Raw genomic sequence first — 115,383 nt, 5'->3', positions numbered from 1 at the left:
GATGATCTCTTTGGTGGTGAGCAGAAAACTCTGGATTAGTTGATTAAGATTACATTCCGGGGGAAGGTCAAGACTGCCAGTAGGTCAGGTATTAGATTTAGATTTGGTGTCAGGGGCTTTAGCACAAGTGACACCATTTTGGGCCTGTGGTTATTCTCTTTAACAGTCTGGTTGACTAGTGAGTGGGTAATGGATGTGCAGATCTGAACCTCAGCTACTTTCTATGGCTTCACAGGTGCAGAGGTGCCAGAATAAAGTGCTGGGGAAGATGGCCTACGAATCCCCACACACAGGAGGAATTGTACAGGAAAGCTCCTTGGGGTGGGATCATTGGTTTAACTATTGTGTTGAGCCATCTGGGACTCTCCAGAAAGGAGATGATGGTAGAAGTGTTCCAGGGAACACAAAAATGTCTTCCTGGAGTTTAAATCTAAGGGAAGATGTGATTTAGGTATTTGGGAATAGGACTAAAAAGATTCTATTTTCTTCTCTTTAAAAAGAAAATTTGTGCACTTGACTGCATATTTCCATGGATACCAAAGGTTCTGTTTAAATCTGATGATTATTCTTTAACAAAAACTCACATTATAGTTTCTTCTTTAAAACTTTTGACCCAGACTTCGCCAAGAATCGAGTTAAGTATTCAGAGAGCAATCCAAAGAGAATCGTAATTAAGGGATTGCATTCAGCCAGTTGTCACTGCAGGGCAAACAGTGATCAATAACAAGAAAAGTGGCTGCCAGAGTTCCCCTACTTAGTGGCTTTGCTTTTGTTCAGCCTTTTCCCATTTGGGTTACCTGTCACAGGGTAATCTTCCTTGGGGAAATGTTTTTGTTTTGGAAACAAGTTTGGAGGCAATGGGAATAGCAGAGGAAGATAGAAGACATTTAAACAGAGAAGATTCTCAAGGTAATTACACCCTTTTACCCTGGATGTCCACACTCTGATCTTGCTCCTCTAGGTCAGAAACTCTGACCAAAGAATCAGGGAAAAGTCCATGATGTAGAGATATTTCCCTAAACCCAAAGCCATGCTTGCATAAGCTGTTTGTCCCTTTTCTCCACCACCCTAGACTTTGCCCTGCTCCTCCTAGGAGTTCCCAAAGTGAGAGAAGATGGAGAACGTATCCCAGAAGGCCATCTCTAATCCTGCCTTACCCTTTGGTATCGTGGGAAGAGAACAGAGAACCCTAAAGAGGGCAGTCATGGGACTTCCCTGGTGGTCCAGTGGGTAACACTCTGCGCTCCCAGTGTAGGAGGCCCAGGTTCAATTGCTGGTCAGGGAACTAGATCCCACATGTAACAACTAAAGATTAAAGATCCTAAGTGCTGCAACAAAGACTGGCACAGCCATATAAATATAAATAAATAAATATTAAAAAAAATAAAAAGGAAATAGTGAATTCTCCTACTCAGTGAAAGTTCTAGCCCCCTACTTTTACATCTGTAGTTCCTGCCAAAACTTCTCCTTTTTTGCAATGGACAGATGCAGTGGTCTTCAAGATTTAGAAAGTTATATCTGGGCGAAAAAACCCAAATCAAATGATTATAAGAACAATTCTTGTATCTTTTGGATGGAAAGAATTATCTCATGATTTAAGACCACCAACTATATTGAATGAAGAGAGGTTCATGAGAATATTCACATCATTCAACTTATTGAAATATAAACATTTGTGCATATTTGAGAAGCAAGGTGATTTTAAGGATTAAATAGCTTTTAGCATTAAAGTGATAGAGAACTTTCCTGGTGGTCCACTGGGTAAGATTCCAACGCGGGGAGCCTGGGTTCGATCCCTGGTCAGGGAACTAAATCCCACAACTAACAGTTTATATACCGCAGCTAAAGATCCTGCATGCCACAATGCAGACCCAGAGCAGCCAAATAAATAACATTTTTTTTAAAAGTGACAGTGTTCCAGCCTATATGGTTAAATATTCAATACATGCATTTATTAATATCCCAGGTACTTTGCCTGTCCTGGGAATACAAAGATAAATGAGGAGCTCACAAACTAGTGGAGCGAGAAAACAAACACATTAACAGTTGTGATGCAGTGTGACAAAAAATAACGATAGAACAAGTATACAAAGCTATGAGAGTAGACAGGTATCTTCCCAGGCCAAGGTGATGGGGTGTCTGGAAAGACTTCAGATTGGTGCCTGAGCTGGATGAGCAACAAAGCAGAAAACGAGGGAGCAAGTTTGGGCAAAGTGAGTAAAGTGAAGTGAAGTGTTTGTCAGTCATGTGCGACGCTTTGCGACCCCATGGACTGCAGCCCGTCAAGCTCCTCCGTCCATGGGATTCTCCAGGCAAGGATACTGGCATGGGTTGCCATTTTCTTCTTCTGGGGATCTTCCTGACTCAGGGATCGAACTCGAGTCTTCTGCACTGTAGGCAGTTTCTTGACCATCTGAGCCACCAGGGAAGCTTGGGCTACATATGAAAGACAAACGAGGAGAAGAAAGCATGGTATTTCACCAGAGTAGTTCAGTGTCTTCCTGGGTGGTATATTTGTGTGTGTGTGTGTAAGTAGTAAGAGGTTAGGTCAAAAATTGCTTTTTAGAATGATCTTTCTAGCAACAGAGTAAAGAATGGAGTAGAGAATGGTAAAGCTGGGACTTCCCTGGTGGTCCAGGGGTTAAGACCCTGCACTTCCAATGTAGGGGGGCAAAAGTTCAGTTCCTGGTGGGGGAACTAAGATCTCACATGCCTCAAGGCTCAGCCAAAAAAATAAAACAAAAAGAGTAAAACTGAAGTCCTCAAAATCATTTAGGAGGCAATACAGCAGTCCAGGTAAGAACTGGTGAACTGGCAGTGGGGGTGAAGAGGAGGGGACCTATTCAAAAGTTACTCACTGAGGAGACTCACTGAGGATATCAAAGACAAAATACCCCAGACAATTAAGCAAATGGCTTTATTCAGGCTGTTGCAATGGAGAACATGTTCACTAATGAAGACAGTCTCACGGAAAAGAAAAGGGATCTGAGATTTTACAGAAGGAAAACTTCAGGCATCGTGTATGGAACTTACTGCAGTCATGAGAAGGGCTGACATGAGACTTTCAGAGAATATACAAGAGGAGCAGGATTCTTTGCTTTGAGCTGTTTTCCTTGGCACCAAAGGTTTTGGGGTTTGGAAAACAAAAGGATGGTGGGATTTCTTAACTGGCCTATTTTCCAGGAACACAGGCTCAGATAAAACTCGATCCTGTCAGTGACTGCTTGGATGTAAGACAAGAGAGTCATGGAAGTGTCTGGGAAGCTAACAGGATGCTAAACTGTAAGAGAGGAAAATCTTTTCCTCTACCCTCTTAGATTCAGTGCCTGGAGGCTGTGAATCAATTGGCAAAAGATAGATTAACAGAAGATAAGGCTTCTTTCGTGTTCACGTCATTGTTTGAATGGAAAATAAAAAAGGAAAACCCAAAGAAGCTGTCAAGCCTAATTTAAGAGAAATGACAAAACAGAGGAGAAGGGATTTAGGCTTCTAGGGGTTGTCAATGGTGGGATGGTAAATATACAGGCAAAAGGAATAGGAGATGAGGGTTATTTTAGTAAGGCTTTTTTATGAAGATGAAAGTGCCACTTCAAAAAAATATTTATTTATTTGGTTGTGCCAGGTCTTACTTGTGGCATGCAGAATTTTCACTGTGGCGTCCGAGATCTTTAGTTGCGGTATACAAACTGTTAATTTCAACATGTAAGATCTAGTTCCCTGACCAGGGATCGAACCCAGGCCTCCTGCATTGGGAGCCCGGAGTTTTAGCCACTGGACAACCAGGGAAGACCCAACCTTTCCAAATTTTTGAATAGGAATTACTCATAGAATTTCTCAGTTCATGGTCATCATCTTGAATATGCAAGAATGTATCCTGTGACAAAGCCCTTCATCATATTAGTGGTCTTAGGGAGGGACAGCTCTGTACTATTTTTTGGTTTTTAGGACATGTGATTTAGACTGTTTTCTGAATCCTGGATAAACTTCATGAACTGCTCACCATTGGCAGAAGATAGAATTATAGTTTATTTAGAATTAAAAATGTCTTTAGAATCACCTAGTAACTAAAAAAATGAGGAAACAGATACAAAGAACAGAATTCTTTATTATATCCAAGACGAGCTGCATAGGAGACCTGAGGGCTGTGGAAACTGAACAGGCTGTAGTATCACAGAAAATCTGATGTGCTAATGTGTCTCCCTAATAATGGGCCTTCTGCAGTGTGTGGAAGGTGTAGATGATTTGAAACAAAGGACAAGATACCTTGGCTCCTTTAAAAAAACAGAAAAACTTTCTCTGGAGAAATTCTAGACAAATGTTCAGAGAGGGTCTCTTACCCTAGGGATGAGGAATTTCTTTAATTAGGTCTCAGTTTTGTTCCCCAGGAAGGACGCACCAGTTTATGTTCTCTGTGACTGTGGCTCCACCCTCTGGGAGATCCTTCTATGCTAATTTCCTCCTTGGCCTCATCTGAAGAGAGCATTGGACCACTGAGCAGGTTTATATCACCTGCAGAAGCTGAAGTCCAGGAGTCATTATCCAATCCCAAATACTCACAGATTTCTTTTTTTTTTAATTGAATTTTTATTTTCTGTTGGGATATAGTTGACTTACTCCCAGGTTTCTTAATCCATGGTCATGGTTTCAAAATTTAGGTGGCTTCCTAATCTTCTTAAAAATTAAAAAAAGTTTTTTTCTTCTTTTTGTGGTATAATTGCTTTATAAGTTATGTTAGTTTTTGCTGTACAACCACATGAATCAGCTATAAGTATATATATATATATATATATATGTATATGTATACACGTACATATATACACACATATATCCCTTCCCTCTGGAATGCCCCTCCCACCCCCCTTCTTATTCTTGTAAGCTCTATATGTCAATAGTCATATCTGTATTTCTTTTTTCCAAGACTTACCACTTGGGACTTCCCTGGTGGTCCAGTGATTGAGACTCCATGCTCCCTATGCAGGGGGCACAGGTTCAATCCCTGGTCAGGAAACTATGATCCCACATGCTGCACAGTGTGGCCAAAAAAAATGAACAAGACTTACCTCTTAATTGTGGGTGCTTCAGGACTCTAAACTTTGGTAGGAAGTTATACCCTAAGCCATTTCCCCCCCTAATGCTTTCATAAATTTTGTCTCATGGCTTAATCCTTTAGTGTTTCTAATGTAAGAATTTGCTGTGCAATACATTAATCCGTCCTGAAGTTTTGACAACTAATGGGACTACCATAACTTGATTTGACCTTTGCCATAAGGCTAAGATTGAATCAGCTTTTATTATTCAAAAGCTTTTCCACACAATTGCCTTTCCAATCCCATAACCCACATTTCTGCATTTTTCCCTTTTCACTTCTGATTGACAAAAATGGCCAGTTCTTTGCTATGGTCATCTCTCGTAGATCCTATTCAAATTCCATCAAATGCAATAGCCGATACACACTACTGACATTCTATTTTCCAACTTCTTCTAGAACTATAATATCATCAAACCCATTATCTGGCTTTAAGTTATTACAGATAAAATAATATATTTTCCCAGACTTTCAGTCTCCAATAAATTTCATCATCACCTGCTGACTGGTCCTGAAGCTAAAGTGACATATTTTAGGAATTTAATGAGAACAGCACCTTTTTCCTAGTGCTATTGAGTCAGGATTGATTAGGTAAAGTTGTCAAAATAACTTCAAAGGTGAATGATTCAAGTAAAAGCAGGGCTTCCCTGGCTACCCAGTGGTAAAGAATGAGTCTGCCGTAGCAGGAGACACAGGTTTGATCCCTGGTCTGGGAGGATCCCACATGCCACACAGAGCAAATAAGCCTGAGTGCCACAACTATTGAGCCCGGGAGCTACAACTACTGAGTCCACGTACTGCAACTACTGAAGCCTGAAGGCTCTAGAGCCTGTGCTCCACAACAGGAGAAGCCACCACAATGAGAAGCCTGTGCACAACTAGACAGTAGCCCCCATTCTCTGCAATTAGATAAAAGCTCGAGCAGCAACAAAGACCCAGCATAAACAAACACATTTTTAAAAGATACAAAACTGTTTAAAAAAAAAGGTAAAAGCACTGACTCCTGATTTTAGACGTCCATGGAAGGGTGGATAGGGCCTCGGCTCCAGGCGATCTTTATTCCAGGACCCAAGGTGACTGAACAGCTGTTCTATTTACTGATTTATTGGTATACATTGTAGCAGAGGAGAGGAGAGCATGAGATTAGCACTGGCTCTTGAGGCTCCTGCCCAGAAAGGATGCACATTGCATCCACTCACATTGCATTGGCCAGAGCAAGTCACAAGTATCCAGCTTCCAATGGATGGGGAAGTACAAGCCTATCAATTGCCCCAAAGGAGAACTGATCTGGAACCTTTGAGACACGTCTTCAAGGCTGCCTCGTATGTTAAAAACATACGAGATTTAGAATTTGATATGAGAGTCTTCATCTGTGTTCAAACTAATATTTATGTTACCATGAACAAATCATTCAGCATATCAGCACTGGTAACCTCATCTATAAAAATGGAGAAAACAGTCCTTAATTCAGTGAATGCCTGGAAGGAACAACTAAGACATCACATGTAAAATCACTTAGCCCAGTATTAGTTCCCCTGTTTTCTTCCATTCACTGCCTAGATATAATGTATCATTTGGTTTTAATACATTCCATAAAGAAGAATTTGTACCTGTTGGTTGGCTGCTGCAATTCACACGAGTAATTTCCTTCGACCATACCATATTACAAGCTTTTTGAGAACAGGGGCAACTTTTTCTGGTAAAATTTTGATTCAGTTCAGTTCAGTTCAGTTCATTTCAGTCGCTCAGTCATGTCCGACTCTTTGCGACCCCATGAATCGCAGCACGCCAGGCCTCCCTGTCCATCACCATCTCCCAGAGTTCACTCAGACTCACGTCCATTGAGTCTGTGATGCCATCCAGCCATCTCATCCTCAGTCGTCCCCTTCTCCTTCTGCCCTGAATCCCTCCCAGCATCAGAGTCTTTTCCAATGAGTCAACTCTTCGCATGAGGTGTCCAAAGTACTGGAGCTTCAGCTTTAGCATCATTCCTTCCAAAGAAATCCCAGGGCTGATCTCCTTTAGAATGGACTGGTTGGATCTCCTTGCAGTCCAAGGGACTCTCAAGAGTCTTCTCCAACACCACAGTTTAAACACATCAATTCTTCGGCGCTCAGCCTTCTTTACAGTCCAACTCTCACATCCATACATGACCACAGGAAAACCCATAGCCTTGACTAGGCGGACCTTAGTCGGCAAAGTAATGTCTCTGCTTTTGAATGTGCTATCTAGGTTGGTCATAACTTTTCTTCCAAGGAGTAAGCGTCTTTTAATTTCATGGCTGCAGTCACCATCTGCAGTGATTCTGGAGCCTCCCAAAATAAAGTCTGACACTGTTTCTACTGTTTCCCCATCTATTTCCCATGAAGTGATGGGACCAGATGCCATGATCTTCGTTTTCTGAATGTTGAGCTTTAAGCCAACTTTTTCACTCTCCTCTTTCACTTTCATCAAGAGGCTTTTTAGCTCCTCTTCACTTTCTGCCATAAGGGTGGTGTCATCTGCATATCTGAGGTTATTGATATTTCTCCCGGCCATCTTGATTCCAGCTTGTGTTTCTTCCAATCCAGCGTTTCTTATGATGTACTCTGCATAGAAGTTAAATAAGCAGGGTGACAATATACAGCCTTGACGTACTCCTTTTCCTATTTGGAACCAGTCTGTTGTTCCATGTCCAGTTCTAACTGTTGCTTCCTGACCTGCATACAAATTTTGATTAATGAACTAATTTTTATCTCTAATAGGTCTTTGTTGCGGTGAACTGGGGCTACTTTTCATTATGGTGCCTGGGCTTCTCATTGCCGTGGCTTCTCTTGTTACAGAGCACTAGCTCTAAAGTGTGTGCTCCGTAGTTGTGGCACATGGCCTTAGTTGCTCTTTGGCATGTGGGATCTTCCCAGACCAGGGATCGAACATGTGTCCCCTGCATTGGCAGGTGGATGCTTAATCCCTGGACCATCAGGGAAGTCCCAGGGCAATGTTCTTCTGTATCTCTTACATTGCCTAATACAGTGTTGAAAACATTATTTGGGCCACACATATATTGATTATTTTCTCCTGCAAAGTGTCTGACTTCTAGGGAACTGGGTTAACTCACAAATGAAGCTTTCAATAAATTTCAGTTTACTCTCCTAGAACTTGTTGCTTTTGTTTTACAGCCCTTTCCAATTGATTATTTTGTTTTATACTTAAAATATCATGGGAACACAAAGGAGATATTATACTCATTTACAGTTAAAGAATAAACATTGGGGGTATTTCCTGAGTTCACCCTACAGTTCACAGTTTGGCACAAGGAACCTTAGAGGTTTACAACCCAAGAAACCAATGACATGATTTGGGCTGTGGTTGCTGAGGCAGAGGACAGCCAGTAAATCAATTATGCACTGCTTTTTTTGCAGTGGTTCTATCTGGCTCTCTCTAAGGACTTCCAAGAAGCCAGACCAGAGACAGATCTGGAGTGCAGGCTCAGTAACAACCTCCAAATCTAGATGAGACACTTCTGACCAGAAACCAATAGACTGTCAGATATTTTTCCAGCAAAGATGGATTTATTCTGGATTAGCCCAGAATTGCAGTTCGGGGTCTGCTATCATGATGAGCCAAGGGCAGGTCCTTGCACATCAAGGAAAGGAGAACACTTTTACAGAGAGAAGAAAGTTGGGAGGGCTACAATAAACAGAGCCCATGGGTTTTCATTGGCCAAGTCCTTGCCAGGAAAGAAGAGAAATCTTTCTTCTTCCTGTTGGGCTCTGCTGTGACCGCAGGGCATGAGGTCTCCCCCTTCTTGTCTCCCAGCTGTATTTATTTGTGGTTTCTGATTATTAATTTTTTATCATCCTGTAATCATGATCTCTCAGGATCAATGTGAAAATTAAATGGGTAATAAGTAAAAATCATCTGGCATAGTTAGTTAATATAAACACCTGTCAAGTTTGTGCCAGTTTGATTGAGATAAAATTCTATGAGATATTCCCTCTGATTCCTTCATATTCTGACCAAACTTTATCTCAAATATTATTTTTCTCTTTTTTTTGGTAGGAAGGGCAGCTCTTCTGGAGGCCAGATGGGAATTTCATATCTTTGAGTATGCACAGTCTTTTTATAGAGACTGTCTTACACTCTGTGTGTGTGTGCTCAGTTGTGTTCGACTCTTAGTGACTCCATGGATTATAGCCTGTTAGTCTCCTCTACGTGTGGAATTTTCCACGCAAGAGTACTGGCATGGGTTGCCATTTCCTACTTCAGAGGATCTTCCCAATCCAGGGATTGAACCCATATCTCTTGTGTCTCCTGAACTGGTAGGCAGATTCTTTACAACTAGTACCACTTGGGAGTCCTGCCTTACACTCTGGTTGATTGTTCAGTTGTTCAGTCATGTCTGACTCTTGGTGACGCCATGGACTGCAGCAGGCCAGGCTTCCCTGTCCTTTACCATCTCTTGGAGTTTGCTCAAACTCATGTCCATTGAATCAGTGACCCATCCAACCATCTCATCTTCTGTCAACCCATTCTCCTCCTCCCCTCAATCTTTCCCAGCATCAGGGTCTTTTCTAATGAGTGAGCTCTTTGCATCAGGTAGCCAAAGTATTGGAGCTTCAGCTCCAGTTTTTCCAATGAATGTTCAGGATTGATTTCCTTAAGGACTGACTGACTTGGCCTCCTTGCAGTCCAAGGGACTCTCAAGAGTCTTCTTCAGCAGCACAATTCAAAAGCAGCAGTTCTTTGGTGATCAGCCTTCTTTATGGTCCAACTCGCATATAGCTACATGACTACAAGAAAAACCTTAGCTTGGACTGTATGGACCTTTGTCAGCAATGTAATCAACTCTAATTGATAATTAATAATAAAATAACAATCAATATTTTTGGATACTTACCAAGGACAATCAATGGGCTAAATGAATACTATGCATTACCCAATTTTCACAACAATCCTGCAAGGTTGGTAGACCCCCCTCATTCTACAGATAAGGAGAATGAGACTTACAGTGGTTGTATTACATGCCCAGGACCATGTAAGTGACAGAACCAGCAGAACCAGGATCCAAACCCAGATCTCAGGGTTCATGCCCTCAACCACAGACTTAATAAGTATACCTGACTTTATTTCCTAATTATATTGTTATTTGAAAATGAATGAATATTCTTATCCATTTTAATACATCAATAACATCTAGCACAATGCCTTATACGAAGTCAATAATTAAATCACAGGAAATATTTACTAATTCTTTAAAGGGTGTTATGTTTATGTAAAGAATTTTAGATTCACGTATGTGAATTCAGGGTTTATAAGTGAGACATCTGAGGATTATTAGAATATGCCGCTACAGGAAATTCCCTGGCAGTCCAGCTGGTTATGACTTGGTAACTGTGGCCCAGGTTCCATCCCTGGTCAGGGAACTAAGAGCCCATGAGGTGTGTGGTGCAGCCAATAAAGAGAAAAAAGCAACACTATCAAAAGTGTGTATTCTGTTGATAGTAATTATCTTTCTATGGGAGTATAGCTTAATTTTAGTTAACTAGTGTCCACAGGAGATATGTTTTCTGTGTATGTGGAAGTGAGTGGGATTGGTGGGTGTGTGTATGGAGGGTTAGAAAGGCAGAGAGAAAGAGAAAAAAATTTAAAAGATAGGAAAAGAACTATAAAACTGCAAGGCTTAGATAAGAAGTCATCTAAAACTGAGGGCTTTTTTTAAAAAAAAAATCATTTTTCTACTTTACCATGAATAAGAGATGACATTTTACATGCCATCCTTCAACTTACTCATCTCTGTTAGGAGACCTAAGGTTATCTCTACTTCTGGCTTTCAGAATTAATCAATCCACTTAGCAAAATACGAGTCCAACCTCCATGGATAGCAATTTTGCAATAGTTACTAAAATATAAAATATGCATACAGTTTGACCTAACAACTGCACTTTAAGAAATTAATCTTAAAAAAGAAAGAAAGAAATTCATCTTAGGGACTTCCCTGGTGGTCCAGTGGCTGACTCCACACTCCCAATGCCAGGGGCTCGGGTTCAATCCCTGGTCAGGGAACTAGATCCCACATGCCACAACTAAGAGTTTGCCACAGCTAAAGATTCCACATGCTGCAACTGAAACAAAAAAAAACAAAAAACAAAAAACAAACCACTCACATGCAGCAACCAAGATGGAAGATTCTACATGCTGCAAGATCAGCCAAATAAACAAATATATATTAAAAGAAGAAAAAAATTCATTTTACAGTTATGCTTGTATCTATGCGTACTGATACATGTTTAAGGAAATTATTACAAACAGCAAAAATGTCTATGAAAATATTACAAGTAGCAAAAATGTCTATCAATGTGTCTATATTATAGAATGACAAAGATGTCTATTCAATGTAGCGACACAAGGGAATACAATGCAATCATTAAGGAAGAATATGGCAGCTCCATGCAGGCTGTTATAGAATAACCTCCAAGGTCTATTCCTAGGCCCCAAACCTTGGAGGTGCCTTTGTTTCTTTTTTTTTCTCACATCCAACATCCATTACATCAGTAAATCCTACTGGCTCTAGCTTCAAAATATATCTGATACAGGAGCACTTTTCATCATTTTTACTCTTGTTATTCTAGTCTACTGCAAATTCCTCCTCACTGATCCTCATCCTTGTATCTCAAGCCTGCTCTTATCCTGGCAGCCAGAGCCATCCTGTTAAAAACATAAACCAGGGAATTCCCTGATGGTCCAGTGGTTAGGAACCCCCTCTGTCACTGCCAGAGGCCCAGGTTCAATCTCTGGTTGGGGAACTAAGAACCCGCAAGCCTCGAAGCACGGCCAAAAAAAAAAAAAAAGTAAGTCAGATCATATTACTCCTCTACTAAATCCTTCCAACATTTCTCAGCCAGAGTAAAAGCAGATCAGGTTTTACAATCATTACTTGTTTCCTCTCTCCCTCCCTCCCTCCTCCCCTGGCATGCTCACGCTTCTTTACACCTCTAACCCCATCTCCCATTCCTTTCCTCCTGCCTCACTCTGGTCCAGACACACTGTGCTTGCTATTCCTGTATCAGAGGAAAAAGCTTCCTGGCTGGATCTGAAAATTAAACTGACAAAGATAGGTTAACAGAAGAAAGTGTCAGTCACTCAGTCCTATACGACTCTTTGGGACCCCATAGACTGTAGCCTACCAGGCTCCTCTTTCCATGAGGGTTCTCCAGGCAAGAATACTGGAGTGGGTTGCCATTTCCTAATCTAAAGCATACACATTTATTGAATATAATTTTGATGTGACCAGGGAGCCTTCATAAGGAAATGGAGACCTGTAGAAATGGTTAAACTCAAGTACTTTTGTGCTAGGTGTGATGAAGAATGACTAGTCAAGGAGATCTGAAAGAAATCTGACAGGTCAAAGAGTATGAGAAGAATGTTGTCAACAGGGGGAGACTCAACAAGACCTGTATGTTAGGCTGTTTCTGGCCTCCCTGATTTCAGAGGTAAGGATGCCCTTTTCCTCCAGGTATAGGGAGAGGACCTCTCAGGTAAGAGTTTATAACTTGTTTCAAGGGAGAAGTGTGGGGAGAAGGTCACTCTGACCTTCTTGCTTCTGCTGTTTTCTCAGAAGCCTTCAGCTTAAAAGATTCAATATGCCAAGGTGTCTGGAGCCAATGGTAAAGAATCTGCCTGCCAATGCAGGAGATTTAAGAGACAAGGGTTTGATCCCTAAGTTGGGGAGATCCCCTGGAGTAGGAAATGGCAACCCACTCCAGTATTCTTACCTGGAAAATTCCATGGACAGAGGAGCCTGGCAGTTACAGTCCATGGGGTGGCAAAGAGTTGGACACGACTGAGCACGCATGCACACAAGGTGTCATATTTTGGAGTATCGTGTCTGCCTCATTCTTTAACACACTGGCACATGGCTGCCTCTCTTCCTTCCTTCATCTCGCTCTCTCTTTTTTTTTTTTTTCAGTTCAGTTCAGTTGCTTAGTCATGTCTGACTCTTTGCAACCCCACGGACTGCAGCACGCCAGGCCTCCCTGTCCACTCCCAAATCCCAGAGTTTATTTATTTAGCTGCACCAGGTCTTAGTTGTGGGATTCGGGCATGCATTTTAGTTGTGGGCATGTGAACTCTCAGTTGCTGCATGTGGGATCTAGTTCCCTGACTAGGAATCAAACTCAGACCCCCTGTACTGAGCCTGCTGCCACTGGAACACCAAGGAAGTCCCATCTCTACTCTTAAGTACCGCCTTCCCTGCGAGGTCTTCCCAGTCAACTGTATTTAGATTCTATCCCCATCTCCAAGTTCTCCCAACTTCTTTCCATTTAAGATTTTTTCTCTATTGTGTTTGTCATCCTTAACATTCCATATATTTTAGATTTGGTTTCTTGTTTTCCTCCCCCACCAGAAAGCAAACTCCATGAAAGTAAGGATTCTTGTCTGTTTTGTCTACTAATAGACAAGCATGAGAGAAAAAAGTGACTGTCTAACGGTAGGTCCTCAAACTATTTTTGAAGAATAACAAATATATTAGAGGTATTAGATGTAGGCTATGAACTAAAGAGAAGACCTGAGGTCGATTCCAAGGTGTCTTTGCTAGACATCAGGGATTGCTGTTTCCTGAGCTGAGGAAGTCTGAGAGAGGAACAGGCTTGCTGCACTTGTTGGGTGGTCTTCCATCCCCATCTCTAAAATGCAGGGAGGAAAACTCAGGCAGGGAGCTTAGGTGAGGAGAGCTATTCTCCCTGACTTTGCCAACTCTAACAGTTTCTTTTTCTTTCATTATTAAAAAAATTTTTTTCTTAAATTGTGGAAAAGTCGCATGATATGAAGCATACTGTGCACAACTGTACCTTGAGTGGCACTAAGTACATTCACACAGTTGTGCAACTCTTACCATCACCCATCTCCCCTGGCATCTACCACTTTTTTAAAAAATTATTTTTAATTGAAGGATAATTACTTTACAATATTGTGTTGGTTTCTGCCATATATACATCAAAATGAATTAGCCATAGGTATACATATGTGAACCATGAACTTCCTGATGTTCAAGCTGGTTTTAGAAAAGGCAGAGGAACCAGAGATCAAATTGCCAACATCCGCTGGATCATGGAAAAAGCAAGAGAGTTCCAGAAAAACATCTATTTCTGCTTTATTGACTATGCCAAAGCCTTTGACTGTGTGGATCACAATAAACTGTGGAAAATTCTGAAAGAGATGGAAATACAGACCACCTGACCTGCCTCTTGAGAAATCTGTATGCAGGTCAGGAAGCAACAGTTAGAACTGGACATGGAACAACAGACTGGTTTCAAATAGGAAAAGGAGTGTGTCAAGGCTGTATATTGTCACCCTGCTTATTTAACTTCTGTGCAGAGTACATCATGAGAAATGCTGGAGTGGAAGAAACACAAGCTGGAATCAAGATTGCCGGGAGAAATACTAATAACCTCAGATATGCAGATGACATCACCCTTATGGTAGAAAGTGAAGAGAAACTAAAAAGCCTCTTGATGAAAGTGAAAGAGGAGAGTGAAAAAGTTGGCTTAAAGCTCAACATTCAGAAAACGAAGATCATGGCATCCGGTCCCATTACTTCATGGAGAATAGATGGGGAAACAGTGGAAACAGTGTCAGACTTTATTTTTTTGGGCTCCAGAATCACTGCAGATGGTGACTGCAGCCATGAAATTAAAAGACGCTTACTCTTTGGAAGAAAAGTTATGACCAACCTAGATAGCATATTCAAAAGCAGAGACATTACTTTGCCGACTAAGGTCCGTCTAGTCAAGGCTACGGTTTTCCAGTGGTCATGTATGGATGTGAGAGTTGGACTGTGAAGAAGGCTGAGCGCCGAAGAATTGATGCTTTTGAACTGTGGTGTTGGAGAAGACTCTTGAGAGTCCCTTGGACTGCAAGGAGATCCAACCAGTCCATTCTAAAGGAGATCAGCCCTGGGATTTCTTTGGAAGGAATGATGCTAAAGCTGAAGCTCCAGAACTTTGGCCACCTCATTCAAAGAGTTGACTCATTGGAAAAGACTCTGATGCTGGGAGTGATTGGGGGCAGGAAGAGAAGGGGACGACCGAGGATGAGATGGCTGGATGGCATCACTGACTCAGTGGACGTGAGTCTGAGTGAACTCTGGGAGTTGGTGATGGACAGGGAGGCCTGGCGTGCTGCGATTCATGGGGTCGCAAAGAGTTGGACACGACTGAGTGACTGAACTGAACTGAACTGATACATATGTCCCCGACTTTTTGAACCTCCCTCCCATCCCATCCCATCCCTCTAGGTTGTTACAGAGCCCTAGTTTGAGCTCCCCGAGTCATACAGCAAATTCCCATACCAATGCTCTTTCTGATTCTATGAATTTGACTATTCTAGGTGTCTTGTATAAATGGAATTAAACAGTATTTGTCTGCATCTAATGAATACTGAAATGCATTTTTAAGATTATATGTCTTACAAACAGATTGCACCTTTTTTTTTCTTTATTCAGATTTACAGACTTCCTTGGTAGCTCAGATGGTAAAGCATCTGTCTACAATGAGGGAGACCCAGGTTCAATCCCTGGGTCGGGAAGATCCCCTGGAAAAGGAAATGGCAACCCATTCCAGTACTTTTGCCGGGAAAATCCCATGGATGGAGAAGCCTGGTAGGCTACAGTCCGTGGGGTCGCAAAGAGATAGATAAGACTGAGCAACATCACTTTCACTTTCACAGTTGTCAAAAAAAAAAAAAAAAAATCCAAAAACTAGAAATAGCAGGAAGAGGTTCCTAGGTGTTCTTTCAGTTTGATACTGAACTTGTGCCTTGCAATGATTACCTGTTGATTGAGTTACTTTACAACCCTGAAGAGGCAGAGATGAACTCAAACCTCAAATAGTTCCTGTCCAGTAGTGAAAAAGATAATCTTTAAGGTATGGTTTATGGTCGGATATGACATTAACCAATTTTACATCCAACTCAGCAATCCTCTCTAACATTCCTTTATCAAATTACCTTTAAACATCCAATTTCTCAAATTTACTTTTCAAGAGAAAAAAGTTTTTGATGTGGACCATTTTTAAAGTCTTTATTGAATTTGTTACAATATTTCATCTGTTTTATGTTTTGTTTTTTTGATTGTGAGGCATGTGGGATCTTAGCCCCCTGACCAGGGAATGAACCCACATCTGCTGTGTTGGAAGGCAGTCTTAACCAATGGAGTGCCAGGGAAGTCCCTCAAATGTATTTTGAACTGATTTTAGCATCTCATCGATTCTTTCATCAATTAACAAGTTATATACAATCTTTGACACATGTTCATTTTGTTTTTGTATGAGAGTTATGATTCTACTTTTTTGAAAATATACTTGAATGGCATTTTCACAGAACTGAAAAGCTGCCACTCTAAATAATTCCTGAGCACTTTCTCATTGATTAGCTCAAGCATGTGATATGATAAAATTTTCAGTTGTTAGCAAACAAAGAGTAAAGAAGCTGGCAACTGGCTGGACTTTTAGGCAGCAGGAAAGGTAGATTAGCTTCTGCTTTTTGAAATAACAGTTAGCTTATGTGTTCACGTTCCATTGCTGCTGTAACAACTATTTGTCACAAGCTTAGTGGTTGCAAATAATACAAATTTATTGTATTATAGTTCTGTAGATCAGAAGTGGGGCATGCATTTCACTAGGTGAAAACCAAGGTGTTATCAGGAGGCTTTTCAGTAGGCTATAGGGAAGAACCCATCCCCTTGTTTGTTTGGGTTTTTTTTTTTTTTTTCAGCTTCTAGAGGCTTCCTGCATTGCTCAGCACATGGTCCCCTTCCATCTTCAAAGCCGCCAATGGCAGGATGCATCTTTCTCCCATCATATGTCTCAACCTGTCTCTTCTCCCTCCTACTTATCATTTTAAAGAACTCATAATTACAATGGGCTCTTCCAGATAACGTAGGAGAATCTTCCTATGTTAAGGTCAGGTGATTAGACACTGTCAATCAATAAAATAATGTAGGAGGCTACAAATAAAAGTTCATCTGGGGGCTTCCCTGGTGGTCTAGTGGTTAAGAATCCGCCTTGCAATGCAAGGGACACCGGTTCAATCTCTGGCTTGGGATGATCCCATTTGTTCTGGGGCAACTAAGTCTGTGTGCCACAACTACTGAGACTGTGTACCTCCAGCCTGTGCTCTGCAACGAGAAGCCACCACAAGGAAAGGCTTGTGCACCACGACTAGAGAGTGCCCCCAATTTACCACTTAAAAATCGAGGGGCTTGAGTAAGTCTCTCTGTGTGTGTGTGCGCACACTTGCTTTAGAAATACTTTGTTGTTCAGTTGCTAAGTTGTGTCAGACTCTTTGTGACCCATGGATTGCAGCACACCAGGCTTCTCTGTCCTTCACTCTCTCCCAGAGTTTGCTCAGATTCATGTCCATTGAGTCAGTGATGCCATCCAGCCATCTTATTTTCTGCTGCCCTCTTCTCCTTTTGCCTTTAATCTTTCCCAGCATCAGGGTCTTTTCCAGTGAGTCGGCTCTTCACATCAGGTGGCCAAAGTACTGGAGCTTCAGCTTCAGCATCAGTCCTTCCAATGAATATTCAGGGTTGATTTCCTTTAAGATTGACTGGTTTTGTTGTAGGAAAGGGGCCCCCCCTTCCTGGGCCCCAAGAGCAGGCTTTTGTCTAACACTGGGAAAAGAATTGTTCAAGGAGACACGTGCTGACAAAGCAAGAGACTTTATTGGAAGAAGGCACCTGGGCGGAGAGCAGCAGGGTAAGTGAACCTAGGAGAACTGCTCTACCACACGGCTCGAAGTCTTGGGTTTTATGATGATGGGATTAGTTTCTGGTTGTCTTTGGCCAATCATTCTAACTCAGAGTCCTTCCTGGTGGCACATGCATCGCTCAGCCAAGATGGATGCTAGCGAGAGGGATTCTCGGAAGTGAATCAAAAGGTTTCCTTTCCCGAACTCTTCAGGTTGATGGTCCTTATCAGGACCTCCTGTTGTAAAACAACTCATTCGAATGGTTACTAGAGAGCCTGGCCAAGTGGGCGGTTTCAGTCAGTATGTTTCCCCTAACAGTTTGATCTCCTTGCAATCCAGGGGGCTCTAAAGAGTCTTCTCCAGCGTCACAATTCGAAAGCAGCAATTCTTCGGCACTCAGCCTTCCTTATGGTCTAACCGTCACAACCGTACATGTCTACTGGAAAAAACATACTTCTGACTATACTTTCTCAGTAAAGTGATGTCCTTGCTTTTTAATATGCTATCTAGGTTTGTCGTAGCTTTCCTTCTAAGGAGCAAGTGTCTTTTAATTTCATAGCTGCAGTCACCATCTGCAGTGATTTTGGAGCCCAAGAAATCAAATCTGTCACTGCTTCCACTTTTACCTCCATCTATATGCCATGAAGTGATGGGACCAGATGTTATTTTAGTTATTTGAATGTTGAGTTTTAAGCAAATGTAGGAGTCTATAAATCTTCTTAATCTTCATTTTCTCCCAACTAGGAGAATCCCAGGGACGGGGAAGCCTGGTGGGCTGCCGTCTATGGGGTCGCACAGAGTCAGACACGACTGAAGCAGCAACAGACCTTAAAGTGGCATATAGAATCATGGTGGAATAAAACTGGTTAAAGCAAAGGTTATGGGAGGGAGGTGGGTTCAGGATGGGGAACACATGTACACCTGTGGTGGATTCATGTCAATGTATGGCAAAACCATTACAATACTGTAAAGTAATTAGCCTCCAATTAAATAAATTTATATTAAAAAAATAAATCAAAACACTCAAAAAGTAAAGGTTATGTTTTTTCCCCCTACTTCTCTCCCATCCACATTTGCATAAAAATGTGATCACACACGCTTACTTACTTGGTTGTTTGTAGATACTTGACACTAACACCTCTCTTGCTCCACAATTTATTGCACATTGCTGGGTTTAGAAGAGAAGCCTGATGAATTCAGTAGCTATGCAAAATCATATTCCTTTCTATTTGTTTTAGTTGCTGCCAAATGGTTGATTTCCTTCAAATCCTGATCTTTCTTTATTCAGACAAGTTTTGCAGGGGGAGGGCTTCAATTTCTACACACCAGGTAGAATGCATTTCCTTTTCACCCATTTAGGTTAATGGCCTTCAGTGTTATGCAGAATAAAGAAATTATTTGGCCTCTATTCAGAAGACTATTTGGTTTGAAAAAGAAAAGGCTAATTTCAGCATAATCATTAAATGAAAATGAGACAGTTTAGCACAAATTCAAAAAGACAAAAGGAAAGAAAGGAGTCAGTTGAGGATTTTCGAGGGATCACAGAGTGTTTTGCTCTGTTGAGGTTGAGGTAAGCATTTCAGTAGCAGTTCCCAAGCTGATTGAGCCTTTGATGAGGATTTTATGGGTGGAGGTTTCTCTAATACTTCACTTTGCTGTTAATACATCTCTTCTTTTAAGCGGAATTTGTCTTTGGAAAATTGGCTAGGCTTATGACCCTGGAAGTCTGGTCTGTCTTGGAGAGAGAAATGAACTTGAAAATAATTACTGTGACGTGCAGGATACAAGCCTTTAACATATGAAAATTAAACTAAAGGCCCATAATCAATATGGCATGCCCTGTGATGAGTATCTGTAGCCTAGATTTATACCAGAAATTCAACAAAATTATATAACATCACTACCTTATTCCCTAACATTATCTAAATGTATAACTTTTAAATATATAACTGATATAGAGGGGTCCATGAGCCAGGAAAAAGAAAAAAAATCTTTAGGGATGGAATAAAATTATATAAAAAGGTAGTGATTCTGTTCTACTTCTGTGTGTGCATGCTAAGTCACTTCAGTCATGTCCAACTCTGTGCGACCCCATGGACTGTAGCCTGCCAGGCTCCTCTGTCCATGGGAGTCTCCTGGCAAGAATACTGGAGTGGATTGTCATGCCCTCCTCCAGGGGATCTGATGGCTTTGGAATAGCCAGGTACCCTCTAAGTACGAAATCCCACAGGTTATTGGAAAAATGAGTGCATGCACTCTGGCATCTGCATTCCTCTCCTTGGGATATATTACAGGCCTTCTTTAAACACTGCACAGTGATAATTCTGCCATGGAAACATGAATAACGTTTCTTGACCTGAATGTCTTAGAATCTAAAAACTGTCTATAGATAGAACTTTTTCATTGGTGCCAGGAAATTCAGCTTAGGCTCAATCTATTCATTCTAAGCCTCCGCAAGAGACCTTTAAACTTCTTAGGCATGCCAAAAATCTAGATTTGAATTAAATGACTAACGCTTTACCTAGTTTCTACCACCAGTTCTTTGCCAGAATCTTTTCAATTCATCCTCAGCCAAAGCTGTTACCCATCCTGACAACATAGCCTTTCACCTCCTCACACCTCCTGTCTTTGCTTTTCCAGTCCTTTGGCTGCCCTCCTTTTTCTTCCCTCACATACTTGTCTGACTGGTTCCTAGAAGCTTGGCTGAGATTTTTCTCTGACATTAGTCTGCCTACCACAAATTAAGCACCCCCCCCAACACTTCTCAATGCAAATCTAAATAGATCTAATTTATAAACAAAGAGAACACTTCTATTTTCTTTACAAAAATAAATCACGTCTTGGCTTTTAAAGGAGAATGAAGAGCTAGTTGACAGAACGGTGATTAGGAAAAGATAGGAGGTTAAAAAAATAGCTACTCAACTATGATAACATCAGAAAAAGCATCAACTTCGTTATTTATCCACAGGGCAGCCTTGGCCCGATCCGTACAGGTTAATGAGTTATCTTTGTTCTGTGCTCTGATGTAATTTAAGCCTCCAAAACCGGACTGCACTTAGTAGGTGCTCTAGAAATGTGTTGAATGTTCAAAGGCTGAGAATTAAAAGCTGATTTTTAAAAAAGTGACAAAAGCCACAGCTTCATCAAATGTTTAGCCTTCGCAAACACAGCCCCATTGTTCTACTCTCTTTATACTCCTTGCCTTCTTCCTTGTTTTTGTCGTTCTTTCACACACACATTTAAATCTAAGAATAGAGACGAACACCAAACCCTGAAATAACAGACTTAAACATGTAATTCAAAGCAAGTTATATTAAGCGGAAGCTTTTGAGGGAATGTCAACTCCTAACGGGTTCACTGTTTGCCGTACAGCTTTTCCCGCCTTCTCCGAGTGGAGGTGAGGGGTGCGGAATTAAACCATCAACATTTTCTCTCCTTTGCCTCAATCGTTTTTTTTTCCCCTGTCCTTTTCTCTCCTTTCCTCTGCTTTATTTCCTTCCCTCGTCTACCGTTTCTCTAGGGTCCTTGCTTGGCTTTCTCCCGCTCAGCCTGTTGGTCCCTTTGATCCTTTCTTTCTATCCCTTATTCCCAGAAGCTCCAGAAAATACCTTTTCCCCCCTTCTTCACGTCACTTCCCTCCCTTCTCCCATCTCCCTCTCCTTTTCTGAGAGAGGTGAGTTTTCCCCGCTAGAGGCCACCACTTTCTCGGTTTCTTCCCTCCCACCGACGAGCAGCGCTCAGAGAGAAAGAAGGGGAAAAAAGAGGAGAAAGAGCGAGAGAGGGAAAAAAAAACCCCGAGGCCTAGAGCGCGGAGGCCCGGCAGCGGCGTCGTCATGGCAACGGGCGCCGGCAGGAAACGAGGGACGCGCGGGAGGGAGGGGGGAGGCCACGGAGGGGAGGGGGAGGGACGGGGGAGGGGTCCGGCTGCCCCGGAAGCACCTCCCCGCCAGCCCCCTCCTCCAGCCGGGCCCGCAGCCCCCGGCCTGCCGCCCCCACCCTCTCCGCCCGGCAGGAAGTGACAGGCCCCGGAGCGAGCCCCGGAGGCCTGGCGGAGCCGCGGCCGGCCCGCACCCGGAGCGGCGGGAGGGGCGGGGAGCCGCGGCCGCGCCGGGCGCCTCCCACCCCGCCCTCGGCGCCCCCGCCCCTCCAGGAAGGGGAGGAGGCGAGGGGAGCCCGCCGCGGAGGCCGAGCGCGCCCCCCACCCGGCCCGGCGCCCGGGGACCCCGGCACGTGAGGTGGACGCCCCCCACCCCCTATCCCGGGAGCGCCCGGGTGCGGAGCCAGGCGCGGAGGTAAGCAGGCGGCCGCGGCGGGGCAGGGGCAGGACCTCCGGGGGCTTGGCCGCGCGGGGATGTTTCTGCAGCCGCCGCGGGCTGTGGAACGCCCCAGGTACCTCCCCCGGCGTCTTTCCCTGCCTACCTCTGGCGCTCGCCCTGCGGTCCTTCGCTCCGCCGCCCGAGCCTCTCACTCTTCTATTCATTTTCGCTGTGCTCACTGCTGTCCGTCCGTCACCCTAGTTGCTCCTGACCGCTCCTTCTCTCATTCATTTTCCCTCCTCTGACTTTGACTCTCCCATCCAAGCGTGCGGTCTAGTTCTCTCCCTGCTTTTTTCTGGTCCCCTGGGTTCCTTAGCCTCCCAATTCCTCGATTTCTGTCTCCCTCCTGCCTGTCTCCCCGCTATCAGTAAGCACACTTCTCTGCTCACTTGGGGTCAGTTCACTCCTGGCACCACCGCTCCGTGAGCCCCCCTTCTCCCGGTGGGGTTGATTTCCTTTTGGGAACTCGTTCTCATCAAGGTTCTAGATACAGGGACCCCTGGGGGCGTCTACTCTCCTATTCTTCAGATGGCTTCGATTTCTGTGGCACAGTCTCCCCCGAACCCACCCCCTTCTCCTGCCCCCTTCCTATCTATGCCCCGTCTTTCCTGGGAGGCAAGAGTTTCATGCTTGGGGAAATTGATTTCCTCCAACTCTTGGCTCAGGAGGCCCGGTACCTGGTCCACTTCGTTATCTTCCTCTAGCTCCTTTCCAAAGATCTGCTCCAATCCAGCCACACACCCCCAAATACTATCTTTCAGGATGACCCCAGTTTAGTGATTCAGGGGACCTCTATGGTTCAGCTTTTCATGCTTTCTCTTCCAGTTAAATTCTGAAAATTTAAATTGACTGTGCCTCCCAGACTTTCTGTTGTCTTCATTTTCTGTATTTGATTTTACAGTCCCCACTCTGAGCACAAATGAACAGATTTATGTGCTTGGGATCCAGGAATCCTGGTTTTGATGACAGTTTCTCCTGGTTTTAAGACTTTAAACTGGTCTCTTTCCTCCTCTTTTCTATTTCACAACCTGAACAATTATTAAGACTTCCATTTTAGGGGGAGATGGGGATCATATAGTTTATTAGCCTTTTCATCTACGAAGGGAATTCATGTCCCCTCTAGCTAGTAAAGGGGGGGGGGGGTCGCCTCTCTCTCAGTCCAGTGAACTAGGTCCGGTTGTCTTTACAGCTATGCCCTGCTGCCTCTAATGCTTACTCACTTTTTTTCCTCCGCATGCTGATAATGAGGATTCATGGGTCTGTATCTGTTTAGTGCTTTGATATTTTGGCAAAAGGTGTGGGGTGAAGATAGACTACACTTGAAGCCAGTGTGATTTCTCCTGTATACTTCATGAGTTGTATCCATGTTTGCAATGACATTTGCTCTTCCTGGACAACTGAATTCTTGGAGGATAAGGATGCAATCAGATTATAACTGGGAATGGACCCATAAGAAATCTCCCCAACTCTAATTTCCAAGGCCAAGCAGTTTGATTTTATTTAGTTTCTTTGTTTTGGATGGTATCATTAAAATGGATTCACCTGAATGAAACTATTGACACACCTTAGCAGATATTCTGATTTGATGTTTACATTCCTAAACCAAATTTTGCTGTGCTGACCTGGTATTTACAATGGCTCCTCCATGCCTCAAAAGTAGAGAGAAAATAGCGAAAGAAGGGGACCAAAAAAAAAAAAAAAGTAACCAAAGAAACTTATTGTCATTTAATGCTGCTTGGATGGCATGTTTCTTCTTACTTCTCATCTGTCTCTTTGCTGTGTTATTAGCAATGTTTTCATGTGTTCTTTGCAAATTTTAGAGTAGACCCCAGAGGATAAATTCTGGTTACTAAGTGGATGAAAACGTTGAATCTTACTTTCTTGAAGCTTTGATTGCTGTCTTTACTATGTTTAATACCTGTAAGTCATTTGTTACAATGATGTGTTACATTTACTTGGGAATCCTCTGCATCCAGAGGAACTGAGGTATAAGAAGATAAAGTAACACGGCCAAGATGTTATTAGTAGCCCCAGCTCCAGCCAGGCAGCTCTTTGGGTGAGATGGGCTATAGGCTAGTTCTTCTACCTCCCAGTTTTGTGACTTTCTATGTTGCTTTGGTCCTTTCTGTAGCATAAGCCCCTCCTTCATAGAGTGAAGACAATGGGTACTCAAAGTGAGTGACATGGCCTTAACCACAGATTGTTTTTGGTTTGAAGACCTGTGTCCTAGTGTAAAGATTTGATACTTAACTAGGACTACTTCCTTAACCTCTGAAAACCTCATTTCCGCAATTGTAAAGTGAAGATAATTATATTTACCATAAATCACTGATAAATAATGGAGGTGAAGGGCCTAGCCCAGTGAGAGGAGGCCCCTAACTCAGTACATGGTGGCCATTGTTAAAGTGAGGCTGATAATGATGTTGCATGTGCAGATAAAAATGAAGAAACAGTAAGTTTTAAATGGGATGATTTTAAACTGTTTAAAAGTGTGATGGGGATATAAAGTAGCCTTACTCTTATAAGGAACCATCTTACATTCGGGCCATTTTCTGTTTAATGACAGCCAGGAGGGACTATGTAAAAGTTGTTTTTTAGAGACATCGCTTAGTTTCAGAAGATGGTGTGAGGAAGATATGGTTATAAGTGTATTGAAGATTTGGTGATTATTAAAACAGAGCAATCATGGCTTCTGGAAGAAAAGGAAGGTTCTTAGGTAACTTGAATAAATAGTAACATGAAATAGTCATTGGAGATCAGGTGCACATTTTAACCCGTTGCTACTTCCATCTAGGTCTGGAGTCAGAGCGCCAGCTGTGGGGACCCTGGACCTCTATCATGGAGACTGAGAGTGAACAGAACTCCAACTCCACTAATGGGAGTTCTGGCTCTGGGGGCAGCTCTCGGCCCCAGATCGCTCAAATGTCACTGTATGAACGGCAGGCCGTGCAGGTGAGGCTCAGCACTGAGGGGCTGTGAGCATTGGCTTGGGGTGTGCAAAGATGCAGGAAGATAATCACTCTTGGTTTCTTTCCAGCAAACTGGGCAAGTACGATCAGGTGATGACAAAGGTCCCTTGCAGGTCTGAGAACCTTTGGAGTTTACAACAGTTTGAGCAAGCAGGCAGAACAAGATATCAATCTTTAAGGTTTTTATATCATTCAGTTCATGTTGCTAGATTCTCACTAACCATTTCTCTTCAAGGATTGTCAGGTTTTTATTTTTGGGTCTTTCTTGAAAATCACCCTGGGTAGTGGAAGTTAAGAACCTCAACTATTTTGGCTCCTGGAAAGAAAAAAAAGAAATGTAGTTTTGGCTTTGAAGTTAATGCCAAAACTGAATTACTGATACTGTCTTTATAAACACCTGTTAGCATTATACTGTAGATGCTTAAAAATTCCAGTTACTTGAAAATTTTACCTGCTATAGCCTTTCATAGTCACTGTTTATTTTATTTTTCATTATTTTCAACCCTTTAAGGCCCTGTCGGGCTTCCTAGGTGGCTCAGTGATAAAGAATCAGCCTTCCAGTGTAAGAGATGTAAGAGACATGGGTTTGATCCCTGGGTTGATCCCCTGGAGAATGAAATAGCAGCCCACTCCAGTATTCTTGCCTGGAGAATTCCATGGACAGGGGAGCCTGGAAGGTTGTTGTCCATGGGGTCGAAAAGAGTTGAATACGACTGAGCACGCATACAGGCAGGGCTCTATCACCTTTACTGTATCCCTAGAATATGGTCTTTTATTTTCTTCTCTTTACATTGATCAACATTCCATTTATTTTCAGCCAGTTTAGTCCTACTTCTTCGTTATATCAGATATTTCCAGATTCCATTTTGGGAGATACAAGTTTATGTGAGATTATACTGATGTATTTTTCAATTAATTGTGTCCCTGCTTTTTAAGGACTACATGAACTCACTGGTTCTAATATAAAAATGGACATATCAGATGTTGACGGGCTAACCAGATACCCATCTTTTCCTTTGTTTCTCTCCTCCCCATGTGTCCCTTTCCCAGGATCCCAGTGATTTCCATAGCATAGGAGTTAGGAGTGGTTCATCCCAAGTGGATTGATTCCCTTCTGTTTCTCCCTAGGCTCTGCAGGCACTGCAGCGTCAGCCCAACGCGGCTCAGTATTTCCACCAGTTCATGCTCCAGCAGCAGCTCAGCAATGCCCAGCTGCATAGCCTGGCTGCCGTCCAGCAGGTGAGAGGTCAGCAGCCAGCTGGCCCAGGAGGGAGGGGACAGGCAGTACAGGTGGGTTGGGACACACCACACCCTCCACTGAGCCATGCTGGGAACAGTGTCCCATGCCTCCTGTCCTCCCGCAAGAGGATGAGTGGACCTTGGCGTGTGGGCTCACAGTAAGAACCGTGGGAGAACTGCCTTTTAGAGGTAGCAAGGCTGTGTGCTAGCCCTGCACTGTCCAGTGTAGTAGCTGTTAGCCACAGGCAGCTGTTGAGCACTTAAAGTACAGCTAGGACTTCCCTGGTGGTGTAGTGGTTGAGAATCTGCCTTGTAGTGCAAGAGACGAGGGTTCAGTCCCTCGTTGGGGAAGTAAGATATCATACCCCTTGCAGCAGCTAAGCCCATGCTGTAGTTTACTGATACCACATGCCACCACTAGAGAGTCTGGGCTGCAACGAAAGATCCCATGTGACACAATGAGGACTATGAGTACCGCACCCAAGATGGGACCCAGCCAAATATTTTAGAAAATCCATCTCCTTAAAAAACAACAACAACAACAACAAATGCAGCTAGTCCAGATGGAGGTATGGGAGAAGATTTTGGATTTCAGAGACTTTTTACTTTGAAAAAGCTCAGTAGTTCGTTTTTGTTGGCATGTATTAAAATGAGACAGATCAGCTTGAATAAAGTAAATTTTAAAAGTTTACTTCTCCTGTTTCTTTTTACTCTTTGAAAAATGTTCATATTAGAAAATAATATAGGTGGCTCACTTTACATTTGTATCGATAGGGCAGCTCTGGGCTGGACTTAGCAGTGACTTCTGATGTGACCTGACCAAAGGTTCTTCCAGCTAAAAGAAAGTGGGAGAAGGAGCACGGGCTGCCAGCTGCCCTGGGCGGGTTATGTGGGAGTCGTGGGGTTAGCATATGTAGCAATATGAGGGTGATTGACATGGTGAACACGCTTGTCTTTGCTCCATAGTAGAGGCTCACTGCTCTTACCTGAAATCTCAGTTATATTTTGTGCCTGTGATTTGTCCCTGGAAGATTCAGAGCCTTTGCCTTCGTTGTCTCTGCTCTCCCTTGTCTTCTTTGCCCCCTAACAGGCCACAATTGCTGCCAGTCGGCAGGCCAGCTCCCCAAACACCAGCACTGCACAGCAGCAGACCACCACCACCCAGGCCTCTGTGAGTACTGCCTGTCCCCACTGAGGGGCTTTCCTCCCTGGGTCTGGGTCTTTCAGTTAAATTCTTGGCTTTGCCAACATTTAGATTTTTCTGTAAGATATTTCAGGAAACCTGAGTGCACTTTTTAGCCAACCCAATATTTTGTGCCATTGATCTGAGAGTGTTTATTTCACCATTGATGATATTTACTGATTGTGTGTAGAGAATATCAGTAAAAGGGAGAATAACCAGTGTGGATCTGTAGAGGTGTCTTAAGGAGGAAGAAAATCCTGGGCAGGAGGAATCAAAGGGTCCCAAGGGCTAATCGCTGGATCCTTGACTAAGAAGTAGAATCTATTCCGTTTCGTCCTTTGCTCCTCAGCTCTTACACTGGTGATTAGGGCCTGGTTTCTGTACTTTGCTGATAGTCTTCAGAGGCCAGGATGACAGGTGTGGATGGTAAGGTGTTCATTTCCTCCTAACTCTGTGAAAGTGAGATACTCTGCTTTTGCTGGTGTCACTCTGAGTTTGTCAGTCATGTGTATTTCCTTGTGTCTCTTCCCCCATCCTTAGTCCTGGTTCCCTTCTGTACCACACAGATCAATCTGGCCACCACATCGGCCGCCCAGCTCATCAGCCGGTCCCAGAGTGTGAGCTCTCCCAGTGCTACCACTTTGACCCAGTCTGTGCTACTGGGGAACACCACCTCCCCACCCCTCAACCAGTCCCAGGCCCAGATGTATCTACGGGTAAGCCACAGCCACCATTGTCCCAGGGACATAATTGTTCTGTGACTTATTGAGTGAAAGCCTTTTTTTTTTTTCTGGCTGCACCGTGCACCTTTTGGGGTGTTAGTTCCCCAACTAGGGATTGAAACCAGGCTCAAGTCTTAACCACTGGACCACCAGGGAATTTCCCAAAGTGAAAGCTGTTTTATGTCATCATGGTTGAAAGTGAAAGTTGCTCAGTTGTGTCCGACTCTTTGTGATCCCATGGGCTCTACAGTCCATGGAATTCTCCAGGCCAGAATACTGGAGTGGGTAGCCTTTCCCTTCTCCAGGACATCTCCCCAGCCCAGGGATCAAACCCACGTCTCTGGCACTGCAGGCGGATTCTTTACTAGCTGAGCCGCAAGGGAAGCCTGTGTCATCATGCTTACCCAGATGTCTTAGGACAAGCTGATCTGCTTCCTGTGCCTGACTTACCTCTAGATGTGATGCTCAGTGTTCACAGGTAGCTTACAAACAATTGAGATCCTAAGTTAGAAGATTTCACCTCAGTTTTAAAGAAATTTGTACCAGATATAGTCTAATCTTTAAAGCCATGGCTCACGTGCACAAATCCTAAGTGTTACCTCTTGGCCTGTCTGCTTAATATATATAAACCCTTGTTCCCAACTCATTGTCTCAGCCTCATTGATGTTTGACTCTTTGTTGTCAGCGTATAGTTTATACACGTTCCAGGTTTTCTTCGGACGGTTCATCGCACGTGGAGGATGAGGGTCTCCTGGGTTGGTGTGGAAAGGGGCAGGGCCTAGTGGTTTCGTATCTTCTGTTTATTTTGTCTTGTGGTCCTTTCCTTCCGTTTCTTCTGTCTCTCTCCCCTTTCTCTTGTTCTGTTTCCTCTGCTCTTCCTCCTCTCCTTGCCAGCCACAGCTGGGAAACCTATTGCAGGTAAACCGGACCCTGGGCCGGAATGTGCCTCTAGCCTCCCAACTCATCCTGATGCCTAACGGGGCAGTGGCTGCAGTCCAGCAGGAGGCGCCATCTGCTCAGTCTCCTGGAGTCCACACAGATGCTGATCAGGTCAGTGGTGACCACTTGACCTGCGGACGGGCCCTGGGGAGGGCGAATGGAGTGGCCTCGGACCGGGGATCACCCTTCCACCCCATTACCATTTTTCAGAATCCTTCCCCCCGCCCCCTGCCCCCCTCAATTTCTGTGGAACTCGAATCCCTTATACCTTTTAGCTGTTTGAATTAGGAAGGGAAGTAGGCTTAACTGAAAACAGCCCTGGGGATATGGGAAGCCACCTCCTTTTTTTTAAAAAAAACTTTTTATTTTATATTGGAGTATAGCTGATAATGGTGTGGTAATTTCAGGTGGACAGCAGAGGGACTCAGCCATACATATATGTGTATCCATTTACCCTCCAAACTCCCCTTATCCAGGGAAGCCTTATTCTTAATACAGACCTGGTGTCGCTGCCCTCCTTTTAGCCCTCCGTAGCTCAGTTTTATTCAGGAAGTCCTAGTTCCCTGTCCTTGCAGTACTCTCTGGAAGATAAGGGATGGTAGAGGGAATCCTGGTTAGACAGACATCAAGCTGAGTTGCTGGCAGAACACTTGATTTCTTCTCTATGAGTTACTATAGCTTTCAACCTTCAGCAGCCTGTTTCGCTCAAAGGTGTTCCCAGTATAATCTTCCTCACCAGTGTGTTTTCTGTGCCTTATCGCAAACAAAAAATATATATATAGAGAGAGAGCAATGTTTTAGCTTCTTTTGCGTGGCATACAAACTGGAGTCTCATGGTACTTCTTTCATTCTTCTAGTTTTTATCAGTCAGCAAGTAAATATTGAGCTCTGCATTTCAGTGAACTTGAGCAGATTCTGAAAGGATGGGTGGCATTTGATTTGGAGTAGCATGAACACTAGAGAGAGAGAATAGCATGTGTCAAAGCCTGACTACTCAGCTATGTGACTGTGAGTTGGAGATGAGTGAATAAAGTGGAGACAAGCCTGTGGCAGGAAAGGGCATTGTTAAGGACAAATCTGAAAGCCACGTGACTTCGTAGGTAGCAGTGGCACTGCTGACTTGAACAGCAGATTAAGAGGGTCAGGAAACTACTTGAGAAAGACTGATTTTGGGGCCTGTGCCTGGAGAAGGAAGAGAAATGAAGGAACCTGCTGAGAAACTGTTGGGGTCAGTTACAGATACGGCCTTTGGTTTAGACTACAGTAGGAGTGGTGGGGTCAGGATGAGGCAGAACCTGCTTCCATAGCAGTTCTTTCACTTATAATCTATTCATCAGATGTTTGTGTGTTGGTCTGTGGACGGACAGAGTAGTGGTTGAAAGTGTGAATCTTCGTTAGGGTCAATTCCAATTCTGTGACTTACTGTGACCTCTGCAAGTGGCCCAGCATCTTCTTGCCACAATTTCTTTGTCTATTAAATAGCTGTTATAAAATACTTGTCCCAGGGCATGTTGTGAGGACTCAGTGAGTTGATGTGTGTAAGTGTTTGAACAGTGCCTGGACACAGTGAGTGTTTGAGTTTGGCTCTCTTTGTGATCAGACAGGCGACATTCCTCAGCCTTGAATGTAGGAACAGGAGAGGAGGGTGAAGCTGGGCCTGGGGAAGGGGTTCAGGCTTGGCGGTGGGAGGGAGCCAGCAGAGGAGAGGTGAATGAAGGGATAGGAAACAATTGAGGAGGAGGGAATGAGATCCTGAGCCTAGTGAGCCTTTGATAGGAGGAAGGAGAGAAGGCGGCTGGGGTGAGGGGAGAATGATGGGGGCTGACGGAGGTATAAGGCCAGGTTTGCGGTGGGACCAGAGGTGGTGTTATCATTTCTGGGAGTGAACAGTGAGAGGGGAAAGGAAGTGGTTCAGAGGTAACGGAGAGGAGGAAAGTTTTAAATAGCTATAACGGGAAGGAAGCTGTTAGGAAGAATCTTCATGATTGCCAGGTAATATGTAAGTGGCCCAGTACCCAGTCCTGATGATTTTTGTAAATCTCTCCCAAAAGCTATTATTCCTCTACTTTATTACTGTTATCTGAATTTGGGTTCTTTTTATTTTTCACCTGAATTACTCTATTAGTTTCCTAACTGGCCTCTTAATTTCAGCCTTATTTGCTTCTGCCTCTAATCCTCTCCCATATTGCTATCAGGATAAGTTTTTTTAATAAGAAAATATGCATTGTTACTTTAAAAAAATTTTTATATTTTGTATCGGAGTACAGCCTATTAACATTTGTTGTGATAATTCCAGGTGAGCAGCAGAGGGACTCAGGCATTCACATACATATATTCATTCTCTCACAAACTTCCCTAACATTTTTAATTATACCTCTGGCCTATAGAATTTGATGAATCATAATAATCCTTGGCTCATGGCATCCTCTCATCAATGGTTCATTCATGGTCCACTTTTTAAAACATTTACTCTGTAAGTTTTAATCATGTTATAAGCCACCCCCAGCTCCAGATGGAGCTCCCCTGCCTGCCCCTGCTCATCCATGGTGACTTTCATTCTGATTCATTCTTCCCTGTAACCCTTTTTGTATAGCTTTACTGCCTTTACTATATTTCTGAAATGTTCTTTTTAATATGGAACATTTCAAACAGATACAAAAACAGAAAGAAATACGGATCTGTAAGTGCTTAACCATCCAACTTTAGCATTTATTGACATGTGGTCAATTTCTCCAGGCCCTTTCCCTTCATCTGTGGATTATTTAGAAGCAAGTTCCAGATACCATGTGGAGATATATATATATATATATATATATATATATATATAACAAATATAAATCTGTATTTAAATCTGTAAGGTACTTACATTGTGTATAATCCTTTGGGGAATGCCTTCATTAAACGACTTACTGTCAGAATCCATCTGTATTGTTGCATGTGCCATTGTACTTGGTTTTGATTTCCGTGTAATAGTCCATTGTGTGAATATACTACAGTTCATTCATTCTCTATTCTGGCAGTGGCCATTTGGTTGGTTTTTAGGCTTTTGTTAGGATGACTAGTGCTGCTGTGACCGTTCTTACACATGCACTTCTCTTGTGGGGCTCCTGGGTTAGAGCATGTGTGACTATTTCAACTTTAGGACAAAATGCCAGCTGTTTTCCAGAGTGGCTGCACTCAAAGAATGGTTTCGACGATAGAGTTGATCGTGGTCTTTCTGATGAATAGTCTTCAGTGACTTCCTGTGATTTATTAAGAGCTTGTCATCCCTTCTCTCCATTGATACACTGGACTAGTTGCAGTCTGTCAGGCACTGTGCTCTGTGCTGGGAATTTATCATTTTAACATTCCAAGCCCTTCAAGATCTGGCCTCTTTCTAGCCTTCACCTACCTGCCCAGCTTCATTTCTTGCCACTCCCTCCAGCCTGCCCCAAGCTTAATGAAATACTTATCATTTCCAAAAACACGGTGCTCTTTCTTGGCTTGGTGGTCCTGCACTGTTGTTACCTGTGTCTTCACACCCTGTTGGTTCTCAGCTCAGACATCGCCTGTGTTAGAATGTCTTCCCTCATGCGCTTTGTCTGAGTTACTACTGTTCCTCCTCTGCACTCCCCTAGCACTGGGTGCATATCTGTGCATGGTGTAACTTGGTTTTCTTGTCTTCTCGAGTAGAAAGTACTCATTAAAAGCAGGGGCTTGTGTCTTTCATCTCTGCATTCCCAGTATCCAGTGCGGTACCTGCAGCATAGTTGGTAGTTGGTAGATGTTGAATGAATTAATGGGGAAGAAAGGGAAAGTCTGAGACATTTGGAAGGAATAAAATTACCAAACTTGATGACAGATTTTATACACAATGAAGGAGACTGAGAATCAGATATGACTTGAGAGCTCCTCTCTGGGAAGGCCTTCTCTGTGTTTGTACAGGTGAGGGTACAGCTGAGGGGGGCCGTGGAGTATCTGTAGCTGTCGTCACTGCTTCTGACTCAGTAGTCTTTTGCTTTAGTGGCCCTTGCTCCCCCAGTTTCTCAATCTGCCTTTTGCTTCATATCTTTCAGGTGCAGAACCTGGCCGTCAGGAACCAGCAGGCCTCCGCCCAAGGACCCCAAATGCAAGGCTCTGCTCAGAAGGCCATCCCTCCTGGGGCCTCCTCTGTCTCCAGCCTCTCCCAGGCCTCTAGCCAGGCCCTTGCGGTGGCTCAGGCTTCCTCTGGGGCCTCAGGCCAGTCCCTCAACCTTAGTCAAGCTGGTGGAGGCAGTGGGACTAACATCCCAGGGTCCATGGGTCCTGGAGGAGGTGGCCAGGCTCCTGGGGGATTGGGGCAGTTGCCTTCCTCAGGAATGGGTGGTGGTGGGAGCTGCCCCAGGAAGGGCACCGGAGTGGTGCAGCCCTTGCCTGCAGCCCAGGCCGTGACTGTGAGTCAGGGCAGCCAGACAGAAGCCGAAAGCGCAGCAGCCAAGAAAGCAGAAGCAGACGGGACCGGTCAGCAGAGCGTGGGCATGAACCTCACCCGGACCGCCACTCCTGCTCCCAGCCAGACCCTCATTAGCTCAGGTACTCTGTCTCCCATAATGTTTTTATTCCCTCAGGGCTGGCTTGAAGTCTGCAGGGTACGTGTCTTTGCCCTTGCTCGTTTTGGTCCTGAAACAGTGGAAGGGAAGAATCACATAAACCTTGTTTGTATTAGTCCAGGAGACAGGATGACAGGTAGCAGAGAGGGATCCTGTCTGTCTCTGCCAGGCAGCAGTCAGTTTACAAGTTGCCTTGTCTCCTTCTTAGGTCCTGACTTCTTCAATTTACTCCCTCTACGCGTTCATTCACTAGGGTCTTTTCTTTCTTTTTTTTAAATTTGGTTGTTCTGCGTCTTAGTTGTAGCATACAACTAAGCGCTACAGTCTTCGTTGTAGCATTTGGTTCTTCACTGCTGTGCACCGGCTTCTCTAGTTGTGGTGCAGTCTTAATTGTCCCAGGCATGTGGGATATTAGTTCCCCATCAAGGATCAGACCCCTGTCCCCTGCATTGGAAGGTGGAATCTTAACTACTAGACCACCGGGGAAGTTCCCACTCAGTTCTTTTTGAATAGCTTGCTGTATTCTAGGGATCGTACTGGAATACATCATTGAAAAACAGACTCTTCTGCTTATGGAGCTTGCAATGTATCATAAGGGATGACTTCTCTCCTCACACATTTACTGTTGGTCAGTTGGCAGTGTAGAGCAAAGACTGTGCCTTCGAGTGCTTAGGGTAAGCAGATAGAGCCCTGCTTAAATATGGTCCAACTTGTGATCATCTTTATGATGGTAAGGACTTCCCTGGTGGCTCAGACGGTAAAGCGTCTGTCTACAATGCGGGAGACCCGGGTTCAGTCCCTGGGTTGGGAAGATCCCCTGGAGAAGGAAATGGCAATCCACTCCAGTACTATTGCCTGGAAAATCCCATGGACAGAGGAGCCTGGTAGGCTGCAGTCCCTGGGGTCGCAAAGAGTCGGACACGACTGAGCGACTTCACTCACTCACTCAAGGATGGTAAGGATTAAAAAAAATAATAGTAATAACCCAGGGTAGTGCTTGCTTTTAGCCTGTGGATAGAGTTAGATGTGTGTACCCTATCTGGTAGTGTTTATTTTTGCTTCCTTGTTTCTAGTACTTTTAAGTGTTGTGTGTTTGAATAATGTACTCCCCAAATTTGTAAAGAATCTGCCTGCAGTGTGGGAGACCTGGGCTCAATCCCTGGGTTGGGAAGGTCCCCTGGAGAAGGGAAAGGCTACCCACTCTAGTATTCTGACTTGGAGAATTCCATGGACTTTATGTAGTCCGTGGGGTCGCAAAGAGTCATATATGACTGAATGACTTAAAAAAAAAAAAAAAGTTTGGACTTCCCTGTGGCTCAGACGGTAAAGCGTCTGTCTACAATGTGGGAGACCTGGGTTTGAGCCCTGGATTGGGAAGATCCCCTGGAGAAGGAAATGGCAATCCACTCCAGGACTATTGCCTGGAAAATCCCATGGACAGAGGAGCCTGGTAGGCTACAGTCCATGGGGTCGCAAAGAGTCGGACACGACTGAGCGACTTCACTACTATCAGTTGTTTTACTAACACCTAGTATGGCACTTTACAAACTATGGCACTTGTAATACCAAAGTGCTTTCATGTCACATATAGTCTCTGGGCACTCTGGTAGGGTGTGAAGCAGGGGAGATCACATCTCCAGTTTACAGTGGAGGGAACTGGGTCATGTCTGAGCCCACAGTGGCTGACTCTTAAAATTTCTCATGGGTGGTGACCTAAACTGATGAATCATGGAGACCCGAGGCAATCATGGGAAGATGTTGGTATCTTTACCTCTATGGATATTTAGTCTTTCAGTGACAACCTGTTAAGTGTTTCTCGTGTATCAGGCCCTGGGCTGAGTTCTTGGGATGCAAAAACGAATGAAATGTGGACTTTGTGCTTGAGGAGCAGAATCTAATCATGAATATGAGATTGGGCCCGCCATTGTCCTTGCTAAGTGCCAAGTAACAGGATTTAAGTAAAGAAAAAAAAAAAAGAGTTAGATAAATGCAAGAAATTACTGAGGACTGTTACATGCTTGAGCAAAGGTGGTCTTTCTCTGACAGCTTTACGGCTTGAGATGGTTGTTAACGTCCGACTCAGAGGAAAGAGTGTAAACCAGGCAGCCTGTCAGGCCCCTCCAGCTCGCTTTCCATTCGTAGTTTGTGTCTACAACTATGTACACCATGGAAGGCTGCTTTGACTGGCGCCTTTGATGATGATGCTTATGTCTGCTCTCCCTTCCCTTTGTGCCTCTGGGGGCTCGTTCCTGCAGCTACCTACACGCAGATCCAGCCCCACTCCCTGATTCAGCAGCAGCAGCAGATCCACCTCCAGCAGAAGCAGGTGGTGATCCAGCAGCAGATCGCTATCCACCACCAGCAGCAGTTCCCGCACCGCCAGTCCCAGCTTCTACACACGGCCACGCACCTCCAGCTGGCCCAGCAGCAGCAGCAGCAGCAGCAGCAACAGCAGGCCACCACCCTCACTGCCCCGCAGCCTCCGCCGGGTCCCCCGACCCAGCCGGTTCCGCCGTCCCCGTCCCAGCAGCCAGCCCAGACCCTGGTTGTCCAGCCCATGCTGCAGTCTTCACCCCTGTCCCTGCCGCCAGACCCCGCCCCCAAGCCCCCCATCCCCATCCAGTCCAAACCGCCGGCAGCCCCTCTCAAGCCCCCTCAGCTAGGGGCTGCCAAGATGTCTGCCGCCCAGCAGCCCCCACCCCACATCCCTGTGCAGGTGGTGGGCACCCGGCAGCCGGGTACAGCCCAGGCCCAGGCTTTGGGGCTGGCCCAGCTGGCAGCTGCCGTCCCCACTTCCCGGGGGATGCCAGGCACAGTGCCGCCAGGCCAGGCCCACTTGGCCTCCTCGCCGCCTTCATCCCAGGCCCCGGGTGCGCTGCAGGAGTGCCCGCCCACGTTGGCCTCAGGGATGACCCTGGCCCCCGTGCAGGGGACGGCGCATGTGGTGAAGGGAGGGGCAACCACCTCCTCACCGGTGGTCGCGCAGGTCCCTGCCGCCTTCTACATGCAGTCTGTGCACCTGCCGGTGAGTGTTGCCCCGTGATTGTGAGCGCATGTCATTCTCAAGAGGACCTGAGCTTAATTTCGGAAGGGAATAAAGGGTTGAGAACGTTAGGATATTAGTGCTTCTTTTGTAAGAGAGTTTAATGGAAGGTTAAGATCCTGGTGTGTATTCATTCAGTCTTTCATAAGAGAAGAGACATCAACGTATATAATACCTGAATCTCGTACTCCTACATGAAATTCTGTATTTTTGGATCTATACTAAGTTATATTAAGATACAGCTTTAACCACCAAAATCAATTTTTGAAAAAACAATTCTTGGTTGGGCTGTGATGAACCCAGGTCTCCAGGTCTAGGTCAGGACTAAATAATGTTGTATGTTCTTTTGTCTTGATGTAGAAATTACACTTGTTGGTAATAACCAGAAATTTTACTGTACCATGGGACATATACACACTGGGGAATCTAGAACTAAGAAAATTTTCTTGGACAGTGTGGGAGTAATTGCGTTTCCTCATTATCCTTTGCTCATAAATCTTGTTTTCCTTCCTATTCTTCACTTTATAGGGCAAACCCCAGACATTGGCTGTAAAGCGCAAGGCTGAGTCTGAGGAAGAGCGAGATGACGTCTCCACACTGAGTTCAATGATTCCTGCGAAGACATCTCCAGTGGTAGAGAGCCCGAAGGCCATGGAGGAGAAGGGCGGTCTTGGAGGTGAGGAATGGACTTCTGCAGGACTGCTGAGTGCACAGAAATGAGATGAAAGCTCTGAGTGAGCTAAGAGTTTAGTCTGATTCATTAGAATGTGGGCCTGAATTTGGTGGAGGAGAGCTGGACACAGGGAAGCCAGGATGACTGATCAGAGAGGAACATGTGTTACTGGGGAGGATCAGGCTGGCTTGGCTCATCGTTGGATCTCTTAGGTCATCCTCTCCCCATTCCTTAATCTCGTGTTTATTTTCTAGAGAAAGCTGAGCCAGTGACCAGCACGAATGCTAACACCCTGAGCAGTGACATTGTAGCTTTGGCTCCCGCCCCATCAGTGCCCCCTCCTTCGCTGGCCATGGTGTCCAGACAGATGGGTGACTCCAAGCCCCCCCAGGCCATTGTGAAGCCCCAGATCCTCACCCACATCATCGAAGGCTTCGTTATCCAGGAAGGAGCAGAGCCTTTCCCGGTGAGGGCAGGGCCAGAAGGTGGGGTTTTCACGTGGGGACTTGGTCTGGTGGGCTGTCTTTTCAAACTCCAGAGACTCAGAAGGCTCAGAACTATTTAATTATTACAGAACGGTTCAGTTCTGTTGTTTGTAGGATTAGCTTTGAAGAAGGAAGGGAAAAGAAGAACAAAGACTATGTAGACCAGGAACTGAAAATAGTGGGGAGAGGAGAAGCAAAGGAAAAAAGTGACCTTTAAGGCTGTCATGGTGGGTCTTTGTTTGTTTTTGGGCCCCTTTGTACAGCATTCGGGCATTGTACAGCACTTGGGATCCTAGTTCCCTGACCAGGGACTAAACCTGGGCCTCCTGCATTGGGAGCTTGGAGTCTCAACTACTAGACCACCAGGGAAGTCTCTAATTAGGTTGTTTTCATAGTGAACAAAATTGTGGAGAAGTTGAGAGACTTTTCTGGATACCATGAGTTGCAGAGCCAGGACTTAGAACACAGGTCTCTTGTTTCCAAGTGTGGTCCCTGCAGTTTAGGAAGGAAAAGGACAAAATAGGGAGCTGGGGTAGGAGCCCCTTCTCCAGCAGCTAATCTGAAAAGATCCAGTTAAGAGGCTCTAGATTGCCATATTGAAAATGGTTCTGTCTGCGTCGGACTTGGCCATTAACTCTGAGATCGAGGCAAAGACTTGGTGGAGAGAAGTGGTGGGGAAAGCTGTAGAAAGGAGTGAGACTAATGTAATTCACCTTTTTCTGGAACAGGTGGGTTGTTCTCAGTTATTGAAAGAGTCTGAGAAGCCCCTGCAGACTGGCCTCACCATAGGACTGAATGAGAATCAGTCAGGTGGTCCCTTGGGTGGGGACAGCCCATCTGCTGGTGAGTATTCATTTAGAGACCCATCTAGGGACGAGGCTGCTGGAGATGTGTTTGAGGACTTAGCGTAAAATAGGAATTAGCTCTTTCAAGTTGGAATTATATGAAGTCCATCTACATCAGAATACGTCGAATTACACTGAAGTTGTTCCATAGGGTTAAGGGGAATTTTATCAAGCTGATCTGTTGGATTATTTACTATAAGGATATATTTTTCAAAGGATAATCTGGAATAGGCTGTTTCTTAATTTCCAGTTCTCCTTATTTTAGATCCTGTAATACATGTTAAGGAGTCTTGTTTACATTTCCCCTCCCCTGCTTTTGAAAACTTCTGTGTCTGTGTGGGGGGGGGGGGGTGGGGGAGGGAGAAATCTCGTATCTTTCCAGGCATTAGTAATTAGTTCCTCTCTCCTGTGGAAAAGTGCAGTCAAATCTGAGACTACGAATTATGAAGAAATTAGTCACTTAAAGTGGAGATCATCTGGCTTAAGGTTAGGAAGACTGTGACGTCTCGAGGGACAGGTCTTTATGGTTTTGGATTTTGAACTTTGTTTTCGGGATTCTCAGTTAGGCTGAGTAGGTCTTTGGGGGGAACGCTGAGAGTAATTAGAGTCCAGCACTGGGCCCGAGGGTGGCCTGAGTGGCAGCAGGAACCCATGCAGCCCTGCCTTGTTTTCAGAGCTAGATAAGAAGGCAAACCTCCTGAAGTGCGAGTACTGTGGGAAGTACGCCCCCGCCGAGCAGTTCCGCGGCTCCAAGAGATTCTGCTCCATGACTTGCGCTAAGAGGTACAGTAGACCCCCGTCTCGCCCTTCTTCCTCGGACACCCCTTGCCCAGGATCTGCTCGAGATAACGTCTCCGCCTTCATTCTCTTCCCCAAATTGGTCCCTAAAATCCTAGTTCACATGTAGATCAGGGGAGAAAGGCGATTTTGCATAGCAGAACCCCTGACCTCCTGTACGTTCCCTGACCCACAGGTATAATGTGAGCTGTAGCCACCAATTCCGGCTGAAGAGGAAAAAAATGAAAGAATTTCAGGAAGCCAACTACGCCCGTGTTCGCCGGCGCGGACCCCGCCGTGGCTCCTCGGACATCGCCCGTGCCAAGATCCAGGGCAAGCGCCACCGAGTGAGCCACCAGTGTGGGGCGTGATGCTGCAAACTGGGCGTTTCCTTCTGCTCTCCTGCAGGGCAGCTCCTTTCCCCTGGGAAAAAAGTGTGAGACCAGAACTCTGGTTTCACGTGGATCACATCACTCCAGATTCCGAAATCCTGATCTTTTTGTCTCTTCTCATCTGATTTACCTGTTGTTTCTGTTAATCCTTATGCCTTGTTAGAGGAGGAAAAATCTAGGGGAGTTGTTGGCAGAAGAGGGAACCAAGAGAGGGACACAGTTCACACTTGAAGGGCACTTGAGAGCAGACTCGTGACTTCGGGCATTTGCACATGAAGTACAGAGTGCTTTACTTGTGCTGGGATTAGTTTTTTCTCTGTGCCTCAAACCCAGGGTCGGGGGAGAGAGGGAGACCTCATGACGCTTACTTATGACCTCACTGTTTTTCCTGTAGGGTCAAGAGGACTCTAGCCGGGGTTCAGATAATTCCAGTTACGATGAAGCACTCTCTCCAACATCTCCCGGGCCTTTATCCGTGAGAGCAGGGCATGGAGAACGTGACCTGGGGAATCCCAACACAGCTCCACCCACCCCAGAATTACATGGCATCAACCCTGTGTTCCTATCCAGTAATCCTAGCCGCTGGAGCGTAGAGGAGGTCTATGAGTTCATTGCTTCTCTACAAGGTATCAAGGGCCTGTCCACCAGAACCTGGGTCATCTGTATTGCTTTCCTATGGTTTTTGTGAGGCCATCCCACAGGGCTTTGTAAATGGAAACGTAGAGGCTTAAGTATGGTATGATGAAGGTCCCCCAGAGAACCAGAGGCAATGCACTCCACTATTCTTGCCTGGAGAATCCCATGGACAGAGGACCCTGGTGGGCTATGGTCCATGGGGACAGATGGGACTGAACATATATATATGCATGCACTTGACAAGGGGTAGTTTTCTCCAGAAAGGAAAACCATCCTACCCTCCTTGCTATTTTGTCTGAATTTTGGGCCCTTAAAGATGGCATGAATGCTGATTTTCTTGCCAGTGTCAAAGAAAACACTATATTTTGCTCTCTCTCTTCTCTTCCTCAAGTTATCTGAATTGAACAGTTTAGTTGGTGGAACACCTTAGTTCTTTTATCTTGGCTTAAAAAAAAAAAAAGTTGCTCTAGTTTCATTTTGCTTCCATGTCTTGCCATCTCGGGCCACTGTATCCCTGGATTTAGGACAAGTACTTTTGGTGCTACCATGTAGCTTCTCATACATACCCCACCGTTTCCTCCTAGGTTGCCAAGAGATTGCAGAGGAGTTTCGTTCCCAGGAGATTGATGGACAGGCCCTCTTATTACTTAAAGAGGAACATCTCATGAGTGCCATGAACATCAAGCTGGGTCCTGCCCTCAAGATCTGTGCTAAGATAAATGTCCTCAAGGAGACCTAAGGTGGCCCTCTTGCACAAACTAGCCTAAGGCAGACACTCCCCACCGTCCAGGTTATAACCTGGTGCCAGCAGAGACTCCACGAGGAAGACAGAGCTGTGCTGTCTTCTGTAGGAGGGGATCGAGACAGGGAAGAACCGTGCAAGAACTGGTTGCTGGTGCTACATGGTGGCAGCTTTGACGTTTCTCTGGGTTTTATTTTTAAAATCTTCACAATTCTCACCTACCCTAATCCAATCTTTGTGAAAAGAGGCAGTCTAGAGCACTAGGACTGCTCGGCCTTATCCCGGAGTGGAGTGTCTAGCAGGGTCTGAATTCTCCAGGAGGAGGAGGGATGTACAGTGTGGTGAGACAAGAAAATGGGTGGACTGTAGGTGTGCCTCGGCAGTGGTGGCGGGGGAATTTTCTAGCTGTGTGACACAAGCAAAACCTGGTCCTCCCTCTTCCCTCCGGCTCCTCCCGACTGTAGCTGTGGCCCAGACTTCTGTTGTCACTCCTTTAGTGTTGAACATTTTCTCCTGCATCCTCACTGGCCAGTGTAGGGACTGGGTTGCCATCATCCTGATTTGCTGCAGGAACTGAAAGTATTGGGTACACATGTGGCTGTCGTCATTCTTTCTGCACCCCCTGCTCCCTTCCAATTTGTTGTCTTCTACTCTACTTTTTTTTCCATTCCAACTCTGCTCTGTCCTATAGCTTTATAAAGCAGGAGCGCGTGGGGCTGAGGTCAGGAGTAGAAGGACCTGCCTTGGGCGCTATTCCTTATACAACAAAAATATTAAATATTTTTTTTCCTCCTCAGTAAAAGGATGAAAATTGGTCTCAGTTGTCTCTTAATCCATCATTCCAGTGTATGTTACAGGCTTCTTCCACACAAATGACTAGGCCATTTTTTTTTAATCTTTTAAGTTTTTGTACAAAAAAATGTATATATATTTTTCGCATTTTTAAAACACCAGAGTATGCGGAGGAATGCAAACACGTAACAGAAAAATGCTTTTATAACATCATTTTCCCTGCTTAGAAAAGAAAAAATACCATTCCAATAGTATCTAAAAGTCCAAAGATGAAATAATTTCATTTTCTTGCCTAAAGGCTAAAAAAGCCCCCTGCTTATTGATTCCGTCCTCATGTGGCCAGGGGAGCCACATTCCTCTTCAGTGCCCCAGGCTCCCTGTCTCTCAAAGATCAGGCCAGTTTTCTGGGCACGTGGCCTAAATGGAAGGGCGGAAGCATCAGAGGTTTAAGGCCCTCTCCCCACGGAGATAGGCTGGGCAAGAAGACACATCCCTGAGCCAGAAGCAAGGACAGGTGTGGCAGAAGCCTGCACCCAGGGCCGAAGATGGCAGAGCCCTGCGTGTCCCACTTCTGCTTCCATTCCCTTTTCAGGAGAAAGGAGGGGGCGCACACACACACACACAAATGCCTGTGAAGGAAAGTTCAACATGTTTAGAAATACTGGTAGAGGGAACATTTTAGGAGTTAGAAAAGCTCTGCCAGCTTTGACTGCAAGCAGGAGAAGCAAGCCGTCAAGGATATCCCACTACAAGGTAAACAGACTTCCCGCTTCTGCAACCCTGTGGCACAGGAGGTCCATTTCAGTGTCCCTTCCAATGGACTGCACTTCTGGATTAGGTATTTTAGCTGCAGATGGACCAGTAACCCAAGATGACGACCCAGGGCCCAGTTCCAGCTGTAAGGTCACTCCAGGGCCAATGATGTTTGGTACCTTGTAATCCTGGGAAATTTCAGTTTCCATCCTGATCTGAAGTGGGAGAAGTTAAGTCTACAACTTCTCCGGCTCAGATCAAATGGCAGTCCTTGGATTGTGACCAAGTAATTACTGCAAAACAGTTCCCAGCAGCAAGTTCCATCCAGACTCTCATGGAGACTACTGTAGGGCAGAGTAATAGCATGAAAGCAATCAAATCTATAAATAATGTTTCTTTTTTTTTAATTAAAGAAATCCAGTGTCTCAAAAACTTATGAAAACGTGTTTAAAAAAGAGTCAGGGAGCCTGCCGCACCCTTTTGCTCACAGTAACTCCTCTACTTGTACTTTCTGGTTATGAAGACACAGTGCAACAGCCTCTGTTGTGATTGGCCCTATTATATTATCTCTGTCCTGCAGCTGTACCTCTCAGGAGGGAAAACCAAACAGGGAACAAAGGGAAAGGCATTTCTTCTACTGACAGGTGGATGCAAACCAAAAGCAAACCGGAAAGCAAGACTGAGATTGAGGGTGAGATGAGAGACTGCTTCAGAAATCTGCCGGAGGACGCTTTGGTTTGGGGGCTGAAGAAGCTGGACATCTAAAGTGCAATCACATTGGTAACAAATGATCATCCCTTTCTTCTGACTCCTCCCCCAGCTGATCATCCCCCACACCACGATAGGCAGCAGGCACATTTCGGGGTTTAGAGCGGCATACAAAGTCACAGCCATCCTATAGAGGGAAGAGCAAAAGAAGTGATCATGTGAAATCAGCAACTTTCAGGTGGGCACAGCATGTTTATGGTCTAAGAAGGTGGCAAGAACTTTCTCCAGGGATAATGAAGAGAAAACCCCAAAGCTCCAGTGATTGGCCTAAACTGAATTTGGGGAAACACCTTCTCCTCATGTAAGCCCCCAAATAGCTGGATCAGATTCATAAATCTAAGCAACAGTTCCGTTCTTCCAGTCAGTCTGGAAGGTCAGACATTAAGGTGCTATGTTGCTTATTACCCTGTATTAGGGCAACCAATTGTCTCGGTTTGCTGGAACTTGGGGTGGTTTTAGCACCCAAAGGTCCTTTATCTCAGGAAACCCTCTAGTCTGGGCAAACCAGGACGGATGGTCAGTCATTTGTTTTGTCTCTCAGCTGCCCTGTTACTTACTGCTACCAGGTTTCCAAGATCCTGCCAGAAGGCCAAGTGAGGAAACTGCTCCATTCCTTTGGCTCCGACCACCAGTCGCTGGTACAGGAACCCCCCGATGATATAGACTGCGACCAGTGATGCAAACCTGTGAGGGAGAAAGACACCCATACTCAAAAACAGAATCAGTAGAGCTCATTCATTGTTGCCTGTTTCCTAAGCTCTGTTCCATAAAAACGGAAAAACAAAAAAGGGGTAGTCAGTTGAAAAAAAAGGGGCTGGTAGAGCCTGAGAAAACCAATTAGAGTGCTGTCTGCCTGAGAAAACCTTTAGATCAGAAAAAAGTAAGACAGTGTGTGACTCATTTAGGGTTGAGAACAGTCACCATTAGATAAACAGTCCAATTTCTTCAAAAGTTCTAATAATGGGAGAGTAAGTTGGCTTAAAGCTCAACATTCAGAAAATGAAGATCATGGCATCCAGTCCCATCACTTCATGGGAAATAGATGGGGAAACAGTGGAAACAGTGTCAGCCTTTATTTTTTTGGGCTCCAAAATCACTGCAGATGGTGACTGCAGCCATGAAATTAAAAGACACTTACTCCTTGGAAGAAAAGTTATGACTAACCTAGATAGCATATTCAAAAGCAGAGACATTACTTTGCCGACTAAGGTCCATCTAGTCAAGGCTATGGTTTTCCTGTGGTCATGTATGGATGTGAGAGTTGGACTGTGAAGAAGGCAGAGCGCCGAAGAATTGATGCTTTTGAACTGTGTGTTGGAGAAGATTCTTGAGTCTCTTGGACTGCAAGGAGACCCAACCAGTCCATTCTGATGGAGACCAGCCCTGGGATTTCTTTGGAAGGAATGATGCTGAAGCTGAAACTCCGGTACTTTGGCCACCTCATGCGAAGAGTTGACTCACTGGAAAGGACTCTGATGCTGGGAGGGATTGGGGGGCAGGAGAAGGGGACGACAGAGGATGAGATGGCTGGATGGCATCACGGACTCGATGGACATGAGTCTGAGTGAACTCCGGGAGTTGGTGATGGACAGAGAGGCCTGGTGTGCTGCGATTCATGGGGTTGCAAAGAGTCGGACACGACTGAGCGACTGAACTGAACTGAACTGAATAAAAACTGTCTAGTACTCCAGTGGGGAAAAAACTCCATCTCCAAATGCATATATTTATTGGGAATATAACATTAAGTCTCATTTTTTTAAACTTGCAGAGTTTAAAGAGGATATTCACAGACTTCTTTCCCCTCCAATTATAATATAGCATACAAATGCACACACACTATCTGGACCCATATACTTCCTACTGATTGCTGAGTTAAAGAAAAGGTTTGGAAAAAAAAAAAAAGGTTTGGACTGATAAAGGAAGGAGGACTCACGTGACAAGTAAGATAGAACCCACGCTAAGATGGGAGATCTCTGGGGAACACGCCAGGCTGCTGTCCATCTCAAAGAGGTAGAAACAATCTTGGACTTTGCCTCGCTCCTCAGACACAGGGTTAAAATTGTCCTGATGGCAAGAGGACAGACACAACATTTATGTGATAAGGTGTTTGCTTCTGACGCCCGTCTGAAAAGCAGCATAAACCCACAAACCTCCCCCTAAACATTTGCTTCCTCCTGGTTTAAGAACTTATTTTCCATGTATGATGGAAGACCGACGCCTATGACTCAGGAAAAAACTGAACTTCTGGTTTTTTAAATTTTTTGGCTGCTACCAAATGGCATGTGGGATCCTAGTTCCCCAACCAGGGGTCGAACTCACGTCCCCTGCACTGGAAGTGGGGAGTCAACCACCGGACTGCCAGGGACGTCCCTGAATGTCTAGTTTTCTCCCATCCACCCCAATTATCTTGTTCCCTCTGGACATTCTGTCCCACCTCAGGCCAGTCTTTTCATCTCCTCTCTAGGCTCCCAGGCCCTGGGGTGCCTCACCGCTAGAGTGTGTCGATTGCAGGAGATCATCACCACTGCCCGCCGCTGCTCCCTGCCACAGTGGTTGTCATATTCATCACCCCCTTTATAGATCAGCATGATCCAATTACCTGAGGACGGACAAGGAAAAAGGAGCTTTGGGGTGGGGGAAAAGCAGAGACAGACCTGGGCACTGTGGAAGCATGGAACCAAGTTCAGTGAAGTTGGTTTTAGTTAACCCCTCAGGATGAGCTCTGGTGTACCAGAAATACCAACTAAAACCCGCCACTTTACAACAGCTTGAGTTCTCGTGTTAAGACAACTAAGAACCAGATATGCATACAAGAATAATCTTGATTTCCCACACTAAAGGTAGGCAACCGATAGTGCAAATACAATTATGATCCACACTTAGTCATGAGTCACGTTCTCTGAACACCTGCTAATATGAAGAGGCTCCATTCTATTACTGGGTGGCAAGGGAAAGCCTAAGATCTTAAATTAACCACAGATAAATTCAAAGTGGATGACTCTGAAGACTGGGGACACTTCCTTCTTCAGTATTTACTTGTTCAAATTTCTTTGCAAAATATCATTTGATTAATAATCATGTGAGGTGACCAAGGTAAGCATTATGCTTCCAATTTTGTGTATGAGAAAACAAAGTGTCAAATGATTGTTCAAAGTCACAGGATAAGTAAATATGATCTGGATCAAAAATCTCATCTTCTGACCCCAGCCCCAAACTCTTGACATTGTTTTTTATTATGTTATTTACAGGAACAACAATCTGCACTTATTTATCTGCTTAAGGGTATAAAATAAACCATAGTTGCTCACAGCAACTTTCCAGCAATGATTTTATGATTTTTGAGAAATATTATCAACATAACTCAAGTTGGTGTGAATTATAGACTGATTGGCTTTCAAGAAAGCTTAATCTCACTTTAACACAAACATACAAATGTCCTGTGCCCTGGCTGTGGAGGAGTGGTGGAGCTGGGTGCAGGTATCTTAGATGAGCTGAACCACACACACCCATATGACACAGCCTGGTTAGGGCTGAGACATACAGGGTTATCAGAGGGATTCAGTGAGCTGATCAACAGGGAGACTCTTACTTCCATTGAAGATCTGAGTCTCGTTGAATCTCCCAACTACTGTCTCCTTCCCGTTACTTTTGTTGATCTGCACCAGGCCTGCCCCAGAGGAGTGGTTGCCAGCCTCTCGGCACACCCGGAACACATAGCTGTACATATCTGGGCTCTGGCCCACGGTGCTCTCAAAGCTGAAAGCAGAAATGCAGAGAGGAGGAAAAGGACAGTTAGAGCGGTCAGCCTTAGAAACAGCAGCCTCTGTTCAAACAACGGTGTGTTCAACTTATTTATCAAACTTCATGGCTAAATGTCCTAGTGAATAGTATCTTTTGCATCATGAGGTTAACTATGACCCAGACAGACTAACTGTTGATGATGACTGATGAAAATACAGCCTCCAAGACAGACAGTATTCTAGATATTTCTAGAATAATTGCTCTAGACTACGCTAAAGTATTAGCTAGTACCTCCCTGTGAATAAGGGTGTAACGTTCATGATATATATCCTAGTTCCTTAAAGATTATCTTCAGATTTATATATCTGAAGATTCTTGACACTTATGATGACGTGTTGTTGTTGTTTAGTCATGTTTAACCCAGGGATCAAACTCAGGTTTCCTGCATTGCAGGCAGATTCTTGACCGTCTGAGCCACCAAGAAAGCTCCCTTCACTTTCATTTTCAGTGTCCAGCTCTTTGTGACCCCATGGACTGTATTCTTCAGGCTCCTCTGTCCTGAGATTCTCCAGGCAAGAATACTGGAGTAGGTTGCCATTTCCTTCTCCAGGGGTTCTTTCCAACCCAGGGGCTGAACCTGCATCTTCTGCTTGGCAGGCAGATTCTTTACCACTGAACCGTCTTGGGAAGCCCTTATGATGATGTTGTAGTAGGCCTAAATATGTTCATCTGATATTTCTGAATATAAAGCTGGTCTCTTGGGTCCAATCTTACAAATAGCTACTCTTCTGCATAAAGTACCTGCACATCACTGCTGAACACTGGGCTAAGCACGCGCTCTCCATCATAGAGGAAAGAGAGACAGCATGGCCAAATAAGGCCAATATTGTTAAAGTACAGATTAGAACCACCTCTCAGAGGAGGTTACGATACATGTATCCCCTCTATATTCAGTAGTAATATATAAAAAAATTAATACAGTTAGTAAGAGAAGATTCTTTAATAAAGTTGTTTTCTCAAGGCCTTTAAGGTTCTTCTCATTTACCTTTTGTTAAATAGCGGTGTCAGCCTCTTCAGGAGAGCCAACTCTTTCTCTGATTCTTTACCCTTTTCTCCCACCAGGTCACATGTTTTCTCTTCAGTCTGCCAAGATTCTCTGACTGCCATGGAGAAGAGCAGCAGCAGGAGCAGGCCAGTCCTCCAGGAGCTGTGGAGGGGGGACATCCTTTTGGGACAGGGAGTGTGTGTTTCGGGGAAGAGGGAGAGGATCAGGGAAAGAAACAGAGCACATCAATGTGTAATAAATGAATAGCATTTTTTTTTAACCCGTTAAGTCTTCCACTCACCACCTATTACTTTACACTGGCCAGTTTTCTTCATTATGATGATGCTGGGCTTTATTTTCTTGTCTCTGTTTCAAGTTCTTTTTTCCCCATTATCTAATATACAGAATTGGATGTTTAAGTCTCCAGGTTTCTTTTTCTTTTCAAAACTTTTAGTTTTAAAAACAATTTCATTTATTTATTTTTGGCTGTGCTGGGTTTTCATTGCTGCATGGACTTCTCTCTAGTTGCAGCAAGCGGGGGTTACTCCCTATTCAACTCCCTCACCTGACACCACTCTAATTTCCTGTCCTTACTTTGCTCCTTTCCTGTGCAATCAACAAAGTGGACAGCAGAGTTAGTGGGGCAGAGTTAGTGTATACAGGCAGTTGTTGAGATTTCTGCAATGTGTGCGTAAAACAAGAATATATTTTTGGTCCTAGAAATTGTCAGAAGAATCAATCAATGGTTTAGAAAATACTTAAGTGTCACCAATGAAGAATATTTTGATCTTGCTGAACAGTAAGATTCTTTGGCACCTACGACAAATATAGCACCTTTCAGTATCTCTGTGCCAAAGCACCTGTGTCAGGAAACCCATACATCTATACACATACACACACATACATATATATAATTACCTATCACCTGTGTCAGGAAACCCATACGCCTATACATATATATACACACACACAAACATACATACATATACACATTAATATCTATTACTTGTATCAGGAAACCCCAAAACACACACACACACTAATATCTACCTATCACCTGTGTCAGGAAACCCATACAACTACACACACACACACACACGCACACACTCACGCACACACTCACACAGATATTAGTATCTACCTATCAACTGTGTCAGGAAACCCATACATCTATACATAAACACACACACACATATTAATATCTGTATCAGAAAACCCATACATCTGTATATATACACACAAACATATACTAATAGTTATCTATCACCTGTGTCAGGAAACTATATAAATCAATCACTTTCAGTCTAATTCATAGGTAAGTCCTTCAGAACATAACTATAGGGCTGAGAAAAGGGAAAGCAGAGAACATAAAAGAATTACTTACGACAGCCTGATGGAGATATCCTTGCCTCCACCATTTGGTTAGAAGTTAGGTTGAGATGTCTCATTATTTACAGTTTAATACTAGTTCATTAATACTACTTAAATCCTCCCCCTAAGATAATACTTGAATTACAATGAACACTTGATAAGGGCTGAAAGTCAAAGTGAAGTCGCTCAGTTGTGTCTGACTCTTTGCGACCCCATGGACTGTAGCCTACCACGCTCCTCTGTCCATGAGATTCTCCAGGCAAGAATACTGGAGTGGTTTGCCATTTCCTTCTCCAGGGGATCTTCCCAACCCAGGGATCGAACCCGGGTCTCCTGCATTGGAGTCAGACGCTTCTAGTTGAAAGTTATTAAGAAAGATGTAAAACAGAGAAAGAGACCTGAATACTTTGGGCCCTACGTCCTTGTTTTAATATTCAGAAGCATCTAACAGTCTTTGTTCATACTTACCACAAAAATGATGAACAGAGATTAACATAACCACAGCACCTAAGATTTGACATCTATCTGTTCTGTCTCATCTCTGAAAAAATCATTCAACCATTTAAATGATAGGATGAACAAACTTCATGAGGTCCAGATCAGTGGTCTGAGTGAGTATTCTAAAACCCACTTCAAGCCATGAAATTCAAGAGTTTCTTGATTTCTACTAAGTATAACTGTCTTCCTACATTCCAGTTGCTGATAACTCTTGAGAATCACCAAGTCACTTTACAATTAACGCACCCAATTCATTCGATGCTTGAACTGTTTTAGGCATGGAAACATGTGGCTCTGTTTTCCAAACTCATTTTCTTTTCTCTAATCTCATTTGCACACCTATGCATGGACTGTAGTGAAAGTCGCTCAGTCATGTCCGACTCTTTGTGACCCCACGGACTATAGCCTGCCACTCCTCTTTCTATGGAATTCTCCAGGCCAGAATACTGGAGTGGGTAGTCTTTCCCTTCTCCAGGGGATATTCTCAACCCAGGAATTAAACGGGGGTCTTCTTCATTGCAGGTGGATTCTTTACCAGCTGAGCTACCAGGGAAGCCAGTCAGGCTACTCTGTCCACAGGATTGGAGAATACTGGAATGGGTTGCCACGACCTCCTCTTGGGGAATCTTCCTGATCCAGGGATCGAACCCACGTCTCTCATGTCTCCTGCACAAGCAGGCAGGCTCTTTACCACAAGCGCCACCTGGGAAGCCCCTTTATACACCTAAGATACACTGATTTACTTTGGTAAGAATTCACTTTGGTATTCATTAATCATCCCTCAGGCCATTGCTACGTGTTAATTTTACAAAGTATCAACAATTTTCCTGATACAAAGATTCAATTCTTCCAACTTTTTCTCGCTTACCATAAAATATTTTCATACTACAAGTCTAGACTTTGGCTTAAATACTCTTTCAGTTCAGTTGCTCAGTCACGTCTGACTCTTTGCGACTCCATGAACTGCAGCATGCCAGGCCTCCCTGTCCATCACCAACTCCCGGAGTTCACTCAAACTCATGTCCATTGAGTCGGTGATGCCATCCAGCCATCTCATCCTCTGTCGTCCCCTTCTCCTCCTGCCTCCAATCCCTCCCAGCATCAGTCTTTTCCAATGAGTTAACTCTTCACATGAGGTAGCCAAAGTATTGGAGTTTCAGCTTTAGCATCATTCCTTCCAAAGAACACCCAGGACTGATCTCCTTTAGAATGGATTGGTTGGATCTCCTTGCAGTCCAAGGGACTCTCAAGAGTCTTCTCCAACACCACAGTTCAAAAGCATCAATTCTTTGGCAAGTCCTCTAATTCTTCTTCATGCTGGTCCACTGATTCCACTGATTCTATTTAAAACTTAAAATAAGCAGAATTTAATAGGTACTAATAGGTACCTGAATAAATTTTGCCCACTATCCTAAACATACTTTTCTTTTTGATGGCTGATCTTACTTATTTGTTACTCTGAGACCATTTCTTTTTTTTTTTTTAAGAACATCTGATTTTTGACTGGACTCAAGACTCAGAGATAGAAGCTCTGAGAGAGGACAGCTTTTATCTCTTAGCAATCTGTTCCTGGAGTCTTTCTTTGGCCCACTTCATTCTCTTGGCCAAAAGTTGAGCATCTTCTGGAGCCTGTCCTTCATTTTTCTTAGTATGCTGTTTCTTCTGACAATACATTGACATTTGTGTTGCACAATACTGGAATAACAAGATGCTGAATCTTGGAGCTTTGGTCCTAGGTTTCTCACCTTCTTTGTTTAGGGGCTATCTCACAGCATACTGGCGGCCACACAGAGAGACCACAGTGGATTCTGCTAGCTCTTCTGCTAACCCCAAGTGATGAGCCACAGTTGTATCAGTGAGGCCAGGCATATCCTTTTCTCTCTCTTTTACGATGACCAAATTGAGAACACTCAGACTGGCATCCATATATAGATTTGTACTTTCTCCAGTCCTCCTTGGTTTGTAACAGAAATGCCCCTTACTCAGTAGCAGGTGCAGGCTCTGCCATGGGTCCAGACATCTCCTTCATGGGGAAACCTTGTTTGCTGGTCCCACCACTGATTTGGACCACACAACTCTTCCAGTCTTCACCCAGAGCGTCAATAGCAACTTCTGTGTCCATACGCTTCTCAGAAAAGATACGAAGTTTTTGTTCATTGTCCATTTCAATGAGTTTCTGACAACCAGTGGCTGGGAAAGAGATGTTCAGCTTCATCCTGAAGTGGGTCACCATACCTCCAAGGCGCCACAAGAAAGAGTTATACAAAATTACACTTGATGTTCTGTTTCCCACATTCACTAGGGCAACCAATACTTGGGAAGTCATCTCCCTGACTTGGTGTTATCCAAACATCAATTCATTGTAGTAATATTAAAGTGTCTGCAGAGAGTAAGTATAGCTAACCCCAAAGTCTGAGCATGCATGTGTCCTAAGTCGTTTCAGTCTTGTCCAACTCTGTGACCCTATGGATGGTGGCCCGCCAGGCTCCTCTGTCCATGGAAGTCTCTGGGCAAGAGTACTGTAGTCGTTGCCATGCCATTCTCCAGGGGATCTTCTCAACCCAGCAATCGAACCCAAGTCTCTTATTAAGTCTCCTGCATTGGTAGGCAGGTTCTCTACCACTAGTACCACCTGAGAAGCCCCTCAAATTTAAGACTCTCATAAACACATATAAAGCATCAATAGAAAATACTTAACAGAGTGCTTGCTTTTTGCTAGGAATTTAACATACATTAAACCAGTTAAGCCTTACCAAAACCCTACGCAGCAAATACAATTATTCTTATTTTACAGATGAGAAAACTAGACATAGTAAGCGAGCAGTGTGAACCAGGTAGTCAGGCTCTGAGCTCATTGTCTACACTTAACCACTATATGTACATCTTCTTTCACATTAATTTTTTGGGATGATCAGAGCAGGCAGCCAGTCTTGCTTTCTTTTTGACAAAGCAAGAAGGGGAAGTGACCTCTCACAATTCACAGAATAGAAGGCAGAATGAAGAACCCAGACCTCCAATTCCTACCTTCCCTAAATTAACTCACTGCTCAACTCACAACACAATGTGACCAACTGACTAAAATGAAATGAGGCTCCTTTATTAGACTGATATTCTTTTTTTCTAGGACCAGTTTTCTGGAGGGATGCTCACACAGAAGGCTGTGTTCTTTGGCTTCAAAGTTAGTTCCTAATCTGTTAACAGTTGAGGATTTCTTTTCCCAAATTAGAACAAAGACTCTCACACAACTAGGAAAAGATGAACAGCTAAACACCCTGCAGTCAGCATTAGGTGAGTTGATCTTTTATTTGCTCATTGGTTCAAAAAGATAGGATAAGAACAAACTTACAGTCTTCTCTTTCTTGCTTAAGGTTTGGCTACATCTGAGCTGCTTCTCTTTGGTTCCGTGGTGTATGCACTAAGAGCTTTATCTAGATTATGTTTATTAATCTTCACAACCCAGAAAATCAGGTATAATTTCCCCCACTTTACAGATGAGGAAACTGATTCTTATAGAGCTGAAGTTACTTGCTTTAGGTTATACAAGTATTAAAAGGTGTGTAAAGTTATTAGTAAGGCAACTGGAATGAATCATGGCATAAAGATATTTTCTGAAAACTTCCTGATAAAAAAAGGAGTGCAACAATGTATCAGTAACGGGATGAATTAGAGAAGGAAATCGCAAGCCACTCCAGTATTCCTGCTAGGAAAACCCCATAGACAGAGGAGCCCCGCAGGCTACAGCCCAGAAGGGTCGCACACGACTGAGCATTTAAGCAAGCACACACAAGGAAATGAAATCCAAGGGCTGGGTAGTCTCTTTTTGCTGCTACTGCTAAGTCGCTTCAGTCGTGTCCGACTCTGTGCGACCCCAGAGACTGCAGCCCATCAGGCTCCCCGGTCCCTGGGATTCTGCAGGCAAGAACACTGGAGTGGGTTGTCATTTCCTTCTCCAATGCATGCAAGTGAAAAGTGAAAGTGAAGTCGCTCAGTCGTGTCCAACTCTTCCAGACCCCATGGACTGCAGCCTACCAGGCTCCTCCGTCCATGGGATTTTCAAGGCAAGAGTACTGGAGTGGGGTGCTATCGCTTTCTCCGAGTCTCTTTTTAATGTGCTACAATTAAGATTCTCAAGGTGCGAGTTTAAGCAGCAAGGCTTAAAGATTTTGAAGCATCCCTTTCAATTTTCTTGTTCTATAATGATAGATTCATTTGGGTTAATGCTAAAAAATTCTCCTTCAATGGGATGACCAATGATGGAGCCAGGAACTGGAAAGAACTTTACATCCCTGGGCCCCTGTACCACGCACTTTCCCCAGTCCTTAAGATTAGCCATGAACATTTTCCGTTTGTAAATGGAATTTCTACTTTCTTCTCTTTGGCTCATTTTTGATACGGCGGCCTTATCTCCAGTCTCTAGCAGCTCACACTTCTGGAAGAGTAGCCCTAACTAGCTGAACCGCTCAACGTTGAAAAGCCTTAGAAAATCAGCTTTATGGACCAAGGGCGGAAGCTCCCTACAAAGAGGAACACAATTCATCTCCCTCAAACTTCTTCGAGGGCTCCAGACAATCGCGTTGCGTCTAGTCTCCCGACTTTCCAACTGCGGAGGGCCATACCCTTTACAAATGATGCCCCTTGACCTCCCTCCACGATGCGGGCCAAAACCCAGTCTACGGGTATGCGGTAACACCTAGAGCGGACTCCAGACTCCAGCGATCTTCCTTTCCCTGCCTTCCAAACACTTAAATCCCCTCACCAGTCTTGGAGATCCTTTCTCCCTCACACCCTTGGGCACTCTGTGACTCCCCAACCTCACGCCTCCGTTTTTCTGCCCTCGGGCTCCTTATATGGAGTTTTGGGCTAAAACCCGGTCAAGCGAGACTTAAGAGATCCCGGACCCCGTCACAGCCACGAGGGGTGAGCACTCTCCAGCCCCTCCTCCTCCACGCCCCTCATACTCACATGTCACGTGCAAAGAGAGTAGGCAAAGCTCAGAATCCCCGGCCCAGTAGCTGCCCGTCGCTGGGAGACAGGGCCAGCGAGGGGCCGGCCACAGACCCCGGTCCCAGAGCTCGTGGCGGAGCCAGCGTCCCTCCTAGCGACTAGCTGAGCGCCACTCTGGGAACCGGAAACAGGAAGCTCTGGGCGGCCGCTGGGCAACTGCTCCTCCCACTAGACCCCCGCGGCATGTGACTGCAGAACCATTTGGCCCCTTTCCCCTTTCCGGCCTTGCAGATCATCCCGGACGCTGATTGGCCACGGTCGTGGGCGTTAGGCTCCCCCTCCACCGTAACAACTCCAATCCCTATCGAGAGTTGCAAGTTTAGTTCCACCTTTTAGGGTTGCCTTTCTACTAACGGGGGTCCCAGAGTCCCACCTCCAGGCTTCTTCGGCTCGGGCCCCCAGTCACGCGGGGTCACGCGCGGTCACGCTCCCTGGTAGGTTGGACGGAGGGGGCACGTGAGAGCGGTGGCGGCACTAGAGGGCGGTGGCGGAAGCGGAAGTGCGGGGCGGGGCCTGCCCCCCAGGCCGCGGCGGGAGCTGTAGTTTTCGCGCGCGACCGCTTCTCTCTGGTGCTGGCTCAGAACGTCTGCCGCCTGAAGGGGACGCTGGTTCGTCGTGTGCCAGCCGCTAGTCGCTTGGTGTCCCACGTCGGCACCTAGACGATAGTGGAGAGCAATGACTGGGTCGTCATCCTGACTTTCTTAACGTCACTTTACGTCGTGTCTACGGTTTAGTACTCTTAAGTGTGACGGTTGTTATTATTCGACTTAACCTTGTCACCCCTGTGGCATTTTGTGTGATGAACACTGTAACCAGTTCTGACCCGAGCAATTCCGTTTCGGTTTTTGCGCCTTGGCCGAGAGCCTTTGAGGTGTCCCTCACGTCTGACGTCTTAGCCGCGTGTTGAAGTCCTACCCGTTGTGAGAACTCGGTTCGGATCCCCAGTGACTCTGGGACTCACCTTCTTGAGAATGAATCCCGTCGTCCCTGGGTCAGGAAGATCCCCTGGAGAAGGAAATGGTAACCCACTCCAGTACTCTTGCCTGGAAAATCCCATGGACGGAGAAGTCTAGTAGACTGCAGTCCATGGGATCGCAAAGAGTCGGACACGACTGAGCGACTTCACTTTCGAGTGCCCGCTGGTTGCTCCGATCAGCTTCAGGCTGGCTTTCTTCTGCTCGGATTCCTCCGTTGCATTTGCCTCCCTCCGTCTTGGCGGATGGGGACTGGATTTTGAGTTGTTATACTCATCGGAGCTTGAGCAGCATTTGGAATGAAATAAAAGAAGCCAACACTTGCGTAGCCCCGCGGTGCCTGGCACTGTTGGAAGTGCTTTAGACGAGAATGAATTCACCTCCAAGCTCACCTTAATGAGGAAGTACCTTATCCCAAGCTTACAGATGAGTAAATTAAAGGCGATGGAGGTTAACTGACTTACCCTGGGCTCCCCAGCTCCTCTTAACTTGTGGAGTTAGCATTCAGTTTTCATCGTTTAGGGGTTAATTAGTTGTATAGGTGTATAGAATCCATCCTGAGTTTTTTTTTTTTTTTTTCAATTAACTGGGCATTCAGTTCAGGCTAGGTGGCATAATTGGGTTGGGTTTGGATGTGTCTTTAAAAAAAAACAGTTGAAAGATGAGTTATTTTCTGGCAATAAAAGTGACTTGTAATCAGAAAACACAGAGAACTATTAATAAAAAATCCATAAAGTTACCACGAGGTTGTATATTTCTTTCATGAGGGTTATTCCTTTCCTCTTAAAACACAAACCCTGAAGTCAACTATTTCTCCATATCATGAAATTTACAAATACATTTTAAAATGGTTGTATAATTAGCTGCATGGATTGCCAGTCATTTAAGTCATTTCTATTGATTTGACCTTATCAATTTATTCAACAAGATATTTATTGAGCAATGATACTGTTACAAGTTTGGGGGATACAGCAGGGAAAAAAAGGCAAAAATCCCTTTTACAATGAACTTTCATTCTAAAATTGATGTTCATTTGTTGATCATTTCAGAAGTCTTCTTCTTGGTCATTTCCCAGAGTAGTGTTGGGGTGGAGGGAGAGAAGTGTACATGTGGGAGGTGGAGAAAGGTACTGAAATGCAATTGAGTAGGGCTTCCCAGTAGAGTAAAGAATCCGCCTGCCAATGCGGAGGACATGGGTTCAATCCCTGGTCGGCAAGATCCCCTAAGAAGGAAATGGCAACCCACTCTGATATTCTTGCCTGGAAAATCCCATGGACAGAGGAGCCTGGCAGACTACAGTCTATGGGATTGCAAAAGAGCTGGACAGAACTTAGGAACTAAACAACAACAAAAGTGGAATAATTTCTTCTTCAGGAGTGGGGGCAAGGGAGAACTTCCTTTTCCATCTAGTTGCAAATGATCTGGGTCACTCCTTGCTTCTCAGGCTCAGGGCCCTTTCTGGGAGCCATCTGTCAGAACTGATCTCAAGGTTCTTGTCAGAGGTAAAAGTTGAAGTTAGAGGTTATTTTTTGCCTTCCTGTTCTGGGCCTCTAGCCTCTTCATTAGCAAGGATGCTCCCCACACTGCACCATCCATCCCCTCCTCCCACATGCAAAGTAATGGGGTCTAAACCAAAGTGGTTCTATTCACATGTACACATGACTATATATAGAATAGCTTACTAATAATAACCTACTGAATAGCACAGGAAGCTCTACTCAGCACTCTGTAATTCCCTATATATGCAGATGACAACACCCTTATGGCAGAAAGGGGAGAAGAACTCAAGAGCCTCTTGATGAAAGTTGAAAGAAGAGAGTGAAAAAGTTGTCTTAAAGCTCAAAATTCAGAAAACTAAGATCATGGCATCGAGTCCCATCACTTCATGGCAAATAGATGGGGAAACAGTGGCTGACTTTATTTTTTGGGCTCCAAAATCACTGCAGGTGGTGATTGCAGCCATGAAATTAAAAGACACTTGTTCTTTGGAAGGAAAGTTATGACCAACCTAGACAGCATAGGAAAAAGCAGAGACATTACTTTGCCAACAAAGGTCTGTCTAGTCAAGGCTATGGTTTTTCCAGTAGTCATGTATGAATGTGAGAGTTGGACTATAAGGAAAGCTGAGCACCAAAGAATTGATGCTTTTGAACTGTGGTGTTGGAGAAGACTCTTGAGAGTCCCTTGGACTGCAAGGAGATCCAACCAGTCCATCCTAAAGGAGATGAGTCCTGGGTGTTCATTGGAAGGACTGATGTTGAAGCTGAAACTCCAATACTTTGGCCACCTGATGCGAAGAGCTGACTCATTGGAAAAGACTCTGATGCTGGGAAAGATTGAGGGCAGGAGGAGAAGGGACAACAGAAAATGACATGGTTGGATGGCATCACCGACTCAATGGACATGAGTTTGGGTAAACTCCGGGAGTTGGTGATGGACAGGGAGGCCTGGCGTGCTGCGGTTCATGGGGCCGCAAAGAGTCGGATACGACTGAGTGACTGAACTGAAGTGAACTGAACTGAAGGACCTATATGGGAAAAGAATCTAAAAAAAGTGGATATATGTGTATGTATAACTGACACTTTGCTATATAGCAGAAACTAACACATTGTAAATCAACAATACTCTGGTAAAAAATATTAAGAAAATGATTCCAGTAGGGTCTTAAAATCAAATGCTAAGGATGCCTCTTCTTTCCTAAATGCAGAAAAGGGAAGGATGCTTGAAAGAGCTAGGTATTCTGAATCCTTCCTTCAATTCATTGCCTTGAGGTCGTGTGTATATGTCAATAGAACTGCATTCTAAACAAAGTAAATTGAGATGGGAGCTTCACTGGGAATCCCTTTTTTTAAGCTCTCAACAGCTTTGTTCTGTATGAATTCTGTGTAATGGATTTTGCTGTAGTTTCACTGTCAAATATACTCTGTTATATTTTCTGATCTGCTCAGCAATCTTTCAAAATTTGTTTGGTAGTTTCTCAGTCCCATTATACATCATGTATTTAATTTGCCATCTTGAACCAGATTTCAATCTTGAACTTTTATTGATGCTATCCTTTTAAAAGTGATCATATTTAACATATTTCAAGAACTAAATATATTTTTGTCTTTGGTAATTTTCAACTTTACTATAACTTAAAATTTTTAGAAAAGATGCAAAAATAGTACAAAGAACTCTTGCATAGACTACCAGATTCACCAAGTGTTTACATGTTGCCCCATTTGCTTTGTTAGTCTCTCTTGTGCTCTTCCATCCTCCCTCACACACAGGCATACACGTTTATTTTGAACAATATGAGGGTAAGTTCCCCATTACCACTAAGTATTACTGCTAAGTACATCAGTGTGTATTTCCTAAGAATAAAGACATTCTTATATTACTATAGTATAATTATCAAAATTAGGATCTATAGCACTTTTTTCCCTTTCCCAACCATGGAAACCAGGTCAGAGTCACACATTGCAATTAGTTGTCATTTTTCTTTATCGTATTTGACCTTGACTTTGGAAAAGTACAGGTCACTTATTTTGTAGAATGTCTCTCATTTTGGTTTGGTCTGATATTGCCTCATGATTTAGGTATGCATTACTTGATAGGACTCAGAGAGAAATATTGTGTCCCACTCAGGATCCAATCAGAAGACAGATACCACATAAGGGATTTTTAAGGAAGAATTTAGTATAAAGAATTGTTTCTTAGTAAAAAATAATTACTAAAAGGGGTAAGAGAGCACTCTAATAAGTTGTGCAGAAGTCGGAACTACAAAATATAGCTACAGCCTTGAGGGCTGAAATTGAGTTAACAAGAAGGCGACTTAGAAACCTAAAGGAAGTGCTACCTTGCCAACCACGTGGGAGAGATTCAGACCTTTGAAGAAAGAGTGTGGTTCCTGCCACAGGAACTTGCAGGTGACTGATGATATGACAGAAAAATTGCCAGAGGGCCTGGGTCACTAGGTGAACTATTAGTGGGAGCCTCTTTATGATGGCTTCTTTGTCCTTTCGACTGATCCCTGTAATTTTTTGAGCAGTTGTTTTTTTTTTTTTTTTTAACTTTTGGGTATATAGATGTTCCATGTGGGTCTTGAACTTTTCTTACCCTAGTATCAGTCGTATCTCAAAGGGGGCCTGGTTCCTTTAGTGGAGAAGGGTATTGAGAAACTGAGATCTGATTACAGTGTATGTTTATTGTTACTTGTGATCATTGGTTTTGCCTTTCTCAGCAGACAGGAAATCTATATATTTTGCCAAAGGTGAGAAATTATCCCCAATTATATTCAGTATATTTATATGTTTGTTCATACATGAGAAAAATACAGGAAGTAGTTTTATAGCTGGCAAAGAAAGCCTGCTAATTAGAGTTCATATTTGTTTAAAGTTTTATTTTTTGTTGTTGCAGTAAAATGTATAAATCATGAAATTCACAACTGTTAAGTATATAATTCAGTGAATCTTGATAAGTGCATCATAACTATCAGTTTAGTTCAGTCGGTCAGTCGTGTCCAACTCTTTGCAACCCCATGAATCGCAGCACGCCAGGCCTCCCTGTCCATCACCTGCTCCCGGAGTTCACTCAGAGTCAGTGATGCCATCCAACCATCTCATCCTCTGTTGTCCCCTTCTCCTCCTGCCCCCAATCCCTCCCAGCATCAGGGTTTTTTTCCAGTGAGTCAACTCTTCTCATGATGTGGCCAAAGTACTAGAGTTTCAGCTTTAGCATCAATCCTTCCAAAGAAATCCCAGGGCTGATCTCCTTTAGGATGGATTGGTTGGATTTTCTTGCAGTCCAAGGGACTCTCAAGAATCTTCTCCAACAACACAGTTCAAAAGCATCAATTCTTCAGCGCTCAGCTTTCTTCACAGTCCAACTCTCACATCCGTACATGACCACTGGAAAACTATAACACCCTCTAATCAAGATTTAGCAAAATTTCATCACTCAAGATAATTTCTTCATGCCCCTTTCCAGTCATTTCTCCTAGCGCTAGAGGCTCTGAACTTTTTACCATAGATTAATTTTGTCTATTCCAGAATTTCATATGAAATTGAATTATATACTGGATTGGCCAAAAGTTTCATTTGTTTTTTTTTTTCTGTAAGATGGCTCTAGTAGCACTTCAGTTCAGTTCAGTTCAGTTTAGTCTCTCAGTCATGTCCGACTCTGCGACCCTATGAATCGCAGCATATCAGGCCTCTCTGTCCATCACCAATTCCTGGAGTTCACTCAAACTCATGTGCATCGATTCAGTGATGCCATCCAGCCATCTCATCCTCTGTCGTCCCCTTGTCCTCCTGCCCCCAATCGCTCCCAGCATCAGGGTCTTTTCCAGTGAGTCAGCTCTTCGCATGAGGTGGCCAAAGTATTGGAGTTTCAGCCTCAGCATCAGTCCTTCCAATGAACACCCAGGACTGGTCTTTTTTAGGATGGACTGGCTGGATCTCCTTGAGGTCCAATGGACTTGCAAGAGTCTTCTCCAGCACCACAGTTGAAAAGCACCAATTCTTCGGCGCTAAGCTTTCTTCACAGTCCAACTCTCACATCCATACATGACCACTGGGAAAACCATAGCCTTGACTAGACAGACCTGTGTTTGCAAAGTAATATCTCTGCTTTTTAATATGATATCTAGGTTGGTCATAACTTTCCTTCCAAGGAGTAAGCATCTTTTGATTTCATGGCTGCAATCACCATCTGCAGTGATTTTGGAGCCCCCCAAGATAAAGTCTGACACTGTTTCTACTGTTTCCCATCTATTTCCCATGAAGTGATGGGACCAGATGCCATGATCTTAGTTTTCTGAATGTTGAGCTTTAAGACAACTTTTTCACTCTCCTCTTTCACTTTCATCAAGAGGCTTTTTAGTTCTTCCTCACTGTCTGCCATAAGGGTGGTGTCATCTGCATATCTGAGGTTATGGATATTTCTCCCGGCAGTCTTGATTGCAGCTTGTGCTTCTTGCAGCCCAGCGTTTCTCATGATGTACTCTGCATAGAAGTTAAATAAGCAGGGTGACAATATACAGCCTTGACATATTCCTTTTCCTATTTGGAACCAGTCTGTTGTTCCATGTCCAGTTCTAACTGATGCTTCCTGACCTGCATGCAGGTTTCTCAAGAGGAAGGTCAGGTGGTCTGGTATTCTCATCTCTTTCAGAATTTTCCACAGTTTATTGTGATCCACACAGTCAAAGGCTTTGGCATAGTCAATAAAGCAGAAATAGATGTTTTTCTGGAACTCTCTTGCTTTTTCGATGATCCAGCGGATGTTGGCAATTTGATCTCTGGTTCCTCTGCCTTTTCTAAAACCAGCCTGAACATCAGGAAGTTCACGGTTCACGTATTGCTGAAGCCTGGCTTGGAAAATTTTCAGCATCACTTTACTAGCATGTGAGATGAGTGCAATTGTGCGGTAGTTTGAGCATTCTTTGGCATTGCCTTTCTTTGGGATTGGAATGAAAACTGACGTTTTCCAGTCCTGTGGCCACTGCTGAGTTTTCCAAATTTGCTGGCATACTGAGTGCAGCACTTTCACAGCATCATCTTTCAGGATTTGAAATAGCTCACCTGGAATGCCATCACCTCCACTAGCTTTGTTCGTAGTGATGCTTCCCAAGGCCCACTTGACTTCACATTCCAGGATGCTGGCTCTAGGTGAGTGATCACACCATCATGGTTATCTGGGTCATAAAGATCTTTTTTGTACAGCTCTTCTGTGTATTCTTGCCACCTCTTCTTAATATCTTCTGCTTCTGTTAGGTCCCTATTATTTCTGTCCTTTATCGAGCCCATCTTTGCATGAATTGTTCCCTTGGTATCTCTAATTTTCTTGAAGAGATCTCTGGTCTTTCCCATTCTATTGTTTCCCTCTATTTCTTTGCATTGATTGCTGAGGGAGGCTTTCTTATCTCTTCCTGCTATTCTTTGGAACTCTGCATTCAAATAGGTGTATCTTTCCTTTTCTCCTTTGGCTTTAGCTTCTCTTCTTTTCTCAGCTATTTGTAAGGCCTTGTCAGAAAACCACTTTGCCTTTTTGCATTTCTTTTTCTTGGGGATGATCTTGATCACTGCCTCCTGTATAATATCACGAACCTCCGTGTCTATCAGATCTTATCCTTTGAATCTGTCCCTTCCACTGTATAATCATAAGAGATTTGATTTAGGTTATACCTGAATGGTCTAGTGGTTTTCCCTACTTTCTTCAATTTAAGCCAATTTTAAATTAATTTTTTTTTTTGGTATAGTTGGGTCAAGGTTAGGTTTTTTTTTCCCCCATGTTGATATATAGGTCTTCCAGTAACATTTGTTGACTTTTCTTTCTCCTTAAGTTGCTTTGGAACTTTGTTGAAAATCTGTTCACTATATAAATGTGTTTCTATTGCTGTACTTAATTCTGTTCCATTGATCTCCTTGTTTATTATTATGCCAACAATACACTGTCTTGATTCTTCTAGTTTTATAAGTCTTGAAGTAAGTTAGTGTAAATCTTCCTTTTATTTCAAGATACAGAAATATAATAGAATTCTATATCACCAAACTACCATTTAATAGAAAAATCTGTAATCCATATGTATATCAGAATTACCTTGGAATTTTTTTGAAAAATACAAATGCCCAGGTATTATAGCTTTTTTCCTCCCAAACTCCAGATATGTTTCTAATGAGCAGCCATGTTTAAAAACAATAGGACTATATGATGATCTTTATTTTTATCTAGCTTTTTTTGCTTTTTTATTTCATATTCAGTAATCCCATTTTTGTTTATGTTTTCCAGTTTCTCCATCTATTTTTTTTTGTTTTGATGTTCTTTCTCAAGACTTTATGAAGCATAGTAGAAAAGCTTTTGTATACATATATAAAAATAGTATGTATAAGATATATTTTAGAAAACTTATGAATTTTTGCCTAACTAAAAAATTTATGATATTTTGATTCCACTTATTTGACAGTATGAATAGAATGCTAGATTTCTAATTCAAAAAATATATGCAAGAAGCAACAAACATTTACTATATAGTACAGGGAACTATAGTCAATCTCTTGCAATAACCTATAGTGGAAAATGATCTTAAAAATAATATATGTGTATATGTTTAATTGAATCACCTTGCTGTGTACCCGAAGCATTATAAGTCAACTATACTTCAATAAAATATTGAATTTTTTCAATATTTTTTTCAATATATTAAGGAAAAAAAGTTTATCAGTCAATAATCTTATCAAAGAACCAAATTTTGGTTTTGTTAGTTTTTCTGTTGATTGGTTTTAAAAATTTCTATTGCTTGGTTTCTATTGCTGCTTGATTTCAGATTTAAAAATTTTGACCTTTCTTCTGCTTACTTTGGTTTTCATTTGCCCTTCTTTTTCTATTTTCTTATACTTGATTATTTATTTAAAATCTTTCTGCTGTGTATTCACTTATAGCTTTAGAATTCCCTCTAAGCCTCTGTTTTAGCTGTGAAAGTGCTACACTCAATATGCCAGCAAATTTGGAAAACTCAGCAGTGACCACAGGACTGGAAAAGGTCAGTTTTCATTCTAATCCCAAAGAAAGGCAATGCCAAAGAATGCTCAAACTACCACATAATTGCACTCATCTCACACGCTAGCAAAGTAATGCTCAAAATTCTCCAAGCCAGGCTTCAGCAATACATGAACTGTGAACTTCCAGATGTTCAAGCTGGTTTTAGAAAAGGCAGAGGAACCAGAGATCAAATTGCCATCATCCGCTGGATCATTGAGAAAGCAAGAGAGTTCCAGAAAAACATCTATTTCTGCTTTACTGACTATACCAAAGCCTTTGCCTGTGTGGATCCTGATAAACTATGGAAAATTCTGAAAGAGATGGGAATACCAGACCACCTGACCTGCCTCTTGATAAACCTGTATGCAGGTCAGGAAGCACCAGTTAGAACAGTTAGAACAGACTAGGTCCAAATAGGAAAAGGAGTATGTCAAGGCTGTATATTGTCACCCTGTTTATTTAACATATATGCAGAGTACATGAGAAACACTGGGCTGGAAGAAGCACAAGCTGGAATCAAGATTGCCGGGAGAAATACTAATAACCTCAGATATGCAGATGACACCACCGTTATGGCAGAAAGGGAAGAAGAACTCAAGAGCCTCTTGATGAAAGTGAAAGAAGAGAGTGAAAAAGTTATCTTAAAACTCAGCATTCAGAAAACTAAGATCATGGCATCCAGTCCCATCACTTCATGGCAAATAGATGGGGAAGCAGTGGAAACAGTGGCTGACTTTATTTTTCTAGGCTCCAAAATCACTGCAGTTGGTGATTGCAGCTATGAAATTAGAAGACACTTACCCCTTGGAAGGAAAGTTATGACCAACCTAGACAGCATATTAAAAAACAGAGACATTACTTTGCCAACAGAGATCCGTCTAGTCAAGGCTATGGTTTTTCCAGTAGTCATGTATGAATGTGAGAGTTGGACTATAAAGAAAGCTGAGTGCCAAAGAATTGATGCTTTTCAACTGTGGTATTGGAGAAGACTCTTGAGAGTCCGTTGGACTGCAAGGAGATCCAACCAGTCCATCCTAAAGGAGATGAATCCTGGGTGTTCATTGGAAGGACTGATGTTGAAGCTGAAACTCCAATACTTTGGCTACCTGATACGAAGAGCTGACTCAGTTGAAAAGACCCTGGTGCTGGGAAAGATTGAAGGCACAAGGAGAAGGGGACAACAGAGGATGAGATGGTTGGATGGCATCACCGACTCAATGGACATGAGTTTGGGTAAACTCTGGGAGTTGGTGATGGACAGGGAGGCCTGGCATGCTGCGGTTCATGGGGTCACAAAGAGTCAGACAGGACTGAGGGACTAAACTGAACTGAACTGAACATACATGCATGATTACATATGTGTATATATAAATGTGAGACAGATATATATGTCTTATATTTTCTTTAACCATTCATTAATTGATGGACACATGTTATTTCCATATCCTAACTTAAAAATAATGCTGCAGTGAACATGGAGGCACAGTATCTCTTTGAGAATGTGGCTTTATTTCCTTTGGATATGTCCCCAGAAATGGAATTTCTGGATCACATGGTAGTTTTATGTTTAATTTTTTGAGGATCCTCCATACTGTTTTTCGTAGTGACTGAACCAATACTGCTATTCTGTTACCTTTCTAAAAATGTCATTCTGTTGTCTTTCTCCTATTTGGTTTCTGATGAAAATTCAGCTACCATTCATGTCATTGTTCTCCTTTGTTAATGTGTTATTTTTGTCTGACTGCTTGCAAACTTTTCTCTTTATCCTTGGTTTTCAGCAGTTTTATCACATTATTCTTTATGTGTGATATTCCTTTTATCCTCATTGGGATTCATTTTCTCATAGATGTTAAGTTTTGTACTATATTTGGGGATTATTTGACCATTAATTCTTCATTCTTGTGCTCCTCCATTATATTTCTCCTGTATTTCTAGAACCTCATACATATAGCACTTACGTTACACTACTTGACATTATCCTACAGGTCACTAAAACTCTGTGAACTCAAGAGAAGTTCATTTCTTCCTCTTTTCTTCATATTAGATAATTCCTAGCAATAGATCTTCACATTCACTGACTTTTTCTTTTGTTCTCTTGAATTTGCTGTTAATCTCATTAAAAAAATGTTAAAGTAAAAATTTGTGGATTTTTTTTTCTGTTTTAGAATATTCACTTGGTTCTATTTTATAATTTCTACTTCTCTGCTGAAATTCTTCAAAGTTTCAAAAATAGTAGAAAGCATTCCTTTATACCCTTCACCCCACTCCCTCAATGTCAACATCTTAAATAATCATGGTACATTTGTCAAAGCCAAGAAATAAACATTGCTACATTATTATTAACTAACTCCAGGTTGTCTGAATCTCACCAGTTTTCCATTATTATTTTTTTTTTTCTGTTCTAGGATGTAACCCATTTACATTTAGTTTTTTACATTTGCATTTAGTTTTCCTTATTTTGTAGTTTTCTCTGGTGTTTTCTGTGTTATGAACTTGATGAATTTGAAGAGTAGTGATTAGATATTCAGAATACTTCTCTTCCTCGGAAATAGATGGGGAAACAGTGGAAACAGTGTCAGACTTTATTATTTTTGGCTCCAAAATCACTGCAGATGGTGATTGCAGCCATGAAATTGAAAGATGCTTACTCCTTGAAGGAAAGTTATGACCAACCTAGATAGCATATTGAAAAGCAGAGACATTACCTTGCCAGCAAAGGTCTGTCTAGTCAAGGCTATGGTTCTTCCATTGGTCATGTATGGATGTAAAAGTTGGGCTGTGAAGAAAGCTGAGCACTGAAGAATTGATGCTTTTAAACTGTGGTGTTGGGGAAGACTTTTGAGAGTCCCTTGGACTGCAAGGAGATCCAACCGGTCCATCCTAAAAGAGATCAGTCCTGGGTGTTCATTGGAAGGACTGATGCTAAAGCTGAAACTCCAATACTTTGGCCACCTCATGCAAAGAGTTGACTCATTGGAAAAGACTCTGATGCTGGGAGGGATTGGGGGGCAGGAGGAGAAGGGGATGACAGAGGATAAGATGGCTGGATGGCATCACCGACTTGATGGACATGAGTTTGAGTAAACTCTAGGAGTTGGTGATGGACAGGGAGGCCAGGTGTACTGCGATCATGGGGTCGCAAAGAGCTGGACATGACTGAGCGACTGAACTGAACTGAACTGAACTGAGAATACTTCTCAGACTGGAGTTATTTGATTATTTTTCACGTTTGTCTGATGTTAAGAGTTTTGGTGAAATATACTTTAGTGATTAGGTGTCTTTCTTATTGCATCTTGTTCAGGTGCATGATATCAACAAGACATCACTAGTAGTTCACACTTTTAACCCTGTTCATGGGTTTCAGTTGTATTTGCCAGGTTTCTCTGACATAAAATTACACATCCATACCTTATTGTTCAGAAGTGAGTCGCTAAGTCTTACCAACACTCAAGGGTAGAAGGAATAAATTGCACATCATGAGGCAGGAATATCTCCATATATTGTTTGGAATCTCTGTAAGGAAAATTTAACTTCTCCCCTCCTCCCATTTATGCATTTATTTATTCAGTCATTTATTTAAATCAGTACAGATTTAGAGGAGTGACATCAGCATGATGGCAGAGTAGGAGAGTCCAACCTCTGTCCCTCCCACAAAGAATAACAATTAGGTATCTACTAACAAAAATTGCTCTGGGAGACCTCAGGAGTTCATTTAAGAAGCATTAGCAACACAATAGAGCCAAAAACTTGAGAATAACCACGAAAGAAAAAATGGTAGGAAGAACAGTTTCATTTTGCCTGCATCATTCCTTCTTCATGTATATGAAGAAAGTCAACTTCATGTTTATTAATGAACTAATTTCTGACAAAGAAATCAAGTCTGTACAATGGAGAAAGGATAGTCTCTTAAATAAATGATATTGGGAAAACTGGATTGTTTTTGTTGTTAGCTGCTAAGTCATGTCTGACTCTTTACAACCCCATGGACTAAAACCTACCAGGCTTCTCTGTCCATGGGATTTCCACATTCAAAATAATGAAATTGCCTGCCCCCCCCTTTTTTTACACCGTGCACAAAAACAACTCAAAATGGATTAAAAAATTAAAATAAGATCTGAAACCATGAAACTACTAGTAGAAAACATAGGGGAAAACCTCCTTGACCTTGGTCTTCGCAATGAGTTTTTTGGAATATACACCAAAAGCACAGGCAACTAAGCCAAAATAAATATGTAGGACTACAGCAGATCTACCTGGAGAAGGAAATGGCAACTCACTCCAGTACTCTTGCCTGGAAAATTCCATGGATGGGTGAGCCTGGGAGGCTACAGTCCATGGGGTTGCAAAGAGTCAGACACGACTGAGTGACTCCACTTTATTTCTCTCTATAGTTCCTTTTGGAGAAGGAAATGGTAACCCACTCCAGGGTTCTTGCCTGGAGAATCCCATGGACAGAGGGGCCTGGTGGGGCTGTGATCTATGGGGTTGCAGAGTCGGACACGACTAAGCAACTAACACACATACACACACAGCTAATAAACTGTTTCTGCAGAGCAAAGGAAAAACCAAAATGAATGGAAGTGTAAATTTGTATAATCACTATGAGAAAGAACATTGAGGCCCCTCAAAAAATGATAAATAGAGCCACCATATGATGCAGCAATTCCACTTCTGGGTGTGTATCCAAGAAAAAGTCACTATTTCAAAGAGATACCCGTACTATTATGTTCTTTGCAGCATTACTCGGAATGACTATGATATGGAAACAGCCTTTGTGTCTGGTGACAGATGAATGAATAAAGAAAATGTGAGATGTATGTATAAAAAGCAAAATTATTCAACTTTTACAAAGAAGGGAATTCTGCCATTTTGCCACAACACAGATAAACCCAGAAGATATTATCTAAGTGAAACTGTCTGCAGAAAGACCAATCTCACATGATCTCACTATTTGAAACAACAAAAAAGGTTGAACTCATAGTAACACAGGGTAGAAAGGTTACCAGGGATTGGTGGGTGGAGGAAAATGGGAAATATTGATCAAGGGTATAAACTTTCAGTTATAAGATGAATAAGTATAAGGCCTAATGTATATCATAGTGATGACCATTTACTTGAAATTTTCTAAGAGAGCAGATTTCAAGTGTTACCGCCAGTACATATAACACACACACACACACACACACACACACACACACACACACACACACACAGATGGTAACTATTGGAGGTGATGGATATTTTTATTAATTTTATTGTGGTAATTATTTCGCAATGATACTTATATCAAAACTTTCACATTGTATATCTTAAATGTATGCAATCTTTATTTGTTGAGAATAAATAAAAATAAGTTGCTGTGGATTCATAAATTCTTTTTTTTTTTAATTCCTGGGTTATAATCCAATATATCCAATACTTACAATATAATCCAATTAATTTTGTTACTTTTAATTGTTTTATTTTGGATTTCAGGAGCTTTTCCAGCACTAAAAGACTAAAAGATGCTCCAGGCTCATCTTATGTATTTTCCATCCTGGCCCTAGAATTAGTCTTTCCTCAAGGAGCCCTGGTTCCTATGTTGCCTTCCTTTTTTCCTTCTTCCTTTTTTAAAAAAAACATCTTAACCATTTTAAAGTTTGTTGGTTCAGTAGTGTTAAGTATTGTTATGGACTGAATATTTGTGTCGCCTCCCCGCCGCCCCCCCCCCACCCCCAAGTTCATATGCTGAAGGCTTAACCTCCAGTGTGGCTCTATTGGAGAAGGGCCTGTGAGGAAGTAATAATTAAGGTTAATGACTTCATAACAGTGGGGTCCTAATCTGAGCAGCTTAGCGTCCTTGTCAGAAGAGACAATACAGAGCTCCCTAGCTCTCTTTTGCATACCTGCACAGAGCGAAGGCCGTGTGAGACCATAGTGAGAAGGTAGCTGCTGCAACCCAAGGTGTATGGTCTCACCAGAACCCAGTTCTTCAGGCCTGTTAATTGTGGATTTCCAGTGTCCGTAACAGTGAGAAAATAAATTTCGATTATTTATGGCATTTTGCCATGACAGCCTAGGCAGACTAATACAAGTATATTCACATTGTTATGTAGCCAATCTCCAGAAGTTTTTCATGTTGCAAAACTGAAACTCTTTAGCCATTAAACAACACCCCATTTCTCTCCCTCCCCAGTTCCTGGCCATCACCAGTCTACTTTCTGTTTGTATGAATTTGAATGTTTGAGATACTTCATACAAGTGGAAAGAATCACAAAGTGTTTGGCTTTTTGCAATCAGTGTGTTTCCTTTCTGCCTGCAATGCAGGAGAGGCAGGAGATGTGGGTTCGATCTCTGCGTCAGGAAGATCCCCCTGAGGAGGAAATGGCAACCCACTTTTCTTGCCTGGAAAAATTCCATGGACAGAGGAGCCTGGCAGGCTATAGTCCCTGAGGTCGCAAAGAGTTGGACAATAGTGAAGCAGAAACTAAACTAAGGCCTTCAAGGTTTATCCATGTTATGGGATGTGACAGGATTTTCTTCATTTTAAAGACTGAATATTACTTCACTGTATGTGTTTGTTGGGACCCAGGGTAGACTACCCCCAAATGTGCCTCAGTGGCACATTGATTATTCTCAATTAAAGTTACTTAAGAAATGGCCTATTCAAGAGTGACTCTGTGGCCTTCCTCTCCGTCTCCCTGAAAGCAGGAAGTAAGCCTCTTCTGTGAAAGGAGTGCTTCCCACCTCTGGAGGTATTAACAGAAGTCCGCCCTTATCACCAAAGACAGAATTTGGGGCCAAGAAGCTTGTATAAACAAACCTTGTTACTTTTTAAATTTACTACCCAAGTGCCCAACTCTGTCTATATTCTTCACTTATTGGTCACTCAAAACCCAAGTTTCTTTGCCTTGTCAGCTCCTCACAAATTTATTGTTTCTTTGTCTGCAAAGTATAAAAGCTACCTGCTTTAGTCACCTCTTAGGTCCCATTTCTATGAATCCTCCATGTTCATGAATTAAAATGTGTTTCTCTTTCTCCTGTTAATCTGTCTTGTGTCAATTTTATTATTAGTCCAGCCACAAGTACTCGAGAGGGGTATGTGTGGGGGATTTCCTCCTCCCCAACATAGACCACATTTTGTTTATGTTGTCTTCCTTTTAAGGGCATCAACATTTGTTCTTGAAGGCAGCTCAAGTATTGGTAGATCTTTTTGTCAGGTTGTGCTTTGTTTCTTTGTTTGCACTGGTCAGCACTGCACCGCTGCTGGTGCATGACCACAGCAGTTCATCTCAGCAGGGACCACAGAGTCCTATCTGTGCAGCTGGCTCTCGGCCAGGGACTTAGAGGGTGAGCTCACATGATGGCTTTTGGACACCTTTCTCTGTGCCACTCTCTCATGTCAGTCACCCTGATCTGCAAATTCCAGGTATGTGAAAGACTGAAGGCAGGAGGAGAAGGGGACGACAGAGGATGAGATGGTTGGATGGCATCACCGACTCAATGGACATTGAGTTTGAGCAAACTCCAGAAGATGGTGAAGGGCCAGGAAGCCTGGTGTGCTGCAGTCCATGGAGTCGCAAAGAATTAGACACGACTGAGTGACTGAACAAAAACAAGCAGCTCAAAACTTGGATCTCTGCTTCCTCAGCTTCATGAGACTCCTGCTCTATTTTAGGATTCATTTTCCTGTTTTGGGCCGGAAAGCAGTCCTAGGCAGAGTACCAGTGACGATAGCACTTACCTTTGTGCGTTGTGTTCTCTCAAGGGTCACAGTGCTGCCTGATCCATCGTCCCTGAAAACAGCTGCCTCATGTATTTTGTTATTTGGGTGTTTTGGCTGAAGGCCAAGTCCAGTATCACTCTGTCACGGCTGGAAATAGAATTTTATTAGTTTTCAATTACTATGCTCTCCCTGTTTCTCTTTCTTCTCTTCTGTCTTTATACATTCTGACTTGGTGATCTTATCTATTCCTGGAATTTCAATTCCCTTTTATTTTCTTTAACTTTTTATTTCAGTTTCACCTATTTGAAATAAATTACTGATACCAGTCAATCCTAAAGGAAATCAACACTGAATATTTATTGAAGGACTGATGCTGAAGCTGAAGCTCCAATACTTTGGCCACCTGATGCAAAGAGACGACTCTTTGGAAAAAACCCTGATTTTGGGAAAGATTGAAGGCAGGAGGAGAAGAGGGTAACAGAGGATGAGATTGTTGAATGGCATCATTGACTCAGTGGACATGAGTTTAAGCAAACTCTGTGAAATAGTGAAGGACAGGGAAGGCTGGTGTGCTGCAGTCCATGAGGTCGCAAAGAGTTGAACACGACTGAGCGACTGAACAATAGCAACTGACACCTTACTATGTATTTACTTAATTTATTCCTTTTTGTGGTTGTCTCAGCATATAAAAATAAGAGAACAAGGAGAGAAAATGAAATGAAATTTCTTGCCTGTGAAGGGTAAAGACTAAATCATAATTGAGAGAATGTTTTGGGGAACACAGAGGTATAACACACTCACAGAACATATATCTGGGCAAGAGCTCATTTCTCCCATGATTCTAGCCACATGCAAACCAACCTATTTCTCTATTGTATACCACTACCCAAAGCTCCAAGGAACAATGAGATCAGTCCCATTTGGCATGCATCTGTTTTCCTTTTATTTATTTATTTTTTCATCTGTTTTCTTCAAAAGGGAACAAGCAACTATAAAATGTGAGATAAATTCATAGCTAGGAACCACTCTCATATTTTTATTCCAGTTTCCATAATTGAATTACCGAATTTAAGGGCAACGTTTCCTCGGTCAATAGAAAGGTGAGATGGGGAGTCAATTTAATTTGTACTTAATGAGCATCTAGAGAGTATGGTGAGGTTAAATAAATAAAACATCAAAAAACCAGAGTTTAGAATATTAATTTCTATAGGCAGCCCCAGAGTTTGAACCATTTCCTGAAAAATTACTTCTGCTTTTGTCATACTGGCCCATTTTTTTTTTTTTTAAATAAAACCTTCAAGTTTCCTGCTAGCAGTTTAGAGATTGGGCTGTTTCCTCACTTACACCTGTCTACTCACGCTTGTATAATTTTATTCTCTCAACTGAATGTGAAAGATATTAGACGAAGATGACTGACAATGTTACTTATTCCATAATAAAGTCTCCTGCTGCACCCCAAGCTCTGAAGGATGACCGATGGCAGCAAAAAGGTGAGTTAACCAATCAAGTGTGGAAAACTGTCCATAGTCACCATAGGCTAGGTGAATGAATAAGATGGAGAATACATTTGGAGTAGAGGGTCATTTGGAGAAACGCTTTTGGTTCATTTTGAAGTCCAGAGTTGGAATATGAAGATTTTGTATGTGGCTGAGGATCTGATCTTAGGTTTCAGGTAAATTGTTTTCTAACCCTTCACTTCTATCATCTTATCTATGAAACACAAGCTGGGGCAATTTTGTTTGCCTTTATTGCTCCTGAACTAAAGCAAGAAATTTGTTGGGAGAACTTTATCTCTTTGTGAATGTTTGGAGCAACTGTGGACCAGCTGTGCAAATTCTAGGCATCTCTGTTTTTCTGGCTATGAAATGAAGAGAAGGACACCAATAATTTTGCCACAGGGTAATATTAAGATTTTTTCAGCAAATAAATTATTTCATATAACTAGGTCCTCCCCACACCCTTGAGCCAGAATGGTGACAAGTGTAGGAAGAAGGTATTAAGAGCATTACAGATACTAGACCCTGTGACTCTGGGAATTTGAAGATGAAACAAACCATTCTTACATAGAACCCTGAGAAAACACTTTCTGAGAAGGCAGATAACTGTGTAAGTGCCAAAATTAATATTTGATTTTATATCTTGGGGAGCAAACTTCCATGAGATGCGTTTTTTAGTGTAGCTCTATAAGCTTTCTTTTTTGCCTCATAGTCTTATTATTACAAGTAAATTACCGCTATAATTTGCTAAATCATTCCACTATACTTAGACATTGGATTTATTTCTATTACTGTAAATTATAGAGCATTTAATATTTTATTTGTACTTATTTTTCCTTCTTTGGGGTTATATCTGTGCTAATTTCTAAGGAATAGAAATGTTAAATCAAAAAGAATGTGCATTTTAGAGTTTATGTATATGATCACACAATTCATGATAAGTTGAAACTTGACTATAATTTTAATTTCCAGGCAAGTGGTTTTTTATTTGTATCCAGTGGACACTGCACATTCTTATTTATTGCCAGTATGTTTATTTCTACACCAGCTTTCTGGGGTGTTCTGCTTGGGAATGGGAAAATAGGTTAAGAGCATTAAAACAATATTAAAAATCTCTTTAGAAAAGTATTGGTGGTGGTTTAGTTGCTAAGTCGTGTCCGACTCTTGCGACCCCACAGATTGTAGGATTCTCCAGGCAAGAATACTGGAGTGGGTTGCCATTTCCTTCTCCAGGAGAAATTAAAACAGCATTACATGCTCATTATAGGAATTAGAGAAACTATGAGAGCAGATGTAATAAAATAAAATCACTAATCATTTTACAACATGGTGATCATCACTATTTTGACATATTTTTGCTTTTTTATACTGATGTTACTACAAGTACTTTACTAAGAGTCTTTTAATATAAAGTACATTAAAATATTAAATTTCAGTTAATTTTTAAAAACTGAATTGTGGTTGCACATGTACAATTTATGCAATTATGTTTTGATACTTTTTTACACTTAGTGTAATATCTAAAATCAACATTTATTTCATTAAATATTCTTTTATAGTGCAAATGTATTTTTTATGTCACTAAAAAATCAAATGCTTTTGGATTTAACAGTCCAAATAGTTAAAATACAGAACCCTCTCATTTTAAGTTATCTTCACTATGAATTTCTTTAAGAAGTTCAAAATACATCATAGATACCTACATCTACAGTATCATTTACCTAAAATTTAAATTTGAAAGTGAGGCCCAAATAAGCACAATTATTTTCTCCATTTCCAAATTAAAGGTTATCAAATAAAGGAGTCAAAACTAGAATTTAAATGCCTTACTTTATAAATTTTTGCCTTTCACACTATCAGTCCTACACTATCAGACTATGGGATCACTACCATTTTAAAATAAAAAATTGGTGTGAAAAATCTGTTATTTTCCAAATGAAAATAATGCCATTCTTGGTATACATTGTATACAACATAGTTAATATGAAGTAATGTCCCATCCTTAAACAAATTATCAACCTAAACTGATCACTCTTCCAATTATGACAGGTTCCAAGGCACTTGTGAGGTGTCATTTTATTTTCATTTAAGTTTTATTTATCTCAATTTTGAATAAATAATACATTATATGGTTCAAAATTTAAAAAGTACAGAAGAAAAGAAAAAGTCTTTCTCCCATCTCTGTCCCCATTGACCTGTTTCCCCTCCCCAAGGCAAGCAACCTTATCAGAGGCATGTGTCTATTTTCAGAAATGCCAATTAACATACAGTGTTTCACAGACTGTTTTGTTAACTGTTTCCCTTTATATTCCTTGAAAAATCACTCCATATATATAAAAAAAAGCTTGTCTTTGTTTTTTGTTAGAAATTGCATATTGACTTTATGGCTACATTAAAATGTATTTGAGTTATCTTGTATTGATAGAAAGTTAGGTTGAATTTAGTCTTTTTCTCCTACAAATATTGTTGCTATGAGTGGCCTTAAAAATATGACATTTTATACATGTGTGAATGTCTGCAGGAAAAATTTCTTGAAGAGAAATTGCTGAGTCAAAAGCAAAATTAATGCCTTTGTGATTTTGGGACACAGCCAAACTGCTATCCAAAGAAGTTGTTCCAATTTATATTCTCACCACTGAAGCATGAGACTGTGCAAGCCACAGTTTCAAAACAAAAAGTATCTTTCACTGGATAAGTAAAATATGTTCCTTGATAAAGTTGACGGTGGCCACCCTCAACTTCAGAGCATGGACCTTGACAGATCTAGGAAAGGAAACTTTAAGGCCTGGATTGCAATTCCAACCAGGCCAAATTGCTTCCAGATCCCAGCTATCCTTCCCTGACCTTTTCTCTTTAGACTTTTATTCTGACTCAGGATATTTTTTTGGATTCTATTCTTGCAGCTTCTTCCTCGAGATGCCCTCGCGCTTACCATGTGGCGATAGCTTTGGGGCTTCTGTCCACCATTCTAGCAAGTATGCTGCTATTGCAGTGGATTCTGTACCGGGGTAAGTGCTAACTTAAACCAAAATTTGTGTATAAAAGCAATATAACCTTACAGAAACCTTGAAAAATAATCCCAGCAAAATAAACCAACATACACAAGAGTATCTCCCAGGCATAGTCTTCTAGTTTTTGAGTACATGACTTTGTGTTAAGTATTTATTCTTTTAACAGGATTTCAGTTAAGTCCTCTAAAATCCCCCTTGCCTTACTTTTTTTTTTTTTTCAATAAGGCTGGATATAGTTCTGCTCACAATATGGTTATAATTTTGTGTATTGCTTTTTGGTTTGATATTGTGTCATAAACATTTTCCTACCTACTACCATATTTAGCATGAAAATAAAATTATAATTTTAATATTGTGTTTAACTTTTCATATGAGATATACTGTAATTTAATTAAGCATATTCTAATTTTTCCCATTTAATGAGCTTTCCCATTTTCTAAAATGAACTTTGCTAGATTTAGTTCTAGGTCCTTATATATGATGATCCAGAGAGCCTTTGGTTTCTGTTTCACAATCCAGAGTTCTAACTTAGGTTTTTGTTATTTGAGCATGATTGTTAGTGACAGGCTATTGCTGTTGTTTTGTTGCTAAGTTGTGTCTGACTCTTTCTGAGACCCCGTGGGCTGTAGTCTGCCAGGTTCCTCTGTCCACGGGATTTCCCAGGCAAGAATACTAGAGTGGATAACCACTCCCTTCTCCAGGGGATCTTCCAAATCCAGGGATTGAACCCAGGTCTCCTGCATTTCAGGTGGATCTTTACTGAGCCACTAGGGAAGCCCCAAGTGACAGGTTAGACAGACTTTATTAATTGGGATACTAAGGGTTCAGTCTTAGGACCTCTACGTCACATACAAGTTCAACTTTTGACAGAAGGAGACTCCTAGGCAAGTCAGGAATTTTTCCTTCAGGCTGGATACCATCACAGTTGTATGGAAAAAGCACAAATTATAAGGTGTCAACTTCATAGCTTGATCTCCAGAACCCTATGCTGTTCCCATGCCAGGCCTTCCTACAGAAAGGTTGTCTAAAGGTTGACTACTTCCTCCACTTTTTAACTTCAAATCTGGAATAGATATATAATCTGCTCTGCAATTATGTATCCACACGTATGCTCACTGGATATAATGGTTCACACATGCCTATTGTGAGATTGTGTTTATGGAGACATACAAATATGTCTTGTGGAATAGAAAATCAATAGAATTTTGGAATTTTCATTGAAATGACCTCAAAAGTGTATTCAGTTCCCTTACATTTTCACAGATCTATAGCACAACCATTTTAAAGGAATGAGAGTGTCTGTATATGAAAGAGCTCAGCGAGGAGAATGGCATGACTTTTTGCTTTAGCAGCTGATATCCTTCTCTGTCAGAAAATCTTTTTTTTTTTTAATGTCTAGAATGAATTCTTTTTGATGAAGTATGTCTTTTATCCAATTTCCAGTGAATTTTTAGTGCATTTGTGATTAAAAAAAAAAAAACAAACCCCAAACAGCCTTTCATTCTAGATAAGTTTGTTCTTTCTAGGTTCTGTCCTTTTCTTTTGCACTATTATGGAGTGTCAGACTGAGGTTGCATATTCTGAAAGATTCTACCTGAGTTAAGCAACGTGCATTATGCAGTTACACAATGTATGCTCTGAGCCTATATGAATAGCACAGAGATACATTCACGCAGATACACTGTTATGTTACCTGTTGTGTACATGGCACACGTGCATGCTGATGTCTAGCACCAGCAAGGGACTCTCCTCCCAGTCCTCAGCCAGCTTGTATCCATTTCCTTCCCTGCCCCTTCACATCCTTGCTCAACAGAATGTTCAGTAGTAGTAATAGAGTTGGACATTGTGAGGTATTTAATTTGAGACCGTGCATTGTGGTACATTTCTCTAAACCTTAATCTGAAAGGTAGAGGGCAGGAAAGAGAGTTTATCCCCAATTTCATTGCCATAAACATGTGGCCCAAACCTCTTCTTTTCCAGGCTCCAAGTTGCCCACTTATGCCGGCTGTCCTCACTGCCCAGACCTCTGGATGGGGCATGGTGACCACTGTTATTACTTTTCAGTGGAAAAAAAGAGCTGGAATTCTAGCCTGGAATTCTGCTTAGCCAAAGATGCGCATCTCCTTATGTTTAAAGACAGCAAGGAAATGGTAAGTGCAAACATTTAGTAAATGTAGAAGATTTTGTTGGAGAATGCTGTTCAAATATATCAAGTATCCTCTTCTGAGGAGCAAAAGGAATGTTCTTTCCTTTTCCTCCCCCACCAACCCTCATTTATATGCCTAGACGCTCCAATTGGTATGTATGCATGTGTGTGTGCGTGTGTTGGAAGTGGCAAGATGGTGAGTATTACAGAGAAGAATTAGACCATAAATACAGGGCTTCCGTTGTGGTTCAGCCAGTGAAGAATCCGCCTGCAATGCTGGAGACCTGGGTTCGATCCCTGGATTGGGAAGATTCTCTGGATAAGGGAAAGGCTACCCAATCCAATATTCTAGCATGGAGAATTCCAAGGACTGTATAGTCCATGGGGTCTCAAAGAGTTAGACACGACTGAGCAACTTTCACTTTCACTTCACTTTCGCAGATCTCATAAAAGGAATCATTAGATCCAGACACATATGAGTGTAACAGTAAAGAGGCACTTTACTCCCTTTACAAGTTTCACGAGCTCTCTCTCACCAGTAAGAGCTGGTGGAACTTGGGATGGAGGGAAAGAGAGGTAGCTTGGGGACTTAATGCCTTCTTCATAATATTTTGCCTTCATTCATTTGAATTCAGAAAGGTCTAGAAGAGGAATCAGTTGGGATTGTGTTGAGGGCATGAGGAAGAAGCAGTTTCAGAAACTTGAGAAAGAAGGAAGGAAAGTATGTGAGTGTGACTTTACACTCCTCGCAGAGTTGAACTGCTGGGCTCCTCTTCCTACTGGCCTCTCAGATCCTTCCTGTCCACCTAACTGTCAGGAAATGAGTTCTTTATGAATCCTGGAGCATCTCAAAGTAACACAAGGAGTTGACATCCTGAGGTTACCTGGTATGAAAATCAATCAAATTCTAACTAGTCAACTTGAATAACATATGCAAAGAGAATAAGGAATCCTCCTTAGGATTTTGTGCTAATTTCATGCTGAGTTTTGTGTTTTGATATTGTTTTACAACTTCCTTTTGGGGTAGATTCACAGAGAAGAGTTTATTAAGAATTCAACAATATTAAACATCCCTTGGGGGAAATTCTGACAGGCAATGAATTACTCTGAAGCAGTTGGAGAAAACATATGGTCTATAAAGTCTGTAACTTCCTATTTTAAGAGAAGACTAAAGCATCTGGTTTCCTGTTGTCTGTCAAAAGAATACTCATTCCTTTGAAATTCTGCATACACTCTAACTTCAAATCAGTCCACTTCTGTGATTTACTTTTCCTTTATCCTTCCATAAACTAGGTGACAGAATGCACTGGGGTGTATTCTTTAGACTTACTGAATTGTGGTTTTATGGCACCTGGTAATAATAACCTTGCTTTCTGGATCTTTTTGCAGCAACTCCTATTCTCATTCTGATACAACTGCATCTGAGTTCTTAGGCTAAGTGAAATCAATAGCAGAAGTGAGCAGACAGCTTGAAATACTGTTGAGCAAACACTGATAAACAGAGTAGTGAATCATAATACAAGACAGTGCCTTGGAGAATTGCAGAGAGGCAGCTACCATAATTGCAGTGTGATAATGACAGCTTCAGCCCAGGATAGCTGGGAGGTGGGCGTGGTTCTGTTTCTCTGAGGTCCCCTGGAAGAATGGATGAGTGTTAAAGGATTTCATCTTTCCATTCTTTCTCTACTTACTGTAAATCCCGATCTACCGTTGAGTAAGCTGAACAGAGTTAGACTGGCTGCATTTCCAAAACTGGTTTATTTCCTTTTAAGGATCCTTGATTCGGACCAGTCCTGGAAAGGATATTCTATGCTCTCAGTAGAATATTCCTGAGAGATTGCATAGCAACTACAGATAAGTCTTATATCTGATTTTCCTGTGGAATTTTGCTTGGTTCTCTGGCCTAATTCTTTTTCTTGCCCTCAGCTTTTGTAAGATCTTGTAAAATCAACTTGACTTATATCTAGTCTGTTGACTTTGTTGTACCAGTGTCATTATTCTTTTATTCTCATGGCAATATTTATATACTAATTTAAGATAAATGCTTGCTTTTCCTAGGATTGCACATGATAAGTTACTTCAGTTGTGTTCTACTCTTTGTAGAGTAGGGACTGTAGCCCGCCAGGCTCCATTACCCATGGAATTCTTTGGGCAAGAATACTGCAGTGGGTTGCTATGGCCCTCCTCCAAGGGATCTTCCCAACCCAGGGATCGAACTTGCATCTCTTGGGTCTCTTGGATTGGCAGGCAGATTCTTTACCGCTAGCGCTACTTAGGTCTGAACAGCTACCAAAACAGCATAAAAATCTATGAAAACCAAAGTTATCTCACATTCCAGTGGTGGAGAATACTGCTAGGGAATTAGTTTGCTCTATGCTAGAGGCTCCAAGGCTATCAGAAGTGTCCCTCTTACACTGGTAAATAGTTATCTTTCAGTAAGATATATAACTACAGTCCCTCTATTAGATCCGTTATAGATACCCAAGCTTATAATGAAAATAATAAAAATAGAAACTACTGTGTGTTGAGCACTTGCTATGTGATAGGAATTCACTTCTATTTTATTATTCTTAATATTCACAGCATATTCTATGAAGTAGACTTCAACCACTCTATTTCATTGAGCGAATAAAATTCAGAAGAGTTAGTGAGCAAGTCCAAGGCTACAAATCTGACAGAGCCAAACTTTCTTTACAGAGCCAGATTTTAAAGTCCATACCAACCTACCTTTTAAAGTCTTACAGAAATATTGTGTTTGACAGCTTTCAGAATCCATCTTGTGCACGCTGAAAAATGAAATCACTTTTCCAGTTATTTGTCTTCTGGTTCCTTTTCTTTGCTGTACATGTTTAGAATATTATTTGAATTTGAATGTAGGATGTATATTTTATGGCCCTTGGGATTTAAATATTTTTAAATAGTGAGGTGTTCACTTATTTTTTTTTTTTACTATCCTTAAAAATTTATTTAAAATGAAAATTATATGCTGATGTGTTCACTTATTATCTCTTTTTTGTGTCTTGGACTTCAAGATTTATTTTATTTTTGAGAAAAAAAATTGAAGTTGGATTGTTCTATTATTTCCTCAGTGTTCTGTTTATCTTATGGCAACTACTCTTTTTTGCTCTTCCTGTTCTTTGAATTTATCTTTCAGTTCAGTCAGTTCAGTTGCTCAGTCATGTCTGACTCTTTGCGACCCCATGAATCACAGCACGCCAGGCCTCTCTGTCCATCACCAACTCCCGAGTTCTTTCAGACTCACATCCATCGAGTCAGTGATGCCATCCAGCCATCTCATCCTGTCGTCCCCTTCTCCTCCTGCCCCCAATCCCTCCCAGCATCAGAGTCTTTTCCAATGAGTCAACTCTTCGCATGAGGTGTCCAAAGTACTGGAGTTTCAGCTTTAGCATCATTCCCTCCTAAGAAATCTCAGGGCTGATCTCCTTTAGAATGGATTGGTTATATCTCCTTGCAGTCCAAGGGACTCTCAAGAGTCTTCTCCAACACCACAGTTCAAAAGCATCAATTCTTTGGCACTCAGCTTTCTTCACAGTTCAACTCTCACATCCATACATGACCACTGGAAAAACCATAGCCTTGACTAGACAGACCTTTGTTGGCAAAGTAATGTCTCTGCTTTTCAGTATGGTATCTAGGTTGGTCATAACTTTTCTTCCAAGGATAAGCATCGTTTAATTTCACGGCTGCAATCATCATCTGAAGAACTGATCTTTAGATATGTTCAAATTCTTGATTTTTGTTGTTGTTTTTTCTCCATATAGATAAGTTTATTTTGATTGTTAACTTTTGTTTCTTATAGTTGTTGGTGTGTTATTTTAAAATATATATTGACTAAAGAGTTTTCCCTGTGGAAATACTTTGGTTTCTTTCAACCTATCCTGATGCTCCTCGCTGCATAACGTCTTTCTTCCTCATTATCATAATTTGAGATTATATCTTCAGACTTTATTGCTTTAACAATCTCTCGTTCAACTTGAACTATCATCCCTATTAGAATTTGTGACTTTGGGATTGTTCCTATCTTCTCCCTGAAATTTCAATATTGTCTTTTCTTGTATTTAGGGAAGTGAAAGTGAAAGTGAAGTCACTCAGTCGTGTCCGACTCTGCGACCCCATGGACTGTAGCCTACCAGGCTTGTCTGTCCATGGGATTTTCCAGGCAAGAGTACCGGAGTGGGTTGCCATTTCCTTCTCCAGGGGATATTCCCGACCCAGGGACTGAACCCAGGTCTCCCACATTGCAGGCAGACTCTTTACCCTTTGAGTCACCAGAGAAGCCATCTAATTATATCGAATTTCCTTCTGTGACTACAAACACTATGATAACATGGTCACTTTCCCCCATAATGTAAAGTAGATTCAGGTAATGAAAAGAGCTTAATTTCTTTCAGACAGACATGAGTTTGTTTTTACTAAATTGCTTACTAGCTATGTGAGCTTCAGAAAGTTTCTTAACCTCTTTGACTCTCAATTTCCTCATGTACCAAGTGCAGAAATTTTTTTTTCCAGAATCGTTACAAGTATTAATTGAGAACAATCTATGTGACATTTTTTTTTTTTTAACGTAGGAGGAATCACTTCATTTTAGTTTTCCTTCTTTCCACTTTAATTCTCCTTGACACTTGAAATAAAGCCCAGATTTGAAATAACTTTTGTTTTTCTTTTCTGTCTCCCAGAGTGTGAAATTTCAGTAAAATATGTATCACAAAGTAAATTATGATTTGTTGAATTGAGTTTTTCCCTTCTGACGAAATCTGAAATGATGTGTTAGAAGATAGAACTAAATGGCTGGAAGCAGATGGTAGATGATAGGAGAATTGTTTTATTTGAGGTCTTTGTAGTCTGGTAATGTGTGTGTGTTTGCCACCCTTTTCTTCATAACCAGATAAAGCAACCATTATGAACTTCGCCCCAAAGCATACCTTTGGTAGGTAGGTTAGGATACTTCTCACTCCTTTTTTTTTTTTTTAACTTAAAAAGTGTGGTAAAGCATCAATAACATTCAACTTACTATTTTGACAATTTTCAAGTATATAATTAAGTGGAATTAAGTATATTCAGATCGTTTTACAACTGTGACCACTGTTCATTTCCAGAACCTTTTATATCACCCCAAACAGAAACTCCACACCCATTTAACAGTAACTCCCCATAACCCCACCCCTCAGACCCTGGTGATTACTAGTCTAATCTTTATCTCTGAATTTTCCTCTTATGTCCTTTTGTATCTGACTTATTTCATTTCATTGGCTTCTTTTGTTTGGCATATTTCCAAGGTACATCTATGCTGTAGCAGTTATCAGAATTTCATTCCTTTTAAAGGCTGAATACTCTGAATACTATTCCGTTACATGGATAGGACCACATTTTGTTTATCCATTCACCTGTTGATGGACAGTGTTTTACTATTTTTTTTCTTTCATAATTGAAACTGTACTGATGGTTTTGAGGATCAGTATTTTGCTGTGTTGTTCAGTCGATAAGTCGTGTCTGACTCTTTGTGAACCCATGGACTGTAGCCTGCCAACCTTCCCTGTCCTTTACTATCTCCCAGAGCTTGCTCAAACTTATGTCCATTGAGTCACTGATGCCATCCAACCATCTCATCCTCTGTCATCCCCTTCTCCTGCCTTCAGTCTTTCCCAGCATCAGGGTCTTTTCCAGTGAGTCAGCTCTTTGCATCAGGTGGCCAAAGCATTGTAGCTTTAGCTTCAGCACCAGTCCTTCCAATGAATATTCAGGGTTGATTTTCTTTAGGATTTACCGGTATACAGAAGTTTAAATTTGTGTATAATTCTTAACATTTGTACCAAAAATCTAAGAAAAACCCCATGTAATTGTGATTCTTTTCTGAACAATTATCCAAGTTACTCTCCAGTTTAAAATGTGAAGGCAGACTTGTCTTAATAGTATGTTAAGTATGAATGCCTTCAAGTGTTCATACACTGTTATATCATATGTCCCACAGATTCACAATTTGAAAATTCATTAGTAGTGTATATGACATTAATCTTTCACAGCAGATGAAGAAAGTTACTAGGAAAACGGGACTACCTGAACAAAGATGTTACAGAGTACACAAAATTCTGACAGGGAGAGTGGAGATCAAGGCATGGTTTTTCTTTAAGAAACAATTTCACCAAAACCAACATGGGAATAAAAGTAATTCAAAGTGTCCAAGACATGTTAAACACACAACTGACTCCAAATTGCTATTTAGTGTGCTTTGTATTGGAGGATGTAAAATCTACCCCCTCTATGCAATGTTAAGCTGACACCCAAGACAATCAAAGCCTCTGTATTCAATATCCCTCTATTTTCTGGTTGTACCAAAAACAACAACAACAACAAACAAACAAACAAACCAGTAAACGATTTCACCTCTTAAAGAAAAGCAGTTAGCACTTAAAAAATGGAATAACGTTGAATTTCCTCCTTCTTAAAAATGTTTCCAGAGCTACTCACAATTTTGCATTTACAAAATAGTTGATAAACATATTGCCCTGTATTGTACAAGAAAGGAGACAGGGACCACTAAGACAGGGCGGTGATCTGAATCAGATTTGGCTTCTTTTGTCTCCTGCTTCATCAGTGGCTGGGTTCTCCTCTCTCTTAGTTTCTGTTTTCTGCAGGTAAATCTTGTCTCTTGGTTAGCCTGTTTCCCTCGTTCTCCTTTTCCCCCTTTTGTTTGTGGAGTTTTTTTTTTTTTTTTTTTTTTTGATTTGAAATTTTATCCTTTCCTGCCACCATTTTTTGGCTTCCACTCTGATTTCCTCTTTTTTGCAGGAGCAGGTTAGCCGAGAACCTCATCTCTTGGGTTCCTCCTTTGTTGCTCCCTGGGTGGAGCCGACGTCCCTCCTGGGCGTTGCAGGGAGCAAGAACGTGCCCGGTGTCTGTGGGCAGGTGCTCCCTGGAGACTTAGGGAAGCGGGAATGTGGGTCCTCCTGCCACCCCAGTTGGTGGGACCCCAACATTTCACTCTTTTAAAGAGAGTGCTCTGTTTCCCGAGCAAAGCTCACTAACTTTTAGTATTGTGCACATACACAAAATTATAGGGGAAATTCTTGTCAATATTAAATTCTAATAATTTTGTACCCTGTCAAGTTTCCCTTCAATCTCTTAAGGTATCTGCATGTTTTTATATGCTAGTAGTCAACGCTTTGGAGAACGCAATGGCACCCCACTCCAGTACTCTTGCCTGGAAAATCCTATGGGCGGAGGAGCCTGGTAGGCTGCAGTCCATGGGGTCTCTAAGAGTTGGACACGACTGAGCGACTTCACTTTCACTTTCCACTTTCATGCATTGGAGAAGGAAATGGCAACCCACTCCAGTGTTCTTGCCTGGAGATTCCCAGGGATGGGGGAGCCTGGTGGGCTGCCGTCTATGGGGTTGCACAGAGTCGGACAGGACTGAAGCGACTTAGCAGCAGCAGCAGCAGCAGTCAGTGCTTTCATTCTATAGGATATATTTGAAAAGTCTGGAAACAGAGGATAAAGTTATTTTTAAATAGTATATTTGTTAAACTTTCATGTAATATGCTCAATGTGTGTTTATTCAGCCTTCCAGACACATTTTCAAGTGAAGTAACTCTAAATTGAAAACAATAGATTTAAATAATTTTACAGGTGCACCATATTGTACTTTTCTTTTTTTTCAAATTAAGAACTACATGTATTGTTTTACATACTTCACCTGAAAAAGTGTCTGGAGATTGAAAAAAAACGTAAATTATATTATTTGAAAATATAACATACCTGTTATTTAAAATTACATATTTACCCTATGTAAATATCTAGGCTTTTTGGATACCATATGTTTATGTTTTGCTTTTCTAACGTAGCATAATTTCATTCCTTTTTCCACACGTTAAATGATTACAGATACTTATCTTTAAAAAGTCTATATTATTATATTTTTGCTTAACTGTTTTCCTATTTCTAGAAAAAAATCTGATTTCCAATTTTTAAGTAGCTACAAACATATTTTTATGAATTATTTCCTTGAGGTTAGTTATTTACTATATAGTCCCCGAAATTGTTAGCCAGTCAAAGATATGTCCAGTTTAGTAGCTTTGGTATTTTAGTAGTTTATCTCCATACGGGTTGAAATATCTTAGCTATATCCTGTAAACCATGTTCATTTTGGCAGCGTAAGGAGTATGTTCTATACCTTAGCAGTATTTTGATTATAATTTAAAAATATTGCCTGCAAAAGCATATGTGTGCGTGTGTAAGACATAAATATTGACCTTAAAAATAAAATGAAAAGGAAAGAAAAAAATGTATCTGGTTTCATTTGTGTTCTGTCTTCATCTTGCTTTTAGGTTTTGTACTTTTTCCTCTCTAAGGTATAACCAAACATTACTAGTTCTAAAGTGACATAGCACCTCATTGCTCTAGTTCACACCTTCTCCGCAAGATAAGCCTTCTGAGGTCACACCCTTGCAATAAACACTCTTGTTTATGCTTTTATGCTGCTTCTACAGTAACGCATACACATCATTCATGAGTCCGTAGAACCCAGAGATAATCGCACTCTGGTTCCAAAAGCTCCTTTCAAGTGGGATGTTGATTTTCAAGTGAGAGTGATCCAGTAAACATTTGCCCTGTCCAGCCTCATCAGTGAGAAGTAGTAAGCTGGCAGAATCATGTGACTTTGAATTGTATGGATCTTGAGAGTAGTGATCAAGTGTAGGATTGTAGTTTGAGTATTATCGAATCCCAGCTCTTCAGACTCTAATTGAGGTCTGTGTTTATATCTATTTATTTATTTAATGAATGAAGTCTATTCATTTCTGTGTTTAATTCGAGGAAGAAAGAGACGGACAGTTTTTCTTATAATCCCATTGGAAGAATGAGGATAAACTCATTTTTTCCCTAATTTAAATAATCATTTTAAGCAAATTGTTTAAATTATGCACAAAAGGTTTCCAGCTAATCTGGAAATTAGGATGTCATTTCATTTATCCTACCCTTCCTTTACACTTCAGACTCTGTCCCCCCACCAGCATACACAATGAAGTACTTGCTGGGAATATAGGGCCATATCCAAGGTGGTAGTTTACTTGTTGCTAAATATATTTATTACACTAGCACCAAATCCTATACAAAATTAATCTTCTGGGATTTAACCTATATTTTAATCCATTTTATTTCTAGAGACAATTCCATTAGGATATAAACTCCTTCATTTTCCGGTCAGACTCAACAGAGCAAAGAATCTTATTTGTATTCTAGTGGGTAGCTTGGGACATGTAAAGAGTATAACCAACTTAACCTTACCATCAGCTTTTTCCTTAAGAACTGTGTTTATTTTTTCTTGCCATATGCAAGATTGATGAGGACTTGGAGAATGGGAGTTTAGTGGGGGAAAAAATAACAATGCAAATACATTGTTGCAAGTTTAATAATAACATATATGTTAAATGATGATGTGAAATATGAGTGTGTTCACAGCAGTATTTAGCTTTTCTTCTTTCAAAGTTATCTGAATATATATTTATCTGGTATTTATCTGAATACCTATTTGGTGCTCCATCTAATCAAGGAAGAAGTTGCGTTGGAAGGTAGAGATGTAATAGCTATCTTATCTGTCATGATCTCAGAATGTAATTATAGGCATGAAGTTCAATTCTAGGAAGTATTGCACTCTGCAACCAACACATCTCTAGAATGAAGGTTTGAAAGAGAGAGTAGTTATTTGCAGTAGGTGGTTGTTTCAGTCTGCTAGGACTGCTATAAACCATAGATAGGGTGGGGGAGCTTAGGCCGCAGACATTTCTTTCTCAGAGTTCTGGAGGCCAAGTCCATGATCAAGATGCTGGTAGACTTGGTTTCTGGTGAGAAACTTCTTCCTGGCTTGTAGACAGCTGCATTCTCATGTGGTGGTGAGAGACTGCATGCTAAGTCGCATCAGTCATGTCTGACTTTTTGTTATCCTATGGACTGTAGCCTGCCAGGCTCCTCTGTCCATGAAATTCTCTAGACAAGAATACTGGAGTGGGTTGCCATGCCCTCCTCCAGTGGATCTTCCTGATCCAGGGATCAAACCCACATATCTTATGTCTTATGTCATTGGCAGGTGGATTCTTTACCACTAAGCCGCCTGGGAAGCCTTCTCCTCTTCTTTAAGAGCATTAATCCCATTTTTTTGGGGGGGGGTGCTTCCCTGGTGGCTCAGAGGTTAAAGCGTTGGGCTGCAAGGCGGGAGACTCGGGTTCAATCCCTGGGTTGGGAATATCCCCTGGAGATGGAAATGGCAACCCACTCCAGTATTCTTGCCTGGAGAATCCCATGGATGGAGGAGCCTGGTAGGTTACAGTCCATGGGGTCGCAAAGAGCCGGACACTACTGAGAGACTTCACTTTCACTTTCAATCCCATTTTTAGTATGGGTCCCACCCTGAAGACCGCATCTAAACCTAATTACTGCCCAAAGGCTACTTCCAAATGCCATCACTTTGTGATATCAGAGCTTCAACATAGCAATCTGGGGAGGGAGGGGACACACACATTCAGTTCATAAATAACAGTGATGAGAGAGGGTGTAAGGAATAACAGTGTTACCATGACCCTACATCTCGTTTTAAACTTTCTGCATTTTTTCCTACCTTTTTTCATCTTCTGCAACCTCTCATTTAGATCTGGCTCCAAAATCTCCTCAGTCAGGAATTTTACTGGATTGGTCTGAGAAACAGTTCTGGCTGGAGGTGGGAAGATGGATCAGCCTTAAATGTCTCAAGGTAAGGGGCTTCAAAAGAGTGCAGAGAGAGAGAGAGAGGGAGAAGAGAAAAGAAAAGGGGAAAAGAAATTATATGTCTGGGGAAATAGATCAAGGATAATGGATGGAGAGGAGAGGAAAGGAAAAGGAAACTAGGAAGGAAATCAATAGTTGATAAGGGCAAGAAAAAAAGAGAGGACATTTTCAAGAGGACAATGAGTAATTTTTATTCTCCAGTTTTGGGAGCTGAGAGAAGTGAGGTCTGAATGGGAGAAAGAATTTGCTCTTTTTTTTTTTTTTTCTCATGCTTGAGAACTCCTTTACTGCACGTCATCTTAAGTGATTGATTTTTTTGGTTCCTTACAGAATTGCTTCAAACAGCTTGGTACAGAAGTGTGGTACCATCAGCAAAGATGGTCTCCAAGCCTCTAGCTGTGAAGTTCCTTTTCCGTGGGTCTGTAAGAAGGCCAGACGTGGATAAATGTTTATTCTGTCCTGTGGCTCCCTAAAAAGAGGGAGATGACCTCTCGTGAGTACACCTTTAGTGAGTGCTGCCCTTCTAGCACATAAATTAGATGTGAAATTAATGCCGCCTCCCTGGGATTGATGGCTTCTTGCTGGACTCTCTTTGCGAGAACTTAGATGTTATCTTAACACTTTAAAGAGTGTAGGTAAATTTGTGAAATAGATAAGGTTTTTAGTATCCCTCTCTCTAGTGACTAAGGTTGTTGGCTTAGTCATCCCCATCATCTCTGTCAGAAATGTACCTTTAAAATGTTATATTCTGAGCTGAGCTGATGAAATCTGTGCAAATATGTGCTATTGCCAGTGTACTACAGGGTTTTTCTGTGTGCTAGTGGGTTGACATGCTACTCCTCCCCAATAATATGTTTTTATCCTAACAGTGCCTCTTTGCAGGTAAAACTTGAAATAAGTTGTGGAAGGTGAATGAGAGAGAGCAGGGTGGTGCTTTGTGTCTCAGCTCTTCAGACTTCCATAAATAACTGGCCTTGACTGAATTTAGTTTTTTCAAAAATGCATAGTTGTGGCTGAATAAACCAGTGTGTGACTATATTTTCCTTGTTATGACTGTGATTTGCATATTAATTTCACAATGTGAAATGTGGGCAGTCTGGTAAGGCATTATTTTAGAGGAAAATTTACAGAAGCAGTTTATGTGGATTGATCTCCCAATTATTTTTGGCACAAATGACTAAAAAATAAGAAAAACATTATTTATCCTTAGTAGGGTTGGGCATGGATGAGAAACAAGGTGTCGTTTAGAGATAGAGGAGGGATTAGTACGACATAATGACAAATAAAATTAAAGGGAAAGAACGCACAGCATTGTCAATAGAATCTTAGAAATAAAACAACTGCTTATTGTAGGTCAGTAAAGCAAAGAGAAAGAAAAGATACAGGAGGGAATGATGAGGAGATTGTAATTCTGTACTGTTGATGATATGGATTGTGATGTTTATTTAAATTTCCCTTGTGTATTATTGTTAGGACAAAGACTGTATCAAATCCAACCTTGTATCCCAAACACCTAAAATAGTGCTTGCTTGTATCAGTGAATATTCAATGCTTGAATAAAAAAAAATGGAACTTAAAATTTCTTATTCTAGTTGTTTTTATTAGCTCATGAGTTGATTAGAGGAATTGAGCAAGAAACATGGTATATCTGAATCCTCGCTTAATCCTACACATTTGAGCAGAGGACTAGTTTAATCTAGAAATGGTGAACGCTACATACATATATTAATATATTTGGGAATAGCACCCTTTATTCGGCACTGAACACATACTGTATAGAGACCTAGTCATCAGGAAAAAATTAGAAACTATTTAAATATCTATCAATATTAAAATGATTAAATAAATAACCACCTTACTTCCTTTATTTTTTCTTTTATAGGATGAGCTTTTAAAAATGAGAATGTTTTTATCTTTTACCTGTACAACTTGAAAACAATAGTAATTAAGACAAAACGAAACCAGTCCTCACCCTCTGACACCACTGTAGAGCTCTAATGTTGGTGAGGTGGCTTGGCCTTGACAGTGCATTCAAGGGTTCGCTGGCTAGGGCTTTTCTGAGCTCATCCCAGGTGAAAGACTAGTTTGGTTCTATTGCTCTGGAAAAGGAGAGTTAGCAATAGTTGTGTAGTCCCACTTGAGCTTTGAGTGACCTGCTTAATGCACCTTCTTCTCTTTTTTCCCTCTTTTAGATCAACTTTCAAAAGTTGCATTTTCTGAGGCTTTCTTTCCAATGCAGGGAATGTGGGTTCGATCCCTGGTTGAGGAACTAAGATCCCACGTGCCCCATAGCTAGAGCCCGAATGCTACAACTAAGACCTGATGCAGCCAAATAAATTAAAAAAAAAAAAAACAAAAACCACAAACTTTTAAAAAAGTTGCAGTTTCTCTGCCCCCTCAAAACAAGTCCTGCCTGTCTTCAAAAGGGCCACATCTTTGGTTACGTGGAGATAGGGTCAGTGACCTCACTGGACAAATTTTGTCATGGATGCCAAGACTGCTCTTAGACTTTTCTTGCCTTAGCTACAGTGATGTCCCAAGATGTTATGTATGTGATATCTCTCCAAAGATGGGCTAGAATGTGCTCTCTAGATCACCAGTAAAGATCTAAAAGTTTTTTTCCTCTTAGTTCTTCCTATTTTCTGCTTAAACAGTTTTTCATGGCTTGCAAGGCCCTGCATGACTTGTAAGCAACTATTTGCATCTAAATGCTGCTAGCTGTGACAGGTATGGAATGCTCAAATGCTTTCCTGAAGACTGTTAGTTACACTGGTTCCTTGTATGTGTGTGTGTGCTCAGTTGCTCAGTTGTGTCCACCTCTTTTGTAACTCCATGGATGGAGCCCCCTAGGCTCCTCTGTCCCTAGGTTTCTCCAGGCAAGAATACTGGAGTGGGTAGCCATTTCCTTCTTCAGGGCATCTTCCTAACCCAGGGATTGAACCTGTGTCTCCCACATTACAGGTGGATTCTTTATCACTGAGCCACTGGGGTTCCTCCTATATATTTTTCCTTAGAAAATGCCTTGTCCCCTCTTGAGAGCTGTGGGAAGGCAGTGGGTAGAGCACTGATGCTGGAATCAATAAGACCAGCTTTTTAAGGGTTTTTTTTTGACATAGACCATTTTAAAAATCATTATTGAATTTGTTACAATATTGCTTCTGTTTTACGTTTGATTTTCTGGCTGTCAGGCATGTGGGAATCTTAGCTTCCTGATCAGAGACTGAACCTGCACCCCCTGCATTGAAAGGTGAAATCTTAACCTCTGGATTGCCAGGGACGTCCCCAAGAGTAACCTTTCCTCAAATCCTTTTTCAAATAATTGCTGTGTGACTTTAGGCAAAAATGCTTAACTTCTCTGAGCTTGTATTGAGGCATACTATATGATTGTTCTGTCCAAAACAGCCAGTCTCCCAGGTCTCTGTGACATCTGCTTGTTTAGTTTCTTCAAAGCTCTTGTCACAGTCTTATTTTCTTCATGTGTTACTTCTATCAAATTAGTATTTACCATGTTTTGAAGATGTACATGCACACAGTAGCCCTGAAAGAGTCTCTGCTCCACCTCTGATTGCAAGCTCACCAGTTTCTTGCCCTGGAGAAAAATACTGTTGCCTTACATTCTTTCTCAGATATAAATTGTTCACAAACAAGCATTTGTGTACACGAGTGCACACACACACACACACACACACACACACACACACACACACACACACACCCGGGCTTCCCAAATGGCTCAGTAGTAAAGAATCGGTCTGCTAATGCAAGAGATGCAGGAGACGCGGGTTCAGTCCCTGGGATGGTAGATCCTCTGGAGTAGTAAATGGCAACCTTCTCCAGTGTTCTTGCCTGGAAACGTCCATGGACAGAAGAACCTAGCGGACTATAGTCTATGAGGTTACAAAGAATCGGACATGACTGAGCATGCATGCTCTCACACATACAAACCTCAAATTGTAGCATAGTATACACACTGTTCTGAACTGTACTTCCCACCCCCAATTAACAGTGTATCTTGAATCTATGTTTATATACTCATTAGAACTGCCTTATTCTTTTTAGTGGCAGGATAGAATTCTATGTTATGGATTTAACAATTTATGTAACTGATCTATTAATGGAAGTTTAGATCATTTCCTTTCTTTTGCCTTTACAAACAATGCTGCAATGACTATATTTCTACAGATGTAATTTCTTGCTTTTTGAGTATTTGTAGGCTTTCTCAATTGTACTGGTGGTTCAGCTGGTAAAGAATCCGCCTGCAATGTGGGAGACCTGGGTTCGATCCCTGTGTTGGGAAGATCCCCTGGAGAAGGGAAAGGCTACCCACTCCACTATTCTGGCCTGGAGAATTCCATGGACTGTATAGTCCATGGGGTTGCAAAGAGTCAGACACGACTGAGCAGTTTTCACTTTCAATTGTACATAAATCTTCAGATTTGTAGTCTCTCCAGCAATGCATGACAAGTTTCATTTTCCTTTACATCTTTACCAATGTAGTTTTTCATCAAACGTTTTGATCTTTGCTAGTTAGAGAGGTGAAAAACAGTTTCTCACTGTGGTTTTAATTTGTATTTCTCTTACTAAGAATTATCTTTTTACATGCTTACAAGTCATTTGTATTTCCTTTTCTATGATCTGACAGTTCATAGCCTATATCCTTTTTTAAAAAAGAGATTGGGTGATTGATCTTTTCTTAAATAATGTGTGAGAGAAAGTTCTTTATATACTAAATAAATGAGCCATTTGTGTGTAATACAGGCTGAAAGTATTTTGTCTTAGTTTGTAATTTTTCTGTTTATGTCCTTTGAAATCCTTTATTCTCCATTCTAAGATTAAATTAGTTAAAGGAAAATATAAAACAACTGACCTCCAGTGAAAGGCATAATCATAGAAATACCAGGAATTAACTGGAATTGACATTGTGTGTCAAGAAGGATGGAAAATTGGTGCATTTGCTGGAGAAACAGGGGAATGAGTGCAGTAGTTATATGTGTGAAGGTGCATCCAGGAGGCTTTAAGAATCTGTAATATACAGCACTATATACATTCACTGACAGACTTGGGGACTTAAGAAATATCTCTAGACTAAGAACAGAGTCAGTAGTAGACAATGCTGTTGAGAGCCAAGAGCAACCTGGGAATATTCTTTGAAGACACAAAATTCCAGATAGAAGATCACCTATGAATAATTGATTTTTTTTTTTTGAGAGTGCAAGAACGTCCCCATTGATGAGAGAAATAGAATATCAGCAAAACTTTTTTTCCTGTGGTCTCAAAATTTTGGCTGAAACCTAAAGCTGAGAATCAGTTCAGTTCAGTTCAGTTCAGTCGCTCAGTCATGTCCGACTCTTTGTGACCCCATGAATCGCAGCACGCCAGGCCTCCCTGTCCATCACCAACTCCCGGAGTTCACTCATACTCATGTCCATCGAGTTGGTGATGCCATCCAGCCATCTCATCCTCTGTTGTCCCTTCTTCTCCTGCCCCCAATCCCTCCCAGCATCAGGGGCCTTTCCAATGAGTCAGTTGTTCACATGAGGTGGCCAAACTATTGGAGTTTCAGCTTCAGCATCAGTCCTTCCAACGAACACCCAGGACTGATATCCTTTAGGATGGACTAGTTAGATCTCCTTGCAGTCCAAGGGACTCTCAAGAGTCTTCTCCAACACCACAGTTCAAAAGCATCAGTTCTTCAGTGCTCAGTTTTCTTCACAGTCCAACTTTCATATCCATACATGACCACTGGGAAGACTGTATCCTTGACTGGACAGACCTTTGCTGGCAAAGTAATGTCTCTGCTTTTGAATATGCTATCTAGGTTGGTCATAACTTTCCTTCCAAGAAGTAATCATCTTTTAATTTCATGGCTGCAGTCACCATCTGAAGTGATTTTGGAGGCCCCCAAAATAAAGTCTGACACTGTTTCGCCATCTATTCCCCATGAAGTGATGGGACCAGATTCCATGATCTTCATTTTCTTAATGTTGAGCTTTAAGCCAACTTTTTCACTCTCCTCTTTCACTTTCATCAATTTAATTCCTCTTCACTTTCTGCCATAAGGATGGTGTCATCTGTATATCTGAGGTTTTTTATATTTCTCCCAGCAGTCTTGATAACAGCTTGTGTTTCTTCCAGTCCAGTGTTTCTCATGATGTATGCTGCATATAAGTTAAATAAGCAGGGTGACATTATACAGCCTTGATGTACTCCTTTTCCTATTTGGAACCAGTCTGTTGTTCCATGTCCAGTTCTAACTGTTGCTTCCTGACCTGCATATAGGCAAGCTAAGAATAGTAGGTGATAAGAAATCTTGTGTTCCAAAGACAGTCCTTGGACACACCGCATAGGACTTTCTAAATGGGTCTGGGGACAGTTACCCACAGCACATATAATGAAAAATTCAAAACCAATTACAGAGGCAAATTTTTTGAGGGAATCTGTGGATGATGAGATTGCTGGCGTGTTTCCCCTCCTTCAGCCCAGGCCAAGTTAGGGAGGAACTAGGACAGCCTCTGCTTGCTGGAGGTGGACACAGTCCTTCCCAGTCTGTATGGCTCAGCTCTGGAAATTTGTAGACCCAGGGCTGACTGGAGAGCAAGAGAGTGCTTGTAAGAACTCGACCTAAGTGCCCTGTTGTGGACGGCATAGACACTTCCATCTGAATGTTGCCTGGAGAGGTTTGGTGGCGGGAAGCTAGCTGAAATTGCCCCTCATGCGAGGGTAAGGAGGGGCAGATGCAGTGGATGCCAGTTCAATTTCACCATTTGTTCAGTGGGTATAGGAGCACCCCAGGCCCAGAGGAAACAGAAGAAGTTAATGGGGTTTGAGTTGTCTACAAAGGGGACGCCAGGAGAAAGAGGTCCTGTGGAACGTTTGGCCATGAGTGAAGAGGCCCTCCAGAGAGCATATCACCTGTATCAGGAAATGATGCAGGGTGGAAATTCCTCAGGGGTGTTTCTGGCTGTGTGTAGGATCTCCTGAAACCCACTAGTATCTGGGGATCATATCAGTGCAGGTTCAACAAAAGAAGCAGAGCCAGTAGGAGATACATTTAAAAATATATATATTTCACAGAATTGGTTCAGGCAATTGTGGGGCCAAGTAGGCAAGTCCAAAACTCAAAGGGCAGGCTATCAGGAAGGGCAGCCTGGGGACACTGCTGTCCCCAGGAGGAATTTCTTCTTCATCAGGGAAACTTGAATTCTGCTCTTAAGGCCTGTCAACTGATTGAATCTATCCCACCCAGATTATGGTAATCTCCCTTACTTAAAGTCAACTGGTTATATAGACTTTGCATATGTGTGTGTGTGCTGAGTTACTTCAGTTGTGTCCAACTCTTTGCACCTCTATGGACTATAGTCTGGCAGTTTCCTCTGTCCATGGAATTCTCCAGGCAAAAATACTGGAGTGGGTTGCCATGCCCTCCACCAGGGGATCTTCCTGACTCAGGAATCAAACCGGTGTCTCCAGCATCTCCTGCATTGCCAGGGGGTTCTTTAACACTAATGCCACCTGGGAAGCACACCTTCACAGCAACATCTAGACTAGTGCGATGGGCTTCCCTGGCAGTCCAGTGGTTAAGACTGCGCTTCCATTGTTGGAGGTGAGGATTTAAACCCTGGTCGGGGAACCAAGATCCCACATACTGCAGGGTGCCACACCCCCACCCCCCAAAAACAAACAAACAAACAAACAAAACCAGTGTTTTTTGAATGACTGGGGACTATTGCCTAGCTGAGATGACACATCAAAGGACCACCACAGGTATCAGTCACACAAAGTGATAGCTAGCTAACAGAGTACCAGTAAAAAAGACTTTGTTCTTCCAATCCCTAACTCCAGAGGCCAGAGGGCTGCCTCACTTCCCCACTGCTGGTCTGTGAAAACAAGACTCAGAAGCCAGAGGAATGTAGCCAGAAATTTTATAAGATTGAAATTTTGTTTCAAATTGAATTAAACTTTTGGTATTAATTTGTGTACTCAGACATTGAGGAGTGACAGAAAGATTTTATTTGGTTTCTGCACATGTATAAACTTAGGTTTTTTTAAAAATTAAAATTCATTTTTTTCTATCACGTGACTTTGAGCAAACTCAGGGAGATAATGAAGGAAAGGCAAGCCTGGCATGCTGCAGGTCATGGGGTCACAAAGAGTTGAAGACGATTTAGAGATTGAACAACAAGCACAATCCTTTCCTTGCTTCCTTCTCTTTCCAATCCACTTTAAAAAGATGGTGCTGAGGAGTTTACTTTCAGGGCAGCAATGGAGAAGCAGACATAGAGAACAGACCTATGGACACAGGGTTGGGGGTGGGGGTGCAGAGGAGAGGAAGGAGAGGGTGAGATGTATGGAGAGAGTAACATGGAAATTTACAATACCACATGTGAAATAGATAGCCAATGGGAATTTGCTGTATGACTCAGGGAACTCAAGCAGGGGCTCTGTGAGAATCTAGAAGGGCGGGATGGGAGGGAGGTGGGAGGGAGGTTCAAAAGGGAGGGGACATGGGTGTACCTATGGATGATTCTTGTTGATGTGTAGCAGAAAACGGCAAAATTCTGCAAGGGAAACATCATTAAATCAAAAAACAAACTAAAAATATAATGAACTAGCTTATCTGAACAAGTTCAGTTTACATACCCAGATTTCGGATTTTTAATAAAACAAACAAACATGTATGATGATCTCTTGTGATTTTAACTGCCCTCTTGTGGTCAAAGTCGATGATTGCCCTGATCTAAGAATTGCTAAAGTACTCTGTCCAAGGTCATTCAGAGGGTATTGAGTTAAAGACTGCTCTTTCAGGTTTTTGTCTGTTTTATTTTTAAATGATCAGTCATGGGTAGAATTCATTCCAAGGCCAAATTTGCCTGTTACTCCAGGTGTTTCTTGACTTCCTACATTTGCATTCCAGTCCCCTGTAATGAAAAGGACATCTTTTTTGGGTGTTAGTTCTAAAAGGTCTTGTAAGTCTTCATGAAACTGTTCAACTTCAGCTTCTTCAGCATTACTGGTTGGGGTATAGACTTGGATAACTGTGATATTGAATGGTTTGCCTTGGAGACGAACAGAGATCATTCTGTCGATTATGCGATTGCATCCAGGTACTGCATTTTGGACTCTTTTGTTGACCATGATGGCTACTCCATTTCTTCTGAGGGATTCCTGCCCGCAGTAGTAGATACAATGGTCATCTAAGTTAAATTCACCCATTCCAGTCCATTTTAGTTCGCTGATTCCTAGAATGTTGACGTTCACCCTTGCCATCTCTTGTTCGACCACTTCCAATTTGCCCTGATTCATGGACCTGACATTCCAGGTTCCTATGCAATATTGCTCTTTATAGTATCGGATCTTGCTTCTATCACCAGTCATATCCACAACTGGGTATTGGTTTTGCTTTGGCTCCATCCCTTTGTTCTTTCTGTAGTTATTTGTCCTCTGATGTCCAGTAGCATATTGGGCACCTAATGACCTGGGGAGTTCCTCTTTTGGTATCCTATCATTTTGCCTTTTCCTACTGTCCATGGGGTTCTCAAGGCAAGAATACTGAAGTGGCTTGCCATTCCTTCTCCAGTGGACCACATTCTGTCAGACCTCTCCACCATGACCCGCCCGTGTTGGGTTGCCCCTCAGGCATGGCTTGGTTTCATTGAGTTAGGCAAGGCTGTGGTTCTAGTGTGATTAGATTGACTAGTTTGTTGTGAGTATGGTTTCAGTGTGTCTGCCCTCTGATGCCCTCTTGCAACACCTACCATCTTACTTGGGTTTCTCTTACCTTGGATGTGGGGTATCTCTTCACGGCTGCTCCAGCAAAGCACCACCGCTGCTCCTTACCTTGGATGAGGGGTATCTCCTTACCGCCACCGTTCCTGACCTTCAACTTGGGATAGCTCCTCTAGGCCCTCCTGCGCCTACGCAGCCACTGCTCCTTGGGTTGCTCCTCCCAGCTGTGGGCCCTGGCCTCGGGCATGGGTGGCTCCTTCCAGCTGCCGCCCTTGGCCTTGGGCTCCGGGTGGCTCCTCAGAGTCACTGCCCCTGGCCTCGGGCGCGAGGTGGCTTCTCCAGGCCGCCCCTGACCTCGGACGTGGGGTGTTTCCTTCCGGCCGCCGCACCTGGTCATAGCAAACACCCTCTTCCAACAACACAACACAAGACTCTACACATGGACATCACCAGATGGTCAACACCAAAATCAGATTGATTATATTCTATGCAGCCAAAGATGGAGCTCTATACAGTTAACAAAAACAAGACCAGGAGCAGACTGTGGCTCAGATCATGAACTCATTACCAAATTCAGACTTAAATTGAAGAAAGTAGGGAAAACCACTAGACCACTCAGGTTTGATCTAAATCAAATCCCTTATGATTATACATTGGAAGTGAGTAATAGATTTAAGGGCCTAGATCTGATCGATAGAGTGCCTGATGAACTATGGAATGAAGTTCGTGACATTGTGCAGGAGACAGGGATCAAGATCATCCCCATGGAAAAGAAATGCAAAAAAGCAAAATGGCTGTCTGGGGAGGCCTTACAAATAGCTGTGAAGAGAAGAGAGGCGAAAACAAAGGAGAAAAGGAAAGATATAGGCATCTGAATGCAGAGTTCCAAAGAATAGCAAGAAGAGATAAGAAAGCCTTCTTCAGTGATCAATGCAAAGAAATAGAGGAAAACAACAGATTGGGAAAGACTAGAGATCTCTTCAAGAAAATTAGAGATACCAAGGGAACATTTCATGCAAAGATGGGCTCGATAAAGGACAGAAATGGTCTGGACCTAACAGAAGCAGAACATATTAAGAAGAGGTGGCAAGAATACACAGAAGAACTGTACAAAAAAGATCTTCACGACCCAGATAGTCATGATGATGTGATCACTAATCTAGAACCAGACATCTTGGATGTGAAGTCAAGTGGGCCTTAGATAGCATCACTATGAACAAAGCTGGTGGAGGTGATGGAATTCCAATTGAGCTGTTTCAAATCCTGAAAGATGATGCTGTGAAAGTGCTGCACTCAATATGCCAGCAAATTTGGAAAACTCAGCAGTGGCCACAGGACTGGAAAAGTTCAGTTTTCAATCCAATTCCAAAGAAAGGCAACACCAAAGCATGCTCAAACTACCGCACAATTGCACTCATCTCACATGCTAATAAAGTAATGCTCAAAATTCTCCAAGCCAGGCTTCAGCAATACGTGAACCGTGAACTCCCTGATGTTCAAGTAGGTTTTAGAATAGGCAGAGGAACCAGAGATCAAATTGCCAACATCCCCTGGATCATGGAAAAAGCAAGAGAGTTCCAGAAAGACATCGATTTTTGCTTTATTGACTATGCCAAAGCCTTTGACTGTGTGGATCACGATAAACTGTGGAAAATTCTGAAAGAGATGGGAATACCAGACCACCTGACCTGCCTTTTAAGAAATCTGTATGCAGGTCAGGAAGCAACAGTTAGAACTGGACATGGAACAACAGACTGGTTCCAAATAGGAAAAGGAGTATGTCAAGGCTGTATATTGTCACCCTGCTTATTTAACTTCTATGCAGAATACATCATGAGAAATGCTGGACTGGAAGAAACATAAGCTTGAATCAAGGTTGCAGGAAGAAATATCAATAACCTCAGATATGCAGATGACACCACCCTTATGGCAGAAAGTGAAGAGAAGCTAAAAAGGCTCTTGATGAAAGTGAAAGAGGAGAGTGAAAAAGTTGTCTTAAAGCTCAACATTCAGAAAACGAAGATCATGGCATCCGGTACCATCACTTCAAGGGAAATAGATGGGGAAACAGTGGAAACAGTGTCAGACTTTATTGTTTTGGGCTGCAGAATCACTGCAGATGGTGATTGCAGCCATGAAATTAAAAGATGCTTACTCCTTGGAAGGAAAGTTATTTCCAACCTAGATAGCATATTGAAAAGCAGAGACATTACTTTGCCAACAAAGGTCCATCTAGTCAAGGCTATGGTTTTTCCTCTGGTCATGTATGGATGTGAGATTTGGACTGTGAAGAAGGCTGAGTGCCAAAGAGTTGATGCTTTTGAACTGCGGTGTTGGAGAAGACTCTTGAGGGTCCCTTGGACTGCAAGGAGATCCAACCAGTCCATTCTGAAGGAGATCAACCCTGGGATTTCTTTGGAAGGAATGATGCTAAGGCTGAAACTCCAGTACTCTGGCCACTTCATGAGAAGAGTTGACTCATTGGAAAAAACTCTGATGCTGGGAGGGATTGAAGGCAGGAGGAGAAGGGGACGACCGAGGATGAGATGGCTGGATGGCATCACGGACTTGATGGACGTGAGTCTGAGTGAACTCCGAAGATGGTGATGAGCAGGGAGGCCTGGCGTGCTGCGATTCATGGGGTCGCAAGAGTCAGACACGACTGAGCGACTGAACTGAACTGAATGGGTAGAATCTATTATCCAATCACTTATCTTGTTTCTAGAAAAATTCGTGTGTCATTTTGACTAGACTCAGATCCCCGAATAGTTCATTTGTGGTGAATCATTCCCTTTGTCACCAGACATTTTCAAACAGAAATCTAGGATCATTTGATTAGTCAGCCTGCTTGTACACTGTATTCAGGTCACTGCCAATTATTAACTCTAGCCCTAGAATGACAGTGAGTGAATATGAACAAAAAGCATAACATTAAGTGGCAAGGAAAGTAAAGTATCAGCTGTAGCACATGTCAGTAATGAAGAAAAGAACAAAACAGAATAAAACAGAAACACATCATATTTTTAATAGAAAGGTGACAACTGATTACAGAAAATTAAGCTTTCCAAAAATTAAGAGAGAAAGGAGAAGATGCAGGTAGAATCAAGTGCTAATCTTGGTATCATTTTGGAATGGTTCATAGTCACATACACTATGTAATTTCACTGTATGGCACAGGGACTTTCCTGGTGGTCCACTGGTTAAGACTCTGTGCTCCCGATGCAGAGGGCCCAGGTTTGATTCCTGGCTGGGGAACTAAGATCCCACATGTCATTTGGCATGGCCAAAAGGTGAAGAAGAGTGCATCTAGTAGATGGCACAGAATTATCATAAAGCCCCTGATGTAGTGCTAGGTCCCCAGGCTGCTTCTGTCCTTAATAAACAAATGTCATCTAATCCCCTACCCCATTTGGAAAGACAAAAGCCATACTGTCCATTTTCCTGTCTAAGTGCCTTCTGTGTTGGGTTATCCAAGTCAGGAAATCTTAGTGTTCTCCAGAGAACACTAGATTGGAAATCAAGAGCTTTTCCACTATTTGCCTGAAATGTAGCAATGACGTATTTGGAATGTTAGCTAGCTCTTCTGTTCTGTGCCTCCCTCCCAGGCCTACATCCAGCATTCAATATTCCTAAAACTTATTTCCATTAGAGGGCATTTCATCTGAATCACCTTTTATACTCTGTGTCCTTTTGTATATCACGTGGCTGCTGCCAATGCAGCATTTCCTAAGAGTGCCTCACCATTGTCTCTGAGATGGTTGCCAAGCTGACAACCATTTGGTCGGTCTTCAAGCTAACACTTTTTTGACCTGACTAGGAGTTGTCACGGGAGGGTTTCAAACAACAATCAGAATTCCAGTTCCTTTTTCAAATGACTCACTGACTAAAACACTGGGAGATTAAAGCTGTTTAATGGGAAGGTCAATGGGAAAGCAGCCAAGTTCATACATGAAGAAGGAATGTTGACTGCCTGACAGCTATTGTGTAAAACGCTGTGTCAGACTTGTTTCCAAAGATGGCTGCCCGTCTCCCATCGAACATGATCTTTAAAAACAAAGAAGCAAATGCCTTCATTGCGTATAGGTGATGAACCATGCACTATACCTATTTGAAGTGTATATAATAATGAACCACAGGTTCTTTTGTCCTTGTCATTCCCCCATCAAGAACTAGAGTCCATTTTCCCTAGTTTTCATTCTGGACTGAATATTTATTGCACTCACCTTTCTTTGTTTTCTCATCATTTATTGAGTTTGTGTACAGATGTCTTGTAAGTTCAGATTTCTTTAGCAACTAGGGATTCCCTGGCGGTCCAATCGTTTGGCCTTGTGCTTTCCCTGCAGGAGCCTGAATTCAATCTGCAGTTAGGGAACTAAAATCCTGCAAGCCATGTAGCATGGCCCCAAAAACCTCACAAAGAACCCAAAACAAACAAACAAACAAATAAACCCCCCCCAAAACCCCACCAGATTTCTTCAGGATCTATACTTGAAGAGTAGTACTTAAGGAGCTTCACCCACAAACCGTATTCACACCTGATTTTGATGCTGAGATCCTAGTGCATCCGTAATAAGGTGAGAATTTCTGGGGAGAGGCTAAAAGTATTTTCTATGTGGGGGAAAAAGTGATTTTGTAATCAAATGGCAGATTTAGGAAATGTTTCCAAAGGTGGCTACAACAATTCCTTCATCTGCATGGTCTTCTGTAACGTGATCTTACTACTCCTTCCCGACAGAGTCTGTTTCACTTTCTCTTGAATACAAGCTGGACCCTGTGATGCTCTTGATCAACGGAATGTAATAAAAGTGATTCTATGTGACTTCTGGGGTTGTTCATTAGTAATGTTTTGGTTTCTGCTTTGTTTCTTGGGAGCACTGAATTGCCCTGTAACAGGTCCAGGAACCCTGCTGGAGAAGACACAAGGAGGAGCCCTGAGCTACATAGAGAGGGGGCAGACCCCAGCTGCCCAAGAATCCCAGGGAAGCTTTTGGAAAAGTCCAGTCCCAGGTCCTTTCAGCCTGCAGTTTCATGAGAGACCCCTGGCAGGACCATCTGAAGAACCCCCTGGAGAAGCTCAGTCAATCCATGAAACTGTAAAATACAATAAAATTGTTGCTTTTTAAGCTTATTGAATTTTGGAGTGATTTGTTATGCAACAATACAAAATAAAATAGAAATTATCCACTGTAGGATGTGTCCCAATTTCAGAGATGTTAAAGTGTGAAAAATGTGCCCCCTATACACACACACACACACACACACACACACACACACACACACACACACACACAGAGTCACTACTCCCGGAATGCAATTCTGTGGACCAGTAAGGACAATATGTGTGCTAGTTACCTTGCTTTGTTATCTTCTTACTATAAAATCTCCGTGATTATTTTATTCCTCTCCTTCTCTCTTCCCTTGCCTAACTTTTAATTTTTTTGCCATTTGGCAGTACTCATATTTTCTTATCCTCTGCTGCCACCCAGTGGCAGTTTCATTACTGTGCGTGAAAAGAGGCATCTTGGGCTTTTGCTAAGGTATCAGATCAGGCACAAGTGTAGCGGAAGCACGTTAAAAAAAAAAAAAAAAAAGAAAAGAAAACTAGCAGAATATCCACGATGGTCTTTTCACTATAATGCTCAGGATTGGAGGCACGGATTTAGTATATGTTATATACGTGCCTCCAGTATCAGTATGTATGCTTTAAAATCCTTTCAGTTTATGTCTAACCTTACCTAGTAGTTCCCCATTCTTCTTGTTAGTTCAAAGTTCAGTTCAGTTCAGTTCAGTCCAGTCCCTCAGTCATCTCCGACTCTTTGCGACCCCATGAATCGCAGCACGCCAGGCCTCCCTGTCCATCACCAACTCCCAGAGTTCACTCAGACTCACCTCCATCAAGTTGGTGATGACATCCAGCCATCTCATCCTCGGTCGTCCCCTTCTCCTCCTACCCCCAATCCCTCCCAGCACCAAGTATTTTCCAGTGAGTCAACTCTTCGCATGAGGTGGCCAAAGTACTGGAAGTTTCAGCTTTAGCATCATTCCTTCCAAAGAAATCCCAGGGTTGATCCCCTTCAGAATGGACTGGTTGGATCTCCTTGCAGTCCAAGGGACTCTCAAGAGTCTTCTCCAACACCACAGTTCAAAAGCATCAACTCTTTGGCACTCAGCCTTCTTCACAGTCCAACTTTCACATCCATACATGACCACAGGAAAAACCATAGCCTTGACTAGATGGACCTTTGTTGGCAAAGTAATGTCTCTGCTTTTGAATATGCCATCTAGGTTGGTCATAACTTTTCTTCCAAGGGGTAAGCGTCTTTTAATTTCATGGCTGTAAGCACCATCAAAGTAAGATGCATAATTAATCACATTAATTGTTGATCCTGCCTTGCCATGACTGTCAATTACGGCTTTTAACGGACTTGGGAAAAGAACTGCATAGAAAGCTGAACCTATTGATGGTAGACCCATACATTAAAATATCTTTGTAGACTTTCATGTTGGTCTAGAACTTGTCAGACTGGTGCAAAGAATTTTGGCTTTCTTTAAGTGGTAAAAATGATAGAATCACTTTTAAGAAGTAGAATATATTCACATCCCATTTTCCAGGAGAATCAGTTCAGCTCAGTTCAGTTTAGTCACTCAGTCGTGTCTGACTCTTTGCCGCCCCATGAACTGCAACATGCCAGGCCTCCCTGTCCATCACCAACTCCTGGAGTTCACTCAGACTCACGTCCATCAAGTTGGTGATGCCATCCAGCCATCTCATCATCTGTCATCCCCTTCTCCTCCTGCCCCCATCCCTCCCAGCATCAAAGTCTTTTCCAGTGAGTCAACTCTTCACATGAGGTGGCCAAAGTACTGGAGTTTCAGCTTTAGCATCATTCCTTCCAAAGAAATCCCAGGGCAGATCTCCTTCAGAAAGGACTGGTTGGATCTCCTGGCAGTCCAAGGGACTCTCAAGAGTTTATAATCTCCTTGTCACCTGTGTTTACCTCTTTCACCCCATTCTGTTGCTTGTTACTATCTCAAATTAAATCTCATTATGCTACTAAAAAGGAGGGCCGAGAGGAGCTACTCCACGTTCATTCAGAGGGGCGGCAGTGAAGAGATACCCCTCATCCAAGGTAAGAGAAACCCAAGTAAGACGGTAGGTGTTGCAAGAGGGCATCAGAGGGCAGACACACTGAAACCATACTCACAACAAACTAGTCAATCTGATCACATGGACCACAGCCTTGTCTAACTCAATGAAACTAAGCCATGCCCTGTGGGGCCACCCAAGACGGGTGGGTCATGGTGGAGAGGTCTGACAGAATGTGGTCCACTGCAGAAGGGAATGGAAAACCACTTCAATATTCTTGTCTTGAGAACCCTATGAACAGTATGAAAAGTAAAATGATAAGATACTGAAAGAGGAACTCCACAGGTTGGTAGGGGCCCAATATGCTCCTGGAGATCAGTGGAGAAATAACTCCAGAAAGAATGAAGGGATGGAGCCAAAGCAAAAACAATACCCAGCTGTGGAAGTGACTGGTGATAGAAGCAAGGTCCGATGCTGTAAAGAGCAATATTGCATAGGAATCTGGAATGTCAGGTCCATGAATCAAGGCAAATTGGAAGTGGTCAAACAGGAGACAGCAATGGTGAACATTGATGTTCTAGGAATCAGTGAACTAAAATGGACTGCAATGAGTGAATTTAACTCAGATGACCATTATATCTACTACTGCGGGCAGGAATCCCTTAGAAGAAATGGAGTAGCCATCATAGTCAACAAAAGAGTCCAAAATGCAGTACTTGGATGCAATCTCAAAAACGACAGAATGATCTCTGTTCATTTCCAAGGCAAACCATTCAATATCACAGTAATCCAAGCCTATGCCCCAACCAGTAACACTGAAGAAGCTGTATGAAGACCTATAAGACCTTTTAGAACTAACACCCAAAAAATATGTCCTTTTCATTATAGGGGACTGGAATGCAAAAGTAGGAAGTCAAGAAACACCTGGAGTAACAGGCAAATTTGGCCTTGGAATATGGAATGAAGCAGGGCAAAGGCTAATAGAATTTTGCCAAGAGAACGCACTGGTCATAGCAAACACCCTCTTCCAACAACACAAGAAAAGACTCTACGCATGGACATCACCAGATGGTCAACACCAAAATAAGATTGATTATATTCTTTGCAACCAAAGATGGAGAAACTCTATACAGTCAGAAAAAGTAAGACCAGGAGCTGGCTGTGGCTCAGATCATGAGCTCCTTATTGCCAAATTCAGATTTAAATGGAAGAAAGTAGGGAAAACCACTAGACCATTCAGGTATGACCTAAATCAAATCCCTTATGATTATACAGTGGAAGTGAGAAATAGATTTAAGGGCCTAGATCTGATAGATAGAGTGCCTGATGAACTATGGAATGAGGTTCGTGACATTGTACAGGAGATAGGGATCAAGACCATCCCCATGGAAAAGAAATGCAAAAAGCAAAATGGCTGTCTGGGGAGGCCTTACAAATAGCTGTGAAAAGAAGAGAAGTGAAAAGCAAAGGAGAAAAGGAAAGATATAAGCACCTGAATGCAGAGTTCCAAAGAATAGCAAGAAGAGATAAGAAAGCCTTCCTCAGCTATCAGTGCAAAGAAATAGAGGAAAGCAACAGAATGGGAAAGACTAGAGATCTCAAGAAAATTAGAGATACCAAGGGAACATTTCATGCAAAGATGGGCCGATCAAGGACAGAAATGGTCTGGACCTAGCAGAAGCAGAAGATATTAAGAAGAGGTGGCAAGAATACACAGAAGAACTGTACAAAAAAGATCCTCATGACCCAGATAATCATGATGGTGTGCTCACTCATCTAGAGCCAGACATCCTGGAATATGAAGTTCAGTGGGCCTTAGGAAGCATCACTATGAACAAAGCTAGTGGAGGTGATGGAATTCCAGTTGAGCTATTTCAAATCCTGAAAGATGATGCTGTGAAAGTGCTGCACTCAATATGCCAGCAAATTTGGAAAACTCAGCAGTGGGCACAGGACTGGAAAAGTTCAGTTTTCATTCTAATCCCAAAGAAAGGCAATGCCAAAGAATGCTCAAACTACTGCACAATTGCACTCATCTCACATGCTAGTAAAGTAATGCTCAAAATTCTCCAAGCCAGGCTTCAACAATACGTGAACCGTGAACTTCCAGATGTTCAAGCTGGTTTTAGAAAAGGCAGAGGAACCAGAGATCTAATTGCCAACATCTGCTGGATCATGGAAAAAGCAAGAGAGTTCCAGAAAACATCAATTTCTGCTTTATTGACTATGCCAAAGCCTTTGACTGTGTGGATCACAATAAACTGTGGAAAATTCTGAAAGAGATGGGAATACAGACCACCTGACCTGCCTCTTGAGAAACCTATATGCAGGTCAGGAAGCAACAGTTAGAACTGGACATGGAACAACAGACTGGTTCCAGATAGGAAAAGGAGTATGTCAAGGCTGTATATTGTCACCCTGCTTATTTAACTTCTTTGCAGAGTACATCATGAGAAACGCTGGGCTGTAAGAAGCACAAGCTTGAATCAAGATTGCTGGGAGAAATATCAATAACCTCAGATATGCAGATGACACCACCCTTATGGCAGACAGTGAAGAGGAACTAAAAAGGCTCTTGATGAAAGTGAAAGAGGAGAGTGAAAAAGTTGGCTTAAAGCTCAACATTCAGAAAACTAAGATCATGGCATCTGGTCCCATCACTTCATGGGAAATAGATGGGGAAACAGTGGAAACAGTGTCAGACTTTATTTTTTTGGGCTCCAAAATCACTGCAGATGGTGACTGCAGCCATAAAATTTGATGCTTACTCCTCAGAGGGAAAGTGGTGACCAACCTAGATAGCATATTGAAAAGCAGAGACATTACTTTGCCAACAAAGGTCCATCTAGTCAAGGATATGGTTTTTCCAGTGGTCATGTATGGATGTGAAAGTTGGACTGTGAAGAAAGCTGAGCACTGAATAATTGATGCTTTTGAACTGTGGTGTTGGAGAAGACTCTTGAGAGTCCCTTGGACTGCAAGGAGATCCAACAGGTCCATTCTTAAGGAAGATCAGTCCTGGGTGTTCATTGGAAGGACTGATGCTGAAGCTGAAACTCCAATACTTTGGCCACCTCATGCGAACAGTTGACTCACTGGAAAGACTCTGATGCTGGGAGGGATTGGGGGCAGGAGAAGAAGTGGACGACAGGATGAGATGGCTGGATGGCATCACTGACTTGATGGACGTGAGTTTGTGTGAACTCCAGGAGTTGGTGATGTACAGGGAGGCCTGGTGTGCTGCAATTCATGGGGTCGCAAAGAGTTAGACATGACTGAGCCACTGAACTGAACTGAACTGATGCTACTAAGAAGAACGAAAGAGCCTCTTGATGAAAGTGAAAGAAGAAAGTGAAAAAGTTGGCTTAAAACTCAACATTCAGAAAGCTGAGATCATGGCATCTGGTCCCATCACTTCACAGGAAATAGATAGGCAAACAATGGAAACAGTGACAGACTTTAGTTTTTTGAGCTCCAAAATCACTGCAGATGGTGACTACAGCCATGAAATTCAAAGATGCTTGTTCCTTGGAAGAAAAGTTATGACCAACCTAGACAGCATATTAAAAAGCAGAGACATGACTTTGCCAACAAAGTTCCGTCTAGTCAAGGCTATGGTTTTTCCTGTAGTCAATCATGGATGTGAGAGTTGGACTATAAAGAAAGCTGAGAGCTGAAGAATTGATGCTTTTGAACTGTGGTGTTGGATAAGACTCTTGAGAGTCCCTTGGACTGCAAGGAGGTCCAACCAGTCCATCCTAAAGGTAATCAGTCCTGAATGTTCATTGGAAGTACTGATGGTGAAGCTGAAACTCCAATACTTTGGCTTCCTGATGCGAAGAGCTGACTCATCTGAAAAGACCCTGATGCTGGGGAAGATTGAATGTGGGGAGAAGAAGGGATGACAGTGGATGAGATGGCTGGATGGCATCACCGACTCGATGAACATGAGTTTGAGTGAACTCCGGAAGTTGGTGATGGACAAGGAGGCCTGGTGTGCTGCAGTCATGGGGTTGCAATGAGTCAGACACGACTGAGCGACTGAACTGAAATGAACTGAACTGATGCTACTCTCCTCAAATATTTCCTAGTTCTGTGTCTATAAAGAGAAGAAAGTGAACAGGCTAATTTAGGGCTTGAGAGGTTTGGATGCACTTCTAATTGGAGCTGAAGGGCAGGTCTTGCTAAAGGAAGCCAAACTGGCTGTGGCTGAGACTGAGATTCATCAAATATCCACCGTATAACAAATACAGACTCTTCTGGTAAAGAAATTAGAAAGAAATCTTTCAGAGAGTTAGCACTCTTCTCCCCAGTGTATACTTCTGTGTTATTATGTGGCATGAGGAATCTGAGATCAAGTGAAAAAATATATAGATGATTTTGTATTTAGGAGGACTGGCTTTAGGAACAAAATAAAGACTTGATACTTGGAACACAGACTGTTTACCTGTGTTGCAGGGACCTCTGTACTCAGCAAAAGCTGCTTCATCTGAAAGACACGATGCGGGGAAAACCTTGAGAAATGGGAGCTTCAATGGGACAGGATTTCATGGAGAGGTTTTCACAGATAAAAACTGTACACTTGACTGAAGCAGGAATTGTATCATTGCAGAAATACCAGCTAATTGGGGAAATAGACAAAAATGTCGAGGGATTTCCTCTCTTGATATCATTGAAGGAATCCCCTTCTCTGGGGGAGAAGTGAAGGGCTGCCCACACTGCAGTTGTTCAAGCAAAGTACAGGATGCAGCTAAATGTGGCGTGAGTCCTCTCAGTTCTGCTTTGATATTTGCTTCTTTCTCCCTTCATGATATTTTTTCATCCTTCTTTCCAAGTCTGCAACATTCAGCATGTTCATCTCCACTAATCAGAAGAGTATTCATCCTTTATCTTCCAATTAAATTTTTATTTTCTTTATTCTTATATTAAAAAAAAATATTTTTGCAATACTGCATGGCAGGTGGGATCTTAGGTCCCTGAGCGGGAATAGAACCCAAGCCCCCTTAAATGGAAATGTAGAGTCTTAACCACTGGACCGCCAGGGAAGTCCCCGACTTTTTTTTTTTTTTTTTTTTGGATTGGTCTTCATTGACCATTCAAGGGGTTGTTCTTTTCCTAGCTCTAATTTTCTCCTATAAATATCTGTATAATTCTCCCAACTTTTTATTACTTTGCATTGTTGAAGTATCTTTTAAAGAAGATTTGTATATCTCCTTATCTGTAAACATTTCTTCATAAACTCTGAGTCCCTTGGAAATCATTGCATGATTGGCAGACTTATGTTGTAGCTAGTTTTTATAGTAGTTTTATAGGCCAAGGTAGCAGGAATAAGGTAATAGAATATGTCGAAAACAAGAATTACCTATACATGTCTGTCACACTCTAATTCCTTTATTATGGATTGAGGTAACTTAGGGTCCTTGCTGTTGTTGTTTAGTCGCTAAGCTGTGTCTGACTCTTTGCAACCCTATGGACTGTAGCCCAGCAGGCTCCTCTGTCCATGGATAATACCAGACAAGAGTACTGGAGCAGGTTGCCATTTCCTTCTCCAACTTAGGGTCTTAGTCCTCTGTTACTCACTGGTCTCATGGTAATCGTAGACTTTCATGATAGCAGGTTGCAGGTTTCCTACAGGGATGTCTTGTAGAACACAGAAGGAAAAGCTCAGTGTCTGATTGGTACCTGAAAAAAGACAGGGAGGATAATCCAGAATCAAGGAGTCCTCACCTCTTTTCCTTTAGCTCCATTCAGTCTTCATCCTTTGAGGAACAGTCCTGTTGGTGGTGGTGTTTAATCTCAAGGCAGCTGTGCTCCCTCACTGCTCTTGCAGGAGGACGGAGATGAAGATTTTAGAGTAGGAACCCGAGGAGTTAGAGAAGAGATCCTTAGAGTAATGAAACTTTCCCAGACTTTTAAACAATTAAAACAATTCAGGGACTTCCCTGGTGGTCTGACAGCTAAGATTCCACACTCCCAATGCAGGGGGCCCAGGTTCCATTCCTGATCAGGGACCTAGATCCCACACACTGCAACTAAGTTCACATACTGCAACTAAAGATTCTGCATGCTGCAAGGAAGATGGAAGATCCTGAGTGCTGCAACTAAGACCTGGTACAGCCAAATAAATATTTAGAAAAAAACGGTCCATGTTTCTCCATAATGCCCAATATATGGTTCTGCTCGGAATGAGAGAGAATTTTTTCTTTTTAATTAAAAAAATTCTTTTCTTGGCCATGCCATTCAGAATGCGGGATCTTGGTTCCCTGATCAGGACAAACCCACATCGTCTCAGTGGAAGCTCAGAATCCTAACCACTGGACTGCCAGGAAGTGCCCAGAAATTCTTTTTACTGGTGGACTGACTCTATCCATACTAGTGTTTCCGAATATTTAGAAAACACTTTTCAAAGTATAAACATTTGCGTACAAAATCGAGTGGTTTCTTGTGTTGCTAATGAAATTGATTACATTATGATGAAAGTAACTATGATTAACACTTCTAGACTGACAACATATCTCTCTGTCTATATCTATCTATGCATATATCTATCTACGTACCTATCTATCTATTTACCAATATCTAATTTTTGGTATATATTTATGTTAAAGTGAGGTTGGCATAATCATTGGCCAACTCCTGGGAACACTTCCTACCCTTGATCAGCAACTTTCAACTAAGCTTTTAGATGATCGAGCCTGTTTGTGGAAGTGTGTCTAGAACTCACATAGAACTCACATTCGACACCTGAGTAAACATGTGCCTTTGGTAAGTTTCTTCATTTATAAAATAGAAATAATAAAACCCATCTTCCTAGAATTGTTATGGAGACTGAATGTCTACCTGAAGCAGACAGAAATACTCACATTCCCATTTCAGGATGAATAAATCCATAGTTTCTGAAATGCTTGTATTCCCCCAACCCCCTTGCTTCTGACACTCCAAATTCCAGGGAAGACTGCAGTGAGGAAAGAGACTTTATAAATATTATCTAATGGAACTGGAAGGATGTGCTTTTCAAGGAGGCTTCCCTTATCGCTTTTCTCATATCAGGTACCTCCCAGGTGAAGAGACCCAAGTAAGAGGAATGTCCACCTGCCTGTGTCTAGCAAGGCTGCAGGGCTCTTACCTGTTCCACCTAAATGAGGACACTGTTGTTGCTCACTTCTGTCCTGCTCACGTGGTGCGAGTTATCAAGCTGAGGCAAATGAGAGAAATCACCAGTGTTACTGAATAAATGAATGAGGAATTGAGAGATTGTGATTGACCCATATACACTGCTACATTATGTATAAAATAGGTAACTAGTGCGAACATACTGTACAGCTCAGGGAGCTTTACTTAATGCACTGTGGTGACCTGAGTGGGAAGGAAACCCAACAGGGAGTGGATATATATATGTGTGTGTGTGGCTCATTCACTTTGTTGTACAGTAGAAACTAACACAACATTATACAGCAAGTATAAATAAGTAAATGCTTGTCATTCACTTGTGTCCAACTCTTTACGACTCCATGGACTGTAGCCTACCAGACTCTTCTGTCCATGGAATTCTCCAAGCAAGAATACTAGAGTGGGTTGCCATTTCCTTCTCCAGGGAAAGCAATTATACTCCAATAAAAATTAATTTAAAAATACATTTTTTACCTGAAGACTACAGGCAGCCAATATTGTTACCATTCTCTGGACCTTGTAGAGCTCTCAAGCAAGTCAGGCTTACTCAGCTCAATTAAAAGAAGTTTGACAACTGTGTCTTTCCTCCCAATTTCAGGAACTGTAGCCACCTGAGTACTACAGAGCTCCAAGGAGTGCACTGTTTCTGCACTCACTGAGAAATTTATATTCCCTGAAAGACAGGGTGTGTTGATCTGAGCTTAGAGGTCCCAGGACCTCTGCACATCATGTCCAATCTGGTGCTCTTGAAATCCCCAGAATCCGCATGGTGTCCTAGGTTTTGTGAGCAATTCAAAAGCTTTTGTTGTTGTTCAATTGTTCAGTTGTGTCCAACTCCTTGTGACCCCATGGACTGCAGCATGGCAGGCTTCCCTGTCCTTCACCATCTCACAGAGGTTTCTCAAACTCATGTCCATTGAGTCAGTGATGCCACTCAACCATCTAGTCCTCTGTCATCCCCTTCTCCTCCTGTCTTCTATCTTTCCCAGCATCAGGGTCTTTTCCAAGGAGAAAAGCTTGCCCCTAATTTTAAGGAGCTTGCAAGTGCAGGGACGTGTATAGCATCCACTGAAGTCTTTGGCTTGTGGGGCCCAAAGAGGCAAGCCCAATTTGAGGAACCTTCCCATTTTTTTACCATCTTTGAGTGGAGGAGTCTCTTCAGAGAACTCTCACTCACCTAGTGATTTGGCAGTAACCAAGCAGGACACTAATTGCCTCTAGTCTGCTCAGAGGCAGGAAGAATATTGGTCTTTCTCTATGGGGACAGCTGTGAAGTCAGGAGAGGCTTCCAGCTGCATAGCCACCTGTAGCCCCCCCAGGGGACAAAGTGACACCAGAGAAGGGCATTAAGGTTCCAAGATGATACATGAGATAGGCAAGTGAGAAAACCTGGAGTGAATCTGAGGTGTTAAAAGAGACAGATGGAATTGAGAGAGTAGCACTGACATAAACAGAC

The 115,383-nt window shown here is 42.3% G+C and overlaps 3 protein-coding genes and 1 pseudogene across 11 annotated transcripts; 2 read left to right on the top strand and 2 right to left on the bottom strand.

The window, feature by feature from the left end:
- The first annotated feature begins 21,972 nt into the window (after positions 1-21,972).
- PHC1 (polyhomeotic homolog 1) lies at positions 21,973-42,160 on the top strand. 8 transcript variants are annotated; one of them, XM_042247574.2, is made up of 16 exons: positions 21,973-22,107; positions 23,380-23,392; positions 24,926-25,083; positions 26,229-26,339; positions 27,430-27,510; positions 28,089-28,238; positions 29,139-29,294; positions 33,239-33,734; positions 36,007-36,776; positions 37,323-37,470; positions 37,722-37,933; positions 38,681-38,795; positions 39,472-39,580; positions 39,771-39,921; positions 40,361-40,592; positions 41,187-42,160. In XM_042247574.2, exons 3-16 carry the CDS (start codon positions 24,970-24,972, stop codon positions 41,339-41,341), a joined length of 3,000 nt encoding a protein of 999 aa, XP_042103508.1. In that variant the 5' UTR covers positions 21,973-22,107; positions 23,380-23,392; positions 24,926-24,969; the 3' UTR covers positions 41,342-42,160. The 8 variants fall into 8 exon arrangements, with proteins under 8 accessions (XP_042103508.1, XP_042103504.1, XP_014950437.3 ...); XM_042247570.2 differs by lacking the exon at positions 23,380-23,392; XM_015094951.4 differs by lacking the exon at positions 21,973-22,107 and having other exon boundaries at positions 22,114-23,388.
- A 57-nt stretch (positions 42,161-42,217) lies between these two features.
- Positions 42,218-55,757, bottom strand: M6PR (mannose-6-phosphate receptor, cation dependent). 2 transcript variants are annotated; one of them, XM_027967902.3, is made up of 7 exons: positions 55,690-55,757; positions 48,444-48,623; positions 47,247-47,413; positions 46,147-46,256; positions 45,591-45,721; positions 44,215-44,341; positions 42,218-43,784 (listed from the first exon to the last, which is right to left on the bottom strand). In XM_027967902.3, the coding sequence occupies exons 2-7, from the start codon at positions 48,620-48,622 to the stop codon at positions 43,662-43,664; spliced, it is 837 nt and encodes a 278-aa protein (XP_027823703.1). In that variant the 5' UTR covers position 48,623; positions 55,690-55,757; the 3' UTR covers positions 42,218-43,661. The 2 variants fall into 2 exon arrangements, with proteins under 2 accessions (XP_027823703.1, XP_004006946.1); XM_004006897.6 differs by lacking the exon at positions 55,690-55,757 and adding an exon at positions 55,275-55,455.
- On the bottom strand, positions 51,780-55,268 carry LOC132659485 (small ribosomal subunit protein eS6-like; annotated as a pseudogene).
- Positions 55,758-73,825: 18,068 nt separating the features above from the next.
- On the top strand, positions 73,826-91,523 carry KLRG1 (killer cell lectin like receptor G1). The gene is made up of 5 exons (XM_027967914.3): positions 73,826-74,005; positions 76,915-77,019; positions 79,003-79,172; positions 89,830-89,930; positions 90,275-91,523. The coding sequence occupies exons 1-5, from the start codon at positions 73,924-73,926 to the stop codon at positions 90,387-90,389; spliced, it is 573 nt and encodes a 190-aa protein (XP_027823715.2). The 5' UTR covers positions 73,826-73,923; the 3' UTR covers positions 90,390-91,523.
- The last annotated feature ends 23,860 nt before the right edge of the window (positions 91,524-115,383 follow it).

The sequence above is a fragment of the Ovis aries genome, chromosome 3 (assembly GCF_016772045.2).
Source record: "Ovis aries strain OAR_USU_Benz2616 breed Rambouillet chromosome 3, ARS-UI_Ramb_v3.0, whole genome shotgun sequence".
Lineage (NCBI taxonomy): Eukaryota > Metazoa > Chordata > Mammalia > Artiodactyla > Bovidae > Ovis > Ovis aries.
The sequence above is the reverse complement of the archived record's forward strand: the minus strand, read 5'-3'. Positions and strand labels throughout refer to the sequence as shown.

Bases quoted from the DNA above. Each gene is read 5' to 3' on its own strand.
- M6PR (XM_004006897.6), bottom strand. The intron at 45,722-46,146 runs GTGAGGCACCCC...TCTTGCCATCAG, and splicing joins GCAATCGACACACTCTAGCG to GACAATTTTAACCCTGTGTC. The intron at 43,785-44,214 runs GTAAGTAACAGG...TTCCCTCTATAG, and splicing joins ATCTTGGAAACCTGGTAGCA to GATGGCTGTGACTTTGTATG.
- KLRG1 (XM_027967914.3), top strand. From the start codon at position 73,924: ATGACTGACAATGTTACTTATTCCATAATAAAGTCTCCTGCTGCACCC. The intron at 79,173-89,829 runs GTAAGTGCAAAC...CCTCTCATTTAG, and splicing joins TTAAAGACAGCAAGGAAATG to ATCTGGCTCCAAAATCTCCT. The intron at 89,931-90,274 runs GTAAGGGGCTTC...GGTTCCTTACAG, and splicing joins TCAGCCTTAAATGTCTCAAG to AATTGCTTCAAACAGCTTGG.
- PHC1 (XM_042247568.2), top strand. From the start codon at position 24,817: ATGGCTTCTGGAAGAAAAGGAAGGTTCTTAG. The intron at 26,340-27,429 runs GTGAGAGGTCAG...GCCCCCTAACAG, and splicing joins GCCTGGCTGCCGTCCAGCAG to GCCACAATTGCTGCCAGTCG. The intron at 33,735-36,006 runs GTACTCTGTCTC...TCGTTCCTGCAG, and splicing joins CCAGACCCTCATTAGCTCAG to CTACCTACACGCAGATCCAG.